This window comes from Scatophagus argus, chromosome 19, assembly GCF_020382885.2.
Source record: "Scatophagus argus isolate fScaArg1 chromosome 19, fScaArg1.pri, whole genome shotgun sequence".
NCBI classification, from domain to species: domain Eukaryota; kingdom Metazoa; phylum Chordata; class Actinopteri; family Scatophagidae; genus Scatophagus; species Scatophagus argus.
This window is the reverse complement of record NC_058511.1, coordinates 6,932,749-7,053,865: the sequence shown is the minus strand read 5'-3', so window position 1 is coordinate 7,053,865 and position 121,117 is coordinate 6,932,749. Positions and strand designations below refer to the sequence as shown.

At 39.7% G+C, this 121,117-nt stretch overlaps 11 protein-coding genes across 25 annotated transcripts; 9 read left to right on the top strand and 2 right to left on the bottom strand.

Moving 5' to 3' along the window:
* Nucleotides 1-9,281: 9,281 nt before the first annotated feature.
* On the top strand, nucleotides 9,282-26,087 carry apobb.1 (apolipoprotein Bb, tandem duplicate 1). The gene is made up of 29 exons (XM_046372866.1): nucleotides 9,282-9,423; nucleotides 9,720-9,752; nucleotides 9,903-10,015; nucleotides 10,116-10,261; nucleotides 10,361-10,508; nucleotides 10,622-10,774; nucleotides 11,050-11,174; nucleotides 11,278-11,363; nucleotides 11,462-11,906; nucleotides 12,039-12,153; nucleotides 12,497-12,643; nucleotides 12,729-12,940; nucleotides 13,064-13,259; nucleotides 13,354-13,533; nucleotides 13,648-13,851; nucleotides 13,971-14,138; nucleotides 14,248-14,453; nucleotides 14,754-14,936; nucleotides 15,026-15,156; nucleotides 15,266-15,476; nucleotides 15,559-15,731; nucleotides 16,968-17,128; nucleotides 17,219-17,328; nucleotides 17,420-17,793; nucleotides 18,062-24,079; nucleotides 24,168-24,279; nucleotides 24,375-24,398; nucleotides 24,498-24,684; nucleotides 24,784-26,087. The coding sequence occupies exons 1-29, from the start codon at nucleotides 9,369-9,371 to the stop codon at nucleotides 25,777-25,779; spliced, it is 11,412 nt and encodes a 3,803-aa protein (XP_046228822.1). The 5' UTR covers nucleotides 9,282-9,368; the 3' UTR covers nucleotides 25,780-26,087.
* A 7,117-nt stretch (nucleotides 26,088-33,204) lies between these two features.
* LOC124050389 (apolipoprotein B-100-like) lies at nucleotides 33,205-47,560 on the top strand. The gene is made up of 26 exons (XM_046372867.1): nucleotides 33,205-33,418; nucleotides 33,847-33,891; nucleotides 34,116-34,228; nucleotides 34,325-34,470; nucleotides 34,636-34,783; nucleotides 35,146-35,298; nucleotides 35,546-35,670; nucleotides 35,830-35,915; nucleotides 36,028-36,475; nucleotides 36,589-36,703; nucleotides 36,797-36,943; nucleotides 37,119-37,330; nucleotides 37,443-37,662; nucleotides 37,849-38,007; nucleotides 38,095-38,298; nucleotides 38,435-38,602; nucleotides 38,857-39,062; nucleotides 39,296-39,466; nucleotides 39,572-39,702; nucleotides 39,839-40,040; nucleotides 40,190-40,362; nucleotides 40,485-40,660; nucleotides 40,757-40,872; nucleotides 41,030-41,403; nucleotides 41,522-46,221; nucleotides 46,337-47,560. The coding sequence occupies exons 1-26, from the start codon at nucleotides 33,364-33,366 to the stop codon at nucleotides 47,453-47,455; spliced, it is 9,912 nt and encodes a 3,303-aa protein (XP_046228823.1). The 5' UTR covers nucleotides 33,205-33,363; the 3' UTR covers nucleotides 47,456-47,560.
* A 37-nt stretch (nucleotides 47,561-47,597) lies between these two features.
* On the bottom strand, nucleotides 47,598-51,734 carry LOC124050392 (rho-related GTP-binding protein RhoB-like). The gene has a single exon (XM_046372879.1). The coding sequence runs from the start codon at nucleotides 51,574-51,576 to the stop codon at nucleotides 50,986-50,988; it is 591 nt and encodes a 196-aa protein (XP_046228835.1). The 5' UTR covers nucleotides 51,577-51,734; the 3' UTR covers nucleotides 47,598-50,985.
* A 376-nt stretch (nucleotides 51,735-52,110) lies between these two features.
* Nucleotides 52,111-67,607, top strand: pum2 (pumilio RNA-binding family member 2). Of its 10 annotated transcripts, none has more exons than XM_046372869.1 (23): nucleotides 52,111-52,479; nucleotides 53,970-54,333; nucleotides 56,231-56,299; nucleotides 56,928-57,033; nucleotides 57,149-57,348; nucleotides 57,448-57,620; nucleotides 57,920-58,214; nucleotides 58,304-58,397; nucleotides 58,562-58,669; nucleotides 58,774-58,919; nucleotides 59,153-59,273; nucleotides 59,441-59,581; nucleotides 59,684-59,983; nucleotides 60,081-60,308; nucleotides 60,410-60,677; nucleotides 60,821-60,950; nucleotides 61,066-61,200; nucleotides 61,353-61,490; nucleotides 62,002-62,127; nucleotides 62,416-62,487; nucleotides 63,396-63,517; nucleotides 64,368-64,560; nucleotides 65,061-67,607. In XM_046372869.1, exons 2-23 carry the CDS (start codon nucleotides 53,983-53,985, stop codon nucleotides 65,190-65,192), a joined length of 3,648 nt encoding a protein of 1,215 aa, XP_046228825.1. In that variant the 5' UTR covers nucleotides 52,111-52,479; nucleotides 53,970-53,982; the 3' UTR covers nucleotides 65,193-67,607. The 10 variants fall into 10 exon arrangements, with proteins under 10 accessions (XP_046228825.1, XP_046228828.1, XP_046228826.1 ...); XM_046372872.1 differs by having other exon boundaries at nucleotides 59,681-59,983; nucleotides 60,449-60,677; XM_046372870.1 differs by having other exon boundaries at nucleotides 52,112-52,479; nucleotides 59,681-59,983; nucleotides 61,066-61,194.
* A 407-nt stretch (nucleotides 67,608-68,014) lies between these two features.
* On the top strand, nucleotides 68,015-71,550 carry LOC124050393 (syndecan-3-like). The gene is made up of 5 exons (XM_046372880.1): nucleotides 68,015-68,187; nucleotides 70,063-70,141; nucleotides 70,250-70,332; nucleotides 70,434-70,548; nucleotides 70,637-71,550. Exons 1-5 carry the CDS (start codon nucleotides 68,122-68,124, stop codon nucleotides 70,801-70,803), a joined length of 510 nt encoding a protein of 169 aa, XP_046228836.1. The 5' UTR covers nucleotides 68,015-68,121; the 3' UTR covers nucleotides 70,804-71,550.
* Nucleotides 71,551-71,972: 422 nt separating this feature from the next.
* Nucleotides 71,973-78,411, top strand: laptm4a (lysosomal protein transmembrane 4 alpha). The gene is made up of 7 exons (XM_046372878.1): nucleotides 71,973-72,222; nucleotides 73,285-73,405; nucleotides 74,760-74,836; nucleotides 76,265-76,387; nucleotides 76,510-76,605; nucleotides 76,788-76,886; nucleotides 77,543-78,411. Exons 1-7 carry the CDS (start codon nucleotides 72,094-72,096, stop codon nucleotides 77,615-77,617), a joined length of 720 nt encoding a protein of 239 aa, XP_046228834.1. The 5' UTR covers nucleotides 71,973-72,093; the 3' UTR covers nucleotides 77,618-78,411.
* A 304-nt stretch (nucleotides 78,412-78,715) lies between these two features.
* On the top strand, nucleotides 78,716-85,209 carry matn3a (matrilin 3a). Of its 5 annotated transcripts, XM_046373986.1 has the most exons (8): nucleotides 79,179-79,312; nucleotides 79,569-79,610; nucleotides 80,024-80,521; nucleotides 81,768-82,343; nucleotides 83,393-83,518; nucleotides 83,959-84,057; nucleotides 84,259-84,332; nucleotides 84,427-85,209. In XM_046373986.1, the coding sequence occupies exons 3-7, from the start codon at nucleotides 80,155-80,157 to the stop codon at nucleotides 84,312-84,314; spliced, it is 1,224 nt and encodes a 407-aa protein (XP_046229942.1). In that variant the 5' UTR covers nucleotides 79,179-79,312; nucleotides 79,569-79,610; nucleotides 80,024-80,154; the 3' UTR covers nucleotides 84,315-84,332; nucleotides 84,427-85,209. The 5 variants fall into 5 exon arrangements, 4 of the variants coding, with proteins under 4 accessions (XP_046229941.1, XP_046229940.1, XP_046229939.1 ...); XM_046373983.1 differs by lacking the exon at nucleotides 79,569-79,610 and having other exon boundaries at nucleotides 78,727-79,312; XR_006841714.1 differs by lacking the exons at nucleotides 79,569-79,610; nucleotides 84,259-84,332; nucleotides 84,427-85,209 and having other exon boundaries at nucleotides 78,716-79,312; nucleotides 82,997-83,518; nucleotides 83,959-83,980.
* Nucleotides 85,210-88,480: 3,271 nt separating this feature from the next.
* Nucleotides 88,481-90,387, top strand: ttc32 (tetratricopeptide repeat domain 32). The gene is made up of 3 exons (XM_046373548.1): nucleotides 88,481-88,652; nucleotides 88,813-88,979; nucleotides 89,579-90,387. Exons 1-3 carry the CDS (start codon nucleotides 88,537-88,539, stop codon nucleotides 89,704-89,706), a joined length of 411 nt encoding a protein of 136 aa, XP_046229504.1. The 5' UTR covers nucleotides 88,481-88,536; the 3' UTR covers nucleotides 89,707-90,387.
* Nucleotides 90,388-90,520: 133 nt separating this feature from the next.
* LOC124050741 lies at nucleotides 90,521-95,325 on the top strand. 2 transcript variants are annotated; one of them, XM_046373546.1, is made up of 21 exons: nucleotides 90,521-90,677; nucleotides 90,750-90,826; nucleotides 90,898-90,993; nucleotides 91,087-91,211; nucleotides 91,323-91,466; nucleotides 91,546-91,632; nucleotides 91,748-91,912; nucleotides 91,984-92,080; nucleotides 92,170-92,387; nucleotides 92,473-92,629; nucleotides 92,726-92,937; nucleotides 93,025-93,142; nucleotides 93,276-93,475; nucleotides 93,538-93,652; nucleotides 93,730-93,899; nucleotides 93,999-94,087; nucleotides 94,182-94,312; nucleotides 94,400-94,589; nucleotides 94,782-94,923; nucleotides 95,006-95,138; nucleotides 95,226-95,325. In XM_046373546.1, exons 1-21 carry the CDS (start codon nucleotides 90,658-90,660, stop codon nucleotides 95,321-95,323), a joined length of 2,784 nt encoding a protein of 927 aa, XP_046229502.1. In that variant the 5' UTR covers nucleotides 90,521-90,657; the 3' UTR covers nucleotides 95,324-95,325. The 2 variants fall into 2 exon arrangements, with proteins under 2 accessions (XP_046229502.1, XP_046229503.1); XM_046373547.1 differs by lacking the exon at nucleotides 90,750-90,826 and having other exon boundaries at nucleotides 90,534-90,677; nucleotides 90,882-90,993.
* A 1,790-nt stretch (nucleotides 95,326-97,115) lies between these two features.
* On the bottom strand, nucleotides 97,116-103,968 carry LOC124050865. The gene is made up of 21 exons (XM_046373797.1): nucleotides 103,729-103,968; nucleotides 103,576-103,634; nucleotides 103,388-103,474; nucleotides 103,184-103,305; nucleotides 102,948-103,091; nucleotides 102,699-102,797; nucleotides 102,433-102,603; nucleotides 101,956-102,058; nucleotides 101,332-101,552; nucleotides 100,773-100,929; nucleotides 100,446-100,657; nucleotides 100,234-100,348; nucleotides 99,830-100,029; nucleotides 99,603-99,717; nucleotides 99,321-99,490; nucleotides 99,127-99,221; nucleotides 98,381-98,511; nucleotides 97,908-98,097; nucleotides 97,490-97,631; nucleotides 97,281-97,377; nucleotides 97,116-97,210 (listed from the first exon to the last, which is right to left on the bottom strand). Exons 1-21 carry the CDS (start codon nucleotides 103,944-103,946, stop codon nucleotides 97,140-97,142), a joined length of 2,919 nt encoding a protein of 972 aa, XP_046229753.1. The 5' UTR covers nucleotides 103,947-103,968; the 3' UTR covers nucleotides 97,116-97,139.
* Nucleotides 103,969-105,114: 1,146 nt separating this feature from the next.
* Nucleotides 105,115-108,820, top strand: LOC124051065 (potassium voltage-gated channel subfamily S member 3-like). The gene is made up of 2 exons (XM_046374102.1): nucleotides 105,115-105,384; nucleotides 105,978-108,820. Exon 2 carries the CDS (start codon nucleotides 105,982-105,984, stop codon nucleotides 107,479-107,481), a length of 1,500 nt encoding a protein of 499 aa, XP_046230058.1. The 5' UTR covers nucleotides 105,115-105,384; nucleotides 105,978-105,981; the 3' UTR covers nucleotides 107,482-108,820.
* The last annotated feature ends 12,297 nt before the right edge of the window (nucleotides 108,821-121,117 follow it).

Here is a 121,117-nt window from a genome sequence, read left to right as displayed (position 1 = left end):
GAAATGATAAAACTGTATATGTACATTGTTAGCTATCTGGGTATTCAGGATTAAAGAGACATGACAAAGCTTTAATTTTAAGATTGGAAACACTATGGGGACCAAAAGAAAAAATAGCTTTTCCTCAGTTATGCCTTAAGACTGTGAGAAACAATTTAAATCTATGGGAAAGGTTGGTAGGAGGTGGTTCAAAGTACACAACATTAACACAAGAAGCAAGTACAGTACTAAAGTAAAATTTGAGGTACTTCTTTTCTTTTCATACCAGTTTGCGCTTCTATTCCATTACTATTCAGAGCTTGTTATAAACAAACCATCCAGCTTTATGTATATGTTTGTACAAGTGCAGCTGAAACAGTTAATAGACTAATCAGTTAAATCACTGACGCACAATTAATTTGTCAACTATTTTATTAATTGTTTAAGTAATTTTAAGCAAATATGACAAACATTTCATGTTTTAGCTTCTCAAATGTGAGGATGTTGCTTTCCTTTTATTTAATTTCTCACCATTTTGTGAATGTTGGTTGGACAAAACAAATTGTGAAGATGTGACTGTGGGTATTATGACAGCATTTCTCATAATCTTCTGACTTTATATGAACAAAACAAACAATCCATTTACTGAGTGAATAACAAGCAGAGTAATCCATTAGTTAGTCCTGTTTTGAATAGTTAAAATCCTGCTTTTATGTTAATGCACAAGCAATAACAAATTTGAATCTAATCAATCAGATTTCTTTGTATTGAATTTATTTCGCCATACTTTAAGTACATTTTCCTGATTATACTGACGTGCAGAACTTTTCCTTGTGTTTTTACAATGTGGACTCAGTACTTTTACTTGAGGGAAGGATCTGAATACTTAACCTGCTGGTGTGGTAATGCAGCAAATTTTGTTTTATTTTTTTTCTGCTGGTTCCTATCTTTACATTTTCTTGGTTGGGAAAACTGCAATGCCTATAAGAAGGAGGAATTTCCTCTCGGTGATAAATAAAGGAATTCTGATTCTGATTGTAAAATATTGTATGGAGAGGGACAATTTTGTTCTGCAGGAACATAAAGATCCACTAGAGGGCGTTGACAGTCCTCCACTCCACTGGCACTTCATCGCTGCTTTTTGGTCATTAAGTCGGTAGGTCTATCAAAAAACCTGAACTTAGCTCATGGGTAGGTTTCATGGGGTCAGACGGGTTTGTTTATCTGTAATAGGGGTGTTTATGTTTATATTACACAGTCCCCTTCCAGCCCATTAATAACCAGTGGTCTGTTGCCTACAGTCATGCCATATGACGTCATCCCCCATTAATGCTTGTTTTGGTCCAGCTTTACAGTGATGTAGTAATGAAAACATGCATCGCTCCTTCATCAACACAGTTGATCAGTTTGTGCAAACTCTGACAAACACTGACAGAAGCACAGACGCAACACAGCTCTCCTGCTGAATCTAGAATGCTTTTTCCTGTGCTCCTTAAAAACTGATGCGTGTTTCTTTACAACATATCGGATTCATTGATTTAGTATTACTACAGTGTGAACCAGTTTGATACTACTTATTTCTTTGCTGACAAGAGTACATAAAATGTCACCAATTAATCAAAATAAACATCAAATAAAGTCAGAATGAGTCACCTTTGACCTTGATGAAAGACCTCCAAACATTAATAGATTTTGTTCCAATACCTTGTAAAATTACTTAAATAAAAAAAATCAATTTCCTTTATAGATATTATTATTATTAAAACTGAAAACACTTCAGGAAAAAAACCCAACATTTAGATTATCATGAGACAATGAATTTATCCTCCAGTACTTCGGTTTATGCAGTTTCCGCACCCTTTGTTTCTACAAGAAAATCACAATAATTTCAAAAACAATTCTTACTTCATATAATATTTTCATGTTACTTGATGACAGTAGATAGCACCATACAGTATTACAATGGGGGTTTGATACAGTCTTCTTGCAAAAGGACAAGGACATTACATTAACTTTTACATTTAGCTCTGTACATGTTGCTTAATAATGTTAAATTTCTTCACAAACTGCTCCTCCTCCATGGCACACACATGTACATTCAATCTTACACAGGATTAGTAACAAGCAGTCACTAGAACTGTAAAAGCAGTGCACACTCAAATTCTCCAAATATTGATCTATTTGTCGTTATATTTCACAGAGTGGGGGGCAATGCTCCCCTCTATAGTCCTCTGTCAATATTTAAGGAACACATGGCACTGAAATCAAGGTTTTACCTGACTGAAGTACAACATGTTTTTTTTTTTCAGTGTGTGGAATGTACATTTTCAATGTGTTTACTTCAGTTCACTTTCTTCACACAGTAGCCATACTACTTATACACTGATACAAACAATGAACCAATTAAACATATTTCAGCACACAGTCTCAATCTGCACAGTCATGTTCAGATACGTGTGATGGAAATCATGGAAATCTGTTTAGCTGAGTCCAGATGGCACCACGATACTCGAGACAGTATCATTTCATGGTGCTCTAACAGCTAAAAAATAATACCATGGATATAAAGCTTTTATCCATGGTACTATTTTTATATCCACGTTTTCTTTAATTCTTTATTTCCCATAAACAGGAAAATAAGTACCTGGAATGAACCCTTAAACCCACCAGTGTGAATGGGTTATTGGACTTGACCTCACAGCTTGACTTTAACAAGATTTTGATGCATCTCTGCTTTTGAATGAAGGTGTTGTCCAAAACAATGATGTTTGTCAAAAATATGAAATAAATACTAATGCAGCCATGTATATGCCAGATCTGTAAATGGGCACCCGTTCAGTCATAAGTTTGCTATATCAGTTTTAAAAGCGATGTCAGTATTATGTTTACATCTTGTTTCCACTTTTTAAGGAGCCAAAAAAATCAGCTATTGCAGATTTAAGCAAAAATAAATCTCTGATGTCCAAGGAGGACATCTCATAAAGTAACTCCACTTCGCCGAGGGCAGACCCTGTTGTCAATTGTGAACGCTGCAGTGGCAGCTTTAATAAACTGAAAGATGACAGCACTGTTTAACATGTATAAATATTTACAGTTAAGCAGCCATAATCTTGTGTTAATGGCCTTGACTGCATATTTTTAGCAGTGACCAAAACTCTGGTATTAATAGATCAAACTCATCTCAGTGTGCATCTGATTATTGTATATCGTTAACATTGTTTCTGTAATCAAAGTGATTCTTATTTCTGCTTTTAGCTTCTTCATTAAATTATGATAAGCTCTGCCTGAGGAGAAACACAGATTCAGTCCCTTCTGTGCATTGTATACTTTTCATTTGGAAGCTGATAAATGCTATCAGTCATCTTGGTATTAATCTACTTTGTTTAAGACAATTACAACAACATCTGAAAAATCAGTGATTTACAACTTCTTTACATATGCAGTTTTTTGGACGTGCTGCAATCAAAAAGAACTGAATTGGCTTCGAACAGTACAATCATGTAGATATGCTGATACGCTGATAAGCTACATGTACTGCAGCTTGCTTATCATATTTGCACTACTTCGCTTTTTATTGCGCTGTGCTGATAGTTGCAATGCTAAGCAGACTTTCCTAGAAGTTTCTAGATGTAGCTTGTAAGTGAATGACTATGAGTTCATTCAGCCTGCATGAGATGATTGGATGATTTCCACACAACCCTCCAGATTTTGTGTGAATATGGTCAAAGTGCAGGTTTCATCCTTTGCCTGTGTGATGCTGTTTAGCCTGCCTGCCTGCATGTAGCTCACATAGACCTGCCAGCATTCTGTATGAGAGGCAGAGAGAGCGATCGCGGTCGCTATGTCTCTTCAGAATCCCAATCTCATGCTGTTATTGGCTGGAGAAAGGCTGGCATCCAGAAATATCCCAAAGCAACAGAGTTCTAAGAAAATACAACCAGAGGGCAGACTCTCTGCAGATAAACCACCACACTCTTCTAGTGGGTCATAACAGATGACTGAGGGATAACTTTTCTGGTGTTAGAATTCCAGATTTAAAATTCTGATGTGAATAATGCCTTCTTTGTTAAATTTGTGAAACATGTAGCCTATGCCCTAATGGCATGCTTCATGTCTACCCAATAGATGTATGTAGTCCAAGGTCCTCTGGTCAGCCCCAGCGCTGTCCCAGTTTTGGACTTGTTATCTCATGCTGTCTTGTCACCCTTGGCCCTTATGAAAGTCTGAACACACCACTGCTGATTATATGTACAGTAAATGTTTAAGTTAAAGAATCCTCTATATATTGTAATTGCAATTATTACCACTGCTACTGTATAAATATTACTCAGTATAAGTGTTAGATATCAATCTAAATACTAGAGGTGCATTTCTCAAACAAAACAAGTTATTTGAACCTCGAGGACCATTTTGACTATTGTGACATTTTCATAGACTTTGTGACCAAACTAACTGATAATGAAAAAGCAACATTTTATGATTGTGTTTCCACCCCTTGCATGCATTATGGAAGGGGTTGAATGTTGCAACGTGCATCCATTATTGCATATTATATGCAACAAGCAATATTCAGACAACTGAGAATATTAAAGTTAACTGACAACTTTTCATACCTACAGCTACTGTGGCAGCATACAGTCAGTCAGAAAGAACAAAAAATGAATCCAAAGATTGAAGTCCAACCACAATGTGTATGTTTGCACACACACATGTTTGTTTCATGTCTCATGGGAGAAAGTCATATGTGCAATGTATATCGTGTACTGCGCAACCACAGTATACTGTGTGTACAGTACAGGTAGAGTACTGTGTGTTCTGCAGTCAATTTGCAAGGAGTAGAGGTGATATGAAAGGGACTTTCAACGAGGCAGGTTTGTGTGTGTGTGTGTGTGTGTGACTTGCAATGCGCAATCATATTTTTAAAGATTGTGCACTCTCCATCAGTTCTGGTGACCACATAGATCTATAGAAAAATTTAACTGTGTAAATTTACACTGCACAGCACTGACTTCCAATGAAGGGAAATCTTAATGCTTCAGCATACCAAGACATTTTGGACAATGCTATGCTTCCAACTTTGTGGCAACAATTTGTTGAAGGCCCTTTTCTATTCCAGCATGACTGTGCCCCAGTGCACAAGGTAAAGTCCATCAATCAGAATTCCTTTATTTCCTTCTTTATCAAGACATGGTTGGATGAGTTTGGTGTGGAAGAGCTTGACTGGCCCACACAGAGTCCTGATCTCAACCCCATCAAACACCTTTGGGATGAACTGGAGCAGAGACTGTGAGCCAGGCCTTTTGGTCCAACATCAGTGTCTGACCTCACAAATGCTCTACTGCATGAGTGGGCCAAAATTCCCACAGAAACACTCCAACATGTTGTGGAAAGCCTTTCCAGAAGAGTGGAAGCTGTTATAGCTGCAAAGCTGTCTGTGTATTTAGAATGCAATGTCATTAAAGTCCCTGCTGGTGTAAAGGGCAAATGAATCTGAGTATATCTTTATGTACATAAAATACTTTGGCTACAGGGGATGAAAACATTGACATAAAAACCTGTGCAACAAGTACATTCATGCACTGAAGTTACTCAATAAATTACCAAAGAGTTCAACTGATCTGTATTTTAAACAAAAATGTGGCAACCTGGCAAAAATTATAGTTATATAAGACATACAGACAAACATATATTCTCTATACTGTGTAGTATGTGATAAACTTTGATCAATTTTCACAGAAGGGTTATATCAGTGAGGTTTTTATCAGGTTTGGTTTGAAGCACTATCTGTCAGCTCGAGATAAAGCTGAAGAGCAATATGACTTCAAGTGAACATGGTAGTTTATGACACAGTGATACCCCTTGCATGACTTCATTTTGTCTGGACCTTCAGCCAATGTTTGCTCAGTCAGACTGACTGATAGGTCAGTAAACTGTACAAGAATGTATTGCAAACTGTATTACACAGTTAACTGTGCTGCAGGCAATCAGTTCTTTTGTGCTAGAAAGATACAATCTGTGTATTCTGAGTATAAAATACAGGACTGCAAGTAAAGCATTTTAACAAATTCACATTCAATAGACAGTAACACAAAACATACTGTAGACACAAATGTTGGATTTTAGAACATGTATTTTTGTGAAAAATCTATACTTTACATATTACGTAGACAATGATGAGTTGTGCAAAATTGTGACTAATTAAACTATCAGAATCAGAATCAGAATCAGAATTCCTTCATTTATCTCCAAAGGGAAATTCTTTTTTATCATGTTGTTGCAGCACATAAGTGAAAAGCCAAATCTAATTTAGTGGGAGTTGACATGATCTACTGAAGCTGATATGTGCATTTGTCCCAAGAAAAATTGTTAATATCATTTAGAGACTTTTTTCACTTTACTTCAAAGACCATTTAATATAACTTAGAGACTTCTGTCACTTTATTTCAAAGATCAAACAGTGCAGAGTACCATCCAGCAAATTTAAAGCTCTTTGTTGAGGGGACGCACACAAACATATTCTGGAACAAACCTGGAATTGCTTTGTGGGAGCTTTGAAATTGATATTTAAGTACAGAGGGTAAAGGGCCTTGTTTAGATCAATGTGTAAGAGGGCAAAAATGAAGACTTCTGTCTTGCTCTTTTTAGTCATTTAAATTTTTAGTTTTTAGTCTTTTTTTTCAGTAACACTGTCTGCTGGTAATAAGTCCGTTCAATAAATTAAGTGACTGGACTGCCTTAGCAGAGTTTTCTACAAGGCTTTATTGCATAGGGAACAGTGAGCTAGTTGCACAAGAATCCAAGCTACACTTGACATGCGCAGCTTGACACTGAGAATAATGTAATCTTGAAAAAATGTAGAGTCCAAATCATGGAATATTTGAAATGAATAAAATATGACCTAAAACAGAGCTTAAAAATTGCTTAATCATCAATTGACCGTATTATAAGAATTTTTATAATATCAAAATAAACACTGAATGTTGTTTACTTCTAGATCATGCATTGTTCCTATAAAAGCATATATATATGCTTTTAACAGCAAAATGTACAGCAAGCCAAATAAGATACTATGGTCTAACAATAATTCTTTTCTTTTAAACCTGAATTGCTTTTTCTGAACATATTTATAGGCTGGTACTCATATTTTTTATGTATATGTATGTATACATTCTGAATTTAATTTAGAATGATTTAATTTAGTGCTTTTTGATGAAAAATTATCCACTGGATGACCACAGAATTACCTCACATCTTGTGAGGATATTGTGTTATTGTATTGTGATAGTGTGGTTTTGATTAGATAAAACAAAATAAAAAAAACGTTTATTCTAATAGTGATTTGAAGTGCTACAGGGTTTTTAGTTTTGCAATAATAACCTGTCAGTGTGTGTTCTTTTTTTAATTGAATCATTTTAATAATCTTGTTTAAAGTGCCAGCTCTCAAAGCTTACGTGAAGACAATGTTGATGTTGGCAGATTTGAAGGACCACTCAGCACAACAATCCGTACAGAAGGACAGAAGGGTTGGAAAATGTGATTAAGAAGTCTACAGATAACTACTGATTATACAGAGAAAAGCATACAGTCGATAACATCTGCACTGCTGCACCGCTTGCCTTGTCATGTGGCAGTGCTATCATGCAGATTCATCATGCACCATCAGGAAGCTGCTTTTCAGACTACATTTTAACAACACTAAATCAGTAAATAATAAAGGACAAATGTATACTAACAAAACAGAATCAGTGTTCTCAGTGTATCAAACAGCTGAAGTCTACACACAAAGACTGATTAGGCAAGAGTGACCACATCTACCATGCTGGGGGACTGCACGTCTGTCTCCATGTGGGTCACAGAGTTCACAGTCACTCTCATGGGCCTCATCAGGTTGACCACAGCAAAGCAAAGTTTGCCTGTTTAATGAAACATTAATCAAATAGGAAAATGTGATAACAACTATTTCAGGCTTATTTCCTCAAAGTATCACCATTGGGGGCACTGAGAATAAACCACAGACTCCATGTCTACAGTTTCAGCAAATATTTTTTTAAAGAAAAATTGAATGTGTTCAAGTAAATCTTTGAAAATCTGACGTTTAGATACAAGCGACGAAAATGCAAATGAAGCATGAAGTGTTCAGAGGCTCAAGCTCCCTTTGGACTCTGTATACATGTCTGTCAGTCAAACATGGTCAATATCTGACAAACTTTCAAAAGGTGCTGCTGGGTTTACATTGCAACAGGTCATTACTCAGTGTTTGGATGTAATTAATCTATTAATTTATTAACATATAAAACATAAATATGTGTGCATGTGTGTGTGTCCATGATCTGTACTTTCTTTCAAAAATTTTGCATAATAATCAAAATACTTAAAATAAAATCAGCAAATAACTTCAAAGTCATTACTATTTATTTATTGCACGCTCTGAACCTGCCACAAACTGGACTGTTGTCCCAGTGTAAGCAAACCTACATGAACCTTTTAATCTTATCCAACATTTACATAACAACGGAAAACATGCTTTCGGGCGTTTTTTCCCTTCTTTTTCTGGGTGTCATCAGAGGATAAAGCAGCTGATAAGTTTATCATCTTTTTGTCTTGGGGGACTTTGTGTTTGGAGCACATCTCGATTACTCAGTGTTCATTAATGAGTGTTTATCAGTGACCTAATTCACACTAGAGGTGTTACATAGTGAGCTTCATTAACTGACTTTGCATTTTTTACAACAGTTGACTGCTTGACTGTGGACCTTTAAAACCTTGAGACATAAATGTAGTCCATATAATATCCCATTGGATGTCCCATTGGACCATACAAAGGATCCAGTGAGCTGTGAAATATAACCAAAAAAATCTTGTAATGAACCATAACTAACCATTTGTCATATGAATCTTCACAATGAATAACAGTAAATCACAGGAAATATAATTTTTCTTATATAAACAGCTGAATTGGCTGACAACATGTGTTACTTCTTCTGACAGACGGACAAAAGTAAAAAGCCATAATTAATCTGAAAAAAATAAAATCACTGCAACAACACAAATGCTCTTCATGGATCTCTCAGTTATATTGAAAATAGTGAAATATCCATTTTAATGTACTTTAATCGATCCGAATCTCTCTAATGTAACTAACAAATACATTTTGAAGATTTATCAGATCTGATCAGTTTTGTAAGCCTGTGAGTATCTTTTAAACCTTTTGCCTTTGTCCCTCCACACAGGAAGGTGGGGTGGACTTTGAGCATTCAAAGCGCTGTCTGGGCCTCCCAGTCCCCTGACGGAGCCCACCTGAGTGTATAAAAGTGCCGAGCTGAAGCTGAGAAATCAGTCTCGTCTGAGTACTCGCCAACTCCAAGGGAGAGAGCTTCAACGAACCCATCATGGGGGACTCAAAGCTCTGCCTTTTGCTGCTCCTCAGCACATCTGCCTTGGCTTGTGAGTAGTTCTTAGAAATCATTGTACACAGTTTAACAATATGAAAGTGTTTATTTTTTTTTAATATATGTATTTTAATTTTTAGAATGCGCACTCACTGTTCAAATTATTCTCCAAATTATTTAATCACATATTTCCTAAATTGCGCTGTATTCTTTTTGACAAACCAAATAATCATAACATAGGACCTATGGATCAGTATAGTTATTATGCATTTTATTTTACAGTCCATCTCCATATTTTTATATTTCATTATAATTTCTAAAAAGTGAATTACCTGACTTTTTTCTCAACAGTTGCCCAAGATGATGATCAGCCAACCTGCCTGCGTAAGTGACCCCTTGCTGTGATCATGTTCAAGTTGATATGTTTGATTTTTGTGTTGACATCCAATCAACACATTTACAGTTATTTTATGGGATTAAATATGTTGTGTATTTCATAGAAAATCTCTTTTCAACACTGACTTTATCTTCTAGTGGCTAAAAGGTACAAAACTCTGCACAAGTATGAATACCAGTATGAAGCTGAATCTCTGAATGCCATCAACGGAGCCTCACAGCTCAAGAATGGACCCAAGGCCTCTTGCACGGTACGAGAAACATCCCTCACAATCATTTACAGTCATCTGTTTCTTCTCTTTCGTTCATTTTCAAAAATGAGCTAAAATGAACATTTGCTTTCTCTCACAGGTTGAAATTGAAGTACCTCAGACTTGTAGTTTCATCATCCGCACCACTGGCTGTCGCCTGAGTGAGGTGGTCGACATGGACGCAGAGGGCAACCCTGTGTTCGGTCCTGCACCAAGCTCTGATGCCTTTGCTGCTGAAATGGAAAGGTATTCAGTGAAAATCAGTGATGTCTGTATGAAACTTTTAACATTAATATTTTGGGGCCTTTCACACTGATAATTTTAATTTCCTAAATTTCCTTTTAGATATCTTCTGAAGGTTGTGGTTGAGGGTGTGCACGATGTGAAACTGTACCCTGAGGATGGTGAGACAACAACCATCCTGAATTTCAAGAGGGGTATCATCTCTGCCCTGGCTGTGCCTCTGCTGGAAGAAGACAAGAACAAAAACATGGTACACTGATTAACAGAAAATCAATAAAATAAATTCAAAAAACCACCTGCATATTTTAGTACCACCTTCAAGGTAAACCATGCTGATAGTTGTACATTTTTCATCTATTCCAGCCCACTATCCACGGCAAGTGCAAGACCTATTACACTGTCAACGCTAGAGAGGACATTGCAACTGACATCAGCCTCAACAGGGATCTGTCCAGATGTGACAAATTTATCCCCATGAGAGATCACACCAGCCCCCTGGCACTTGTCTCTGGCATGGTAAAGTATCCTAACCTTGTTGTCTGGGGTAACAACTTAATATTTTCTCATTAGCTGTCCTGCGCATCAAGTCTCGGATAGTCATGAAATTCAAATTGCAATAGCACATTGAATAGCTACAGTGTTGAAAAGACAAAGGAAATTCAGAGATTTAACTGCACAGCAAATGACTTCTTGATTGACAAATGGTATCTTGGAAGTGCAATGCAAACTTTCTTCAACTCCTTTATTTCAGTTTATCTACTACATTAATATGATTATATGTCTGTCTTCAGCACTACCCTCTTGCCCAGCTGGTCAGAAGCTCACAGACCTGCAACTACAAGTTTGACAATGAGAAGAAACACATGACCTCTGGTTCCTGCACTGAGAACCACATCCTCATTCCTTTCTCTCACAAGTAAGTCTGATACTCTTCTGGACTCAATAATATGCTCAGTTATGTAAGTATGTGCAAGAGACTTATGAAATTTTGAACCCATGTGGGGTTTTATTTCCTACAGGGGAGAATATGGAGTTACAAATGTCGGAAAGCAACAACTGACTCTGGTTCAGGTTTCTCCTCACAATGATAGAATCTTTGACCATGGTAAGCCCTTAGTTTGAACTGCTTTGTTTTGATTTATAGTTGATTGGTCACTACAGGTAGCGTGAACTCACAATAAAAATGTTCTGTGTGTATCACAGGTGACATTGTCAAGGGTCTTCACATGGAGGCTGTTGAGGACAAGAGTGTTGTCCAGGATAAGGATGCAGGTCTGAATCTCCTGAGAGAACTGGCCAATCTGCCTGAGTCGGAGGGTGAGAGGAGGGCCCACATCTTCCACAAGCTTGTCACCATGGTCCGTGGAATGAAGACTGAGACCCTGAGTCCCGCCATTCCTGAGGCTCTCGCTGTGTCCCGTGTCCTGACCTACCAGGTTCTGGCCCAGTGTGGAACCCCTGAGTGCAGCAGTGCCATCATGCAGATCCTCCGGACATTTGACACCTCTTCACTTGAGGTTGATGCTGGTGTTTTTGCTGTGGGACTCATCTCTAATCCCTCCGCCCTCCTGATCAATGACATGCTTGAGATGGCCAAATACAAACCGAGCAAGCCCATCATGTATGCCTTGAGCAATGCTGTCAAGAGGTGAGTGAAGCAAACAGTTTTTGCAGTTTTTTCCAGGTTAAACATCTGAACAACATTTCAGAACATATTTCCCTGTTTGTTTAAAATAAGATACGCAGGATTTGAATTCTAAGCATCTTATTTCTACAACAGGTTTTACAAAGCTGAAGGAAAACTGATCCCTGAGATTCACTCTGTTGCTGAGTTCATGGCTTCCCAGTTGGGTGACTGTTCTGGTGACAAGGACAACACTTTCATGACACTTAGAGTAGGTTTCTCACCCAATAGCTCAAAATGCAACGCATTTCTTTGTTTAGCAGGTTTATACATTCGTATAAACTGTACGTTTCACTGTAAATTGACCGGAATTAAATAACACTGCCTGAGAAAAACAATTAAACAGTGTGCTCAATGGAAAGCACCATATATTATGTTCAAATACAGGGAAAGTATAATATACATTTCAAAGTCAGATAGTGTAAGAGAATGGGACATCAAGGGTCATTCAGAGGTCATCCAGTGGAACTTGACAGCATGTTCAAGATGTTCCCAAATCTCTGAATTTGAACTGCGTTCAGTGAGGAAAACTATTATTTTTGTTTTGATTCCAGGTCATTGGAAACATGGCTCCAGCTGTGGTAACTGCTAGTCCTGCACTCAGAGCTGCTGTGATCCAGTGTGTAAACCAACCTGCAGCTTCCCCAGCTGTGCAGCAGGCTGCCATTCAAGTGTATAGGCTGACTCCTGTACCTGAGGAGGCAAGTCAAATTATTTCAGAGTTTTGACACACTAGTTGGAATAAATCTACTGTACAGTCATTTAATTGCTCTTGTTTGGTCTCAGGGCAGAGAGGTTCTCATGCAGGTGGTTTTAGACAGTACCAGCCCTATGCAAAAGCGTATTGCTGCATATCTGGTACTTATGAAGGACCCCCAGCCCACTGAACTGGTCCAGCTGGCTGATGCCTTGCCCAAGGACCAGGACGAACAAGTCAGGAGCTTTGTGAACTCCCACATCACCAACATTTTGTCCTCATCTGAGCCAGAGACTCAAGAGTAAGTGGAAAGCAGTTGCAGCTTTATATTTTTCACATTTGTTGTTTCAATACATGTTAAGTAGATGTTTTGATTTGCTCCCCATCAGTTGTTTAACTGTAACATATTTTCTCTTTCCCACAGATTGAGACAGAGGATTCATGCTGCCATGCAGGGTAATGAGATCAGACCCATTATGGACCCAACCAAGTTTTCCCGCAACTACAAGATTGGATCTGTGGAGGGTAACGTGATCTTCGAGGGTACCAGCTACCTGCCCAAAGAGGTCATGCTTGAAATGACTCTGAAGGCATTTGGCTATGACATTGACATGATGGAGGTAATCACTGTGAGCTGTTTTAATACAAACTGGCTTTGAGATGATTTTTCAATAAGCTAAGATGTGACTGTAAAAAATGTTGTTGCTATTATAGATTGGCTTGGAAGGCCAAGGATTTGAGCCAACCATTGACGCCCTGTTTGGAAAGAATGGATTCTTCCCCGACACTGCCCTGAAGACAATGTACTTTGTCTCTGACAACTTGCCATTCAGAATCAATGAGATCCTGCAGAACATGATGCCTGCTCTGAAGAGGGACAGAATGAAAAGACAGGTACTCAGAGTTGATTTGTACACATTAATCAGGCTAAAACCATTGTGATCAAGGAATGATTAGCTTTTCCACAAGAGAAAAATCTTGTAATGAAGTGCGTACATCCATGTATAGGCCTCCCAGAATCTGATGAGGGACATTGGACGCAACCTCAACAAACTTGTGAGGGAACTGAAGACAGCACAGTCTCCTGAGGCGATGGTTTATCTGAGACTTCTGGGAAATGAGCTGGGATATCTAAGGACTAATGAAATGGAGCAGGTGGCCTACTCTGCTGCCACAATGATTGACAGGATGTTCAAGATGTTCCCAACTGATGTAAGAGAGTTGTTAATAATATTTTTAAGCAAAAAGCTGACATTGAAGCAATTAATTAATTTGTACGTTTTTTGGTTATGATTTCAATAACTTGTCTTGTGTATTTTTATTTGCTACAGCTAATGAAGGCACTCCTGACCAAGACTGACCACACAATCTTTGCCCACTACATCTTCATGGACAATGAATTCTTCCTGCCTACTGTGACTGGTGTGCCTCTGAGGATTTCACTGTCTGGTACTTTCACCCCTGGCATCAAGGGTGAACTTAAGATTGCACGTGACATGGTAATTATCTTTAAAAGCATTTTCATACAAGTACACACAACTAAATATATGATTTTATACTACACTGAATCAACACATCAAGTCACCTATGTCAACCATATTTCCGCAGAGCGAAGTTACCTTCATGCCCTCTGCTGGCATTGAGTTTGTAACTCAGGTTGGCTCCTACATCCCTGAGTATGTCAGCTCTGGATTAGAGATGCACACCAACATTTTCCATGAAAGTGGGGTCAGAGCTAAACTCTCCATGGGACGTGACAATGTCAAGCTGACCATCCCTGCTCCAGTGAGTCCTACAAAGCTCATCAAAATGACGTAAGTCCAAAGAGAATTTTCAGATGCGATGCAGTTTCCTCCAACCTAAATACAAGACACAGATAACACCATCACTATTAAAGGAGAAAGAAACAGCCAAAGTATAAGGGGAACAATGTTATTCAATGAGGGAAACATAAAAATAGATGTAATTATAGCTTAAGTGCAGTCATTTTTTGTGTAACCATGGCTTTAAATAATAGAATTAATAAATTAATATAATAAGAATATAAATATAATTTATGGGTATCTTATGTCTGTGATTGCAAGAATTTGTACATTTCTATATTCAAAATCTAGAAACACCCTGGTAGCAGTGACTGGATCAGAGGTGAAGACCATCCCCCCTATGGCTATGGACCAGGTAGATGTTAGTGAATGCACTCCTGTCTTCGCTGGAATGAAATACTGCACTACTCTGCAGTACATTGATGCTTTCTCTCAGGAGACGGCCCCCTACTTCCCCTTCACTGGAGACAGCAAGTGAGCAAGACTTCCTAATCTCCCAGCAAATAACTGTCTTTTCAAAATTTATCACATAGAAATATTGTCTAATTGACTTATCTAAACAGATTTGCTGTGGAGCTCCACCCCACTGGTGAAGTCACTGAGTATACAGCCACTGTTGCCTACGAGCTCCTCAGAGAGGGAGAAGAGGGTCGGCAGAAGGTTGACTCTGTGAAGTTTATTCTGAGGGCTGAAGGTAATGTATAATATTGAAAATATTTCAGATTCATTACAAACTCAATTTGGAAAAGCTCTAAAGTTTAGTGGAGTTATGGAATATTAATAGATTTGTTTGCCAAAAACAGGTGCAGACCCAACTGAAGCCAGAGCAATCATGAAATATAACAGAAGGAAGAATGTGATCACAGCTGACATCCAGATCCCTGACTATGATGTGGAGGCTGGAATCAGGATGGGAGTTGTTGATGGAAACACCAAGGGCAAGGGAACTCACTCCATCTCTCTTGACTTCATAAACAGGAACATCCCTCAGCTCTCCCTGGTTGGCCGTGCCAAGTAAGAAATGAACCATAAATCCTGATGACAAAACATCAGTGTCATAATTAAGATTATGCTAACTCACTGTTACATTTTTCAGTCTGAAGGCCATGAAGGAAGGTATGCTGCAAGTCCAACTTCTTGTCCCCTCAGTCAGTGGTGACGCCACTGTCACAGCAAGCCTGAAGCGTGATGAAGAGCTGGAACTGGAACTTAAGAGTGAAATCAAGGTCATGGAAGCCACCTCTGAGCAGAAAATCGCAATGAAATATGGTAATGTAATTTTAACCTTTTTATCTGAATATTACATAATTAATTTAAAAGTTGCTTACATCTTGAACAGGTACATATAAATCCTAAACATTGCTCAGGAAATGTTAGACTTTATGTTACCTTATTCTTTTTCTTTTTTACTTTGTTGTTGCAAAATAAAAAACCCTATTACTTTACAGATACAACTATGATTTAAATAACGAGCCCAGCAGTAGGGGCAGCTTGTTTTCTGGATGTGGATGTATCTGTGTGTGTGTGTGTGTCTATGTATATGTAGTCTGTGTTATGTGGGCAGGCAAGTGATATTGATAACTGGACTCCAGAATGTGTCAAATAACCCTATTTGACTGCAGTGTTGTGCCTGAACGCGTTCAATGAATGATGGTTCATGAACTCGTTCATATTTCTGTGTGGCAATAATTTTGACTTTTGATAATGGCTTGCAGCAGCTTATTGAAGAAAAAAAAACTATGAATTAGTTCTTTTTGGGAACCTTGAACTTAGTTCAAAATTTTGAATTATGAACTATGAGCTGAACTAGTTCATTTTGAAATTTGTGGACTGAACTTTGAACTAGTTCATGTAGAAAGTGAACTTTCCCAACACTGGTTGATTGTTTGTTACCGCTGTGTCTCTGTAGAGATGCATTCAGAGGGTACTGAAGATGATTAACCCTACAGTATTGGTGCTGCAGTGTGGATAATTTTCAGTCAAATTTAGTTATGATTGAATCTGAAGTGTTAAACCACTATGGTGTAGGTTAGACCCAGTTCAGAGAAAAAAAGATTTATTATTTAGCGTGATGTGGTCATTTTTATTGCTGTTGTTCTTCCAATTTATGAGATGAGCAAGTGGCAGGAGAGGTCTTCTTAAATGCTTTTTTGGAATGGTGCTTAATTAAAACACAACACCTTTGACACCTTGGTGTAAACATTGATTAAAAAAAGAGAAAACTAAAAAATGCTAGAATATGAAATACCATAATGGTTAAATTAATGAAGATCAGTTAATTAAGGAAACCTGGGATCTTAGTATCATTTTAGATCTTAACAACATTATGTGTTTGCTTTTGGTCTGTGGTCCACAGTTAAGTTTAAATTTTTCTCCTTTGAGGGAAGGAGTTTGAGCAACCCTGGTTTAGAATAAGTCTCCTATACCAGCTTAACTCTTATCTGGGGTTTAGAAGAATATTTCTTCAGGTCTCAGGATTAATTTTATTATATTCTGTTGTTGCAGATGCCAGCAAAATTGAGGTTGAATTCAAGTCTGATGTAAACACTGACACCAGCAGCTTGCCAAATTCTGATATTGTTGAGAAGTATGGCAACGAACTTCTTGACATGCAGGTGGGGCAGACTGACATGAGGGTCCGTCACATCTTCAAGAAGTTTGTGGAGGTATAAATCTTGAATTTAACAATGATTCAAATTTTTTTTTGTAAAAAAATGTGAAACAGGCATAAAACACTGATTGCCTTTTTTAATTAGGCAGCAAACAACTACATGGAAAGGTATGGTGCTGATATCCCTTACATTCAGAACTTCAGAGTACCTGATATGCCCGAAATTTCCCTGCCAAAGACACTGTTCATGAATACGTAAGTATGAACAATTCCATGATAAATGTTTCAATTATGTGAATATTTTTTTCAAAAATATTTATAGATGTAACTTTTCTGTCTGTAACAGTGAGGCGAAGGCTGTCTACCACTTCAACAATGAGCGCTTCATCATTGCCATCCCTCTCCCTCTTGGAGGAAAGTCAACAGAAGAGCTTAACTTCCCACCAGCTTTGACCATACCTCATATCTCTCTACCCCAATTTGGACTGGAGATTGTCTCCATGGAGATTCCCATCCCAGAGCTTGCTGTACCCGAGAGCGTCACTCTGTCTATTCCTCTTTTTGGCAAAGCTGAAGTTTCAACTCTAATGAGAAGTAACCTATACGACATGGAAGCCTCAATGGCTGCTGGCAAAGATGTTGTGCAGACACCAAGCTACTCGACCAAGTTTGAAGTGAAAGGAACCTCCCCGCTTGACATCCTCTCAATAAAGATTGAAGGTATTTCATAATAAATACGGTCAGAGTGTACACCGTTACCCCTTATTTGTTGTTCACTCTTGAACAACAACAGTTTTCAGTTAGTTTTCAACATCCATTGATTATGTGAAACAATGTGATATAACTTCAGTTGATTTTTTTTTTTTTGTTCTCTGCTAAATGCAAAAGTAGTGGATTATTTATATTTTGGTATGAATATAGTATACAAAAGTGAATGTATTTAAACATTTTGTTGAAAGACCAATGTTTTTTCTTGTGTTTTATTTAGGATCTGGAATGTTGGCCACCACTGATTCCATTAAGGCCCATTTGAAAAGCTCTTTGACCCATAAATTTGTTGAAGCCAGTATTAGTATTGTTGAAGATGCAACGATCACAGACAAACTCAGTGTGAGATCAAGCAGCAAGTTTGAAGCCACAAGCCCACTTGGTCTCGAAGTTGCACTGGAGCACACTGCTATGGGTGGACTCAACACTAAAGAAATCTCTGCTGACAGCAACTTTGAGGGAACATTCAAGGCTGGCCCCATGTATGGCAAGACCATTTCAACACAGTCATTCACTATCTTCCCATCCATGCTGGAAGCAAAGATTGATTCCACTGTTGAGTTTGACTCCACCATCCTTCAAGCCAAGAACACAATTGCAGCAACCCTAGCCAATAGTGAATTCTCTGTTGTATCTAACACCAATGCCTTTGAAGACATCTTCACCCATGTTGCTGAGCTTTCCTTCAAAGACAGCAAGCTATCACTGAAATGCGATGCAAATGCCTTTGCCTTTGGAATGAAGATTCGCAACCAGGCTCAGGGCTCAGCTGGTGCTGGTGAGGTTGTCATGAGAATGGAGACAAATGCAGACCACACTGAAAACCGTGTTTACTCTCTTCTTACTGCTTCTCTTGATGTCACTGGTCTGGCTGTAAACAGTGATGCCACTGTGAAGCTCCTTGAAAATGAGATTACTCACAAGGCTATTCTGAGAATGAATAAAGATGGTTTGACCACAAGTGGAACAACCACCCTCCAGAGCCCCTTAGCCATGGAAAACACCTTCAGTGTTGGGCTTGATGCTTCAAGGGCTACTCTGTCCATTACCAACAAGGCTGCAATGCGTGACATCAAAGTTGATAATGCCAACACTATGACCATTACTCTCTCTAGCCTTGACTTTAACTCAAAGGCTGAGGCCACAGCAACTGAGTATGCCTCTTATATTCATGATATTACCGTTGCTCTGAAACCTTACACTGCCTCTGCAAATGTGAACAACAACTTGAAATTCCTGGCAGGCACCTTCATTAATGAGGCTCAGCTGCAGGCAGACTTGTACAAGATGGACCTGACTGGAAACGTGAAAGTTACCTATGGTGAAGAGGAGCTCAAGCACACCTATCAGGTGTATTATGCTGATATGACCGCTAATGCAAAGTGCAGCACCACTGGAAAACTCTTTGGAACTCACATGAGCCACAACACAGAGCTTGACGTTGTTGGTCTTGCTGCCAGGATCACCAATGATGCCCGTTTCAACTCACAGGCAATGCGCTTTGACCACACCATCCGTTGCAGTATTGTGCCTTTTGATTTCAACCTTGATGCCATTTTCAATGCTGATGGAGACATGACTATGTATGGAAAGCACGTTGCACAGCTCTATGGCAAGCTCCTCCTTAAAGCACAACCTCTGGCTTTTGCTAGCTCACATGAATGCAGAACATCAGTAAACCAGCAGTTAGATAATGGGATTTCCCTTGAGACCACATTTGACAACAAGATGGATACTCTTCTGTCCCTCCACGAGCAGAAGACCAGTTTAAGGATGAAGTCTAAAGTGAATGGGCATGCCTTTAATCACGACATGAGTGTTTACAACACTGCTGAAAGAACTGGAATTGAGGTTTCTGGTGCCATTCTCACAAACATCTTTAACACAGACTCCACAGAGAACCAGGAATTTACTGTCACTGGCTTTGTCAAGTATGACAAGAACACAGACAGTCATATAATTCAGTTCCCTCTCTTGGAAAATGTACCTGCCGTCATGGAAATCATCAAGGGCTTTGTGGTACATGTTGCAGAAACACTACAAGACTACCTCAACAATGAGGAGATATGGGCTAAACTAGAGGCTGTTCCCCAACATGTAAGTGACTTTGTTTCTCAACTAAATATAGAGGGCAACCTAATTCATCTGAAGCAATATTTCAATGATTTTAGCCAAAAATATCTCATCTCCTTGGAGGATGTGGAAGCCTTTTTGAGAAATCAGAAGGTTACTGTTGAGAAATTGCTGGCTGAACTCGCTGTTTACATACAAAATTTTTCTGGTATGATGAAGGAGATTATTGTTAGTTGCACTCTGCCCGAAACCTTCATTCAGAAGATCCAGCAACAGCTGAATGCTATTAATGAGGAGTATGATATCAAGGCTATGATTGTGTATGTGATTGATACCATGAGGGAGATGATCCAGCAGACTGACTTGGAAAAATTGAGGGGCAGCAGCATCGCATTCCTGCATGACATTGATGCCAAGTATGAAGTCAAGGCTACACTTCAGTCAGTTATGATGGACATTAAAGAAATAGTTGAGACCTTTGACATGCAGGAAGCTATTGCTGAGCTGAAGAGGTTCATTTCATCCATGAACTTTAAATTTTTCATCAAGGAATTGTTCAGTCACATTCCTACACAGATTTTCAGCGATTTAACAAATTATATTATAGAAGTGATTCAGGACTTTGACATCGTTGGTCACATCAACGCATTCTATGCCAAGATGAGAGAGTTGATTGTAAAGTTTGAGGCCGACAAAAAGGTCCAAGCAATCTTAGAAAATGTTGTGGAACTGATCAAGAAGTTCAAAATTGAGGAAACCATCAGGACTGTAGCTAAGACGGTGAAGGATGCAGACATTCCTTCTAAATTCATGCAAGTCTTCCGGGATGCTATCAACTACTTGAAAACCACTGAGGTGAAGAATATTATTCAAGAGCTGAATACGTATATTGAAACTATTGTGATTAAGCTGAAGTCATTGGACTACAATGAGTTTGTGGATTATACCAACCAAGTCATTGCTGAATACACATCTTATGTGAATGACCTGATCAGGGCTCATGAAATCCCCCAGAAGCTGGAGGCAACAAGAGATTTTATCAACTTTGTCTTATCCTCTGGTAGAGGCATTACAGAACGCCTGAGAGAAATCAAAGTGGCAGAAATTCTTAAATCTTTCAAGGATATCATCGATCAGCTTGTGTTTGATAACCTTCGAAGATTTGCTGAATTTATAAAACAAGAAATTACAAATTTTGATGTCAAAGCTGAGATTGCCTCGTATCTGGACTTTGTGAGTGAATCCTATAACACAGCCATAAGGAACATCAGTTTAATGTTCAGCTTTTTGGCTGAGTTGATTGAAGACATGGTACCTGAAAAGAAAATCATCAGCGAGATTAAGCAAATAATTAATGGTCTCCTTACTGAACTTGAGAAAGCTGAGTTGAACACACCATCCTTCACCATTCCTTTCACTGATCTTGCTGTGCCCTCAGTCAAGTTCAGAATGCATGAGATTGGCCAATTTGAAATCCCATCACAGCTGAACATCCCTGAGTTCACCATCCTGGGCTTCCACACTGTGAAAGCCACCACAATTTCCTATGATGACATCAAGCAGAAAATCTTTGATCTAATTGATTTCATTGTAAACTTTGAGATCAAAATATTTGATTTTGATGCTTTCTTTGGAGACCTGACCTTGAGCTACCTTCCCTCCATCCCTGAGATAAGCTTCCCAGAAATCACTCTTTCTGAGATCTCATTCCCCACAATCCCTCAAGTTCCTGTAGAAAAGCTTGTTAAGTCTCTTCAGGTTCCTGAGATCAAGCTGCCAACTATTCCAAGTGAGATCATGATCCCATGCTTTGGTAAACTCTATGGTGAAATCAAATTCCAAACTCCTATCTACACTGTCAAGACATCTGCTGAGTTCCGGAATTCCACTGAAAGTGAAATGACACCTACATTCACTGGATTCATTATATCTGAGGCCACATCTCCAAGTTTTGAAATTCTTAATTACAAACTTGACTCCACTGCTCGTATTGCAATCCCAAAAATGAGTCGTATTGTCTTGGCAGAGAGTCTTAAGTTGAACCATCAAGCTCTTGGAGTTGAACACCAGGCATCTGTAACTCTCTATGGCCTGTCAGCCCAGGCCCAAGCCAAAACTACCATTAAGGTTACCACTTTACCTTACACTGCAGACTTTAGGAACACAGCCTTTATTGCTGTAGGAGGAGGAATGTCTGCCTCTCTTGATACAACTTACACTCATTTGGTGGACCTCCCTATCATCAACGTCAGAAGTGAGGCTAAAGGAATACAGAAAGCAATTGTTCGTCAAGATGGCTACACCCTCACTGTAACAATTGATAATTCAGGCAATGCTGATGATGGCAACCACAAAAGCAACTTGCATTTGTCACTCACACCCAGTTTTGTCACTTTAACTTTCACTGGTGACACAGACTCTACTATCTTGAAGATGAAACAGCAAGTTACTGCTGAATCTGGCACCCTTAACTTCTTCAAGTTTCAAGTCCGCAATGAGGCAGAGGCACCATTTATTAAGAACAGTCTTTTTGTAGCTTCTGGACATGCCAGCCTTTCCAATATGAAGGTTGAAGTAAAAGCAAACCATGACACAGAACTGAATGGTGAAGTCAGTGGAGTCCTGTCCAATGGAATCAACATTGTTGCCTGTCCTACTGAGTTTGTGTTTGAGTTCCAAAACAAAGGAAATGCCAAGGTCAATATTTTAGAAACTCTGACTGCAAAGATAGATCTACAGAATGATTACTCAGCCATCTTCAAACCTGACAGCCAGCAGATGAACACTGTAGCTCTGGTTCGTCTAAACCAGTACAAAATGTTCTACAACTTCACTGTTGACAATAATGAAAATGAGGCTGGCATCTTTGTTGCCATGGAAAGTGAAGCCAATCTTGACTTCCTGAAATCTCCCATCAACATTCCTGAGATTGACCTGCTATTTGTTGACTTCCGTACTCCAGCTATCAGTGATCTTAACTTGTATGAACAGGCTGGACTGAACAACATTTTGACTACCACTGAGCAGACTGTGGATGTCAATGCCAAGTTTGTTTACAAGAAAAGTCAGGATGCCCCCCTTGTTGATATGATGGGTATGATCCAGATTCCTTCTGTGGGTAATTTGATGACAGAATTATACTTTAAGTCTGCCATCATTAATCTGAATATCAATGCTGGACTGTATGCTGAGGATGATCTGGTGTTCCGTCTGGGAGCTACCACAGCCTCTGTTTTTGAGGGTCTAAGAGCCAAACTTGATGGCACCACCAGTCTAACCACCAAGAGAGGAATCAAGTTGGCCAATTCCCTGTCCCTTGAAAATATTCACATTCAAGGCACTCATGACAGCACCATCACCATGAGTGCTGAGACTTTTGAAACTGCTGTCTCTGTGGCTACTGTTGCAAAGATTGCTGTTCCTATACTCAGACTGGAGGCAAACCAAAATCTGGTTGCAGACACCAAAACCAAACCAAATGCTGTCTCAACCTTGACAATGAAGAGCGATTTCAATATCCCTGTGATCAAAGCTGTTGGAAAGGCTGATGCACACCACAGTGTGAAGCTGGAAGGAACCTTTGAATATGTCTCAGTGGAGTCATCCACAAGGGCAAACATGGATGGCACAGTGCTTGAAGACTATTTAGTTTTGGGAGTCCTGGATAATGAGATGAATCTGTATCTGACTAACGATGGTCTACGCTCCACCTCTAAAGTTCTTGCCGATGCCAAGATTAACTATGGAACCACCAAAGTCTTTGGCATGGATGTAAATGAGAATCTTGCCGTTGAAGCTTCCCTAAGCCGTGTGTATACAGTGTTGAAGTACACTGGGAACAATGAGGCAAACTTATTCGGTTTCAACACCAATGGGAAACATGTTGCTCAGGCTACAATTGATCTTGCACCAACCTCATCTTTGACTGCTGATATTGAGATTGATATCTCTCAGCCAAGCAGCCTGGGTGACTTTTCCATCTTCGAGAAAACTGTTGCTGAAGTGAGCGCCACCAAACAGAAGTTGTCTGGCAATTTAAAATTTGTAAGCCCACTGTACACCACAAACCTGGCAGCTGTAGGAGAGGGAAACATTCCTGTCTTCAAAATCACCTTTAAATCCTCTGCCACTTCTGTCATTGAGCTCTTGGACTATGACATGGATGGTGAGTTGATGAAATTCCCTGAACATATTTATTTATATTGCAAGCATTGTATAACACCAAACCATACAAAAAATATTTATTTCAACAGTGTCTACAACTGCAAACTTTGAAAATGAAGCTCTGAACATGATTAGCAAGGTGGCTCTGACACACGCCGACCTGACCATGGATGTCAACCATGTCATTAACCAAGCCCTCAGGTAACATTGTGTTTACAGTAAATGTTAAACTTATTATCACTTATTATCACTATTATCACTTTTATAATACTTAACTTCTTTTTTTGACATTTCAGGAGAAAGCGCCAGGCTGACGACAGGTGAAAATTTAACTTTAATTAGATCCCTACTTCTTAAATATCAGGCCATCATGTATTAATTGTGATTTTTTAAATTAAAACGCTTTCCTTCTCTTGCAGTTACTCTCGCCATACTCTGAATGTGGACATCACCAGTCCTACCTTCACTGATGTGAACCTTCGTTATGCTGCTCGCAGAGATAGCATCAGTGCCTCAGTATCAACCCCTACGACTGGCTTTCTTGGATTTCAATTTAATAACCGAGTCCCATCTCAGATGAGTGCAAGAGTCTATGGCCGTTATCCTGTGAGTATCATTAATATGTACTTTGTGACATGATTGAAAAAAAAATAGTCAAGTCAAAATATTGCAAAATTAATATTTTGTTTCCTTTCTATTCAACAGTCTGCCCCAGAAGTTGATGTTGACGTATTGGTCATCAGATCATCCTCTAAGGAAGCTGATAAGATGAACCTGCAGATAGCCTACAACATGGAGGTACCTAAAGTAATGTTGTCTGAACTGAAGACAAAACTGCCTTCCGTCATATCTACATTCACAGTGTTTGCTGACAAGTACCAGATCACAAGAAACATGAAGGAGTTGAAGAACTATGTTGTTAACCACATCGACGAGGCCTATAACACTGCGATGAACTATGACGTTCAACTGAGCCAGCTGTCAGTCTTCTTCAGGAACATCATTGTCCAATACCAGAAGACTGTCCAGGTCTTCCTGGATGCTGTCATCAAGGTCTTGAGGGAGACCCAGTTCAAACTGCCTGGGTCTGATGAGATGACCACTCTCCCTGAGGTTCTTAAGAAGCTGACCACCAGCATTGCTGCTATGCTAGATATAACCATCCAGAGAATCTCTGACAACATGGAGGTCTACTATAACTTATTTGTTGACATGATCAGCAGTGTGAAATTACGCATGCCGATTGGTGATGTAATTGCTGGAAACCAAATCTTGGATCAAGTCAAAACAACTTTCAGGATCATTTTTGATGAACTGGTGGACTTTGTGAAAAATATGGAGAGTCTTGACACAATGCTAATGAAGATTGGTGAGACCCTGAAGGCTGTTGTTGAGAAATCTCAGGAGTTTGTTGACTCAGTCAAGTCTGACTATTTAGATGCAGTGTTCGTCAACTTCAACGTCCTCTATCGTAACTTTATCACAGTCATAAAGAATGTTGTTGATCAGATCTCGACCTTAGATATTGAGCGTGTTAACAATGCATTTGAGTACATTCTGGACATGTTCATTTATGTAGTGGACCAGTTCAATAACACTGTTCATGGTTTCCTGCAGCAAGCTTCGGAGGAGGCTCAAGTGTACATGAAAGTTAGTGAAGGAAAACTTGAAATTGACATTCCATTTTCCTTCCAGCTGTAAGGAACCCTCACAGACCTACAGTCACATGAAACACTACCAGCTGTTCAAAACACATGCTCGGAAGGAGTATGGACAATTAGCTCCATAACCATATTTATAACAATAAAACACAGAACAAAAAAATGTTGCAGCATTTTCATATGCTTGGTTTAATGTGTACAAATATTGAAAATGTAATATTTTACTGAAAAACATCTTCCTGTAAAGAGTGAAAATCATCAATAAAATGCATGCAATCTAATGTCTAAATGTCATATTTCCTGCTCCATGATGTTTATTCACAATAAAATTGAAAAATAAAAACAACACATCAAATTGTATTAGTAATTGTAATTTATTTAGAGTCATGATTAAAGAATTAATGTGTTTTTTGTTTTTGTTTTTTGTTTTTAGATAAGCACCAAAACTAGCCAGTTACTTAACAGTTTGTGAAGCTGAAGAGAAAATGGCTATCCACAATGGAGAGACTGAGCCCTCTCCAAATATTTTGTAACAGGAAGTTATAAGAAAATAGTGCATGGACTATGTTTTTAGTAGATATTGCAAAAACAAGGGCAACGTCAAAATTACTGTTTTTAATGCCATATAACCAAATTCCAAAAAAGGTGGGATGCGCTGTAAACCACGACTCTTCAGCCCATTCAAAGCTCAGAATTTTGCAGGCTTGCATCTTTCTTGTGGGCCAATACTTACTGTATGTACAGACAATGAGATATGAAAATTTAACACTGTGCAGACATGCATACAACGTTGAAGAGTCATACTCTCTATAAGTATCAGCTAAAGGGCATCGTTTACAATCTAAATATAAATCTGTTAACTGCGAAATTCTTGAATGGAAATTTGTCTTAACATTAATGAACATCTGAAAATAAATCTAATTTAAGTTTACATTAACCACTTTAACAAGTTAAATTAACATCATCATCTATAGAGTGATATGACAAATAAAAGAATAAAACTAGCACATATTTGAAAATGACTATAAAAATTCAGTAGAAAATAACGGTCCGTGCACCTTCCATTCATTCCAATGCTTCTGTTCCACGTCAAATACAGACTACTTATTGTTTTATCTCAGATTCATTATGTGCTAGAATAATTATCATGTTTGAATTCTTATAACTGAAAATGATCTAATCATTTTTCATTTTTTTAATAAAAAAATCATAAAAAAAAGAAATTCATCTTTACATTTCCCAAAAACAAGAAAAGAAAAAGAAACTGTACCAACTTGTTTGAAACATGTCACATCAAATGTCACATGTCGCATCAAATTAAGAATATGCATGTATTTACAAAATTCAATGAAGATGATGAGGTAAAACATAACATATGTTGTTTTTATATAGTTTTCAGTTGAGTGTATGTCAAAAGTAAGAAAAGTGAGGATTTCTCCACAACTGTCATAATACAATAACCAGAAAAACCAGTGCAATTAAAATAACTAATATCCTTTCAAGGTACTAAATCGTGTTTCACTTTCTCCAGCTTATATTTTTGTGTACATGCAGAACATCATGTCTACACGGCAGACAGAGACTGTAGTCCAACACTTCCTCAACTATTCAACAGTATTCAACTGAAAGGTGCTGCTGCTGGTGCAATTTTGACATAAACCTACACAAAGTTATCTGTCATTCATTATAATAAGACTTTTGGAAAAACCTGGAACTATTAAGAAATTTTAAATGTATATGTGACCTAAGAAGCAAGAACAGGATATTATCTCTATACTATCATATTATTATAATATTATATTAATTCATGAAAGTTTAATTATCTTATGCAAAATGCTTCTTGATTGTGTTCACACATTTGGCAGTCATACTGAAGGGGAGCTTTATGAAACTAGTTGCCTTTGTTTCTCCACACATGCATACAGTATGGGCTGAACTGAGACAGTACTCCCATATAATGTAATATTAATTTTAAAAAGAAGTGAAAACTGATCTTTTCTTGAAGCAAAGTACTTTTCTTGTTAGGGGAAGAGCATGTGATTTCTTGTAACTGTCTTTTCAGATGCCCAAGAAGAGAATTTACCCTGCTTTAGTAAGTTCCAGCATTTTTGATATGTTAATTTATAATATATAACTGCTAAATTTATAATTTATAACTGACACTATATTTTAGGAGACCAGATGTAAGTTGAACTTTAATGCTTTGATGCATATATTTTTTTCTCATATTCGCTATTAAAACATGAATGATGACTTATCCCTAGAGCACTTTTTAAACTTTAAAAAAAAAAATTCTTCTACATTATAACTAACAGGGAAAAGCTAAAGTATTTTTTAAAAATAGGTTGAAACTGAAGTACCTCACACTTGTAGTTTCATTGTCCCATCTGGCTGTTGCCTGAGTAAGGTGGATGACATGGATATAGAGGGCAACCCTGTCCTTGGTCCTGCACCCAGCTCTGATGCTCCTGAAATGGAGAGGTGCGTTACATCAGCAGATTTCCATTAAGTGACACATCCAGTAGCATGAACGCGCTTTATGCTATGAAATGCATATGCTATAAGACTAAATGGTAAAAGTCACACATTTTTGTATAGATATCCTCTGAAGGTGTGTGTGATGTGAAACTGAACCCTGAGGATGGTGAAACAGTCCTAAACATTAAAAGGGGTATCATTTCTGCCCTGGCTGTGCATCTGCTAGAAGAAAAGTAGAATAAAAATATGGTGAGAATTCAATTATGATCTGGACTGTAAGTTTTTTCCCTGATATTTAATGCACTTTTCTATAATAAATAAGAAAAACCTTCATTTTATTTTATTTCAATTTTATTTATTTTTGTGTTACTTTTTTTGAATAATGTCATTGTGTTTTCAATTTAAAAAAGACACTGGATATCAGATGCACAAATGTAATGTCTGTTTGCAACCAGAGGGTGACACTGGAACATATTCTTTGTACCATCATGCTGCTGTTATACCACTGCCCACTTGTTAGCGAATCAGTCAGCACCATGAATAGACTGGAATCAGAGCTTCTGTGTTTCATAGGACTGTGGTTGCTTTCTCAGGCCCGTTTGTGACTGCCTGGCTTCTAGTTTTATAGACACATAGTTTAAAATTCACTACTATGTAGCATATCATTCTGTACAACCATGAGGAGTAGAAATGCTGTACTGTACATTGATTATGAGCAGATTTGGGTCTGCATGTATGATATGTTACTGTTTATTGGGGGAACATTTGAGCCTGGTCTTACAGTATGTGGCAGAATGTGTTTAGTTCATTCAGTATGATCCAAAATTATATACAATTTTATATAAAAGGGTCAAGACAGCGTAGTTCAGCTGAATCCCTGATGGAGATTTTGAGGAGCATTGTCAGAAACCTTTGATCCATGGCTGCCTCTCCTTAGTAGTGCTGCAATGTTTTATCAACCAGTTCCTGGAGATTTTACAAGTTATTACTCAGTGAGATGTAGGGTAGTATTTTCAGATTACTGTACTCTCCTAAAATAGGGCACGTAATGTGCCGTTAAATAATGTTTCAGCTTACAATCCATGTAAACATTTCCAAGCCATTTTCTGCCCAGATGTAGTTGGTCAGCAGATGAGTTTAACACCTACTGCATGCCAGCTCTTCTTCTCTATTGTTATGCAATAAATTAAAAGCAAAGCCAGCCCCAGCATGTCAACACTGAAAGCTAAGGCTAACTAATACTGTTATCAGTTATGCAATTTCTAGATTCTGCTGTTTCCCAATACGTAGAACAACCACATTATCTGTATGTTCTGCCTCAGTCAAAGCAAAGAAACCCTAAAGGTGCTCTCCTGAAGTTGGGTTATCTGCTGCTCAGTTGGAAAGCCAAAGTCTTCCCAGTTCTTACAAATAAACTACAGTATATAGGTCTGTCACTGACTAATGACCCTTTGACTTTTTTCTGCGGTTTTAACAGCTTCATTATTACCAGCATGTAAACTTTGTTCTACCTTTTCCACACTGGCCATTCCACAGATTTGCTTTAGATGCAACACATATACATTCATTTGATAGTTTAGTCATGTTCTTTAAGTCCTTGAGGAACTCACTCAAACCCACAACAACAGGAAAAATCACCAGAGAATTCCTTGTCTAAACACTGTTTGTCCAATTTGCCCAGCAACAGTTTTGCAATATGCAAAGTAGAGGTGATTGGCATACAGAATGAAGCACTAGGTATTTGATCTATTGTTAAGCACTTCCCTCACTGGGACAGAGCTCTGATTGCCCAAAAGATTGCACCATAAATGTTTCTGAGATCAACCTTCTCATCCATGAGTTGATGCACATTTTTTTTGCGCAGTGTTGTAGTTGTAGTAATTTATGCTTGTTATCAAATTTACTTCAATATGGTTGTTATCTGGAAATATCAAAAATAGTGTCACCACAGTCACAGATGTGAGCTGATTTTGCTGAGCTCTTAAAAACAAATCATGGGTCTGTCTTCATCTAATCTTGTGAGGACCCAGAACAGTCCAATTCAAGACTACAAGCAAGATGCAATCAGGTCTTAAAGATTTTGGGAAGCCTTGAATGTCAAATTGGGTAAATCAGTTTAGCTTTTTAAAGTTTACTGCTTCTATAAAAAAATATACTAATCACTCACTGACTTTACTTAACTTTTTAATGTTTGTAATGTTTCTTGTTCCTCATGTTTCTTTTCACTTTACTTTACTTTGCTTTACTTTACTGCTTGTTTTTTTTGTTGTTGTTATAAGTCACCTTTATTCCTTAAAGGAACAATTCATCCAAAATTGAAAATTCAGTCATTATCTACTCACTTAATGGAATGTAGGATTTTGTTTCTGTTTCTGTTTCATGAACTTTACAGCAAAACAGCATCGCAGCATTCACTTAACTGAAGCAGATGGGGAATTATTCATAATATTTAAAAACTACGCAAATGAATAAATAAATAAATACAATAGCATGGCTTGCTGAGTGTAATACCAGTTTCTGGAAGAAAAGATATCATAGAGTGATTTGAAAAGATTTTATTTACATTCAGTTTTAGGTAAAAATCTTCACTGTAGCCACTAAGCTAAAATAGCTAGCAGTCACTTTGTCTGAACAGGGTTAAAACTTGGGTTCATGCAGTGCAAATAACGTTTTCAAATCACTTTGAGATCTTAGGGCTTCTCGAGACTTTGATTGCATCAGGTGAATGGTAATGAGTCATTTTATATTGTACACTTTTCTAAATGTTATTATTATTTTTGTTGTTGTCGTTCAGTCCAGTTGTCTAGGAGAATGCTGCATGGGGATGGGTAGATAATGACCGAAATGTCATTTTTAGGTGAGCTGCTCCTTTCAAAGTCCATCTTTACCCCCCACTCATTCTGTGTACATCTTGTCAAGATTTATTGCATCCACTGGAGCCATATAATGACACCACATGTAACGCATTGAGCCGTATTGATCTGCTCTCTGTTTTTACTCTTTCCACAACACCACTGAGTGATTGAAAACAGCTGCACAATTTAACAAAATACCTGTATGATTTATGCACATTTTATTTTTTGTGGCAACCTCTCTTGAGTTATGCTTAAATTTCTTGTAGTAATTCTTGTAGTGTTTGAACTCCTCAGATGGACTTCAGCACAGATTTACAATAATCCTTTAACTTGCCAATTTTCTTTGTATTATTTCTTATAATTAATAAAATAATTTTGTCCACTAAAATATTTTCTAAAAAAAACACTGCTGCACAACCCTTATGCAATGTCCAACTGCTGTCTTCAGTCTGATTAACTTATCTTGAGTTCACCTGTGTTGTAGTGCTGATCAAACAGTTGTCATAGACTTCCCTTAGGAGGTGAAAGGTTAGCCAAGTGATGAGACACCAGTTTGTTTTTTTTAATCAACAACAAATTTAAACAAATTTCAGGTGTTGCTGAGTCTGACAAATCTCTCTGAATTTAGGCTTAAATTCAAATTTATGTGTGTTTGTTGCTTTTGTCAGTGTTTTTCAAATCCTCTTAAGTAACAGTACCAGCACTACACTGTAGAAATGCTCCACTGCAAGGAGGTTCTGCACTGAAAATGTAGTACAAGTATACATGTATTATCAGGAGTAACAAAGTAAAAATAAATCATAACAATTAAAAATATTCAGTACAGGCAAATGGTGTGTATTTGTATATTTAATGATATATGTGTAGGCTTTTACATAATATAATTAAATTATTACTACTGATTCATAATGTTCAAACATTTTATGTAGGCTGTCACCAAAGATTATTTTCATTATGGATTCATCTGATGATTACTTTCTTGATTTTACTGTTTGGTTTGGAAAAAATAGATAAAATTGTGAGAACAGATGTACAAATACCTCAGCTTTGTAATTAAGTGCAGGATTTTACAGTATATTCACACTCAAGCACTGTTTCTAATATACAACATAGTTTCTGTATTAGGCCTTATTCATGAGATGTTTTGACTTCATAGCCATGACAGTTAGATGCCACACACTGTACCACCGCTCAGTAACTGTCACACCTAAATATAATGCCAACATTATAAATGTGGCCTGTCACACTTGTGCTTATCATTCTAGAATAAAATATGATGTTGTTTGTGCAAAATATTTAAAATATGATAATCACCATGGCCTGAAACAGTTTAAATAACATAGATATGTGTGTGTGTGTGTGTGTCATAAAAGAGCCAGTAGAGCTTTAAGACATCTAGTTATCTATATCTAATATGTGGTGATAACACACTCCAAGTACAGGTAAGAAGAAGCAGCAGGTGACTCTGGTTTTGATTCTGAGTCAGTATGATTCATTTTGTTCAGCAGCATGCGGGCAAAGGTTCACTTACATTTTTGTGAGAGCTTTTCATGTATTTGTGGATGTTTAAAAGTGTACCATAGCATAGTCTTTGTCTTAAGAAACAAACTGCGGAGTATTTACTTCCATTTGAATTGTTTAATTCATGTCTTTTGACATGAAATCATCATCTAACCTCGACCTTGACTTGCCTTGACTTACTTTTCAAACATTTAGAGTGAAAAATAAAATGACACAAAGAACTAAACACACAAAGACTTTAAAAAGTAAAATACATCCCCAAACTTTGCTCATACCACAAAATTAGTTCATTTGCCCTTTAAACAGTACAAACAAGCAATCAAAATTAATGATTCAGGATATATGAGCTGTTATATGATACTGATCTGATTACAAATGTTTTTTTTTAAAAAAAATATGTGATTTATCTTAAAAATAAAGGTTCATAACTTTTTTTCTCCATTAAAAATGACATCAGGGTTAACGTCATGTCTCAGGAAAATAACCTCAAGATGATAAAACAAGAGCTGAAGAGGTAATTTAACATAATCACACCCCCCACCCAGTGCTGACAGACACGTCCTAGTTTGTGAAACCATATACAACCTTTGGCCTGCCACAAGGACTGCTCAGACTTTGAAACCAGGGCAACACATTTGCACGTCCTGGTAATCACATACAGTAAGATTAGCTCTATAAAAGCCAGTGGAACAAAGCACAAGAATTAGTCTTCACGGAAAGAGGAGGACTCTCCTGATTTTAAGGCTTCAAGGAGCTTTACAAAGCCCATCATGGGGGGTACCAAGCTCTGCCTTTTGCTGCTGCTGGGCACATACACACTAGCCCGTAAGTACTGTTTTCTTATGTGGAAGCTAATGCAATCTAAGGCTGTAAAGTTTATTTCTTGTTTACAAAACCTTAGAAATTGTTATTTTATATGCATGCTTGGAACTAAAGTATACACTATTTTTGATAAAGTAAAGTAAGTATATATTTATTATGCTAGTTGGATTAGTGTACACATCAGTTGTTATTCATGACTGACAATGCAGTATTTTTGAGCTAGAAATAAAGATTAAATGCTTACGGTTAATGGATAATGGTGTAAATACTTGCATAAATGCAGAGTGTGTGTGATTTAACAATTTCATTAATTGTTATTGCTTATTATTAGTTATAATTATTTAAATGCTTTCAGTTATGTTTTGGAGCAACTTGTGGCTTTAAAATGTCAAACAAACTACCAAACAAACAACTTCTCTCATTCTTTACAGAGCAAGATGTTGGAAATGCTATGGAACAATCTTCCACTTGCTTTCGTGAGTTGCTTTTTTTAATCTTAACATTGATTTATAAATTACTGTTTTAAGATGTGATTTAATTTGATAAATATGCAAAAATAAGTGTTTTCCAACCGTGAATCCCTGCTGAGTTTTACCTTTCAGTAAAGTATTAAATACTCCATTTTAAGTATCAAAAGGCATTCTGTAAAAAGTGTCAGTCATATATGTGTACATAAGATCTTGTTTCAAATACTTTTTAGTGGCCAAAAGATTCAAGAACTTCAGGCGGTTTGTGTACGACTATGAAGCTGAGACCTTTAACGGCGTGAACGGAGCAACTAACCAAAAGAGTGGCCCTAAAGTCTCCTGCAGAGTATGTTTCATAGCCCCAAATGCTACTGCAAATACAAGAGTTTTGTGACCCTAACTAGTAAACAGTAGCGCTAAAAAATATTTATCTGCTGCACAGGTTGAGGTTGATGTACCCCAGACCTGTAGCTTCATTATCCGCACAACAGATTGCTCTTTGACCGAGATTTCTAGTGTGGATGAATACGGGAACCCAGAGTATTCTCCTGCTGCTGGAGCTCATGCTTTCAAAGCTGCCATGGCCAAGTAAGTCACCTTGTTTGGTTTCCAGCAAAGATTTTGTATTTATCTGTATTCTTGAGTACTTAAACTAAAGGCAGCATGATCAGAAAAGTGGCTGAAGTTCAGGACATAACTGACAAGGATGGGCTAAATGGCAGGTTGTAAATAATGTCATGTCCACATCACCAGGAACCTGTTGAAGGTCGCAGTTGAAGAACAGACTTCTGTCAAACTCTACCCTGAGGATGATGAGCCTGTCAACATCCTGAACATCAAGAGGGGAATTGTCTCTGCCCTCCTTGTGCCAGTAATGGAAGAGGAAAACAACAAAAAAATGGTAGCTCTCCTGACTGTTTTTTTGGTATTATTTTCGTTTCATCAGTATTTAGAGAGGTCACCGATCAATTCAGGCCAGAGTCTAGCAGCAGAGCTTTATTCTATTTGTGATAAACAACTTGCGCAATGAGGAGATAAGCTGCCCCAGTCAGAGGTGATAAATACACTGCTGTAACATCATGTTCTCACAGGTCAAAGTCTTAGATAAGTTTATCTTTCTATAAAGCATCACCTGCTCTCATAACGGGGCGCAATCTTTCAGATCACTTGATAATCAGATTCTGGGAAATTGCTAAAGTACAAAAATCATGTTTACCACTGCATCTCTTGCAACTTTGATGATGATGATGCCATCACTTTCAGCCCACCGTGCATGGAGTTTGCCCCACCGACTTCACCGTCAACACCAGACAGGACATTGCCACTGATGTGACTGTCAACAGGGATCTTTCCAAATGCGACTCATTCTTTGCCCACAGGCAGGACACCAGTCCATTAGCCCTCATCACTGGCATGGTAGGAGATTAAGCAACAACCTTACACTGTCACCATAACAAACTAAAGGCAAGATTTATTAGATTGTATGTTGGATTTGGAAACTCAAAGTCTTAAAAACCCTCTTACTAGAATCATATCATTTCAAGGTATGAATCAACTGATAGATTTCCTTACAGAAAACAGAAAAAACATCAAATATGCTGTTTTTCCTGCAGTTTGCTCTTCCTCATATTCAAACAAAACATTGATGTCTTTCTACCATCAGAACTACCCTCTGTCCAAGATGATTAGCAGCACCCAGACTTGCAATTATAAGTTTGACAACCAGAAGAAGCACATGACCAGTGGAGTATGCGCAGAGAAACACATCTTTCTGCCCCTCTCCCACCAGTAAGTTTTAAAACAACAAAGCATCCACTAAATAATATTTATAACTGATAACTGATTTGTAACATTTCAGAATTTTGCACACTGTGTTCTCCTAAATGGTCCATCTTTCTAAGTGTACCAAGAGTAAGTATTTCTTACTCACATTGTCTTTGCAAATAGGAATGAATATGGGATCTCTACATTGGTGAAGCAGACTGTGACCCTGAGGGAAACTGCTAAGATCAATGACAGAATCTTTGATCGCAGTGAGTACTTCATCTCTTAAGCTTAGCTTGTAAATATTAAAATATGCTCAGTATGTCAAATGTGTCAGACTTCACTGCATTTACTTACTGTTTGTGACAAAATTCTGTGCAGATGAGGACAGCTTCAAGTACTTGTCCATGGATGTTGTTGACGACAAGTCCCCAGTGCAAACCAAGGATGCTGTCATCGCCACACTGAAGCAGCTGAGCACTCTGTCACATGAAGACCGCGAGGAGCGGGCTAGCCTCTTCCACAAGCTGGTGTCTGAGCTGCGTGGCCTGAAGATTGAGGTCCTGGAATCTGCAGTTGCTGAGATGATGGAGTTGTCCACACCTCTGTCCTGGCAAGCTCTGATTCAGTGCGGAACCCCAGAGTGCACCAGTGCCATGCTGAAGGATCTCAGGACCTTTACCGATGGTGCTCTTGAGGTTGATGCTACTGTCTATGCCATGGGACTGCTGGCTAACCCCTCCCGCCTCATGGCAAAAGACATGCTGGCAATGGCTGAGTACAAGCAGAGCAAACCCATCATGTATGCTCTGAGTAACATAGTCCGGAAGTAAGTAAACCTAAAAATCATGTTTATTTAAATCCGATGAACATCTTGCTCAGGAGTGTAATAGGAGGAGTTGGAGTATGTTGTGCATCACTAAATACTAATTTTGTTACCAGACTGTACCAGGCTGAGGGCGTTACCCCAGAGATCACTGCTGTCTCAGAGTTCATGGCTTCTCTCCTGGGTGCAGATTGCTCTGGGGACAAAGATCAGACCTTCCTGATCTTGAGGGTAGGTGACCAGATGTGACATTATAAATGTACATTTTTTTGTGGCAACTTCCAGTTCCACGGTCTTACTTATTGTCCATGCTATTCCATCCAGGTTATTGGTAACATGGGAGATGCAATGGAGGCTGCTAACCCTGCTATAAAGACCACCCTACTAAAGTGCATGAGACAGCCTGCAACCACACTGTCTGTGCAGATGGCAGCCATTCAGGCTTTCAGACGCATGTCAGTGACAGATGAGGTAACAGACCCCAACACCCCCCACCCACCCCTCCCACATACACACACTCACACACACACACACAACCATGCCCACATGAACAGTATCCAAATTTACTAGCTGTATAGAATAGACTTTCCCAAAATACTACAGCTTCCCTCACTCGTTAACAAGTTACTGTTTTTTTTCTATACAGGTTCGCTCTAACCTTCAGAGGGTTAGCCAGTACCCCAAGGGTGCTGTGCAGAAACGCCTGGCAGCTTACCTGATGCTGATGAAAAATCCGCAGGACAGTGACATTGAGATTGTGAAGAAGCTGCTTAGACAGGAGCAGAACACACAGATCAAGTCCTTTGTGACCTCCCACATCTACAATATCATTTCTTCCACTGATTCAGAGACACAGAGGTAAGAATGGAGCACTTTAATGCTTTAAATCACGCTTTATTTCATGGAAATACTGCACTGATTTGACAATCCAGCTACTTCTATGCAGCTTATTGTTTCATTATTACCCCAGGCTACGTGAGAAGATCATGGATGTCCTGCAAGACACTGATATCGCCACACACAATGACTACACCACAAAGTCTCGCAACTACAAGCTGGGCGTAGCACACAACAACATGCAGGCCAGTGTTCAGGGCAACATCATTTTTGATCCCAGTAGCCAGTTGCCAAGGGAGGTCTTGCTGGAAACTACCCTGAAAGCTTTTGGTTTCAACATGGATATTTGGGAGGTATGTAAAATTGATATATTGCACCACTAATTCAAATTATGGTTTTATATTTACAAGAAATTTGCCACAGTATCCCACCTGTCACTGATTTTTAAATAGCATTAGTAAGAGATTTCGTTGGCCCAGATTTAGACTTTGACATACTAATCCAAAACTGTTTTTGCATCGCTTTCATTTTTCCAATAGGTCGGCATGCAAGGAAAGGGCTTTGAGCCAACAATTGATGCCTTGTTTGGAAAGAACGGGTTTTTCCCTGACACTTTGTCCAAAGCTCTGTACTGGACTATGGACAAGATACCAGAACTGAATATGTGGTTTGCTGCACCAGAATCAGAAGGACGGAAGGTATATCTTGTGTTTCATTAATACTGTTAAACACTCATAGTATCATTTCCTCTGACACCAACACAACTAATGCAACTTTTTCCTAAGGTTCCCGAAAATCTTGTGAGAGAAGTCGTTCGCAACTTCAACAAGCTGGTTAAAGATCTGCAGAGTCAGGAGTCCCCAGAAGCCATGGCCTACCTGAGGATCATGGGAGCTGAGCTTGGCTACATCAAGGGCAGCGAACTGAGGTCCATTGCTGACAACGCATTGATGTATGCAGATATTTTCATGAGGATCATTCCTTCCAAGGTATTGTTCAGCACTCCTGTTTAAATTTAATATAATGCTTGTCCCACAAATTACTATTCTTTTTTTCCTGTTTTTTTTTTTTTTTTTTTACCACAACACAAGAGAATTCAAAGTGACTGTTGATTCTTTCTATCAGGTTGTGGCTAACCTGATGTCCAGCACTAAGAATGAGATCTTTGCTCATTACATCTTCATGGACAACAAATTCATCATGCCAACAGCATCTGGCTTGCCTCTGAAATTTGCTTTGTCTGGCATCTTTACCCCTGGTGCAAAGGGAGGTCTTCGCATGGTTCCAAAAATGGTATATATTTCCTCAACCTATCATCAGTACTCTATCAGAAAAAGTCAGTTATAGTTTTATTATTAGGTTGTTGTTCTTTAATAATGATAATAATAATAATAACCAATATAAATAGTGGTAGTATAATAGTTTTTGTAGTTCGACATTGTAACAGTGGCTGTGTGATGATGCCAGTGTCAATTTATATCGTGATTTGTATTTATATTTTTGAATGCAACCAATTGAATTTTATGTGATATGTATTTTGTTCACAGAAGGAACTGCTGTTCATGCCCTCTGTTGGAGTTGAGTTTGTGACACAGATGGGAGTCCATGTCCCTGAATTTGTTGCGTCCATGGTCGAGATGCACACCAACATGTACCATGAGAGTGCAATCAATGCCAAGATCACCATGGAGGACAGCCAGGTCAAGCTTTCCATCCCTGCCCCACAGGGCACCACGAGACTCTTCAGTATCGGGTAACAAATAACACAAAATGCATTCATGTATTATATTTCTCAAAAAACAAAACAAAACAAAACAAAAATATTTTAACAGTAGATGACAGTAGATTTTCGATTGTTTTAGGTTAGTGATACAGTGTTTCAACACATAGTGCCATATTATCGTTATTACTGCGTTGCTCAACAAAGTTATTAAAAGACAGAAACTGATTCTGTGGGGTTTTTTTTCCTTTTTTTCTTTGAAATAGCAATAAAGTGCTGGTTGTGGGTGCTGGTCAGGCTGTAGAGATCCCACACAGACAGGGTGAAGTGAACTGCAGACCTCTCTTCTCTGGAGTCAAATACTGCACCAGAACAATTCTTCCTGACACTGGTGACGAGACTGCTGCTCCCTACTTCCCCCTGAATGGAGAGACTAAGTAGGTTGTTTTTTGAAGAATCTGTGATTAATTTGCCAATTTTGCTATCGCTGATTGCATAGTGCAATATCATCAGTGACTTACTCTTTGTTCTTTTCATCCTAGGTTTTCTGTGGACATCGAGCCTTCTGAAGAGGTCTCTGAGTACTCAGCTACCATTGCCTACAAGCTTCTCAGCGAAGGAAAGGATGGTCGCCAGAAGGTTGATTCTTTGAAGTTGGCCCTAAGAGCTGAGGGTATGAGCATCTTATTTATAAAAAACAAAGTTTTTCCATGTCTCATAACCTCCTTTTTCAGTTTAAAGGGTTGCATACATCGATATTTACAGCATACTAATAATTACATTATATCTTTCTAACTTCGTGGCTCCAGGTGCTCAGCCTGCTGAAGCTACAGCAACCATGAAATACAACAGGAACAGGAATGTCTTCACCACCCAAATTGAGATACCTGACTTTGATGTTGAAACCGGCATTAAGGTTGGCATGACTGACAGCAACACCAAAGGAAAATCCATTTCCTTAGAGATCACCAACAAGAATGTACCCCAGCTCTCTCTGACTGGCCGTGCCAAGTGAGTCAGCACAGCCACAGACTGTGTTTACAAACAATGCCAATAAATAATATCTTACTGAAAGCTACTAAAGCTACTAATTCACACATGTAACAGTCTTTATGCTTTTCTGATATACAAGCACTGACTTATTGTTGTATCAATCACAGGCTTCAGGCAATGACTGATGGCATGCTGCAGGTTCAGCTATTAGTCCCTTCACTCAAGACCGATGCCAGCCTTACTGCTACCATGAACAAAGCTGAAGGACTCACCATGGAGATTAAAAGCGATGTCAAGCTCCCAGAGACCTCCTCCATTCAGGCAGTCACATTCAAATATGGTATGTCTGTTTGTGAAAACAGACTTTAGAATTTTTTTTTCAGACATTTGTACAAATATGGTCTCAAATGTAAAAGTAAAATGCTAAATGCTAAATGCCAAATGCCCGGCTTTGTATATCAGGTGAAGACCAGGCTGAGGTTCAGCTGATGTCCAACATGAATGCCAGTACTAAGATCCTGGTGCCTTACACCGAAGCTCTCCAGGCCTGGCTTAGGCAGTTTGTAGAGGATGCCATGGACCAGCAGGTTGTCAAGACTGACATGAAACTGCGTCATATCTTCAACAAGGCAGCTGAGGTAAAGATAATATAATACTAACAAGTTCAGCAGCTTCTGATATGTTGTTCTTTCAGACTAAAGTATGAGAAATGTGGTGTTTTTTTTCCCCAACAGGCCAGCAATATGTGGATGAACAAGATCACAAAGGATGTTCCCTATGTTGAGACACTGAAGAACAAAATGGCAACTGTTGAAATGCCTTCCATGCCTGAAAATCTATTCATGAACCTGTAAGTAAACACCATATGTAAGAGTAATCATTGTTTTTTGGATGGATGACAAGAAATTTGCAGCTTTACCCAGATAAAGTAAAACAACTTTTATTCACCATTTATGTGTCTGTTTCAGTTTTAACAAATGTTCTCTCTCTTTTCATCCTTTTACCAGTGAGAGCACATTCAGATACCAGTTCAATCAGGACCGTTTCACCATCAGTATTCCTCTGCCTCTTGGTGGCAAGTCATCTCAGGAACTAAGGATACCTCCAGTGGTTGCCTCCCCACGCATATCCATGCCTCAGCTGGGCATGGAGTTTGCCTCAAAGGAGATCCAAATTCCCACTTTTACCATCCCCTCCGAATATGATCTCACCCTTCCTCTGATGGGAATGATGGAAATGTCTGCCAAGGTCAACAGCAATTATTATAAGTGGGAGGCAACAGCATCTGCTGGTAACAATACTGTAGATTCTCCTAGCTATATGGCCATGTTCAGCATCCTGGCTGAGAGTCCAATTGAGCTTCTCTCCTTCTCAACTAAAGGTAATTTAATCTTTTCATTTTCTTTAGTTATAAAAATCACATATTTATCGTTTAACTCAAGAGAAATAACACAAAAGGTGATACTAATTAATATTTTACTGTTCTGTCTCTTTTAAAGGCGCTACAAAAATCACAGACACAGCAGAGAAAACTATGCAATACAGCATTGATGGTTCCATGAAACACATGCTCATGACCACAGGTTTTAATGTGCAGGAAACAATTGCAGTCACGGATAATGTAATGTCAACAGGAAAATATAATGTGTATGCCACTTCTTCTCTGGGTTTGGAGACATCTCTGACTGTCACTACCCAGGTTGTCCTAGACTCAAACATGCTCTCCGGAGATATCAACACAGACGGAAGTGTGTCTGTTGGACCCATGGCTGCTACCACCACCTATCTCCACACATTCTCTGTTGAGCCAGCAAAGAAAGAAGCAAGAATGGAGAGCACACTGAGGGTGAATTCTGAAATCCTGAAGGTCTCAAACAAGATCAAGGCATCATATGCAAATGAGGAGCTTATGATTGAGTCAAACACCAACATGAACAGTGACCCCATCAAGCATACCACCAAAATGAGCCTGAAATACAAGGATGTCAAGATTACCATCCAGTCTGACTCTGTGACCAAGGCTGATGAGCGAATGCTTCGTAGCCAGATAGACTTCTCTGCCTCTGAAGGACAGGCCAGCCTCAGGATAGAGAATCAAGCTGATGACACAGAGAACCGTGCCTATTCTTTGCTCACTGGTTCCATGAACCCCTCTGGCTTGGAAATCAATGCTGATGCCTCCTTGAACATCTTTTCAAGCCTAGCCTCTCACAAGGCAACTTTGGCCCTGAACATGAATGGCCTGACCACTAGCTGTACAACAACTGCTCAGCATAGTCCAGTGACCTTTGAGAATGTTTTCCACGCTGGACTTGATACCTCTGGTGCTACCGTATCTCTCACCACCAAGGGAGCCCTTAAAGAGAACAAAGCTGAGCTCAGTGTTGAGGGAAAGATGGCAACCACAGAAGTGTCTCTCAATGGCATATTTAAGGGCAACTTCTTTGACATCAACACCAGGAACAGAATGAACATGAAATTGAATGAAGATGGCTTGATTCTTTCCAACAGTATCGTGGGATCTTTCAATGAAATGAGGACCGACAACACCAACTCACTGTCCCTTACAATGAGATCTTTTGCAGTCCAATCCAAGACTGAGAATGTCCTTGACGAGCGTAACTCTTACAAGCATGACATCAGCATTAACATGGAACGTTTTACTGCCTCAGTCATTGTGAAGAATGACCTGAAGATCATGGAGGTCAACTTTGTGAATGATGCCCAGTTCAAGGTACAGCCTTACAACATGGAGTTGACTGGAACAATGATGGGAGTCTTCTCAGAGGAAGAGCTCAAGCACACTTATGAAGTCAAGTTTGTTGACATGGTCTTGTCTGCAAAGTACAATACCAATGGCAAACTCCTGGGAACACACATGATGCATACCACTGACATGGAGGTTGCTGGTCTGAACATGAAGCTTAACAATGCAGCCAACATTAACTCCCCATATCTTCGTCTGGACAGCACGGTCAAAACTGTTGCTGCACCCTTCACTCTGAACATTGATGCCATTTTCAACTCAGATGGTGCCGTGTATCTGTATGGACAGCAGAGCGGTGAACTATACAGCAAATTCCTCCTGAAAGCAGAACCCCGGCAATTCACCCATTCATTTGAGTACAGAGCCTCAACCACCCATGAACTGGAAGGCAGACCCACTATCAAGACCAGTATGGGCAACAAGTTCAGCAGCATGCTGAGCCTCCAAGAACAAAGTGTCACACTGAAGATGACATCCAAGGTAAACGAACATACTTTTGATCAGGAAATGAATGCCTATAACAATGCAGACAGAATAGGCATTGAGATGTCGGGTGCTGCCACAGCCCCACTCTTCAGTGAAGCCAATGAAAAATATGCAATCTCTGGATTTGTGAAATATGACAAGAACAGTGATAGCCACTTCATTCAGATCCCATTCATTGAGCACCTGCCTGCAGTTATTGAAAATGTAAAGACCACAGTGATGAGGCTGATGGATCACAGTATTGAGATGTTGAAAGATATCAACACTAAGTATGAGGTCAGTGCCAAGTTTCAGAACAAAGTGTCAGAACTAAAGGAGATCGTTGATAATTTTGATTTCAATCTTTTTGTCCAAGACCTGAGAAAGTTCATTAATTCAATGGAAAACTATGTGACCAACCTGACCGCAAAGTTCCCAACTGACAAAGTCGTGAAAATGCTGAAATCAGTAAAGGAGGCTGTCATGGCTTGGATCAAGAAGCATAACATTGACAGCAAGTTCAGCGTAATTTATGCCAAAGCAGAGGAGATTCTCTCCAGCTATGAGGTTGAGAAGATGATTGGAGCCATTATGGATGAAATTGTTAAAATCATGAAGCAGTATCATGTGAGGGAAAGGATTCAGTCTGCATTTGCTGCTCTCAGGACAACTGACATCCAGCCTTTGCTCAGAAGAGTTATGGTACCCATCCAGGAGTTTGTGAATGAACTGTATTCCTTTGACTTCAAACAGCTAATTGATGACATGAGCGACTATTTTATGAGAATGATCCAGAAAATCAAATCTTTTGACTATGACACATTCACAATGGAATTGAAAGAGAAAATGGCAGACATCAGCAAGGTTCCCTGTTTTGGAAAACTCTATGGAGAGTTCAGAATTATCTCACCTCATTACAACCTCAGGACCACTGCTGATCTGGAGAACACCACAAGTACATCAATCACGCCAGAGTTCAAAATGAACCTCAACTCACAGGCTACATCTACTTTGAGGATCCTTGATTTTACTGTGGATGCCAGTGCTCATTTTGTTGCACCCAAGATGAGTCCCATGTCCATTTCTGAGAACATCAAAGTTGACCAGTCATGTTTTACATTTGACCACAAGGGAACAATGACTCTCTATGGCCTGTCAGCTCAAGCTTCTACTGAAACGACTGCAAATGTAAATACTGAGCTCTATGTTGCAGAGCTTGTTAGTAGTGCACTCTTTGCCACTGAAAATGGAATTTCCTCCACTGTGGAGACTGGCTACAAACACAATCTTAACATGCCACCCCTCGAAATCTTCAGTGAAACATCCCTGAAACAAAAGACCATTTTTAAGGTTGTGGATGGCACAGCAAGTCTCACTATTGACAATCTGGCTAAAGGAAAATATGCTTTCCAGGACCTTTCAGATGAGGCAAACCACAAGAGTGACATGGAGGTGGTGATGGATCTCCACACAGCCAAAGTGACTTTCACTGGAGCAACAGGCAGCAGAGACTTCAAAATGAACCAAAATGTGGTTGCAGATATTTGCATTTTCCGCCACATAATATTTGAAGCCAAGGTTGAGACAGAAACCCCTATCATGAGGGGTAGCATAGCAGAGGTCAAGCTCCAGGCTAAGGCTGAAGACCTGAAAATTGATTTCTCTGCCTCTCACAATGCAGAGCTAGTTGGGAAGGTTGAAGGAACTCTCTCAAGCTCTGTGGTTGCTTCAGTCACACCTAGAGACCTTGTGTTTGACACCAAAAACAAGGGGAATGCCAAGATTGCCTTTCCGTTCAGTTTGTCTGGAAAGATGGATCTCCAGAATGACATCTTCTTTTCCCTGAAGTCTGAAGCTCAGCAAGCTAGCTGGACAGGTCTGGCTAGATTCAACCAATACAAATACTCCCATTACTTTACAATAGATAATGGTGACAGCGAAATTAACATATTTTCCCAAATTAATGGAGAAGCAAATCTGGAGGTACTGAAAGAGCGCATCACCATTCCTGAAATAACTTTGCCATTTGTTGGTATCAAGACGCAAAGTATAGAAGACTACTCATTGTGGGAAGACGCTGGCCTGAGCTATCTCCTGACCACAACTCAGCAGACATTTGACATGAGCTCCAAAGTGAAGTACATGAAGAACCCTGAGATGATGACCATTGACATTAACATGGATCCACTAATCAGTGTCATTAATACCAATTTCAAGACTCTGCACAAGAAAGTGCTCATTGGCAAGGATAAGGCTGCTGCCATGCTGGCTTCATCTTATGACAAAGCAAAGGCAGAGTATGAAAAATATAGCATTGACCTGCCCAAAACCATCACAGTTCCTGCCTACCACGTTCCAGTGATGAATATTGAGGTGTCCACATTCACCATTCCCCTGCCTGACTTCAGTCTCATCACAGTGCCTGCTCTGCACATTCCATCTGCCCTCAGAAAGCTCACTCTTCCAAAAATCACTCTGCCCAAAATTACAAACATCAAGATCCCCGTAATGGGTGATCTGACCTATGAGTTCTCCATGAAATCAGCAATGATCACACTCAAAACTGATGCCAGCATCCTCAATCAGGAGAGCTTCATTGTCAAACTTGATGCTTCTTCATCCTCTGAATTTGAGTTTCTGACTGGAAGGATTCAGGGTAACACCAACTTGAACACGGCTGATGGATTTAAAATGGTTTCTGCCCTGTCTGTAAAACACTCAACACTGCTAGAGGGAAACCATGACAGCACCATCATCCTAAGTTATGAAAATGTGGATACCTCCATCACCAATTCAGCAAAAATCAATCTGCCTGACATGACTATGGAAATCTACCAGAGGATTACTGGAAATCCAGAGGAAGGCCTTGTTGTCTCTATGTCCACTCCATCTGCAGGACTCCTCGCACTTCAGATGCAGACCAAGCGCCCAGCACAAGTGAAAGCAAGACTCTATGGTCGCTACCCGGTAAGATAACTTTTCTTATTTATCTGCTTATTTGCCTACTTTGAATGTGGTTTCGTGTAAATGGTGTATTTAAGTTTTAGTAAAAATTTTGTTTAATGTTTATATTTTCCCACAGTCTGAGCCAACAACAGACATTGATATCTTGGGTGTGAAGATGTCTGTGGTGAACTCTGAGCAGCTGAATCTTCAGACAACCTGGAATATGGAGATGCCATATGAGATGATGCTGCAAATGAAGGATCATGTGCCCACTGTCATGGAAATGGTGTCTGATCCTGCTGTCAGGACATATAACACCATCTACAGACATGCTAGAAGACTTGAGGGTACTTTTGAATGGGCTAGAGAGGAGGGTAAAGTGATGTTCAGGAGAGCTTTTAACAACCTTGCAGCAGTAAATCCTTCCAATATTATGACCACTGTAACAGATAAAACTGTTCTGATCCTCAAAGAGTACCAAAAGAAAGTTGAAATAGTTTTTAACGCCATTGTTGAATTCCTGAGGGAGACTAAGTTCCAGATCCCTGGGTATGAACAAAGGCTGTCTGGGCTGGAGGTCTACCAGAAATTTAATGCTTTTGTTGCAGAAGTATCTGAGGAGGCTGTTGAAAAGATTCCAGAATACTTTGCCTCCGTGTTTTCAACAGTCCTTGATTATTTCAAAGCCATTGAATTCACCCTTCCTGGCTCTAACCATGTTGTCAGTGGTAGAGAAATTCTTGATGACTTGTCTGTAGCTTTAAGGAAAATTCAGGACCAGATGATTGTCACAGTGAGGAAACTGGGGAATATCCAGATGGAAGATATCCGTAACAAATTCTCTGCATTCATGCAGTTTACCATCGACCAAAGTGAGAAGTTTCTCCAAATCCTAAAATCTCAGAATGCAGAGCGGTTCTACACCTTTGTGACTGATATATACCATGATGCTATCAACTCCCATGTCCTGGCTGATGTTGTCAAACAGGTTGAAGAGGTCCACAGAATTGTTATGGAATATCTAAAAGCTGTAAGAGCTAAACTTAACAACATGTTGGCTGATGTGTCTAGTGTACAGCTTCAGTATGACATCCAGTCCTGGATTGACTCAGCCGTGAAACGTCTTAATGCTTTCCACAACAATGTCATTAAGGTACTAAAAGAGAAAAGCAAAAATGTCAAACCATTTGTGAGAGTAGGTGACAAGCAGATGGACATTGACATTCCTTTGCCATTTGTTGCCAAATTCAACTAACTGGACATGGCTAATAGTGTTTGTATTGACTGTGTCTGTTGTGTAACCACTTAAGACAACAGTAAAACTATTCTACCAAAAAATAAAAAGCTGGATGCTAACAAGCATTGTCTGTATGCGTGATGCTTGTCTCTTGTTATTGTCTCTGTTTTTCAAATTGTTCATCCTTTTTTATCTCACAGCAGACTCCCGTTTGTTTTGATCCTACTGTGCTCACTTTGTGTCTTGTATTATTTAAACAAAACAATATGTGACCTTCAATAAAGACCATTTGTATTGCATACATCTTTGTGCATTTCTTGTTCTTTAACATAAATACTTTGCAGGCTTACAATAACAAGATTGTAAACAAAGCTGATAGATTTTTACACAATAGTCAGATTTTCTTCAAATTAATTATGCTGCAAAGGTGGTATTGTGGTGTATAAATTGGTGTGTTCCTGAACTTAAACCTTGGTTTAAGTCAGTTTTGCCTCCCTCAAACTCACAAAAACATAACTGCTCATTAAAAAATTGCATACTGACTCGTCACAATTTGGTTTAATTTTAAAATAAAATAAAACTGCTGCCGTAGGCCCATGAGTCATTTGTATCCTAATTTAGCTGGACACAAATAGCTTTCACATAAGCTCTTTTATCATAAAACAATGAGGATAAGTATATAGTCACTTTGACAGTTAACAATAGTACAAAGCTTCACAAAATGTATTCACCCTTTTGAATACATGAATACATATTTCCAATAATAGCTATTGCATATGCGTAATCATAAACAGCAGTGGAAGGTGTATTCATATCCCTGATTTATAGTAATATATAAACATAATCCACTACCAGAACTTCTAAATAGTGTAATAACATTACTAAAGTATTACTGGCTAAATGTAAAGTAAAAGAACTCTTAAAAAGTACTAACAAGCTGTTAGATAAGTTTAGTGTAATAAAAAGTACAATATTATGTATAAAATATAAAATGGAAAGTAAAAGTATAAGTAAACGTGCCTTAAAACTATAGCTAAATAAATGTACTTTCCATCACTTATCATCAGACTCAAATTGTAGAGGAAAAACAAATACAACAGATGATGTAACTTACAAAATATAGCAACAATGTTCATATAATTGTCATTAAATACATGTTTGCTATCAAACTGAAACTAATGATAACTGCAATACCACATTGGGTGTTTGTCTCTAATGTGAGAAAATGAGGCAAAAGGATGGAAAAGTAGAGGTGGTGACACACATTGATTCTTTTATTGACTTTCCCAAACAGTGCCACTTGTTCCCTTACATTCTGAATTGTTTTTCCTCACAAAATTTCCATTGTTCCCAATCTACCATTCAAGCCTAGAAATTATGTCAGTACATTAACATGATCAGAATTTGATAAAATCTTACAAACAAATATGTTTGCCACATTTTAAGCATTTTTCTTCTCCATTATGTTATTTGTTTCCTATAAATAAAGAAAAAGAAGAAAACTGCACTGTCTGAACGGTGAGTAATAACCTAACAACACTGGAAATAAGAGGCACATGAGGGGGGCCCGGTGTGGGAAAATTAACTAGTCCAGCACAATGCATTCCTGTCCAGTAAGTCAGCAAAAAGCCCAGCAACAGAAGGCAGGGAGGAATGTGACTTTTACACCATTGTAACTCTGGTTGGGTTTATAAAAGACACTCTTTAAACTCTGATTAATCTTTACTATGGTTACTTACTTAAACACAGAAAAATTACATGTTTAAAGTAAAACAGAGCTTTTTCGTCTCCAGGAAACAATAACTTGCACCATGAATCCACTGGGGTTTTACCCAGGAGCCCCAGTGTAGCAATAGTCTCTGTAACTGATGTTCATAGCTGTCATTTGAACGAGCTCTGTCACCATTGTGTAAGAGGACAGTAACAAAAACACTTCTGTGGAGACAGATCAAACATGAGCTGAATTTATTACACAAGTATGAAAAATAAGCTCAAATACATTGCTTTTCTGCTGCCAATTTCAAAATCCCAACAGTATTTTTGACCAAATAAATACGATGTACATTCTCAGTCATAATGGAAGACATTAAGTGTATTCTTTTTGTGTATCTCAACAGTTCAGTTTGACTGCTGTAAATGTGACTTTTGCAGCTGTAGAAAAAAAAATCTGTACTTTCCATTAAGTTTTCTGCAGTGTTTTAGTCAAAATGATACCCGTTAAGTTTGTGAAATAATTCTTAGATTGTGATTTCAATAATTCCTTTGAAATTTTTAATGGCCATCAGATGACTTAATCTGTGTGTGATGTGTTTTACTGGCTCACGGGAGCTCTGACAAACCCCCGCTCTTCTTTTCAAGACACTTTCCAAAAACGAAACAAAAAAAAAATGTGTCGCTGAGCAAAGAACTCACATGCTTAACCATCTCACATGCTCAATTTTCTCTTTGAAATATCATTCACATGACTGTAAATGAAGCAGAACCTTAATAAAGACAAGTGAGGTATGCCAGCCTCAGAGAGAGCTCGACCTGGACCTCAAGAGTTCAGATACTGTGTGTTCAGGTGAGCTGTGAAGAGGCATTGCCCCTCCTTTGCTGGTTGCACTTTTAACAGGTTACAATGCATCTGTGTAATTTTTTCCCAAAAATTATTGTTTGACAATCTACAATCAAAACACATCTTTCTCATGAATATCCTCCCAATAGAATTCACTGTAGTCAAAAGCAAGCATAACACTTAGAACAAAATGTTTCTGGTATCTCTATACGTAACCATCACAAAACATCTGCCTGAAAACTTAAAATTTACTCCAGACAATGTCGTTAGCCCTTTTCAAGACTTGCCAATGTGTAGTGTCATACTACTTAGCCTCTTGTATAAAAACTATCAGGCATTTAATACATGGATGTGCTTCCAGCTGACAAACCTGAAACTGGTTCCATTAATGAAAACTTAAGCTGGATCTTTATTCAAAAATACCATAAAATGTGAAAAGAAATTACACTTAACACCATAGGCATCCCTGCACTGACTCATAGCTCACTCACTATTCAAACTTCATGTGCATAACCGTATTGTTCAGGTGATGTGCGATTTCAGGTGATGCGTCATTTTACAAGACCAGAAACCAAAAGAAAAAAAAGTGGACATAAATAACCAGTGCAATTTTGTACTGCTTTGCTTAACCTTAGCAGTGAGGCAGTGACCTTTGCAAACACTTTGAAACCCCAAAAAAGTGAGCAACCGAAATCTTGGCTCGAAAGCAGGCCTTTGGAAGAGTCATGTTCACATCAGAGGAGGATAACTTGGGCTGCTTGTCCTTTTTACCCCTCCAGCTGTCTGGGATCATGTGACCCATAACGACCATGCTGTAACCAATGCATTTCACACACAAAAACACACACCGATATCAGATGATTACCGAGTGTGCTCAAAACAACTTGTTTCCAGTCACGGTACAGCCAAACCGTCGTCATGGCCCGTACATGTTAAGACACAGATCCCAGGGGTGGAAACATACTGCCTGCGTTCTCCATACAGCGTCGACTCACATCAAAACACAGCATCTGTGACAGCTTCCTAATGGCGTGTTGTTTTTTTGTAAGGCTGCCCGTGTTGCAGTTTCGAAGACCTCCCAGATCCCCTCCTTGGTTTTGGCAGAACACTCCAAATAGTCATATGCGCCAATGCGCATGGCCATGGCCCGACCTTCCTCAGTTTTCACTGGCTCTAGCTTCAGCCTGGACAATTCGTTCTTTACGTTCTCGTCGTTGCGAAGATCTTTCTTGTTGGCCACTAATATAATGGGTACATCTGGACAAAAGTGTTTGACTTCAGGGACCCACTTTTCAGGGATGTTTTCCAACGAGTCCGGGCTGTCCACCGAGAAGCACATAAGAATGACATTAGTGTCCGGATAGGAGAGGGGGCGAAGCCGGTCGTAGTCCTCCTGCCCAGCTGTGTCCCACAAAGCCAGCTGGACTTGCTTGTTGTCCACTTCTATGTCCGCCACATATGTCTCAAACACAGTCGGGACATAGACCTCAGGAAACTCGTCTTTGCTGAAGAGAATCAGTAGACACGTCTTCCCACACGCGCCGTCTCCCACCACGACAAGTTTCTTGCGTATGTATGCCATTGCTGCCTTTTCACCCAGGTCTCGCCGAAATGTAGCATTCAAAACTCAGATGAAATCACGCGCACTGCTTTTATACACTTAAGAGTGTGGACAGGCGCGTCCGGTGTGTCACTCCCGTTTCCCAACTCCAGATCATTTATGAGCACCCACTGCGATCTCTTTATAAAGCACAGGGTGGTTTCCTAAATATAGCAATCCAATCGGAAATAGGGAGGTGAGATCACAGTTTGTAAAGGAAGAGGTGATTGGATCTCATCGGGGTTCCGTATGTAGAGGAGGATCGTGGACCACGAGGACCCACCCGACCCAGGATCAGCCAAAATCCACCAAATTTATCTTCAAGATGATGATGCATCACACGACTTTTTTTTTTTTTTTTGTAATTCTCGCGATTTTTTTCCAATGGGCTCCTCGTCATTAGAACATACCCGAAATATTGTTTAGTCTTTAGTATTATTTAGTCTTTAGTCTGTTGCTTTGTTATTGTGGTGGGCCCAGTCTACAAAATGAAATTAGTTAGCATCCGATCAAATTAAGACATATTTATGTTACCCACAAGCAATATGAGAATACTTTTGGAGGCATGTTAAGCGTGTTACAGCAGTAATTTAAAATATGTTGGCTGGCAGATTATTAAACACATCAAAACTACACTGAAAAATATTTATGTTGCCTTCACATGGTGCACAAAAGGTACGTTGGGAGGCAAATTTTCATTGACATTGTTATACGCATGTCTACGTAGTTCACGCTATTTACAGGGAGGGGGCACTAGCGCAGGCAAACTCTTAGCTCAGACTATCAAGCCTTGCTAAATCACCGCTCTCTCCAAGGAAACAAAACAATATAGAATTGGGTTGACGGCGTGCAGCAAGCATAGACCCTCTCTCAACACGACGACGCGTGAGTATCCCCTCTTCGTTTGCTCGCTTTGCAAAGTAAAGGCTTTTTAAAGCGTCTGGTTTTAGCACGACTGCCATGGTGCGAGTATTTCCCCTTTTGTTTAGCCGTTAAGGCCCCTCTGTTTGGAACTTGAAGGGGGGCCATGTTGTTTAGCCGCTGAGTGGTTTGGTTGATGTTTAGCTCACTCAACACCAACTTGGCAATTAGCGTTTGCTAGCTCTTACTTAAGCTATTTTGATGTATTTGCCTTGGTGCATATAGCAAGTGAGGTATTTCGAACCACGAATATGGCTAGTTTTCCGCATTACACGGGCCCTGACAGCTTTCTCTAAAACAGTGACAAAGTAATTAATTTAACTTAATGTCTAGCGTCGCCAACCAATAATAAACAGAACAGGCCTGCTGCGGTCAACGCTAGCTGATTAGCTTAGCATGTTGCTAATGCTCTCCCCCAGTGTAGAAATGTTAGCTAGCTAAGACGAAACATGTCTCAGCTAGTGCCACTTAATAGTTTCACTTAAACCACAATGGCAGACAAATGTGGTTTTGCTTGCTGCCCATTAAACAGCCATTTACGTAAATGTCCAGTGAAAGCCACCAAGTTGGCGTGCTAGCAGCGGACTTGTTGGGCAGGTCTGCTTTGTAAGCTAGCTTAGCCAGCTTGCTGAAGGGTTTGTATTTCGGTTTGCCTCAATGATCGGTAATGTTAATGTTGAATGAATCGATGTAGCTACTTGTAAATCTCGAAATGCCAACAGCTGCTCTTGTCGTGTTTAAAATCAGTAGAATTATACGATGCTTCGAGCGTCTTTTTGATTATGAGTAATATTACATCAGTGGTAGCGTTGCGTTAGCCAGCTAACATGGCTACCACAGACAACGTTACCTAGCATTTTTGGGATTGTAAGCCATCAACATTGTTGTCGTTCACTTGTTTTATTCTTGCCGTGGCCATTCGTAAACCAGTAAATCACTAAATCAGCATTCCCTCTATTGACGTTGCTGCCCCGGTGTTGAGCAAGCCAACTCACAAAAGTTGGTTTAGCGTTACGTTAACGTTTCAGTCTGCCGCCGTAGAACAGTGGTGGCGTGAAATTAACAACTCCGGAATTAGTTATGTCCTGATCAAAGTGCGGTATCTGCTATATATGTAATGCGATTTTGGGTGCTTTTTTAAAAAAAGAAATCTACATAAAGACTTTATTTGACTCAATCAGCGATTAAGGCCACATTAGCTTTCACTACTGAAAAGCAGGATACAGTGACCCATCACCCCATTTCGTTGAGTTTATGTGGTTGTAAATACTAACGTAAATCATAAATCTGAGTTAATTATTTTACAGATAGACCACTGTGTAAATTGTTATTATACAGAATGACACAATGTACTAAAACAAAATTACATATACACATCAACATATTACTCATGTTTGTATCTCTAAATTTGATACAGATATTGATTTTTTGACTGAATAATGTGTTTTGTTTAGGCTTTCCCCTGGAATGAGCGTTCCATGCAGCATCCTAGGTATGAATGACGTGGCCTGGCAGGAGACAAGAGGTGGGATGCTGCATGCAAATGGTGCTCCTGAGACTGGAGGTGTCAGAGTTCATGGTGGAGGGCCCTTAGCCACAGTTGGGGGAGCCGGACAGGCTCCTGGAGTGCCACATTTACAGGGCATGGACAGGGGTGTTAACCCTACCCCAGGTACACCGCAGCCTCCACTAAGTGGACGATCTCAGGATGATGCCACAGTCGGATATTTCTTTCAGAGACAGCCTGGAGAGCAGCTTGGAGGTTGCACGCCCAGCAAGCACCGTTGGCCAACTGGAGATGCCAATCATGTTGATCAGGTAAAGTGTTCTCCTTCAGAGGCCATTATTGTGTTTCTGCTAAAGCCACTAGTGTAACTGTAGATTGTTTCTGTAATCTAACCTGTTGAGTTTTGTTTGTTTTGCAGTCCTACTGGACCATTTTAAGAGCTCAGCCTCTTTGCAACTGCTCTCTAGTGTCTTGCCGTCTCAGTTTCTTCAGATAACATGATGTGTAGTCTAAACAATAAGACCCTGTCTGTCACTGTTGACACTCAATCATGTATTTCACATGGTCAGTTAATCTATGATGAATGACAGAAGGTAGCCAATCATGGATTACCTTTTCCTCTGGGCATGTTTTATTGAAGTTAGAGTTAGAGCTGCTGTGGGGTACAGGAATACAAGGACCTTTCCTTGCTGTCTGTAAATATAATGATAAACTCATCTCTCTGTGTAAGATTTCCTGATTCAAAATGCAAAACTAATTTAACCTTAAAATTTATGTTGATACACAATTTTCTGCATTAGCACTTTTAGCTCCACTTTTTGTTGAGTCCAGTGTGTACAACTAACTTTGGTAACCACACTAAGGCAATAGATATAGATATAAATAGAAATTTATTTATATTTTTCTAACTAAGACAGGGCAAATAAGATGGTGACAGTACTGCTTATTGAGAAAAAAAAAAACCTCACACAGCCTTATTTGCAGAGGATACAGTATGTGAGACCAGTGCACAACTTTTTGCCATGATAACTGGCTAGACTTGTAATACCCATCTTACAAGCATTAAACTGCTGTGCAGTTTTTTGACAATCGTCAGACTTATAGATTTGTCACTCAAACTGGACTTGTGGATTAGATTTGATTTTACTGGTATCTATAGCAACACACCCAGTCAGGGCTTCCTTTAAAGGCTGGAAACAGACTATGCTCTAGACCTGCAACAATGCTATACTAAAGAAGTATATAATATAACTACAGAACTTGCACAGAAGTGGTTTATATGTAGTTAATTAAGCTTTCACTTGACTGGACAGGTTTCAGCAGCCTTATCTATATATTTCAATAATGCGATTTTAATATGTCAGGCCCCTAGGCTAATAAACTGGTAAGGGAGCTATTTCTTTTTTTCTTCATTTTACAAATCTTCACTTGGGATTTATAAAATCTATGAAAATGTCCTTGTCTGGGCCATCATGAATATTGAACTAAGGAGACACATGGTGTCAGTCTCAATATAGTAACTGCAAAACTGTCGTTTGTGTGTTTAGTCCCTCCTCCCCATGTTTGTCTGAGACTTGTTGTTTACCAGACACCCATGTTTGCATTCAGTGTATTAATCATCGGGTTATCACTCAGCCTGATGAAAGGAAAGATGCTGTCTTTTGGCTTCTTTAATAATAATAATAAAACAAACAATAGATACTATACTCATTAATTTTGCACTAATGTGATTTGCTCTCTTTGTTTACTTAGTGTAACACTTGGTGGTGTATTTGAAAGATCTCATTTGAGATGACAGACTCAACGGTCACACCAGATTAACACTGAACATTCACTGTATGAAAGTCAATCATCAGAGTTGTACTCTGATGATTGGATAGCTTAATAAGGCAGAAGAATTGCACATTTTAAAGTAGAAACTGATTTATTTTTTTTTCTAGGGTTTCTCAAGTTGTTGTTTTTTTTTTTCTTACAAAATGTTGGTGTTTTTTGGTTGGTTGTGGTTGCATTGAGAAATCTAATGTAGATTGCCTCAGTATCGAAGATTCTTTTGTTGCCTGGGGTTGTGCTGTTAAATAATGTGTAGGCCATAGTTTCAAGCTGTTTTCTCAGAATCAGTGAGCAGAACTGATCATATCTTTTAAGGTCTATTTTTATGACCTTTGTAGCTTTCTATTTACATAAATTTTTTTCTTCCCTTTGTCTCAGGTCCGTGCTGTGGATGAAATGAACTATGATTTCCAAGCTCTTGCTTTGGAGTCGAGGGGCATGGGAGAGGTAAGTGGGGAGGCCTTGGTCCTAGCATTCACCTTTTCTCCATTATAGTACACCAGTTAATCAAATGTAAAATTCATATGAAAGAATAATAAGGCTATAATAAATTAATAAATAAGATATCCTTAGTTTGCTCCTTTTCATAAATTGGACTGAGTTAGAGAGAGCTGCTTCTGTGACCCGTGGAAGGGCGAGAGACGGACTCTCTCACTCATGCTTGCAAGCCTGACTGGGCTGTGTGTTAGTAGATGAAAGTAAATAGTGCACAGAGCCATGTTTTACATTTGAGGCAGTGCAGAAGTGGATTGTAGTGCAGGGGTGAGTGGTTTTATTTGATTATTGATTTGAAAATACACTTACTCTGCAGTAGTTACAATCGTAAAGGACAAAGAAAAAGTCTTCTCAACTACAATTTTCTACAAAAGATTTACAGAGATAAATGTTCATACTCAGATGTTTGGAGTAAGAAAATGCTCCCTAGCTAACAGACTAGAAAATGATAAACTAATCACTTTATGTCAATTTCTAAATGAGATGGTTGTTTAATAGTGGTGTATTTCAAATATTATGTGGCAGTTTGACATGCAGTAATCTTGCAGATGCTTAGAAAATATATTAAATGTATTTGTAGCTTCTGCCAGCAAAAAAGCTCTGGGATTCTGATGAGTTGGCCAAGGATGGAAGGAAAGGGATGCTTCTTGGCGAGGAATGGAGGGACAATGCCTGGGGATCATCTCGTGAGTAGCTCTTATATCTTAATCCTATTATCACAGGGGTTTTTTTGTTTGTTTGAGATGGGGTTTTTACCCGGCTGTAGTTTATATACGCAACTATTTAGATATTTGATCGCAGCTTTTTATTCAGATCATTCAGTGTCTCAGCCAATCATGGTGCAGCGGCGACCAGGCCAGAGTTTCCATGGGAATGGTGATGCCAATTCTGTGCTTTCACCTCGCTCAGAAGGTGGAGGCCTTGGGGTGAGCATGGTGGAGTACGTCTTGAGCTCCTCTCCTGGCGACAAGATGGATGGTCGATACAGGAATGGTGGCTACGTAAGTCAAGCTTCAGTCTCACGCGAGGCCTCTCATGCTTATCAAACTCTTACTCTCAAGATTGGTACATAGTCAAACGTAATCTTTTTATGAATACAGGGTGGAGCAGATGTTGACCAAGATGGGAGAGAGAAGAGTGATGCCCAAGAGAAAGTGTCTCCCTTTGAAGAAGACAAGAGCCCAGAGATGAAGGTGGGGGATGAGAATGACCCAGCTAAAGCCAATGGAAGGGGTCTACTAAACGGCATGGACAGAGACTGCAAAGATTTCAAGTAGGTTTTCCTTTTCACAAATTTACTGTTGATGCTTTTGCTATTGATTTGAGGCTTAATATATGTGGTGGTTTAAAACAGAAATTATGCAGTGCTGTAATGTTTTTGAACTCTTTTTTTTTTTGCACCCAAATTTTAGCATTGCGTTTCATTAAACATGATCAAAATATCCATATGAGTACATGAAGATGATTGTAAAGGCTTGGAGTCTAGTTGACATTGATAGACTTCCTGCATGAAGCAAAGCTTTGTAGTAACGTGGAACATGTGCTGGTGTTTTAACACCTTTGCTTTCCCAGTCCAACCCCTGGAAGCCGTCAAGCTTCTCCTACTGAGGCCGTGGAGCGGATGGGTCCCAGTCAGACAAGTTTGGAGATGATGGCACAGCACCACCCCCATGCCCTCCAGCAACACAACCCCACCCAAAACAAGGCCCCAGCTGAGGACTACCAGAACCAGGAGGCCCAGAACATGGGAGGCATGGAGCAGCAAGCTGGAGTGGAGTCCCTCCAGTTTGACTATGCAGGGAACCAGATTCAGGTGGACTCATCAGGGACTCCAGTAGGATTGTTTGACTACAACTCTCAGCAGCAGGTTTGTTAAAAAACAAAACCTGTATATCAAAGGCTATAACTGAAGGTTTGCTCAACAGATTGTGATCTGTTTTTGTTTATCTTTCCAAGTTGTTCCAGAGATCTAATCCCCTGGCTGTCCAGCAGCTCACTGCAGCTCAACAGCAACAATACGCCCTGGCAGCAGCCCAGCAGCAGCATCTCGGTAAGTCAGGCGGTTGGTCTTAACTCAGTGTTTAGTACAGTGTGTTCTGTAACACAGCAAAACTACTTTATGCGTCAATTTGTAAAGAGATCAATTGCATAGTAATTTGAATGAAATTTGATTTGGAAATAATGAATTGCATTACTGTTCCTCATGTAACGCAGCTGGGCTTGCTCCTGCTTTTGTGCCAAATCCTTACATCATTAATGCTGCCCCCCCTGGAACCGATCCCTACACTGCTGCTGGGCTGGCAGCAGCAGCCACGCTTGCAGGTAAGCAAACAGTACATTTTCATCCCTTGTGTTCTTGTTTGGGGGGTGGGTACGTGCTTGATCAGTTGTATCAGTTGTGCATATAACATTAAAATGTTTTTTAGGGCCCACAGTGGTTCCACCACAGTACTATGGTGTTCCTTGGGGTGTGTACCCGGCAAATCTTTTCCAGCAGCAGGCAGCATCAACTGCCAATCACTCTGCTAATCAGCAAGCATCCAATCAGGGACCAGGGCCAGGCCAGCCACAGGTAGGGGATGTTTCATAATGGTAGGTCAAAAAGCATGCCGGTATACCATGTAACAAGTTTAACATAGCCAGGTTTTCTTGTGAGGCAGCTCAACAAAAAACCTAAATCTAGCTAATCTAATCTAACTACCCATTCTAGAGCTTTAAACTTCATGGCACTTGACTCAAAACTTACAACGGCCCCATTCCCCATTTTAATTTTCAGGAGCTTTAAATGTCTACCTTCTTTTCCAGGTGATGCGCACTGGAACCAACCAGCGACCTCTCACACCTGGGCAAGGTCAACAGAGTCAGCAGGAATCTCTAGCTGCTGCAGCTGCTGCAAACTCTGCATTGGCATACACAGGAATGCCTGGTTAGTTAGCTACAGCCATGTAGCTTAAACACAAACAGCCATACAAATGAATCCTCATTATGTGTTGTTGTTATTTGATTTAACTTGAGTCTTACTGTACAACCCTTTTGCTCTATAATGACATTTAAATTGAGTCTTGAATCTTTTGATGTTTTTGATCTTTGCAGGTTATCAGGTGTTGGCCCCTGCAGCGTATTATGACCAAACTGGGGCTCTGGTGATGGGCCCTGGTGCCCGATCTGGTCTAGGTGGGCCAGTTCGTCTAGTCCAGACCCCTCTCCTCATCAACCCTGCAGCAGCACAAGCTGGTACATACTAGTCCACCTGCTGTTAACTACCACCGCTCATGGCCATTCTGACCTCAGCTCTCTCTTCACCCATTACACCTTCCTCTCTCCCTTTATCAGCAGCTGCAGTGTCAGCATCTGGCTCTGGTAACAACATGTCTGGTCCTCCAGCCAACGGGCTGTACCGCTCCATGCCTCAACCCCAACCCCAGCCACAACAGCAGCAGGCTCCCCCGCCCAGCAGCGGCCTGCCCTCCAGCTCTTTCTATGGCTCTGGATCAGTCCCTAACACGTCTCAGAGCAGCTCCCTTTTCTCACACACCTCCGCTGCACCACCACCAAGCTCTTCTCTGGGCTTCAGCAGTACCGGTGGCTCTCTTGGCGTGGGCCTGGGCTCTGCTCTTGGAGGCTTTGGCTCTTCTGGTCAGTGACTCAACCACAAGCTACACAAGGATGAAGAAATGGTTTATTTTTAGGACTCTGTTTTCTTACACTGGTTGTATTTCTTTTCTCTGCACAGTATCCAGCTCTACTAGTAGCAGTGTATCTCGCAGGGACTCCCTGTTGGCAAGTTCTGATCTATACAAACGCGGTGGCAGTAGTTTAACTCCTATCGGCCAGCCCTTTTACAACAGCCTGGGTTACTCCTCTTCACCCAGCCCCATTGGCCTCACACCAGGTCACTCTCCACTCACTCCTCCACCTTCTCTGCCCTCTTCTCATGGATCCTCCTCTAGCCTTCATCTAGGTAAACTTACTATTTACGGAGACACACTATTTAACATACATAACATGTATAGTCAGCTGCCGCCACCATGACAACAATATCCGGTCTCTCTGTAATGTCAGGTGGCCTGACAAATGGCAGTGGACGTTACATTTCTGCAGCGCCTGGAGCTGAGGCCAAGTACCGGAGTGCTGGCGGGACGTCCAGCCTCTTCAATTCCAGCAGCCAGCTGTTTCCTCCGTCTCGGCCCCGCTACAGTCGCTCTGATGTCATGCCGTCTGGACGCAGCCGCCTACTGGAAGACTTCAGGAACAACCGTTTCCCAAACCTCCAACTTCGTGACCTGCCGGGACACATGGTGGAATTCTCTCAAGACCAGCATGGATCCAGGTGGTTAAGATATGCTTAAAAAAATCTGTTTTTATTCTGGCATATTAACTGTAAACCTTAACACAGGGTGTGCAGCGCACTAATGTGTAACTTAATTTCTTCATTTTCCATCTCAACTCCTTGTTCCAATCTTGCCTATCCAGATTTATCCAACAGAAGTTGGAGAGAGCCACTCCTGCTGAGAGGCAGATGGTGTTTGGAGAGATTCTGCAAGCCGCATACCAACTGATGACTGATGTATTTGGGAACTATGTCATCCAAAAGTTCTTTGAGGTTGGGACTGTAAAAGTTTGTCTAACTGTCATTTCAGTAACAACACAATATTAACTAGAACAAAAGCTGTTTTCCTGTCACGTTTGTGTAATGGTTTGTAATTTGTGTTGTGCAGTTTGGAAGTGCAGACCAGAAGCTGGCTTTGGCAACACGTATTCGCGGACACGTCCTTCCCCTGGCTTTGCAGATGTATGGTTGCAGGGTCATTCAGAAAGCCCTAGAGTCCATTTCCTCAGACCAGCAGGTAATTGTAAGTGAGATTTGACTTCTTTTTAACATTAATTTTGCTAACCCTATTTTACTGAGGACTTTTTAAAATCAATACAACATATTAATATATTCAATTTCAATACACTGACATCTGTTACAATTTGTACCAATTTTCTGATTTCTTCACTTTAGAGTGACATTGTCCGTGAGCTGGATGGCCACGTGCTGAAATGTGTCAAGGACCAGAATGGCAACCATGTGGTGCAGAAGTGTATTGAGTGTGTCCAGCCCCAGGCCCTACAGTTCATTATTGATGCTTTCCAAGGACAGGTGAGTTCATTATTATTTTAAGTCATCATAATCATATGGCTCAGTTGAGAGGCATTCCCCTTTTTATAATCAACATTTTGATTTGGTGGCAGTATTGAAAAGAAAAAGGAAAAAAACGTACATCAATTGAAATGTCTCCTGTTAGCTTTGATCAGTTGCATTCTTTAATCAGTGAATGCAGCACGGCAAAGAAACAAACAGATCCAGCACCAGCAACATGGTTACTGGCTGCAGAATAGAATCAAATGCATGGAACATTACTTTTGTGCATCCATCCCATAAACATTAATAAACTCAGGTAAAACACTGGGTTGTTAAGTAATTATAAAGAAAAATATTTTAAAAAATGCTTATAGTATAAAGTAACTTCAAACTCAACATTAAATCAACATTAAATCCAGACTAGTGCAGCCTTAATGCTGCTGTGATGCTATAATTTCCTGTAAACTACATCTGTGTTGCTCTTATTCTTATGCTCTGCTTCTTATTTTTTTCTTACTTCCTTTCGCAGGTGTTTGTGCTTTCCACACACCCCTATGGCTGCAGGGTTATCCAAAGGATTTTGGAGCACTGCACCCAGGAGCAGACTCTACCCATCCTGGAAGAGCTGCATCAGCACTCTGAACAGCTGGGCCAGGTGAGCAACATCTGTCTCCAATCTCTCTCAAGCCCACATTGTTTTTCAGATTTTCTGTTTGTTAGTTGTGATTGGTTGTTGTTGAGATGTTTGCTTGTCTTGTGTATTTGCATGTCTCCCTCATGTTTGAGCATTTCATAGTTTCAGTCAGTCATTATTCCTGTGTAGTTGTGGTCTGCTAAGTGTAAAGTGCAAGGATGAATGTCATTGTACTGTTAGCTGTCATTACATTTAACATATGATTATTTTTAAACATCCACCCTGCCCCCCCTCACTTATTCCATCTAGAAATATCAAGGCGTATCATTGGAGATGACACCCAAAACATATTATACAGTGTCCCGTGATGCACTGTTCAAGGTCAGAGCAATTTGCCTCTCTCTCGCGGATGTCCCTGTGCTCCCTTCCTCTTTCCCTTTTTTTATCTTTCCTTTTGTAAAGAATCTACTTTAATCTTTTATATAGTTCTCCAACTCCCAACTTTTACAGGCCTTCTCCTAACCTCCCTCCTCCCCCTTCTTGCTTTATGCCACAGAGGATTTTCAAGGCACATGCTTTCCTGCTGTCTGATGATCCCTCCCTTTTGCATCTCCTGATCAATCTGTTTTTCTGTTTTCAACTTGTTGATTTCACTGTAATTGTTTGATTTAAAAACTTCCCAAGAGTTTTAATCGCATTACATATCTGAAAGTCTTCATAAGTAGTTAATCACTTAAATCAAATAACTTAACCTCTTGGCTTGAGAGTTGGCTTGAAGTTAAGTCCAAGAATAAAATAATGCAGGTTCTTGTTAAAACAGATTGACAGGAAATGGATTTGAAGGCAGATACTTCCAAATTAAAGGTGGAGATCACATTACCTACCCAATTACCTAACAAATTATTACTTTAACAAAGATCTATTCAGATTGGTGTTGCTTGTTGCTTGGTCAGGTGAGTTCTTGTCTCCATCTTGCCACACTAAAATTACACCCATAACTGTCTATCACCCATTTCTGAAGGGGCAAAGATGCTGTTGGTTGTGTTGTCTGGTCAGCAGCACCTAACCAGCAGCATCTGTTTTGTCTGACCTTCCGCAGTGATGACGTAAAGCTACAAATGGGGGTGTCACTCACTCGTCTACCTATCATTGTAGATATGCATGATTATCTCACATCAATTAAGACCAATGGTGAAAAGATAGTGCATGAAAATCAGAATGAAGGGTGTCAAAGGGTGATTTAATCAATGTTGTTTAGCTTGAGCTCACACTTCCACTGCCTCCTGCAGGACCAGTATGGTAACTACGTCATTCAGCATGTTTTGGAGCACGGCAGACCAGAAGATAAGAGCAAGATAGTTGCAGAGGTTCGCGGAAAGGTTCTTGTCCTCAGCCAACACAAATTTGCAAGGTAAGTTATGTTTTAAGGTTGTGGCAAGTCTGTAGATTTTATCAGGTCTTCCTGATTGTGACAAAATTATTCAACATTTCATAAACCAGTATAGCCTTTTTATTTAATTATAAAACATGGTGAACATAGTGCCAACTTTGCCAACTGCCAACTAGTAACTGGTTAAAATGATCTCAAATCAATATCAAAACAATTCTGTTTTCACCAATAATGAAAAATTAACAAATTTCACATTTATATTTTTTTCTTCAGTCACATTTCTTTTATAAATAAGTGTCTGTTGAAGGAAGGATCAGCTACAGTATCATGTTACAAAACATATCTTTAACAGTGCTATATGAGATGTTAACATGGAATTCCCATGGCTCGTATAGTCTGGGTTATGGGTGCAGCCCTAATGTTCAGTCAGTCCACCTGCAGGCAGCTCATGTTGATACAAAGCACAGCCTGCACGAGCACACTTGAGAGTATTGAGTCTTTTCCCCAAATCATCTTAAAGAAAAGACGATGTCCATCCACAAAGCTTCATTCCAACTACGCAGACATCAGAAAAGTTAGTGTCAGTGATTGCTTTTTAATGTTTATATACTGAAAAAATATGCTGACAATAAAGTTTAAAGTGGAAGTTTTAAGTTTAATAATGGCAAACTTTCAATGCCCGTCTGGCCTTTTGTGAAAATGTGTTACAAATAAAATACATTAGAGGAAAAGGATTACAAACATTCAGCCTCCCAAATTGAGAAGTAGAAGGCATCCACCATGACCAGTCAATGCTGTCAACTCCTTCAGCTCATTTACGCTTTTGTGTGTACTGAAAGCTTTTCTCAGTCCATTTTTTTCCCCCCACCAGTAATGTTGTGGAGAAGTGTGTGATCCATTCTTCGCGTGCAGAGAGAGCTCTGCTGATAGATGAAGTGTGTTGCCAGAAAGATGGGCCCCACAGTGCCCTGTACACCATGATGAAGGACCAGTATGCCAACTATGTTGTCCAAAGGATGATTGACATGGCAGAACCTGCTCAGCGCAAAATCATCATGCACAAGGTTGGCACACCTTTTTTTTTTTCTTTTTTTTTTTTTAAATATACGTGATCACACAGTTGTGAAATGTCATATATATAGTTTGCTTTTCTTGATTATCTTCCACATTGTTTTGACTTGGTGTACAGTTAAGAGAAGACCACATTTGCTTTGAGTCAGGGCTGCAACTAACAGTTCATTTTATCATTGATTATTATGACAGTTAATAAGACAGAAAAAAAGCCCATCAGTTTCCAGAACCCAAGGTGATGTGTTCTAATCTCTTGTTTTGTCGGTCCAGAACCTGAAAATATTTAATTCACTACTATAGCAGACTATAAGAACCAGTAAACTATCACTTTTTTGAATTTTGAACCTGTGACCCTGGGGGATTTTTTTTTTCCTTCAAAAATGTCTTTGATGTATTAGCAAAATTGCTATCGATCAATGTTGACTCAGTTAACAGACTAGTCAGTTCAGCGCTATTTTAGATTTGCTGACTTCTCCTGTCTCTCCCTTTTCAGATCCGGCCTCACATCGCCACTTTACGCAAGTACACCTATGGGAAACACATTCTGGCCAAGCTAGAAAAGTACTACATGAAGAGTGGATCTGAACTGGGTCCCATTGGTGGCCCCACAAATGGCCTCATGTAGTCACATGGACATCCTGGATCCCCTGAAGAAGTGGAGGAGTAGGACCCCCAAACCCCCTGTTTTGTGAGAGATGCTCCTTAGCCATAGGGGTTAGCTTTTGACACCCTCTGTCATCCCATTTTTTGGGGGAATTACCAAAAAGAAAGAAAATAAGAAAGACAAGTCAAGTTCACCTAAGAACGCTGTGACAACTGACCCCTGCCACTCTGCCACCCCTGGTGCCAGGTCCCCAGCGTGCCCCCCCACCCCCAGGGGACGCACAGTCAGCAGGCCGAGAATTTTGTTTTGTTTTTTTTGTTTTTGTTTTTTTCCTGGGTAAAACACAAGCCCATTGTTAATGATGTAATTGATGTATTTGACTGGTTTTCATATTATCTTGTACATTCAGTTTTTTACCTTGTAAATTCTCTGTAGAAAAAAAAACTTATACACAGTTGCTGAAATTTACAATTCCTACAATTAACACCAGCAAGTGATTTTATAAGGCTAAACTAAGTGATCCTTTAAAAAAAAAAAAATCCATTTGTTTTTGTAACCAGACTTATTATGTCAGCTGTCCTAATTAATGCTAGGCAATTGAATATTATATTTGTATATTATCCCATGCACAGTTAAAGTATTTTCCCATGCCAAAGCAGCTGATGGATTAGTTTTCCAATAGCACTACATAGTATGGATGGATACAAACCCCTCCGTCCACAGGAGAGTACTATGTGCCACAGTCACCCAGAGGTCTTCAAGACCGGTTTGCGAGCTTGGCTTTGGGGATTGGTGCTTCAGTCTAGGGTAGTGTTTTTCAGTGGTGGCTTTTTCTTGCCTGCCTGATATTTCGGTACTAAATATTACAGACTGACCAACCTGAGCTGCTGCATCCACTGAGCCCCATTTGAGCCGTTTTTCCCTCATCCAGGTGATCACTCGGGTTTTATGCAAGATAAAAGCTACCATTAACTTATAGATGCAGAGCATGAGGTTTGGTTGTACAGCGGGTGCGTAACCTGGTATAATCTTAACGTGAAATGAGCGTAGTGGGCGGGGGTGGGTGTTGAGTGGGGTGGGAGTGGGCTATGTGTTGGCATGCTGTGACAGGTTTTAATCCTTGGAATGAATTTTTTTCTTTATCGTGTTTTGTGTAACATCTGTCTGTGTAGTTTGAGATGAACACTGCCGTAGGAAATCTTTATGTACTGAATAATCATCTCTTGCGTAGAAGTAGTTTAGCAATGTATAGCATCTTTATGTATGAGTAAATTGTTGCTTTTTGGTAGGGGGCTTGCAGCAATGATGGGACCCCCACCGCCTGAAGGTCAGGTCAGGTCAGAGTAGTCCAAAAAAAACATGTTGTGATGTGGAGCTTATCCGGGTTTTGTACATCTGATGTGAAATGAACTAGAGCTAGCGGGATGAGTTAAAGAAGGGGATGCTGAAAGAACCGTTTTTTTTTTGTTTTTGTTTTTTTTTAAGTGGTTCTATTTTTGTTTGTTTTTTTCCTTTTTTTTTCCTTTTTTTTTTTTTTTTTTTTTTTTTAATAATAAGCTTCTTTTCAATTGGTTGGGAATGGGAATGCAAGTGCTTTGGTGGAGGCCGGTGGGGCCATCGAAAGCTATACAATTCACCTGTAATGCTCGTAGTGATGGCTTCTTTGCTTCATATGAATAATTGTAGAATACATGTAGTATATGTGCAGTTAATAAGTCTATGATTATTAGTTTAATTGAAGAAAAAAAAAGTCTAGTCGTGGTGTTTGACAGGCCTTGCGCTAAATTTGTAGTGATGCTTTTATTTCGTCTGTACAGTTGTACATTTGTAAACGTTTATGCTGTAAATGGGATGTCTTTTACACTTTTTGGGGAGAAAAAAGGCAAAAATGTGCATTTTGATGTGTGTATATTCATCACTCCTTTCCCCTTGAATATAATGTATACAGTTTTATTTGATCAATTGTTGTTTTAAAGGAGAAAAAAAAGTTTATGGCTTCACAATCTGGCATGGTTTTTTGTTTTTAATCCGTTATGGGAAAGGCCAGCCTCTATTTGTACTGGAGCTGTAACATCCACTGTTGATAGTCTTTCTGATGTGTGACAGTTTAAAAAGAAGAAGAAAAAAAACACTCTACTAAAACAGAGGCTGCATTTAGTCCTCTCTGCTGCCATGGAACCTTCACAGGATATGACAAGAATTATTTTTGTACAGAAGAGTGCTGTATTTTGGAACAGCTACTACCTTGTAAGCAAAAGCAATGTAAAATATTGTCAATTATATAAATATGAACATATGAGTTTTGTCACACTGTCAAAGTCATGTACATTTTCAGGTGGCCTTATGTACATTTCCAGATGTTAGATGAAGAAAAACAAACTCATTTTTGGAAGCAGAATTGTGACTATGTATGATTAAACTGTTCTTCTAACATTTGACCAGAATTGCTGTGGTTTTTAGTCATGTTTTGATTTTGTTTTTTTATTTTTGAACGCGTCACTGAAAAGGTCACCCAGTGTGTTAGAATTTGAAAGTCTTTTTAAAAAGGACGTAATTATAACCATCACTAAAAACTGACTTAACAAAACATGTACTCCCCCAAACTTTTGGAAAAGAAAACTTTAAACATTAAAATATTTTATGGCAAAATGAACATAGCATCCACAGCAGTGTTAAATAGGAGCCCTTTTTCCCCACCACTGACGTACTCCTTCTGTAATTGGATAAACATTGAAAGAAGCCGGGAGTCATAAGAGTAGTTTTAACCGTAACCTCCGTAAACTCCGACTTAAAAGTATTTCAATATGATTTTTTTTTCCAGAAGTCTTCCGTACATACCTGTCGTAATACCTGCTTCACCGCTGGGCGGGGTTTCGTTAGCCCGGCAGAGGCTCGAAGATCGGTCAAAACACCTGCTGGTTCCTGTGAAGAAGACGAAATAAGCTGAAACATGAGGATATTTTTCACATCTTCTTTGTTTTTAGCTCTGGGGTTATTACAACCAGTTAAAATGTCGGTAAGTCATTTTCAGTGTTAGACCTGCATTTTCGTTAAACTCACCTGTCTCACTTCCGGAAGTTAGCCGAGTCATAGTACAGTAAAAGAATGTCAGGGTGTGTGCATTTCTGCGACTTGGTTGTTCCTTGTGGCTTGTGTTTTTCGCTAGAAATTTGAATCCTTCATTAGTCTTGATTAATAGTTGAATTTGTAGGCTAACATTTTAATTTGATTTTGTATATTAGTTCAATAATGGCAACTTGCTCTTAACAGGAATTAAGCTCTTACTGAAATCACCTAATGGTTTAGGGTTTTAGTTGATATTATTTAGGTCATTAAAGTGCAGCAAACTAATAACATGCCTCTTTTATAGGCATTTAAAAGTGCCACCATTAAATATATGTCATTATTATGTATTTCATTATTAAAGTTTTGCAGTCAAAGTACATAAAGAATTGCCAGCTGCATTTACTTGAAGTATCAAAGAACAAGTGCTCGTTACGCAGAATGGCTCGGTTCCTATTGTATATTTTATTTTGCAAAAATTTAAAAGAAATTCTCAATTTAAAGGAAAAGTCATTTTCAATAATTATAATAAAAGTCAATAACTGAGTTCACATAACAGTTTATCACAGCCTAAGGTCATGTCTTCAAATGTGCCCACAATGCAAAAACCACAGATATTCAACTTGTATCGATTTAAAGCAAATCCTCACATTGTAAAAGCTGGAATCACAGAATATTTGATGTTTTTACTCAACAAATAACTGAAAAAAATTATTGACCCATCAAAATTGGTGATGATTTTTTTTTCCTGTCAATTCATTTTCATCCTCTTCCTGCTAATCCAGGCCTCGAGGTGCTAAATTCAACATGCAGTGCACCCAACATACATAGAAAGCATTCACACTTTGCATTCATGTCTGTGAACTGCAAGAGGAAACCCATGCATAAACTGGGAAAAACAAGCCAAGCAAAGCATTTCTCACAAAGAGGTAGAATCTTAGTTATAGCTGGTAATAAGCCTCAGGCTCTTTAGTGCAAAAGTAACTGCTTAAATCTTTGTTGCTACACTTGTTAAAGCTAGAACTAATGTTTAAGTCCATTGGGATCAATTAGAAATTAAACATCGAATTTATTGCATCCTGTTGAGCTTTAGTACTGTCTAATAGACTGATTGAAGCAGTAAACATTGTTAGAGTGTACAGCTGGGCAGCACAGATAATACGGGTGCAACATGATATTCCTGATTCAGGAAATACCAAACGCATATTTGATCTTTTGGCAGGGAGTATGACTGTTTAGTTCCTCCTTTTGACTTATCAGCAGTATTCCATTTTGCAAAACAAATGTTTTTAATTCCTCCACCTCTGTCCATCCAGTCGTTCCATTAAATATTCACCCACTGTAGGCTTTAAAGCTGGCAGTAAAACCATATTTGTCAGCTACTCTGTTTCATAACTTCGTGTTAAGCTGCTGCAGTTCTGTTCAAACACTGAAACTGTAGACGCTAAACGCAGGAATTGTTGCATCCAAACTGCTAAGAAAAGATTCTGTGTTCCTTTACATTTACTGCTTCGCCAAAAGGGTGGAGTGATAATACCAGATAATTCGAGCTGTATTCTCTACTCGCTGCACCTTGCTGGTGATAACAGTATGGACACTTGTGTCATTATGGGTTTGTCAGTCACTTGTTACTTCAGTGGGACTTTGTATCTGGGAATATAATTCATTTCTTTATTGCCCTCTTAAGGAAAGTACCTTTACAGGCTCCGTGCACCTCTTGTCTGTTTTCATATGTCTGATAATAAGACAGAAAACAGTATGAAAGTGCTGTTATTCAGTAGTGGTCTGCATCTGTATATATCATCATCCCTTCTCTCCATGAAATTAGTTTATTGGCCATCCTGAAGACTTGGAGGGATCAGGAGATGACTTGGAAAGTTCTGGTTCAGGGGATTGGTCAGAACTAGGTAATGCTGAGTATCGAAACAAATGACCATAAAATGATGATGATCCTCTCTACCTTTACCCAATGTTTGTGTTGCATCTCTTTTTTTCTCTTTGCTCTCTTTTTGCAGACTCACCTGGTGAAATGAAAAACTCCAAAAATGTCAGAATATTACCTGCAAACGAAGGGGGCGGAACTGAGAATACTTTCCCTGTATGACATATGTCTTGTTTTCATGAGTCTTGCTGTGTCTTCACCTTATAATGTAGATGACAGAATGGCAAACAAAGTTACACAATTTCTTCTGTCTTAAGGGTTCTTCGGTCCTGACCTTTCACAGTACACACTCTCCTGCAAAAGACAGCACATCAAGACTCATTGTTGTTGCAAACAGCAAGAGTTTATTGGAGAGAAAAGAAGTCCTCACAGGTACTTTGCAATACGGTGCACTGAACATGAGAGAGTGACACACTGTGAATTTGTGTTGTAACCCAGTCATTTGTGTTTATATTTACAGCCGTGATTGCAGGAGGAGTGTCGGGACTGATACTTGCAGCTGCACTTGGAGCAGTATTAATCCACAAATGGGAGAGGAAAGATGGTGATGGAGGATACATTCTGGGCCAGCAGAGGGCTTCAGATGAAGATTATCACAAATGCAAACGGAAGGAAGTTGTTGTTTAACTGTCCAAAACCAGTCTTGGGTTTTTTTTGTTGATGCTGCCAGGCTAATTCTGTACCTAGGGAGGCTACTGTAAATTTATTTTGCTGTCATATTTCTTTGGTTGGTTAGGTTGGGTGTGCATCAGGAATGACATTTATTATGTTCATAGATAATTTATTTATATTTATAATCAAAAATAAAAATTGCTTTTATTGAACAAATGCTTTATTGTCTGTCTTTTATAAAGCTGACAGACTCAAGCTTATTTTGACGTCTTCTCAGGGCAACATGAGTGTACAGAAAAGGCTCGCTAGCCTTTTTTGAAATGGAAACAGTTTTGACATGTCACAGTAGAAAAAGCACAAGCGTAAATAATGAAATTAATGATTACTGAATATCATTTTGCTGCTTCAGTGTCAAGGACATTTATTAAACGTGAATGACAATGATTAGGTAATGATGATCAGCTGCTACAATGCAAAGTGTCATCTTGTCTAAATGTGCACCATGAAATGACTATTTTTGTATTCCATACTTGTTAATTAATGATCATATGATTTTGTATGTTTTACAAAATGTTTTTGAGTGTATATCCACTGTATTCATCTGTTTAAATGTATGTATGACAATGAGGGGATGTTGTGTACATGCTATTGCACTGTGTGTAATATACTTTAATATATTGTTCAGCAAGATAATTCAGTATTGCATTTTTTTTTTCCAGGAATTGATCTGACATCATATTAATTAAACTGTTGATGGCATGGAGAAATTGTTTTATTATCTGTCTGTTATTATCTGAGCTGTATGAGAGCTGACCTGTTTCTCACACTCTCTGTGCGTTGTCTGGGTATAATTTAGTAATTAGTAATTACTTTGAGGTAACTTGAGTGCAGCGTTATTTGAAAAAATGCACCATGAGAAATAATAACAACGGAAGGAAGTTGTAAAACAAATTTGCTAGAACTAGAAGCTTATTTCCCCAGTGGGAACATGGGGCCTCCAATGCAGTTGAAAAACCAGTCAGTAGATGTTTATTTATTTATTTATATATTTATTTATTTATTTTCCATTTCCATCTAGCTAGCTCCTATTAAAGCTGAAGTCCAGTGGTTATGAATTCTTCACTGCTGCTTGTTCGGACCGCAGTCCGCTGCCGGTCAAAGTTGAGCCTGATCTCCGCCTCTTCCGGCCTGTCACAGCGTTTGTTTTCATCCGCGGTGTTGTCATAGAAGGAAGTGGTGGTGGGCGTTCCGTGTTCGTCGGTTCATTTCTAAGACGGTTTCTATCCTCCACGGCCAGGTATCCCGATGTTTCTTCCTACGCTTGTGGAGGACATGCATCATTTTAAGCATAGTCGAAACAGATTGTACACCACCAGGTGCTGCGGATGTTGCCATGTCCGGACGGGGACCATCATCCTGGGAACATGGTACATGGTACGTGAAATGGTTGATGGCTGTTGTCAAGCTAGCATTAGCAAGCACTGGTAATCCAATGTGTTAAGTTTGTTTAAGTATCAAGTTAACCATCAAATGTATGTCAACCAGACAGCGTTAACGGTTTTTCTGAAAATGTCGTGAATATGATTGTTGTGAGCTTTCCCCGCTATCACCTAGATATTATGGGTATTTTCGATCAGCCTTTAGATGCCGAGTTAACATCAGAATGCTAGTGTTAGCAATAGCCTGCCATCATGTCGGTATTGATTAGCAAAGAGTTTTGTTCGATAAAACTCGCCCAACCTAGCAAGTATGGTTAGAAAATCAGGTAACGAGTGGCTATAAGTTACCAACACCCGTTTATTATCTGAGGCTTTAAAATGTGTGACATTTTGTCTCGGCTTAACGTTATATAGCACATTAGCTAGCGCAAGCTATCTAATTCCTCAGACTTGTTAATGTGACGCTTGTCAAATCACAGCAGGCTTGACTTTGAAGGACTATTCCGCAGTTACATAAGTTGCTACAAAGGAACCCGCCTAACTTGTGTTGTTTAAGGTAATTTATATTGTATTGGTAGCTGAAATGAAGAGACTATTTCATAGGCAACACTCAAGCAGCGAACTGTTTGCTAACATTAGCTCATTGCTAACATCATTGCCCTCTGCACATTTTGTCCCATGCAGTACTCTCAAGCAGCTGTACAGTTAATCCGCTCTCGTTTCATCAAACAGCTGATGTTCCTGGTTTTGGTCGAATTTCGAAGTCTTCCCAGTTTTTGGCAGTTGGACATAATTTGACAAATAAAACGCACGAACCGATTTCTTCGGTTTCCACCAAAGCACCGTTTCCACTGTGATCTAAGTTAGCTTTTACGGTGGCCTTTAAAATCCTAACACAAAAGAGTCTTTTAGGCAGGAATTCAATCTAAATTACATTCCAAACTGTATTGGAAAATATTGTTAGTTACGTAAAAAGATTAAAAAAAATGTACGTAAAGTGCTGAGAAATACTGCTAGAATCCTTTTTAACAAATTTTCTTGTCTTTCCTCTCCCCAGGTAGTCAACCTGTTGATGGGCATCCTGCTGACTGTAGCTGTGACCCACCCAGAAAACGTGCCCACCATTGACTTGCAGTATGAGGTCATCGACCATTACTTTGCCTCGGACCGAATGTCTGGTAAGAAATTAAGAAATGCTGTAGGCTTAAAAAACAAATGCATTATTCAAACATACAAATTGTTAATCATGTTCTGGAGTTTATTACTCTTCAAACACATTCTGTTATTGTGGTTCATTTAATTTCCCTGTGAAACATAAGTAAATATTCCCTGGATGCTCCCCTGGATTTAAAGTGAAGTTGCTTTTTTTCCATGAACCTGTGAGCTTCTGTTCTGCTTACGTTGAACATATGATTCAGCTTCCTCAGGGGGCACATCTCCCCACTGATTTGAAAAGAAAACAACTCATGAAGACAACCGAACACTGCTTTGCTGTGTACATGTTGTCTGAAAATGTTGTTATTGACGTAGCACCGCTGGTGTTTGCTCCATTGAATTTCCTCTAGGACTTATGTTGGTTCTCATTGTTTGTATTTAAGTGTGGCAGGGCAGGTCTGGTAGGATCATCAGAAGGCCTTTTCTTTCTTGCTGGCGGTTGTTTTGTTGGTTGGCTTGGTGAAGGCCTCTTTATTTTTCTGAAACAGTGACTCAGCAGGAGAGGAGTGGAAATAACCATGCTGGGTTGACCTTCCCACAGCAGGCTCACACCAACACACAGGAGGGTGGTGGATGTTGTCCACAGCCCTCAGAGCAAATGTTGGCATGTTAGTGCAGCTTCTACAGGCAGCATTCATTCCACATTTCAGGCAGTGTTTCAAAGTTATTAAGAGAGAACATGTGAAAATGATATCTGGCTTTTAGTTTCGATTAATGCAAGTGTTTGTCTTTTCAGTTAGCGTTACACTCACAATAACAGGGGTATTTTCATTTACTCCAACATAAAGGCTCCTTTTCATAATGAATACCAGATCCTAAGCCAGTGCAGATTTTGTTTTCAGTCACCTAAAGATGAGCAAACAACAGTCCTTTTTAAAATACCAATGTACACGTTGTTCTGCCTGAGCTACTGAATAACAAAGAAATGTCTCTGGACTGCATTGCTGCAGCAGGTCTCTGACAAGCATTACCTCTCCAGTGGAACAGACGGAACAGTTTGCGAAAACGAGAGTCTGATTGACAGAGAGAAAAGAGAATATGAAAGGCAGGCCTTTTAATTGTCCCAGGCTGAGTTTCATTGTGGCTCGACTAACCCTCCACATCCGAGACGGAGAGGCTTAATGCTCCCCAGAGCTGGCCTTTTAAAACGGAATTAGCTGGAAAGACATACTGTATGCAAATCACTGCTGCTTCAAAGAGAATAAATCAGTGCCCATACTCACTGATACATACATCAAGGCTAAAACTGCACTGAAGTTGTGAAAAATCTTTCCTGCATTTGATCAGTTTTATTTATTCTCACCTTTTCTCATGCAGAGAATGCTTGCGTTGGATTTGCCATCTCTCTGCTGATGCTCACTATCAGTGCCATGATGGTATACGGAGCCATTACTGTAAGTGTGCACGGTGCCTTTTTCATAATTCTATTTTGACAGCATACTCTCAATTCAAAGCACTTACACGGTTTCTTATGCAAATGTGTAATCCCAGAATGTTTTTGCAGAAATGCATTGCTTTCAAGTTATATAATAATAGCGTCAGAGCAAGAGGAAAGCAAGACCTAACCGGAAATACGGAAACACCCTCCCCTGTTTTGTTTTGTTTGTTTTTCTGTTTTTTTCCACATAGTTCATTTTAGCTGGCTTTTCAAAAATGACTGCCTGTCATCTTTTCCTCACATGCCTGCCTGATTGCATCAAGATTGTCAGGTTTGATAGCCTTTTGACGTGGCCTGCACAGTGAAAATCTGATCTACACCTGCATCCTGGGTACAAAGTCTGTGTCAGAGTTATGCCTTAGCCATAAAAGTTCCTGCTCCCAGACTAGGGCTGGGTATCAGTACTCAATGCCTTTTTAAGTTGTTGATTGAAATAGCCCAGTACCGAGTAGAATCTCGATGTGTCCAGTCAGATGATACATGCATTTAAAATCTTTTGTACCCAAATTTAGAAAAAAATGACTATTTCTATGGCTCACAGCCAATCAGAGCAAGCGTTCTTCTGTTGTAATTTGACATGTGATTGGCTCTCTACCACAGCAGCTACAACCCATGCAGTTGTAGTCGCATTTGACAGAGTTGGCAGTCCAGCCTGTCAAGGTATCAAATGAAGTACTCTGTAGGTATCAGTTTAAGGGTACTAGTATTGGTATTGCAGTTTTTTAAACAATGCTCAGCCCTATCCTAGACAACTGTAGTAGATTCCCTTTTCCAGTACAGTGTAGTAGCGCAGCTGCTGTTAGTACTGTAGTTTCCCAGTGATAACTTACCACAGATATTCAGTATTCTGCTATGATGTGGGAACTGAGAGTGAAGTAGATCTTTGTCAAAGAAGGCCTTGGCAGAAAAAACGCGCCTGTAGAGATTCTTGTGAATCTTTGTTACAGTAAGACATGCTAGCGTGGACAATTAGAGAGTCAGCACTCCGTGTCCCTGTAGGCGGACTCCTTTCATTTAGCCCAAGCCACATCTGATGATACAGTCACAGTCTGAGCAGTAGGAAAAAATGTCTTCAATCCAGGAAAACTTTAATTAGACATTTAAACTAGGAAAACCAAGGTTAGAATTTGGAACACTAATGATAGACTCTAAAACAATAAAAAGTATAGTGTTTCTTGTTGCTGCTCAGGCTGTAAATGCATCATCATCTGTAGAGTTTGTAGAACTGAATACAGATACATAAGAAAGTTAACGTAAGACGAGTGTGTTTAGATACGGTTAATAAAGAAGCAAAATGGTCTTTGTTTACAATGGACTCAAACAGGATCTGCCCCCTGGATGAGTTTGTTCATAACATGACTTTATGTCCTCCTGTTTTCCTCAGCATCGTGACGGCTGGCTCATCCCATTTTTCTGCTACCAGCTCTTTGACTTTGCTCTGAGCTGCCTGGTGGCCATCAGTTCTCTCACCTACCTACCAAGGATCAAGGACTACCTGGACCAGCTGGTCAGTCCGCAGTCACAAGTCTTCAGCTTTTTCTTTCCATTGCATGGTGTCAGTGGTGGTGTGTGAGTTGAAATACATATAACGAGGGGTTATCTGACGTTGTGTGTTCTTTTCCTCCTTAGCCGGATTTCCCCTACAAGGATAACCTCCTCTCTCTGGACTCCAGCTGCCTGCTGCTCTTTGTGCTGATCTTCTTTGCCTTCCTCATCATCCTCAAGGTGAAATCAGTGGTTGTTTTCAGTTAAACCTGGTTTATTCCATGTGTTGGTTAATTTATGTTACTCTAAAGCAAAAGAAGAGCACTTTGAGAAGAAGAGTACTTTGAGAAAACGTATATTTTTGTCCTGTCTGCGGATACACTAAAAGTTACAGCCCAAGCTGTCTTATATTTACTTTGCAGGCCTACTTGATCAACTGTGTGTGGAACTGCTACAAGTACATCAACAACAGGAACATGCCAGAGATTGCCGTCTACCCTGCCTTTGAGACCCCGCCCCAGGTATTCACATTGACTGAGACACTCAGTATTTACTGTCACAAAAAACACACTTGACACTATCAAATGCAGTAATGTGTAATATTGAGGTTCAGCCAGCAGGTGGTGTCTCATCCCCACAGTGACAATCTGAAAATGCATCTTTAAAACCATTACAGTAAAATTAGAAATCCTTTCCTTAGAATATCCTTTTGTGGCAAAAGCAAAAGTAACAGTATTTTCATGAGTGATTAATCAACCACTTATTTGTCAGTTAATTAATTATTTGATTATTTGGTGTCCAAGATTCACATTCAGATGAACTTTTGACCAACTGACCACCAAAAGCCAAAATATATTCAGTTTATTATCATAAAAGACTAATAAAACCAACATGCCATCACATTTGAGAAGTTGAAACAAATCCAAGTTGTTTTGGTCTTTTTGGTTATTGCTTATTATTCTATGACAATGAAGTGGATATTTGTTGGTTTGAGCACTGGGAAATGTTTTACTATTTCCTGACAGTTCATAAACCTAACAATTAATTGAGAAATTAATCACCAGATTAATCAATAAAGAAAATAACGTCGCAACCTGCACTGGCTCAGAAACATCCGTTTTCGATCAAATGTCCACTCTTTTGTACAGCAACTTTGTTTTTTCTCTTTCTTCTCCAGTACATCCTGCCCACTTACGAGATGGCAATGAAGATGCCAGAGAAGGAGCCACCTCCCCCTTACATGCCTGCTTAAGCACCAGCCCTGTTGCCAAAACACATACACATACACGCCACCATATGCATTCCTACTTTCCCTTACTTCTGTCTGACCTAGTGTGTATGTGTAAGGCCACTGGAAGTGTTTCGTTCAACCCTCCCCTCTGTGTCTCTGAAGAGCATCCTGGAGGTGCGAGAGAAGAAAGGTGGGAAAGACTGAAATCTGAATGAATGTGATGTTTGAAAAGCTACCAGCCCCCTCTGGCCTTTTTTTATGTCTTAGTAAAAGGGATACATGTGAACATGCTTGAAACGCTATCATCAGTCCAGCACCATCCTATCTATAGATTGATATATGAAGTGTAAAAAAAAACAAAAAACAACAAAACTATGACAATCCACTTATTATAGCTCTTATTGTTGAATTGTGTTACTTTCCCTCCCTGATTATAAAGATCTAGACTATTCCAGCTCAGTCTTGAATGGAGTCTGTGGCACTTTTTTTGTCTGTTATTTATTTAGCTTTGCTGTTGTTTGGTTCATCGCCATCCATAACATTTTCATCACTCTGTGCTGCCCTGGCGTGTTAGCAAAGCTAGTGAATAGTTTTTCCAGGTGAGATGGACAGAGAGAGACAGCAGAGGGCACTGATGATGAATCATTTTCTCTGCTTTTCTTTCTCACCTGATGTCTGGAGCAAACAGCTAGTCTTGTGAACATTAGTAGTTGCATGCTTGTCGGCAACCCCCCACCACCACACCCAATTTCTTTATTGGTAATATGATTTTATCCTAGTGGAAAAACGTTGACTTCAATAAACGTTTCAGAACATTTATATCCTCATGACTCTTTTGTTCATGTCAAATGCTGTTCCTGAGCTGTTCATCAGAAGATTAGCAGATTTCACCTTTCTGACAGTTTGAAAGCTTCTCATGCTTGTTGGCTGAAAAGTAGCCATTCTAAATACTAAATAGTTTTGTCAAAATTCAAGAGAATACATTTAGAAACTCACATCATCTCAAGAAGTGAAAACCCTGAGGGGAAAAAAGTTATAGTCCATAGTGAAATAGTCCAAAAGCAGTAGATGAGACTGAGTGTGGAAAATGTATTAAATGTGAAGAAGGGGACATGTGTCTAAAAGTTAACTTTTTGTTTTAACTTTTCTAGAATGTTTAAGTCCATTTATTCTGGTGAAGATTTAAACATTTGTGTTTTTAGAATTTTTAGACAAAGTCTTTTTAAATTTGCCTGAAAAGTCAATCTAATAAATTGAAAATAAATTGGAATTACTCTCGCGACATTTTAGGTTTCAGGTCAAAATGTTTGGAAAGTGTTGCATCTCTTAAGACATGTTGGCTCGTTTTGTATATCGTCCTCCATACCGTCTTTTACCGTGGCCCGAAGGTCATGTCCCACCTCGGGATTGGGCAGACCGTTTGACGTGTTGGGCTGAGGAGCCCCTCATATGTAGAGGCGGTCAAACCTCCGCTGAGCTGAGCAGGACCCTGAGACTGAGAGCAGGAAGCGGACAGACCACCGGTGGACTCTCTGCTGCATGATAAGATGAAGTCTTTACTCTGGAGCCTGCTGTGCTGCGCTTCGCTGCTGCTGTCGGAGGTCCTGGCCACGTACCAACCCCTCAGTGCGGGGGAGCCGCAGCTCATAGCCGCACAAAGCTACGCACAAACCAGAAACAACGGCCGACCACCCTTCAGAACCCTCAATCCAGCAAGTAAGTTTTACTGAAATTGTGCCTGCAATACTAGTCATTTTCAGCTGGGACTTTATAGCAGCGGTGACAGAAGTAGGCTGTATTTTTCTTAAGTAAAAGTAGCAATACTGCAGCGTCTTAACACCAATGATGCAAAGTAACTGTTTGGCTACATTTACTAAAGTGTCCAACTTCAAGGACAGTGTTGAGGTAGACGACTGTGTGTTGCTTAATATGTTTAAGTCCCTACATTACATTAAGAAATTTTATTTGACAGGTTCATGTACACAAACTATTGGTGGTTCCATTCACTTCTAAAGTAAGTTGTGAATGCAGAACTTGTACAGTAATGAAGTATTTTTTGCATTGTTGTACTGGTATTTAAGCAAGGTTTTTGCTTTTTTAGGCTAGATATTTTATCATCTTTCAAAAATTGAATCTAACCAACGGGATTGACACTTTTCTCAAACACAACATGCATGAAATCTGAAAGTCTTGGCTGGGTGTTTCACAAGCACTGCACAGGATAATCCCAGCTTGCTGCAAACAACCCAATTGGCTGAACTTCCACTCATGCTTCAACTAATAATTTGTTTGTGTCCCAAGAAAGCGAAAGTTGTTGTGTATTTCACTACAACGTACTTTACAGTGTCAGCTTACACAACTTTCTTGTTTGCCTTCTTTCAGCTTACTAATGTTCTCTATCACTTTTCCTTCCTGGTGGCCCTGTAGTTCACAGAAGTGATTACACGTATAGAGGAGGGTATCACTACCACTACCAGCCACCAAGGATCCCTCCACCGGTAGTGTACCGACCTATTCCTCTATCTCCTCCAGTGACTTACCACAGACCCTCAGTCCCCATGCCGCCCTATCACCACAGATTCAAAGGGCCAGTGGCACCACACATGCATCACATATACAAAGGTCTGTCTCCACCAGTCGCTCACCATCCCCATCAAAGGCTCAAAGGCCTATTCCCTTACAAATTGAAAGGTCCGTGCCCAACAAAGGCAGACCCAACAATACCTGTGGTACACCTCCCTACACTTCCAACTCTATCAGAGCCAACAGTGCTGCCAACTCTGCCAGCGACTACCATGGCACCTCTGACAACCATGATGCCGGTGGTGGTGACCACTGTGGCGCCAGTGGAGACCACCGCTCCTGTGACGCTACCGGTCAGTACCCAAAGCGGCTTCATCACCACCGTCAGTGCTGTGGAGACAGGTAGAATATTACCAGTCAGGTTTGCTTGCCAACCCAACCAATGCTCCTAAATGCTTTCCAGGTCAGGCCTACTTGTTTCACTTTGAGACACATTAGAAATATGCAGAAATATCCACTTAAAGCAGATGTTGTTTCATTTAAAGGAGTAAATTGACATTTTGTGAAAGACTCCTACTCTTGCTGAGAGTGAGGTTAGAAGATCAGTATCACTTACATATTTGTTAAATGTAAAGCTGCAGACTGTTAGCTTAGGTAGAAGAGCTCTTCTGCGCAAGATGACCTGGATGACTGAGAATCTATCTCTGTTAGCTAAACTGCTAGCCTGGCTTTGTCCAGAGGTCAGCAAGACTTAGACCACCTACCGGCACTTCTAAAGATCACTCATTAATACCTCCTGTATTTGTGCTAAGCTAAGTTAACTGTTTGCTGGTTTTAACTTCATATTTACTGTGTAGACAGAACAGTAGATCAGTGCAAGATGAGTGGATCTTTGCAAGGAAGTGAATAAGTGTATTTATGAAAATCAGAATCAGCTTTATTTGCCAAGTGACCATATAGTGACCAATATAGTGATATATTTCAGAGGTAGGAGACAAAATTAGCAACCTTGGTAATGGAGTGAATTAGCATTTCAATATTCATCCTATTTGAATTTATAAAGGAATGGGAGCTGTGCACAGCGATTAAGATGTCTGATGACAAAAACCTAAAAAAAACGCCACTTGAAATTTACATTGCAAGTTTAAAATAAGACCAAAGACTAAATAAGATTAAGTCTAAATGGAATAAAACTGGGGATGTGAAGCTAAACTTTAATGAAATGTCTTTTTGTGTAGCTGAATGTGATTGGACAGGCAGGGCTCCTAACACCTGTCTCGTTAGGTATTGTGTCACTTTTTATGTGTGGGCATGAAGCATCCTTTTCACTCAATGGAATTAGATAAAAGGATATGTTTCTGATGCACTGTTGGAACACTGAAATGACACGGTATGAATTATCGCATACTGTATCATTTCACCCAAATCCCAACCTTTTACCACTGCAGCGATGCACAACAGTTCCGTTTGGTTTTAACTGGAACGTGTATTGTGCATCCCAAAATGTCCTGTGTTTTGTTCTTGATTGTTAACTGTATCATTCGTCCTATGGCAGTTTAACCAACCAGCTTGACTGTTTCTCTGAGTAATGAACAGCGTTTTTAGTATTAAATGGACTTAATCCTGCCATGGTTTGGTTGATCACCAGAGACAGACTCTCAGTGCAGGAGCCGTCCCCTGGACCTGGTCTTCATCATTGACAGCTCTCGCAGTGTGCGTCCTGGTGAGTTTGAGAAGGTGAAAATATTCCTGGCTGACATGGTTGACACATTGGACGTCGGCACAGATGCCACCAGGGTGGCTGTGGTCAACTATGCCAGCACGGTCAAAATCGAATTCCTTCTCAAAGACCATTTCAACAAGCCTGACATGAAAAAAGCCATCTCCCGCATCGAGCCTTTGGCAGCCGGCACCATGACTGGCCTTGCCATCAAGACAGCAGTGAACGAAGCCTTCACTGAGCAGTCTGGAGCCCGGCCTCGCTCCAGAAACATCTCCAAAGTGGCCATAATTGTGACAGACGGGAGACCTCAAGACCAGGTGGAGGAAGTGTCCGCTGCAGCTCGGGCCTCAGGCATCGAGATCTACGCTGTTGGGGTGGACCGCGCCGACATGCGCTCCCTGCAGCAGATGGCCAGCATTCCTCTGGAGGACCACGTCTTTTATGTGGAGACCTACGGTGTTATTGAGAAGCTCACATCCAAGTTCAGGGAGACCTTGTGTGGTAGGACAAAGAGATCTGTGAGATCTTTTTCCTCACCATTAACCTTGGTTCTAGTTCCTAGGTGAGGGGCACCTACAGTCTACAGGGGGTTTTGTTGCAGATTGTGGATAGATAGAGATTGTGATAAATTATAAATGCTGAAATCTTGAAGAAAAACATCAGATGCTCCCAACCCCCACATGGACTGCAGATGTCGGCACTAGAACCTGCTTGCAGTAGCCATGTTAAACCAATGTAAAGTCTTGGGGCCGTACAGCCCTAAACTTTCATCTTCTTATTTTTTAAAGCAAAAAATGTATATGATGATATGATCATTAGTTATTTATTTTGCAAACAAAACATCATTATGGTGATTGCTTTGAATGTGTCCCTTTTTTATGTGAAATTATTTAAATGTACAGTAGAACCTCACTTTTCTAAACCAGTCTAATGCACCTAAATATGTACATGAGCAAAGACTTTATTGTTATTGTCGTAAAACAACCTGCAGAAAAAACAACCAAGCAACCAAAAATATTCAGGAACAAGAACTTCAAAGATTTAGACAGGTGAGGTTCTGCTGTAAACTTGTTTTTTTTGTTTTTTTGTTGTTTCCATGTTACTATCTGATGTTTGTGTTTGTCCATGTAACTCTGATCACTGTTGTACTTCAGGGTTCTGTGATTTTAGCTGTGTTGTCCAACACACAGTGAACCTAAGCAGTTCTCAAATGACCTTGGCTGAGACGTGGTGAAGGTGTAAGAATGGACCATGTTTTCCTCCGCAAGTCATATGTGGTCAAGTACAAACTAATAAAATACAAATTTTATTTTCCAATCATAAATTGAATCAAAATAGCTATAGCAGTAAAAACAACAATTTATTTTACTTCTTTTGTCAACATATATCCATTTGAAAGAGATTCTGATGACCATGAGGATGGTTTAGTGGATTTTTTGCAATTTGCAGAGCACTACCTTACCTAACATGAGCTACCTGCTTATAGCACATGAATCTGTATCCATGCTGCCATCTTGACAGCGCCCTTCCTTAATCCCGGCTTATTCCAGGTCTGGACCCCTGTGCCATGGGACATGACTGCGAACACACATGTGTCAACAGCAATGCCTCCTATTACTGCAAGTGCCGGAATGGTTATATCTTGAACGCGGACAAGAAAACGTGTTCACTGAAACGTAAGAACAACTTGTATGGATTCCTGCAGCAAATGTGCCTTTTTGCTGCGACACTGATGCTGCTCAAGAGCTAAAAGTATGCCTGTAAAAGCTTTAAAGGCAATGTGCAGTTTGTGTTTGGCTTCTAAGTGGGCCTTCACAACATCGCAACCAACTGGTGCATAATTCCTGACCCTGTAGTTCACCACTTACTGTAGCATTTGTTGGACAATTATTGGGTAATATTATAGAATTGAGACACCCTAATGGCAAAGAGAAATTAATATTATAGAGTATTTTTAAAGGTATTTATCTTTAAATGTGTTTCTATTCTGTCATATTTTATTTGTTCTTGAACAGTAGGCTTGATGGAAAAAGTAGCAAGGGTATTTTGTGTGCTTTTTTCACTCTCTCTACATGATCTGTTACACTGATGTGAAATTTGCTTTCTCCTGGCAAAGAGGTGAAGGTGGAGGTGGTGGAAGATCCCTGTAAATGTGAAGCTAGACTGGTTTTCCAGAAGCAAACACAGACCGCCATCCAGCAGCTCACAGCCAAGCATATCCTTCCTGTTGTTTCAGATGGAAGACATTTTGTTATAAACATTCTCTGTAGCACATTTCACTGAAGCGAAAGCTGCTTTTTTTCTACCTGCTGGTGTTGGTACTTTAACAGTGTGTGGTGTATTTAAGAGAACCATATGACCACTATTTCTTTTTACGTTATGTGCCTGTAAAAGACACTCCTTGACTGTTTTTCACTAGCTGATGTGTCTGGGAGAATAGAGCGTCTGGAGAACATGGTGGGCCGTGCTTAAAGCTGGACACAGTGGCAGGTATTGACAGCTCTTTTTTCTAGGGTGATTTGTAGCAAGGAAAAAAAAATCCCACCCACCACAGTTTGACCTTTTGTTTATTTACTTTCTGCAGAGACAGCTAGCTGGTTTGGACATGTGCTTCCTGTCATCACCCCTCCCACAACTATTTCAACCACACATCGAGAGAAGCTGTGATTCAAAAACCATTATGCCTCAAGTTTTGGACTGTTATGGATCACTGAATAACCATATCTACATTTGATCTTGGATTTACATTAAATGCAATGCTTTTAAACTGCTGTAAAGGCTACTTACTCTATTTTCTCTGATCACCTGACCAAACACAGTGTGATGTCTAATAACCTAAGAAAATAAGTATTATTTTCATTGTTTCCCATGTACTGTATGTTTGTTTTGTTTCATGTTTGTACAAAGTTGCTTATTGTATATAGTAGTTTTGTCAAATTGGATTTACATAGTAACATATTTTAACAGGAAATTACTGTATGCTCTGAAGTATTCAACCAGTAAAATGTTTAAGTAAGATATTTTGCATATTATCTTTATTGTATCTCTGTTACAGTAGTTTAACCAGCAACAGTTTTACTGTTACATATTTTATTATGTGTTATGGATAATAAATGCTAATCTTCTGATTCTGTGAATGTTATTAGATGACATATAATTTTTATAAATGTAACCAAGCAGACAAATTGGATATAAGAATAATTACAAATTGAGTTGTGCATACATTTGTCTTTTCCTTAACTTTTCTTAAATTAATAACTGCGGGATAATACTGACGTTATTATGTGTGTAATCACACTAACATGCTTATAATAATAATACAATAAACGAAGAACAGTAATGGTGGCATGTGCTGCGTCCAGTGAATTTATTGCAAAATAACCCACTACTAACAGTGAGAACTACAGTATAGAGGTGATGCCAAGATGTAAATACATTGAAAGGCCATAAAAAATAGGGTTTAGTTTCATGAAAATCTTTGGAATTGTAGCTTGAAACACTTTGTCTTATGTCTTGTGATTGTATTAACTTCAAAAGCTTTGTAATCATGCATTTCCTTTAAGGAAGCAAATACTATTTTTAGCTTATGAGTTCTGATCATTCAAACAAGTCAAACTCCCTTCATTAAAGTAATATTATTTTGATAAAGCCCACCCTGAATCTTGATGAAACCTCGTGACACAGCTGACTGTGACCCACGAAGATTAAGTTTTGGTCCATATTGTATTGTGTCTGTTAATACAAAAGAGGCATTATATCAGTCTCTGTTGTATAACTGTAAGTTTCAATAGCATTCGTGTATTTCTGCGTCAACACAGAAGGGCAAACATGATGGATGAGCTCTGACATTTCTATTAACAATGTGCTATAATTCACTTTGGCAGTGAAACTGAGCTGATATTTGAGGTCAAGGAATGATCACTTCCTAACACTCAGCCCTTCTTACTTAGTTACACTCATTCATTCACTAAGCATGCAAAGTAAAGATGGAGCAACCGAGCAGATCAGTGAATTTGACTGAGTTAATAAATTAATTTGCAGGGTAATTATCTGAACACCTTCTCTAAAACCACCATCTGTTTTTGCACTCTCTTATCACCACTGTGTCTTTTTTAGTCCTTCAGCATTACGAGAAAAACATTACAGGGGTCATCATGTTGCCTCTGGAATGACTTGCTGTGTTTGCCTGAAACAGCACTGACAACAGAGCATCTCTGTCTGCTCTGTCTGTGTGAAGAAGAGGGTCAACACGACAACGTTTGCCTCTAGTCTGGTTTGGATCCTCTCCCTCCTTCCTTTTTGCAGACAGCTGTTTTATGTTTGTTTGCTATTCCAGAGGCTTTCATGGTTACCACACACACACACAGTCGGTCGGAGAGGTGAGGCCACCAGTGTTTCGGTGTTTCAAGAAGATGAATGAGACTCACACACCTCCGAGAAGTGGAAAACACACATGAAGTTTGAATGCTTTAAGAAGTAAAACTTCAACAGCATTTCAAAACAGTTTAACCGTGCACTTTTTCATTGATTACTGTGTCTTCATAAGGGTCGTAAAGGACATTTTCAAATGTTTGTATATGATGAACATTGTCATCACTTTCTCACAAATGTCTAGAGGCATTCAAAGCTGAGAAATGGACTGAGGACTGAGAACTATGTGTTTTAAAATAAGAAGAATACCAGTGGATTTGTGACTTTAATGTTGAATTAATGTGCAATATCTTGCAGAGAGTTCATTGAGAAGGATGATGCTCTCTCATGACTGTACGGTAAATATGAAGCTCAGGTCAGCAGCCACTTAGCTTTTGTTTCATTCCAACAGTCCCTAACAATGTGCTCCATGGAAAAATAACTGTAAGAACTAGACCCCTGATACTAATGACTGAACACTTACGATATTACGATTAGTCTTACATGTGTCTGTATGAATCAAACTGAAAAAAAATCTCTGCTTTTGACAGCAGTGAGAGGTGAACTGCAGTGTAAAGTGTGATGTGCTTCTGGATGAACATGTGTGATGGATGTTTGTCTCAGCCCAAAGTGGACTTTGATACTCTGTGTTAACTCTCTCAGCAAACAGCAACATTTAGGGCACAAGAAGAAGTGCCAGTTCCCGGAGCTGCTGAACATAACAAACTTTGCCTCAGGTGCACAGGTTGCCCTTGCCAACATAAACCTTTTGAGACTTTCCATAGCTATAAGGAGATTTAAAGTGGCCTCAAATGAACAATTCTGATCTCTAAGGACTAATAAAGTGCGACCAGGTCATTTTGTCACATTTAAATGCATGAAAAAGAACTTGAGTCTTGTTATTTGGTGTACTTCCTCATATTTTATGTAGTTTGTGACTTTCTGAATGTTTTGGGATGAGGAAACTCCTTCAATAATGCGATGTAATGACCTATAGCTATCCAAAGGTTGTATGTTATTGTCATTTTCTCTCCAGTGTCAACAGCCAGTGGCCTACATCTTCTTCCGCTGGGTCATGTTCTCCATTTGATCTGTTTCAACTCATCCACAGTCTGGAGATAAATGGGCTGAAAAAGGGAAGAGCATGCCTGGCTAGTGACCTCTACTTCCTTAAGGTGTCATTTTTCACCAAGACAGCTGACTTCTTCACCTGGGAGTTCGTCTGAGAATTTCTCACTAGTTTGCTTATGGGTTACCTTCTTGCTGTGTCTTTATTATGGCAGATAACAGGTCTGAGTCTGTCATGGTTGCATAAAGATGAAAAACATTTTGATTATTATTAGAATAATATAATTCCTCATATTAAGCTACTGCCTGGATTTTACCTTTAAAATGTTATGCCTTGAACTTGTATTTCTCACACCTGTAGTCCTTGCCTTGATGATGCCTTCTTTTAATTAGATCAAGATCTTCTTTTTTAATGAGAGTCAAGTCTGCCACCTGCTGTTACAAAAGAAACTTTGGTTTTAAACCTCAGATTTATTTATACACCTATTGTTTAGTGTAGTCTGGATTCCAAGCACATTACACAGTATATACACATAGAGATGAAAATGGCAGGTACAAATTGCTCCCCGGGTGACCTGACAATGGCAGCCCACTGCTCTTGTGTGTTTCACCGCATGTTGCATGTGTGTGTTCAATCAGTAATGGGTTAAATGCAGAGAAAAATTTCGGTGTATGTAAAAAATATAAATAAAATAAATTAAAGTTTAAGTTTGCAAATAATTACTGAGAGCATAAGGTGCAAGTTATTATTTGATGAGAAACATGCAGAGAGAAATACCTCATTATATGCCTCTGCAGAGAAAGGGGCTTTTATGTTTTGCTATTTTACAAATGTTAAGCATAGAAGTATAGTAGATTACACATAATACAGAGGAAGTAGGAGTTAATGATAAGTAGATTCAGTTGGTAGAAGACTTCATATAATGAAACAGAACGTCATATTACGTGTGTGAAAGTGATGTTATATGACATGCAACTAAAAAATGTGTAATTTCTTAATATTTATTATTATATTCATTATTATATGATTATTATATGGGACTAATAAAGGATTATCTTGTCTTATTATTATGTCCTCTACGTGTATTCATTTTAGTGTAGTGACAGGAAGCCCCGCCCACTCGAGCCGCAGTAACACGCGATTGGACGTTCTCTTGAGTGACCTCACATGCGCAGTTGAAGAACAGCACAAACAAACCTTCACAGAATTGCACCCATGGAGGAAGATAATTCTCAAGAACTTCAACATGCTCACTCAGAGTTTAAACGGCAGAATTTCAAACAAGCGGAGGAACTGTACACAAACTTCATCTCCTCCTGCTTACAGTCCAGGTAGTGTTCGTATTTTATGTAGAAGCAAACTAGTGTTACGCCATATTGTGTTACCCGTCGAATTCATTGTCGGGTTTTTGGCTAACTACGCTAATGTAGCTCTCTTCGATGCCTTTTAATTGTTATACCATAGATCTATAAAAGTGTCATATTTCCACAGGGGTTGTGTGGCTAGTAATTTAGCCACTGCTTATAACAACCGCGGACAAATAAAGTATCTCCGGGTGGATTTTCATGAAGCAGTTGATGACTACACTTCGGCAATACAGGCTGATAGCCAGTTTGAAATACCTTTCTACAACAGAGGGCTCGTTCACTATAGACTGGGTAAGGACACTGTTTTGTCAAAAGTACTGTAGAAAGACTCTGTAAACAGCTGTCTGTCACCTTCAAGCCTGAAAGCGCCTAATGTCTTCAGATGTAAGATGTGTAGAGGTTTCTATAGAAGTTTTCTATCAAACACACCAGACAGTCGTCCGTAATCTTCCCTGTGACACCCTGGACAATGAGACTGGTCAGTCAGCCAGTGAAAAAACATTGGCTCAGTGTTTGTTTTGTGAAATTAAAACATGAGCGTGTTATGAGCATTAAAAGAGCCAAGCTTCCTTAACAAATGTGCCTTTTTTCACAAGCCTCCTGTTGGTCCTTTTTGCACAATATTTCTTTTTTTGGTTTCAGTTTCTTAGCCTGTGTAGCTGCCCACACAGTTTAACCGCTGTCTTTTAATATTGATTTAATCAATCATTGATTAGGCTGGATGCTTCTGTATACAAGTAGGTCATTCTCAAGACACTAGATGGAGCTGTGGCTTCGCTTGTACTCATGCTGCTCAGAAAACCCAAGTGCTGACTCTAATAACGATGTTTGTTTGGCAACACATTAAAAATCGTGAACTAAAACATTTTTTTATTATTATTATCTTACAGGATTTTTTGATGATGCCAAGAGTGACTTCCAGCAAGCATTAAAACTCAATCCAGACTTTGAAGATGCCAAATTGAGTCTGCAACAGACAATTCAGGACCAGCAGCACAAGATAAACAGGGGATACTGACGAGCTCATACAGTACAGAGTATATGTTTTATACATCCTAAAAATTGGGGATTAAAGAAAACGTGCTTTCTGTCATGTGTTGGCAGTTCACCTTAATTTCTATGAAGCCTTTGTGTAACAAATTAAGATGTCATTATTTAGTCTAAAGATGAACAGTTTTGTTTTCTAAAGATGTCAACATGAAGATGAATCTAAAATGAAATACAAATATCATTAAAACAGTCTGCACAAGTAATGCTGTCGCTGAAAAATCACACTGGGTCTGGCATGACACTTATCTGTATTTTTTGTTGAGCAGAGCAATAACAATTCATTTTCTTTACTGACTCAAAAATTGTAACAGCCTTATAAAATTAAAGTACATTAGTCTGTCAGTGGCCTGGGTGGACTGATTGACCCAGGTGCACCAGAGAAAACGATGAGCTTGGCTTTTACAATCATTAATGAAGCCAGTGGGATGAAGTTTGTGATTATAAATAAGTTAAGTATTTAAATACTTAAATTATAAGGAAGCTCTCAGCTGTGAATGCATCTTAAACTGAAGCTCAGTTTTAAGGTGATAAATGGATAAAGGAAAGGTACTTAGAGTTGTTTTTTAGTATGGATTACTTTGAAAAAACATTTCTAATTTCAAGCAAAGTTGTATATGTTTGTAATCAGTGAATAAATTATTTTTATTACTCAACTGACTAATGTGTATTTATTATTTTGTGCATAACATTTCAGTCTTTCCATACAGAAACTGTGTCTGAGGTGGGTGCGGAGTCACTCATGTGCTGCACCTGTGCATTGTGATTAACTGAAACATAAAACAGCTGGTGATACCTGAGTAAGGCAGTCAGCCCTTTCACTTCAGAGTTGGATTGTTGGCTGGGGCTTGTTGGGGTTTCAGTGCCGAGTTCTGATAGTGATTAGATTTTTTTTCTTGTTTGGCTGCACTCACACTGCAACATGCAGGGGTTTGAGAACATGTAAGTTCTTTTTTTTCTTAGTATGTGCTAGCTGCCTGTGTTAATGTTTCTAAATTGTGTTTTTTGTTGAAGTTTGTTATGGAACTTAATGGCTGCAGTAATCATCTTGGGTCAAGCAAGGCCAAATATGAAGCTCAATTCGCCATCAAGTAAGCCACTGTTGACTTGAAATCACTTTCATACCACAGTCTACTTTCTCATAAGCCTTTCCTTTAAACAGGCAGTGGTTTAAGGTCGGACTGTGTGGGTAATCAAATGAGGCTGTCGCTGGACAAGGCTTTAGCATTGGGGAACCAACTCGAGGTGGAAGCCATCAGTGAGTACAAAGTCTGCTAATGATGAGCAGCTTTGGGTTATTACTAGCAGAAATTATCCAAGTCATGTATGTCCTTTTTCCCTCTGTCCCCAGATGGCAGCCAGCACATTGTGTTGACACCCAGCTTGGCTGCTCAGTGTGGATACAGCATGGAGTCTGACCCGTGGGGTAACACCCGAATCTACACGTCCCTGATGGCCTGCTATGTGGACAACAAAGTACGCTAAATTGAAATTATTTATTTTATTTTATTTTGCTTTTTCCACTGATAAAGCACTTGGTATGGTTCATGAACCATCATGAATTTCTTTTTGTGCATTCGCTTGTAGGAGGATACAACATTTAATATTGGCCTGAGACTCAAAATGTACAGCCAGAGACCATCAGATATAGTTAGTCACAATGTGATGCAGACATGCAGCTATACTCGGTGGGCCTCTCGAGAGATTCTGTGCGACAGGAACTACATGGAAGTAGGTCACTTTACATTTGTTCTGCCATCTAGTGTTTGTGTGGTCATGAAAATATAACCAGTATTTTCTTGTGTTTTAGGTGTCAAACTATATGGCTTTACCTGATGCACAAGCTGAAGCTAAGGGGCAGTCTTGGGAAGACAGCTCAAAGAATGTCACTCCTGATGTATGTTAATTTTCATTATTACTACAGTTGACCTTATGTCAGCCTGCAACATTTGGCCTGCCCTTCAATAGAAGAAATGACAAGGGTCAAGTTTCTTTCCTCCCCTTCCCTTTAGGTGTCTGGTGCAGCACATGGTATCTGGAAGTTGACGTTTTACACTCCAGAACCAGTGTCCATGGTGCTGAGGGAGGCTGAACAAGCTGGCTATGGTGCCATGTCTACGTCAAATCGTCTGGTTATGCGAAGCCCGTACAATACAGCAGAGACCTATTCGGAGGATGTAAGCATCAAGCACCCATTCTCAAGTGTTTGTCTTTTCTTCCTTGTAAATGACATTAAGTCCTCTTCTAGGTGGCTGGAGTCCCCATGGAAGTCTTCAGGGTGAGTGTTTACTACAAGGCACCACAAGGTCTGAGTGTGGTGAACTTGGCAGCTGCTTGTCCCACAGGTGAATCTTAAATCTATGGCTTGCACAAGAAATACAACTATTACGGTAAGTTGTTTCAGTTAAGTCAACAGCTGCTTTTTCACCAACAGGTGGTGTCCTCTTCACTGAGGATGTAATCTCTTGGCATGTACCTCGTCGTGTGACACCTCTGCTAGATGACAGCTTTAAAATCGCAGAAATGCACATGGGCATCAATGGGCAGAGGCTAGATAAATCACAGATGGCCACACAGGGGTACACACTAGCTACCACAGACTTTCACATCGTCCTCGAGATCCCAGTTGGCTCGCCTGATGGTTACTACAAGGTTGGAAAGTCTCTAGATTTCATATGCAAGACTCTGGTCACTGGTCCATTTGCATGTTTTATTAAAATGCCATGAATAATTGCAGAGCCATGCCCCAGATTATCAGTACCACATCACGTACACTGTGGAGCCCATGCTTGAGGTACTGTGGAGGGCAGATAACACCCAAGAGAACACCAGATACAAGATTTTGTTTCCCATTACTACCCCTCTGATGCCTCGACCTCCCCACATCCAAGACGGTAAGATCCACTTTCTGATTTTTATTTTTTTTTTTTTTTTAAACTGTAGGAAATTCAGCTTTGTGGAAAAGCTGTAAACCTGCCACTGTCTCTCAGATACCGTCTCAGAGGACCGGGTGTTCAGTGTTCACCTGGGGACCTTCCTTCATGATGTGGAGTTAAAGAACATCACCTTCTCCACTGAGGTTCTCACTGTTGAGGAGTGCAGTGCCAGAGGCTTCACTGTCCAGGAGCAAAGGCTCCCCAGTGGAACCAAGAGCTTCTCTCTGCAAGTGCCTTTTGATGCTGACGTTGTCCTGACACAACATGTATGTGAACTGATTATGTATGCATAATGTCACTCCATATCAGCTGAAGTGTTTTCACTGGTATGATTGAACTTTTTATATCTGCAGAATTTTGAACATTTGGTTACAGCCTACTTCCTCCATCTGATCTTTGGGTTTATCATCCTGCCTGAGGAGACTCCATTCGCCCACCCAGTGGAATTGCAAGCGTTCCTGCAGGATGGTGGTGAGACCATCTTGATTCAATGCTTTGCTGTTGACAATACCTTCATGTAACATGAAATGAAAACCACCCACAGCTACTTCATTTACAGAAAAAGCTATGCAGCCAAATGGTTAATGCATTATCCTGCTTTTAGTGCCACCCAAGATCACTGGCACCTGTGATGAGAACTGGTTTTACATTGATGTGAAATACGGGAGTCCCAGCATCAATTTCAAGATCACAGTTGGACTTCGAGAGCTGACACCTGAGCTGGCTGAGGGCTACAATTTCCAAGAAAACAGTACACACTTCAGCCTCACGGTGCCATACAATGCCATGGACTCGGCCTTTGAGGTATGTTAAGAAACTGCAAACCATAAAGTACCTGCAATGGATAACTTAATTTTGTTTTACAGCTTATTACCTCAGATTCGGTCAGAGCCAGACTTGACCTGATTTTGTCTGACCCCATCAACAACTGGGTGGTGGCTGATCTCTACCTGGCTTGCAGCTTCCCCTTGATGACAACTAGTAAGATGTAAAACCTAAAATTCCTGCTGCATGGGTTCTAGGACATGTTGTTGATTCATTGCATCTTCAACCTTCAGAGTGCTATTCCAATGGAACAATGACTGCTTTGGCTGTAAAGGTGGAATCGGTGCCAAATCTCATCCCAAATTTGCTGACGTTGAAGGACAAGTCCTGCAAACCAGTGTTCAGTGACGAACGCTTTGCATACTTCTCTTTTAGTGTTGATTCCTGTGGGACCACTAGAACGGTAATCTCAAAGTCGCCTTCTTTCTAGAAAGTAAAGTGCCTTTGTTTAAATGTTATAATGAACTTTTTTTATTATTTATTTATTTTTTTTTTTTTTTAGTTCTTTGACCACTACATGCTATATGAAAATGAGATAGGTCTAGATTACAATGATGGAGCAGCTTATAAATCAACTGATCCTGATTACAGGTAGGAAGACTGTTGGAACTTCTATTCTGATGTACCATCTGTTAAGTGTTTTGAAGTTGGCTGCAATTCTAATGTGGTTTTATTTCTTTTGTAGGCAAACCATTTCCTGCTACTATGTGGTCAATGACACTCAGACTGTTGCTTTCAGCTATAAACCACGAAGTGTTGAACCCACAGCAGAGATTGGTTCAGGACAGCTGGTAGTGCAAATGCAGTTGGCTCAGGGTGAGATTCCATTTTACAAAATGGACATCCCTTATCTTGCTGCTGCATAGAAAATGCATTAACACACATTTAATGGGTCTCTTGCAGATTCATTGTATGAAGTCTTCTACCAAGCAGAAGATTATCCAGTAGTGCAATATCTGAGGCAGCCGCTGTACTTTGAGGTGGAGCTGATGCATTCTGCTGACCCACAGTTGGAACTCATCTTAGAGAACTGTTGGGCAACCCTTCATGAAGACAGAACATCTATGCCCAGCTGGGACATCATTGTGGATGGGTAGTGCAGTTTTGTTTTTTGTTTTTGTTTTTTTTAAAATACAATACTGCAAGTAATCTCAAAATTCAGCTTTACTTTCATCACTGAAATGGCTGGGGGGGGGGGGTTAATTTGTATACACCGTTCAATGGAATTTTGATATACACCAGTCACATTATGTCTAAAGGCTGTGTTTTTTAATTCCTTCACTAGCTGTGAGAACCTCGATGACAGCTATGTGACGATGTTCCATCCTGTCCAAAGTGACACCAGGGTGGCAATTCCATCACATGTCAAACGCTTCTCTGTAAAGATGTTCACCTTCACCAAAGACAAAGAGGTTCTGAAGGATGAGGTAAAAGACTTGGACATCCAAATGAGGCTTCTGTTGGTCATTGGTGCATGTAACCTTGCATAGTAAATCCTTCTCTGTCCAGATTTATGTCCACTGTGATGCAGTGATTTGTGACACAAACAGCCAGGCAGACCCAGCCTGCAGAGGCCAGTGTGTCCATCCTACAGGCATGAGTATCGCCAGAAATCAAGCTATAAAGGGAGGAATAAAAAGAGGTAAGCAACCAAATGTTAAACTATGGACTTGATCTTCTATTAACTATAATTATATGTGCTGTTGGTGATCTATAATTTTGTCTCTAGGCCAAAGTAGTTCAGACTCCACTCACCAAAGGCAGCTCTCATCTGGTCCAATTCTTCAGTTAAACAGTCTGAAACCTCTGAATAAACAGTTTTCTTAAAATTCCTTGTCCTTCCTGTTTCAAGCTTGGAAGAATTCCTTGTTTGTTTGTCCCACCCCCACCCAACCTGCATTGGTCATGCTGTATAGTTAACTGCAGTGAAACTGGAGCTCCTGTTCCTCTTTGGGATAGCTGTTGTAAGTTGGCCACATTGGTAATCCTGGCTAGAGTTGTGGTTAGTTCCCTTAAAGAAACCTTGACATACACCACCTTCATGAGCTGCCATACAGTTTTTGTTTTTTTTTTTTTTTTTTTTTTAAACTGACCTTGTGATTAAATACTTAATTGATCCCAAAGGAAGTTTAGGGTATAGTGAGACCACCAATGCAAAATGAATACTTTAAGTGAACTAAAAGGTGTAAAACCGACAATATATAAAACCAAGTAACATCAAACTAAAACCCTGAGGAAAAGGTTAAGGCAGGAACTCAAGTGGCCTCCTGAGCTGGAAGTGCTGTTGCTCAGACACAGTACAATGAATGCAATGGAAGTGGTATAGTGCATTGCCAGTAAATGATGACCAGTGCATGCATCAGATCCTATGGAAAAAGTTGTATGCAGACTGAATATAAAGAAATTCAATATTAAAAGCTGAAATGGGCACAATGTGAATACCTGGCAGGATTGCAGAATCTCCTGTATTTTGGACTTGCAGCTTCAAAAGAAGTGTTTTTCTCAGTTCATGCTAATGATATCAGCTGGGCAGATGGTTATGTTGCCAGATAGCCACCTCCACCCACAAAACAATGTTGAATGGAATTTCACTGGCCATGCTCACAGAATTCAATTTGGAAACAAACTCTTCCAGAAACATCTGTTACTGTGGATAAGCAAGATTTCTCAGAACGGCTTCCTACCAGAAATCCTTCATTAAAAATTGATCAACTGATAAAATTGATACACTAGAATCCAGAATAATGGGATGCACTTGTCACTAAATACTGTATATGAAACTGATGTCAGCATTGTGTAGACTGATAAAATGCACATCCGTTTGCTAACCTTCATAGGAACATTTGTGTGTTGTCAGTCTAAAGTTGTAGCTCCATAAGGCTCTTATCATGTATCACCAGGAGCAGGTTCATCAATTGTCATGTTCACATGTAAAAAAAAAAAAAAAAAAAAAAAAAGTAGATACTGTGTATTACATTTAAAGTTAACATTTAATATGCTTCACTTTAGTTGTGTAAGATCAATAAAACTAGAACTAAACCACTGTACATATTTTGCATGCTATCAGATAGTATAATTAATTTCATTTGTGCCTCAGTCAAGTCTTAACTGAAAGGGGAAGTAAGAACAAACATACAGTGTAGGCTCCACCCCATAGAACCTTTGGAAATACATTAGTACTCGTTTCCTGCCTCAGGATGTCTTGTGCAGCATCACACATTTGGACCACACACATTTTTTAAAGCAGCTAAAGCTTTACATGTATCTCACATTTCTTAACATCCATGTTCATCCATCTATAGCCACTTTATCTGTGCAGTTTCACAGGGGGGCTGAAGCCTATCTCAGCTGACAATGAGCAAGAGGCGGGGTACACCCTGGACTAGTCATCGGTCAACTGCAGGGCCAACCCACACACACCAGCTGTGCTACCCCCTTTCATTAGTGTTTAATACAAAATTAAAAATTTCAACTTTGTTTTGGTGGATTGTCTTTGGTTGCATTTTGCTTGAAATTCATAAAAAGTCACTGAAAGTCAAGTCTACAAAGTGGACTCATCTCCATCTCCCAGTTAACATGTCAAAAGGAAACAATGGAACTCAATTTTTGCTTTAAAAAAAAAAAAAAAATTTTATTGTTTTTGTCAGCTTATAAGTATGGGTCCTGATGACACATGTCTGAAACTATGGTCATCTGGAACAGCTCGTTTTTGACCTGTGAAAGAAAAACATCTTAGACACCAAAAAGAAAAAAAAAAAAAAATCTCAGAATGAGATGTCAGTACCTTTTGTCTGGTTTTCCTTGCTTGAACACTGCCTATTACAAGCTCCACCCAGTGGATTTCTGGCATCACAAATCACCACATCACAGTGGACAAAGATCTGCAAGAAATGAAACAGATTTATGGCTGCTGCAATTGACATTTAGTATTTAATAAAAGAAAAAGAAAAAAAAAAAAAAAAAGGACATCTCTATTTTAATAGCTGAAATTACCTGGCGACTCAAGTTCTCTTTATCTTCAGCAAAGGCAAACATCAGGACCTCAAAACGCTTAAAGTGAGAAGGATACTGAACTCTGGCATCAACCCAAACAGGATGGAAGATCACCTGGTACTGGTCCACTGGGTTTACACAGCTGATAGGGAAAAAAAAGAAAAAAAAAAGAAAAAAGGAAGCAATTCCCATTACTGTATTTTTAATTGGTTAAGGAAGTCCAAGCCTGTTAGCAGAGTAACCACCATGTTCTTATTTCATCCACCAGACTGGGGTTTTTGCCAAACCAATAATATCCCATTCAAACCTCTTTGGACACCATGTTTATGAGGGAAAAGACCAATTCCCATGTTTCAGTTTCTCTTGCTGGAGTTTGAAAATTATATTTTCTATATGAAGGCCAAGATTAATAAGTTACCCATTGATGATGAGGTTCCATTTGGGTTGTGATGTCCTGTCGTTGTCAAGTGTCGCCCAGCAGGTCTCCAGCTCCAGTGATATTTCAGGCTTTGTAGACCTCAGCAGTTCCACCTCAAAATACAACGGCTGTTGTAGGTACTTTGTTATGGGATAATCCTCAGCGCTGTGAAATACGGTGTAGGAGTCGTCTAAGTCAAGAGAGACGGTACATGTTGAGAAGAATTATTAAGGATACAAACAGGAACTATGGCACACACTCAGGCATAAAATATGAGTGACTTAATTGAACTGTAAAGTACATTGCCCTCATTCTACTTGCCAACTTGGTCATTAAGACAATTAAGTTCAAGATGAGTCAATGAATTTGGTGTCACTAAGCATTTTAAAGTTAGGGAGGAAGAAAAGGAGATCCCAACGTTGGGACTCCGATGTGAAAACATTTGAGAATGCAATGCAATCAGGACGTCTTACCCAACGCAAGTCTCATTGCAATTTGCAGTTCGCCTCTTGCATTTTCAGCATACGGTTCACTCCTGCGAGGTCTGGTGTGGAAGGCCACAGCATGGGTGCCATTGATGTCATAATAACAAGAAACCTTTAACCTGAAGAAAAAGGGACAAACCATGAGATAAGACCATTTGGTCAGTGTAGTGGCAGAATTGATAAAAAAAAAAAACAAAAAAAAAAAACAAACAAACCAAAAACATTTCATATGAATTTCAACATTCATTTAGTTTTGACCCCACTTACAATGACAGTACAGATAATTTGTTGTCTTGGTTTATGGCAAAAAGTGTCAGTTGCAGAAAATAATACCCTTTAATGTCAATTTTTTTCCCCCCCGTATTGCATGTATGCAACTTCCAATAAAGTCACCGCAATTAGTCCAAAATTTAGTCCGAGTTCACATATCTTTTGGGTGGACATGAATGTGCATTTAGGGCTGCAAATAAGTATTTTCTTTATTGGTTAATTTGCACCAGATTTCATCAAATAGAATGTCACAAAATGCCAAATGCCAAAAGCTGGCATCTTGATACATCCACTTTTGTTCAACCAAAAGTCCAAAACACAAAAGATACTCGTTTCACCATCTCATAATGACCAAGAAATTCAGTAAATGTTCACATTTGAAACTGGAATGATGGAAAATTACATTTTTGCTTACCAAATGATGATCAAAACAACTGTTATGACTAATCATCTGAGACACTCACTCGTACTCCGGCTCATTCAACGTTGATTCCGTTTTTGTTTCAAGTTCGTCTGGCAGAGAAATTTCATTTTCATACAGCATTATGTTGGGCAAAAACTAAGAAAAAAAGAAACAAAAGGAAAAGGTTTCATAAGTCAAATTTCAGTGTATGAAAGGGAAAATCATAAAATAAATAAAAGTTCAGTAGCATGCTACCTTTCTGGTCGTCCCGCAGGAGTTCCCAGTGAACACAAAGTAAGCGTAGCGGTCATCGCTGTAGGAGGGACCACAAGTGGGATCCCTGAGGGTGAGCTGACTTGGGTTCAGACTGGGAACAGACTCTAGTTTCACAGCCAGAGCAGTCATGGTTCCGTTAGGGAAACACTCTGAAAGATGGGGATCAGAAATGATCATGTACTTAGTGTTTTGTGAGAAGTATATATTAAAAAAAAAAAAAAAAAAAAAAAAAAAAAAAAATGCTTATTTTCTCCAACAAACCAGTCAGCGTTGAGAAGAAATTGCAAGCCAGTGAGAATTCTTTGATATTTTTGTTGGTTTCTGGACTCCTCAGAACCACATCAAGTCTGCTCCTGATGGATGACGCCTGAACAGCCTGACAAGTTTTCACATGCATCATATAGACAATGATAATCTCCTCAAGCAAGGTCATTGAGATACAGCTCAACATACCACTTTGTTTAAGAGAATACAGATCCTGATCGCACCTCAAACACAACAGCGGGGCCTGAAAACGGCACTACAAAACTTAAATGTGTTCCGTTCTCCATGAGGCCGTACTGCTGAGCCAGACCTGCTGTCAGCATTTGTTTTCCCACAATGGTCTGAAAGTTAAATCCGTGGGTTCCATATTTCACAAGGATGTAGAAGTTTTGATAGTCACAGCCTCCAGAAATAGAAGGAGAAACTGCAAAAGGGAATGAAAATACAGATTTTAAAAGACAGAAATTAAGCCTTTGGTTTATAGTCTTCGATAACAAAACCAGTTCTGTAGCTAAATTGCAGTAAACGTTTTAATTTTGACCATCTACATTACAGCAAGACTGATATGGATGATTATCTTGTGCGCTCCCCCCCCCCCATGAATGAAATCACATCCATGAAGACGTACCAATGTCTACTAATTTTGCTTCTAGATAAGCAGTGTGGGAAAATGGTGCAAACTCTGGCAGAACCAGCAAGCCAAAGGTCAGGTGAAGAGAGTAGACGGTTATCCCCATTTCTCTCTGTCAGGAAATACAGAGAAAGATAAGCAGACATCCTTAAGAGGGGGAAAAAAAAAAAAAAAGAAAAATTCATCTCCAAGTTGAGAATAAAACATACCATTTGTAGTACAACACGGTCTTTGAAAGGCACTTCTAGTGTGAAGACCTTAGAGCTGCCGTCAGGGGACATGTGCTCCATGACGTTAAAACCTCTGGCACTGCAGTCCGTCACAGTCAAAACCTCAGAGGGGAAGGTAATGTTCATTAGTGCCACATCAGAGCCAAAAGGCCCGAGCAGCACTTTAAACAGCCGCTCCTCAGGAACAGTGTCTGTGGGGCAAATAATAAGAATTAAAAAAAAAAAAAAAAAAAAAAAGACAGCACATTAAGACAGCTTGCAATTACCTTAAAGTAAATAAAGAATTAGCATCAAGACAGGACTCACTGTCGATTACTCGCGGAGGACGAGACAGTAATGGTGTTGTGATGGGAAGGAGGACTTTGTATCTCGTGTCCTCATGAGTGACATCTTCAGTCCAGAGCAACTCGAGCATCGGCTCAATCGTGTAAGTAGTGAGATACTGATCATCCTGAACATGGCTCTGCAAAATTAACTGTCCTTGGTAAAGACTTCCCTGAATTACATTATCTTGTCAAAAAAAATAATAATAATAATAAAAAGCCAGAAGTTGAATGTTTATGTTTGTACTGTACTTCACATAATGATTTTAGAGATGTTTTCAGAATTGGTGTGTTCAAGTTTGCTTTTTTAAAATTTGACTCAAAAGCCAGAAAAAAAACAAAATTGAAAAAACAGATTATTGATTAAGATGGATTATTTAATGTATTTACAGATTTCACTACACTTGCAAACTAAATATTTTTGTCACTAATTTATGAACTTTAGCTCTGGAAAACAAATGTGAGAAATTATAACCATCTTGTTTATTTTTGGACTTTTCATGGTATTAATAGTTCTACAGGTAAATCTCAGTGCCACTGACCTTAAAGTAGCCTCCAACAGCCCCAACAGGAATTTCCACAATGATGTGTACGTCATTGACAGAAAGGGAGTAACGCCTGGCGGCCATCTCGGCAGGTTCAAGCCTCTGGCCGTCGATGCCCATGTGAACCTCTAACAATGTAAACTGGCCTGATGAAATCAGAGGGTCAATGTGCCGCGGCAGGAACCAGCTGATTGCGTTTGGAGTGATGAAAACACTATCTGTACACAAAATGGCAAGCATATACAGCAATTAACTGCAGTCAGGGCCAAAATACGCAGCCAAAATTTTACAAACAGGCCTACAGATGTGGTGAGACGCAGAAAAATCATACATTTTTTGTTTATTAAAATAAATGTATTACTTGATCCTTATTTGATATAGATGAGGCAAAACCATTCTAATATCTGCTAAATACATATGAAGACACAATCAGGAAACTGCTGGTATGTACCAGCTTCTTTTAAGCTCACTAATAAATCAAATGAGGTTACATCTGTACAAAACCTCTAAAATACATGCAAAAGAAATTCTCCTTGCTGCCAAAACCTCCTACTCCCAGAGTAAACGCTTGACCTCTGTGTCCTACAGCCCTGCCTCCTGTTCACCAAACATGCTCATTACCCTCAAGTTTTGGGCAGGCAGCTGCTGCATCGATTTGAGTCGCCAGCCACTTCTTTTCAAATATTATGGAGGTTTTTAGCACAGTCATGGGCACCCCTGCTACCTGCAGGGTGAGGATACAAAGAAGAATATGTACATGCTTAGTACGGTCCATTTAACAGCTGAGCATTCATGTATCCTGTCGGAGCAAATTAATCCCCCCCCCCCAAATGTGGGAAATTCAACATAATGGGGGATGCAAATTAAATGAAGGTAGCACAATAGATTTAACTGTGCCAACTGGATTTCAGACAAAGTAATCATTTAAAAAGGCAGTGTGATTACATTATTTGATCTAAAGTCAATAGATTACTGGCTGCAAGTGCAAGCCAGTAGTGAGTTATCTAATGGGTTGCAAGTAATTTAACCAGAGTCTGTCTGAGGAATAAGACATCACATTGGGCTTGTTTGAAATGAAGGAAACTGCAGTCCACTCACATTCTGGATGTACGTCTCAGGTGAAGTCTTTGGACTTCTCAGAAACAGCCTCGTAGCGGTGTTTGCAATCCCGTAACCACTTCTCTGGGCCTCAGCCACCTTCATAATCCTCTCCTCAGGAGTGAAGAACACAAGCGTTGTGATGCTGAATCCTGTATCTACGGGCTGTTTCTGTGAAGCAAATGAAGACATGTCATTAAATGCTAAAAGATGTTTCCAGATTATGGAGAAAAAAAAAAAAAAAAAAAGACAAAACGAGCTCAGACCTCAGCAGCTCGTCGAGGATCACCAAACTTTGAATTAGCCCCTGGGACCGGATGTTCAGGGAGGGCATAATCAGCTGCAGCTGCCCTTTTCACAGACACCTAGAAATGAGGCCACTCCATGAGTGATAATCAATCTCTCCCTCTCCCCTCTGCAGTGACATGAAATGCACCAGCCTTGATGCATTTCATACAGCCACTTATCATATAGACTCCAACATGACCCCGTAGAGCCCTACAGCATTCGCTTGCCTCCATGTAGCTGTGGTCACAGACGATTTCTCTGGAAGCCCAGGCAGTGTAGTGGCAAGTTTTAGCCACCTCGTACAGCTCGTCTTCAGCCATCCAGTTCCCATGCAGTCGAAGATTTAAAGTTGTTGTGAATGCCTTATCTTCCTGCAAACACACATAAAATAAGTCTTGAAATGATGAGCACATTAAGAAACACACTTGGATGCTCCTGTACAAAATATCTCCAGTCTCATTACCACATTTTGAGCGAAACAGTTTTGAAGGGAGGCATAAATCATGGCGTTCCCCAGCTGGTCCGTCTTCAAACTGAAGCCACACTGAGAAGCTAAACTTGGTGTGAGAAGGATGGCAGAGTTATCTGGGGAGGAAGAGAGGACAGTCAGAGAGAAAACGGGAGACAAAGTGAAGAACAGAAAGTGAATTCAGAAACGTCGGCTTACTGGTGACAACAGCAACTTCCAGAAGTTTTCCTTCAAGTGGACCGACATCCACACGCATGACATTCCCCAGGCATTTGGGGCTGATATCTGGGATGAAACATGAAGCATAAGGTAGAATTAAAATGCTTTTGTAAAGAAGTAACCACAGTAATGGAAATAATGGCAATACTGACAAAATAAAAACTTACTTATGGAGGGTTTCTTTTGAGCCTCTGTGGTTACAAGTGCTATCAGGAGAATAAACCACCTGAAAGAGATTGAATCATTTTAAAGTAACCAGAAAGATCTGAAACTTTAAAGGAAAACAATGGATAAAGCAGAAAAAACACAAAATCACAAACCCAAATCCAACTACACAACCCATAGTGTGAAGGATGGAGAAACTGGTAGCTGTAGGTTTCCTGTTTTTGCGGTTTTTAATGAAGTTTGTGGCAGGAATGAACTCTACAGGCCAACCCCTTGGGCAGACTGAGCGAGCTTCCTGCTCAACAAATGCAACCGGTAACAGGTGGATCCAATCGAAGATAATTGTGTGGAGGCCTGAGCTGAGACTCAGCATGTTCTGCTAAGAGGTTGCTTCTCCTTGCTGACTTAAAGTCAAAGAAGTTGATCTTATTAGGACTTTTATTTTATTGATTTTATTAGAATTATTAGAGTCATCAGGATCATCAGCTCTTCATGTGCAGATGAAAATTAGATCAATATATTAAGTTATAGAATATATCTTTAGGAAATACTTTATAGAATATAAACTACTGGTGTAAAGAATGAAAATGAAGATTGAAATATAGAGATAATAAATTAACAATTTACAAGTAAACACAGTACAATATACAGATATAAGTACGCATAAGGGAGGAAAAGAGGACTAGACTGTTGAGTTACAGCAGTTAGGAATGAAGGACCATGAAGCATGTTTTAAATATTTTTTAATGTAAAGTAAATTTAAAGCGTTTCTATTGAATATTTAAGTTACCAAATTACCCCAAAACCCAATTAGACAAGCAGTGCATCTCAGTCTCAGTCCTGTCTGGGGTCATTTACCTGCTTTGCCATGGCACAGAAAAAGCACACAAACCCTGGGCTGAAAATGGTGCACAAATGTGAATTCATCTTCATGAGATGTAGAAATGTTAAAATGGCACATTAATTTTATGCAGCAGAGCAGAGAAAGTTCACCATATCTTGAGAAGAACTGCTGTTATGCACACCTGGGAGACACTGTGGATGTTTTTATTGAGGTAAAATTATGGACGGGAAAACTTGCCAAACTATTCCATAGATTACAAATGTTCAAACAGGGCTCAGAACACTGTTTCCATTGTAAAAATGTGTTGAATCTTCCCTTAGCAGCCAAATACCGCCTGGTTTGGCAGGTTGTCCTGCCAGCAGTGCTCTCACATGGGAGATTGAAATGTCAGAGTGCGATTTACTTTACTCCCTCTAGCGTGCAGGCAAGCTGTTGCCAGCTGCTTTTAGTCGCAGTGGCTTTATAGAAAAGGCTACAATGCGCTTTTTTTTTTTTTTTTTTTTTTAAAAGAAAAGATATTACTCATGAAGTGATTATGATCTTATGATGAGTCTTATGATCTTATAAAGAAGATACAGACCAAATATTAAAGCAGAGCCAGAGATCAATTGCAGGCACGTAGTGATATAATTAATAAAATGTCATAAAGTGTAATATTACAGTAATTTCTCGCAGGGTGGCCCCACATCCATGCTGTCTCCATCCCTCCCTCGCTCTCCTCTCCTCCTCTCTGGCCCCTCCCTGTTCCCTGTAAAAGGGAACAAGCTGCCGCTGTGCCGCCGTCCCGCCTCCAGCTCTTCTTGTCCCGTCCGTGAAGCTGCAGCAGTGCGCGCTCCTTCCTCCACCGACTCGCGTTGTGCGCCTTCCTTTTTGTTGTTGTTGTTGTTGTTTGTTTTTTAACCAGAATGTGAAAACTAAACCACCCGGATAAAAGTTATTTTCATGGAAAGAAAGGCTCCAAGTACAGGTACGTGTGAGTCTTCACGTTTTGCATTCAGTCTTAATGAGATTAAAAGTAAAATAGACTTATTTGCGTATAGGGTTTGGTGGGGCAGTGTTAGATCTTGGGTTTCATGCAAACCAGGGCGTTGCTCTGGATTTCAAGAAGAGTAAATACTGGAAAACATAAACAATACAGAAATGTACTCATGCTGGAAAAAGTCTCTGTTTTCAATATCTGCTTGAAATTATGTGTACATTCAGTTTCAACTTGTTGCCTCTCGTTTCCTGAGTTACTCTAGTCCGCTCTGTGATTTGATTCTCCCGGTGATAATCCTGTACATGAGCCCTCAAAGAAGTGACAGCACCTCACGCCTCGTCACTCACTCCAGCTCAAGCCATTTCCTGTGTGCGCTGTATTGATTTTTTCTCTTCCAAGGACTAATGTGGTCTACAAACAGTGCAGTCAAATATGACTTGACAGACATCTCTTGATAGAAATGTACCACTTACCGTGTTGACTGCATATGATTGTGAAGCATTTTCTTGTCATAAAAAGAGTCTTTAAAACTGACTGATACTTTATTTCTTGTTGTAATGTCTCTCTGGGGGTATCATCAGGACAATGGGGTATGGGCAAATCCTCCACCGGCAGGGGAATGAGGAGGGCCAGGTCCACCTCAATGTGGGAGGTGTGCGACACAAAGTGGATCCAGACACGCTGCTCCGTTTCCCTCACACACGCCTGGCTCGTCTGCTTCACTGCCAAAGCGAGGCGGCGATCCTGGAGCTGTGTGACGACTACAGCCCTGCTGACAAGGAGTACTACTTTGACAGGAATCCCCGGGTTTTTCTCTGTGTGCTCAACTTCTACTACACAGGGCGCATCCACATGATGGAGGAGCTGTGCGTCTTCTCCTTCAGCCAGGAGATCGAGTACTGGGGCATCCAGGAGCTCCACCTGAGCTCCTGCTGTAACAGCTGGTACCACGAGAGGAAGGAGTATATCGAGGACAGAGACTGGGACATCAGGAGCGACGACCAGCAGCAGCCGAGCTTCAGCTCTTCCTTCGAGGAGCTCTCTGCTCTCGATAAAGACCTGGACAAGTTCAAGGGTGCCTGGTGTGGAGAAGTGAGGAGCTACGTCTGGCTCAGGCTAGAGGATCCGGGTCACTCAAGAGGTTCAAAGATCATCGCTGTGGCCTCCCTCAGCTTGGTGTTGACCTCAATCGTTGCCATGTGTGTCCACAGCATGCCCGAGTTTCAGCGTGTGGATGAAAATGAGAGACCCATAGAGGATCCTGTCCTCACCATCCTGGAGGAGATTTGCATTGCCTGCTTTTCTGCTGAGTTCATGATCAGACTGCTTGTTGCACCCTCACGCAGGAAGTTCCTTGGAAACCCCTTAAACATCATTGATGTAGCCTCCATTTTGCCATTTTACGCCACTTTAGCTCTGGAAACGGCCGATGAGGAGAGCACAGAGGAGAGTGAGGACTTAGAAAATGTGGGAAAGGTGGTGCAGGTTCTGCGCCTCATGAGGGTTTTCCGAATCTTGAAACTGGCTCGTCACTCCATCGGGCTGCGAGCGTTGGGTGCCACCGTCCGCCACAGCTACCACGAAGTTGGTCTGCTCCTTCTCTTCCTCTCAGTTGGAATCTCCATCTTTTCTGCCCTCATCTACTTTGCAGAGAAGGAAGAGAAGAACACAGATTTGGGGACCATCCCTTCAGGCTGGTGGTGGGCCACAATCACCATGACCACCGTGGGTTATGGTGACACCTGCCCAGAAACTCTGGCTGGGAAGATAGTGGCCACGTTGTGTATCATCTGTGGCCTGTTAGTGGTGGCTCTGCCCATCACTATCATCTTCAATAAATTTTCAAAGTATTATCAAAGAAACAAAGCCATGGAGGGACAGTGCATCACTAAGCCAGAAAGACAAGACCCAGAACTCCCATACTATAACATCAGAGACCTGTTCACAGACAGTTTGTATCCCTTTATAGGAGCGTTTGCCTTCAGGACCAGTCAGAGCAGTGCCGGGGACGATACAGATGCCTCCAGTCTTCAGGACATAGAGGTGTATGATAATGACACTTGTGAAAATGGGGCAGCAAAATGAGATTACTGCCATTTCACTTAGTGTCACTCTCTTTATGATTGAAAGTTACTCCATGTCCCTCCGGGCAGAGCGTTCCATCACTGACCCTGCCTCCATGCCCTGTCTTCCTCCTGCAATTTGACAGAGAAATATAGCGGCCACGATTTTTTTTTCTACAAGGGAATAGCTTGTGAAATATACAGCATTGCTAAAACCAGGAATTCTAAAGGGAATTATCTGAACCTTGCTCAGAGGTTTGAAAGCCCATTTTCTGCTTGAGAAAACTCCGACGATGCATGTAGGAGGCCATAATGTTAATGTTTTTCAAAGTAATGCCCTGTATTGATTCGTCTGCTCACTGAAAGTTCAGGCTGAGACTTCGGCGAATGCGAAGTCTGGAATGACAGCAACACAGTTTGATGTTTAAAAATGGCATTACAGACCTGTAAGTTGACTTATGTCTCACAGTCTGCATGAACCACAATGAATGCTTTTTAAAAGAGAGTACTATATGTTAGTTGTGTAGAATTATGCAATAGTATTGATGCGGAGAGGCCGTGCAACTCTCTCTTGGAGCACTGTGGAATATGTCAGCTCATTGTTGTTACAACTTCTGTTCTGGACAGTTGTTTTGGCATGCTGGATGATTCCTGGGCTGGGGGGTGTACCTCGTGAAAATAAAAATTGGGAGAAACATACCTCTTATTTGTGACATGGCATACAGTTAGCTGTACTACTTGTCCATTGAGATAAAGGTTTTCACCTCATAGCCTTTTCTTATGGCCATATATTGAATGACTATAAAATCTAAATGGAAATCATCAGCAATGTCTTTTCATCAACAGTAAAAATGCACTGAAACTGCAGAGGAAACTTTCCTTACCTATTCCGTCTTTTCCTGAAAGTATTGATTTTCTGTCCCCTGTTATAATCTCTGGTTGGATGAGCTGCTGCCCTTCAAGATGTTAAAGATCTTTTCACTGCAGGAGTCTCAAAGGTGTTGACTGGATACAGTTGACCGGACACATACTGCAAAATGTTGCGTGAACCACTTAATATCATATTGGTCTTAAAGTTTTTGTTTTTTTGGGGTTTTTTTTTGCTTGCTGGCTGAATTTCATGGCAGCTGAGTGAATGAAACCTATTAAAATTATAGTAAATGGGTGCTTGAATTTGAGGGGACACAGTTCTTACTCCACAGTAGGTTGTGTAAAGACTTAACAGCAGCCTAACCTAAACAGATAAGCCCATTACCGTCTGGTTATTTGTTAATGGCATTAAATGAGTTTCAGTTTCTGAACGTCCCGTATCAGGTGTGCATCACATAGCACATTAGTGTTTTGCTTAATCCACACTTTGTGTTTTTTGGCTATGTCAGCTGCCATTTTTTATGGCAAACACGGAGTATTGGTACAGACAAGCATTGATTTTCAGTAAATAGTACACTTAAATACACAAGTGCAGAGCACGGGTGATACCATATAGTACATAACTGTGGCTTTGCAAATGACAGTAAATAAATAAAATTATGCAAAAAAAAAAAAAGTCCACAGGGTCACAAAGAGAAAGGGGTAAGAAATTCTGTCACTCAAAATTATGTTTATTTGTCCATCTTTTCTCAAGATCTTGCTTTTTTGTGCATTTTTCAGGTCTTCTGGACATTTTTCAAATGAAGTAATCTGAAAAGGAATTTAAAAAAAAAATCACTCTTTGGCTCCTAACTTGTGTCAACACTGAGGTCAAAAAGTGTGATGAGGGTTATTAAGAGTTTTATTTGGCTTGTGAGCCACTGCAATAGTAATAAAAAGTAACTATAGGGAGGTAATGATGGATGGATTCCATGAAATGATAACCGATGCATATAATGAGCATAACTGCCGCTGTACTGACACTTTGAGTGATGCTGTCACCAAACATTCCCCATAAGAATAAAAATACTATAATTTAACACTAGTGGAAGTAGTGAAAAAAGCATGTTGGGGACAGTATGAGCTAAAAGTGGGAAAGAAAGTGTTGGTGGAAAACAGCATCAATTGAAATCTGCTCAGCTTAACTTGAGTTTAAGGACTCTTACAAATCTGGGATGTTTATTTGATGTTTGTGTGAACGGTGAGGAATCCATCACAAGAGTCGCAGATGACAATCCAGCACAGTCTGCCACAGATGATAGTTTTGTGTTCCTCGCCATTACTCCCAGTCTCATGGCTCTGTTGAGGAGAGATAGATGGCAGTATTCTGTCAGTAAAAATGAATTCAGACGGTGAACTCATCTCTGTGTTACCCGTAATTTCACAGAGTGAAAGTACCTTTGCTATTTGCTCGTCTGACTAATTTTATGAGGGCAAATGCGGCTGTTACAGTTCAACTGGCAACCATGGAACAACTTTTTGCTCTAAAGGCACAGCTACAGATGGGACCTGAAGGATCCTTCATTTTCACCTTATTTTGATTCCTTATCTTATACACACTGCCGACGATATGTTTGGTGCTCCAGTCTGCATGATTTTACTCCGATTCAGCAGCTTGACATCATGAGCACAACAACGGCATTCTTCTTCTTGCATATGGCCACCTACTGCATTGGACTGCCTAGATGATGTTCTGTATTTCCCATAATCCCATTATTGTGCATTTCTTGTTTCTTTAGAGTAGTTGGTCTCCTTGGGTAAGATATGAGCAAAGTATGCTGTAGTCTGTCTAGTCTGCAGTGTGGAGTGTGCCTGATATGTACTTGAAGACTAACAGTGTGCTTTAGCTTCCCCCTTAACATACTCAAGACGTGCATCTCCCATTAGCTTAGAAGACGGTGTCAAATCATGGGATATGAATGAGAGGAAAGAACCCTGCAGTAGTATTTGTACCTCTTACCGTTTCCACTACTGCTACTCTCAGTTGCAGGCTCACAGTCTTTCATACTCCACACTGTCTAAACTGTTGACTCCTGTACTGTGGGGTGCGGGGGTGATGTGGACCTCACGTTAGATAGCAAAATAAAGTTTGTAACTAAAACAAGTGGGATCATGTTTAAGTAACTCTTTAAAGGCAACAAGATACACACTAATGTATCACATTAATCACTTGGAGGCCACTTAACAGGACGTGAATGACATTGGTCTGTGTGCTGTTAATGTAAAGGAGAGGGGGGAGGGCGGGGGAACAATTACCTGTAAAGGTCACAGTGAGTGTTTCAGGACAAATGTCACTGAAATGATTGGGAGAATTGTGTTTCAAACCTCCTCTTTAGGCTTTTTTTTTTTTCTTTAAATGAAACAGCAACCTTCATAACATTAACCTGGATGTGAGGTTGCTCACCGCGATGGTTCTGCTTGGTCAAATAAAGTCTTCATCCAAGCTGATTGAATGTGGTGGAGCATTAAACCACCAAGATAAAAGGTGTCCCCGAACAATCGAATTCCTGTCAGAAACACTATGGTCAGTTTCATGAGTGGGAAGTAAAAACAAATCAATAACATTTATTTAAGCTGTTTTCTTTATTTTCCTCTCTCTCTCTTTGAGATTTATATTTGCAATCTGTGGTCATAACTTTGACGTTAATCTGAAGTGAGTTGTTTGTGCGCAGAACAGAGACAGTGATGTTTCTCAGCTTGCAGTGTTGTCAGGAGGGGATACTTCTGCACAGTATGATGGACATTAATGTTAAATAAGAGTCACTGCAGAGAATGTTGGAGGGAGCCAAAACATTGCAGGCCATGTGTGGAAGTTTGTCATGAGAAACATAAATCTTTCCTCGAAAGTCTGACATTTGTTTTCAGGTTAGAATATGAAACTGCATGTTACAGAAAGCCTCAGGGTCCATAGAGGCATTTGTCCCTCTACCCCACACAGAAGGAAAAGGTCACTGCATTGAAGAATGTGCAAAAGGCAAAGGGGACTTTTACGTTGTGTACAGTTCTGCTGGAGCCACTTATTTAGCTCTTCATGGATTCAAACTTAGGATGGGTTATTAAGGGTTTAATAACTCAGGCTCTTATAGTACATTTAGCAAGGACTTCGAAGGAATCTAATTAAAGGTATATAAATAAATGTAGTTCTTGATGAAATGGAAGTTATTTCTGTATTGACATGTATAATTCCAGTGAAAAGCAAGCTGTCGTCACTTAGAGACTGGAGGTTTTCACATCAGTGCACAGAGGACTGATAGAGACAGCAACAATCATGTGAGGCTCAAGATCATCAATACCAGTGACTTCTGCTGTATGTCTATCAATGTGTAAGTTCATTGAGAGACACAGAAAATAGCCACATTTCACCAATAAATCTGATTCTGAATATGAAGAACCTATGAAGTCTAAAATGTGGATGCTTCACACGCATGTTCAGTCAAGCAACACAGAAGATCTAAACAATCAGGTTTCAATGGCCAGGATTGGTGTCACGAATTCAATATCTGACCAAGTGTGAAATATGGTCACAATCTGCCCTTCTGTTTCTGAGTTATGCTGGTGAAACAAGTTGACCTTTGACTTTTGTGTGAAATTATCACATTTGTCATAATTAACGTATGAATTCTTGAGTTATGGCCAAAATCATGTTTTGTGAGGTCACAGTGACGTTTGACCTTTGACCAACCAAACTCTAATCAGATTCATCCTTGAGTTCAAATGGATATTTCTGCCAAATTTGAAGAGATATCGGACTTACTGGAATACAGACGACACGAAAACAATGTCTCGACCAAGGTTATCGTCAGCTTGTAGGCATGAAAAATGGGTCTCACCACAAACTAGTTCTTAAACAGGGGTTAGCTGGACAAAAAGCTCTAATAAAAATATTAAAAATATTAAACGTGGTCAACATGCATGTTTATGTAAAGTGAACAGATGACATTTGACAAAAAAAACAAAACAAAAAGCATGTTACCTCAGAAATGCAACACTTAATGTCAGTGATGTTAGGTTAGCATTAGCTTAGCTTAGTAAAATCAGATGTATCCACTAATACTGGACTGTATGAACCACTGTGGCCTCTTGTTTATGAGGTTGATCTGCAACGATCTTCCTCGCAAATTATTGACAAAGCTAACTAAGATATTTTTTTAACTGTGCAGTCCAAATTAAGCAAATTACCAATTTGAAATTAGCTTTAACTGAGACACTTCAATCTCGTCAGAAAGTCGATGACCAATTATAAAAATGCATTGCTATCTGAGGAAAATGTGGTGGTAGTATGCTGTTACAGAGCAGCTCATGCTTCAGCAGTTGACGAGATAATGACCCAACTCTAAAAAGAAAACACTAATGTTTCAACATTTGTAAAATCTTAATGAGCTCATATAGAACATGAAAAGATAACTGGAGGTGTATTTGTTTTTTGAATCCCAGCTGGGAGGATAAAAATCTCAATTAACTTCTGGATTTAAGTTCATTTGATTTGATCGAAGTGATGATTTGCTGCTGCTCACTACATCACAGTACAGCCAGATCACTTCCACCCAGCCATTAGCAGCAGCTGTGTGATTTCAGCCCAGGCTCTGATATAACAAAGAAACCACTTTGTTTATATTTGGATTCTGCTTTTTCCCCCTCTTGCAGGCTTATTACAGCAAGGCTAGATGGACACTGTTACTTTGCGAGTCCATAATCATTTATTACTTTGACACAGGTTGAGTTTTGGGCTGGGAAACACATAAATTTGCTGTAATTCAGTCGAACATAAAATCCTTTTTATATTTATACTTTCTGCAGAAGCCATATACTTTAGTTTTCCTTTAACCTGCTCTTCAGTTCAGATTCAGAAAAAAACATTTTCATTCAAAAACCAGTAGATTTCTGTCTTACTAGTAGGGTACAAACACAATTTATTTAATGTTCATCTCTGAAGGGACAAGCACATGGATCAGTGCCACATACCACAGCATTTATAGCCTAAGTTGCAGCGCCAGTCCTTAGATGGATCTTAATAAAAAATACCTCCCACTAACGGGAACATGTGGCACAAACATCACAAGTGTTTCAGCCTGGGTTTGAAAAAAAAAAAAAACTTTCTACATTTAGTGTTACACACAAGATAAAGTCAAAGCATATTGGATTAATAATAGGGCAAATATGGCTGTGTCTGACATAGTATAACATTACAGTGCATGACTAAAATGCATTTAATAATAGAAAATAGCGGGATTGTTATCAACTAAACCACCTTCACCTCACCTTGGACACTGCAGTGTGATTTATCCCTTCAAAGACAAGAAGACAAGAAGACTGAAACATTTCAATTAGCCTCTATGGCCACGCCTATTGTCCACCATTACAGCCATGCTGCAGAGATCCCTCAGTAATTATGAAGACAGTGGCAAGCGGATAATCCAGTGTCCCATGTGTAGCCTGGTTCCCATTTGGCAGGCATTCAGGCCTCTGCATAACCTGACCTCAGTCCTCCAGTGCTCTGAACACGACTCCAATTTATCATTCATAGTAGCAAAGTAGCCTTTGCAGAAGGATTCAGTTGCTGTTTATTTTTGGCAGGTTACGTGGGGTTACAGCCTAAACGCTGCAAGGTTGTTGCAGAGTTTAAAGAATCCCAGTTTATAAGCAGTAAGGAAATGCTGAAGTGTGCAGTGTTGTAAAAGTCATTTGTCACTTGTCATTTAAAACTGTGGGAGGTAGTTAGTGGTAAGATTTTAAAACTCCTCATGCTGCTTTTCCCTTTTTGTTTTCCTTTAAACCTTTTTAAAAATTTTGTACTGTTATTTTGTTATTTTTTATATTATTTATTGACATATTTTGGTATCTTTCACAACTTTGGGATCTTCACTAGCATTTAAAATAAAGTTCTGTTGCAATGCAATGACTGACCCACCAGCAGCATTTTATTTTTAAGCTGTCTCTCTGCATTTCCTACCACTAGTTACTCAGTTGAAATTTAACAGGTAATGATGCACATTTACTTTTTCTCGACTGAATTTTATGGGGCATTTTATTAGCTGTAGTTCCACTTTGTTAATTCACTCAGTCTAACAGTTTCCATTTGCAAATAGTGTGATATTAAGGGTTAACCATAAAAATAACCCCCTAAACCTAATCTTAACGCAAAAAAGATACATTAAGAATTTCAGATTTACCTACTCTCTCCAACTATTAATCATAGCCTGGCAAATTGAATTTACTAATTTAATTAATGTGGTTTGGAGTGATGAAGACCTGAACCAGGCTGGGCTGGCTTAAACAAGGTGAGTAGGATAAAAAAGAAAAAAAAGGTAGAGTACACTGCTGTGGCTCTTAGCTCGAATGATGAACTGAGACACTCACCATCCATGGAGAGTTGCAATGGAGAGAGCAGAGATTTAATGGAGGCAGTAAAGAGGGCAGGAGGGCTCCGAGTCCTGCTAATGAATCAGAGGAGGAGGAGGAAGATCAGGAGGAGGAGGGTGCACAGAAGAGGGATGGGCCTACGACAGACACGAGGACAAAAACACTGCTGTTCAGCAAAACACCACTCTGACATGGACGCAAATGGATTCTCACATTCTTCTGACCTCAACATGTTTGCGGTAAATGTTGAGGACAGAATTTGGCCCTTCATATACTGAAACAACTGTGAACTTGTATGAACAGGATAAAATGTACCACTTTCAGTGATAGTGGTTTAAAAATGAATGGCTAAAGTTAACAATACGTTATTTATCCATTTATTTGCTCTGACCTGTCATTGATTAATCACTCAATCTTTAAAACAAAAGAAAAGATACCTTTACCAAAAGTAAATCCAAATGCAGTGCTCTGGATTCTGCCTACATGCAGTTAAGAGATAGATGTATGATTTTATTACCTTTTACCTGTGATCATAAAATACATGCACACATTCCTTAAAGCCCAGGAGCAGTGAGCCTTAAAGTTACTGCAGCATGTCTTTTTTTAACCTCGACTGCAGATTTTACAGCCGTCTGATGTTAACTGCCTGTGTCTGTAATGCATGTGGGATGTAATTGTGTCCACTCAGCCTTCCAGAGCATCAATAAATGTCCCATAATTAAAAATCAATGAGAATCAGCAGCTTTACTGAACTCTATTTTAGCTGTAGTTTAGTTTTATGCAACACGCTTTAATCTCTCTGAAACTGGCCTTGTGCTTTTGTCTTTACTGACTGTAGCAAGGAAATGCATCTGATTAAACAGGTGCATGGAAGCTTTCCATTTAGTAAAGTTGATATAAATGATGAAATTGTGAACAATGCTCTCAATCCTCACAGAAGTGACGAAGAAGAAGAAGAGGAATCTTTAGCTACGATATATGGACAAAAATATTTGGCTAAATGACCAATACACCAACAGGGACTTTAATTACATTGCATTCTCACCACACAGACAGCTTTGCAGCTATAACAGCTTCCACTCTTCTGGGAAGGCTTTCCACAAGATTTTGTGATGAAATTTTGTGTTTCTGTGGGAACTTTTGTCCATTCATGCAGTAGCGCATTTGCGAGGTCAGACACTGATGTTGGACCAAAAGGCCTGGCTCAAAGTCTCCGTTCCATTTCATCCCAAAGGTGTTGGATGGGGTTGAGGTCAGGACCCTGTGTGGGCCAGTCAAGTTCTTCCACACCAAACTCATCCATCCATGTCTTTATGGAGCTTTGCTGTGTGCACTCAGTCATGCTGGAATAGAAAAGGGCCTTCAACAAACTGTTGTCATCATAAAGTGATGACAAATGAAAAACGTGTGAATTTCTATGGAAAAACCCACCACTTCTGTCACTGAGTGACAAACGTGGCACTAAAGTGAATGAACCTGACCATTTTAATGGTGACAGACTACTTTACCTCCTGACTAACCGCAGTAATGATGGTGGATGGAGAAATAAAAGCTGTCTCCATTACCTCCAACATTTCCAAAAAGTTTCTTTAATGTGAAAGTTTGTGGGGCAGGTTGGCCCCTGCCTCATAGGGTTACATCTCTCTCTCTCTCTCCTTAGCTGATTGATATGACATGGCAAGCTCTGAAGGTCACTTCTCCACTATCAGGTTTCAGCGTGTCAGTATTAGTTACAAGCAGCGTTGGTTCGTGCAGTCGATTTAACATTAAAATGGAAATCGACTTTGCTGTGCTGTGAATTCCAAAGCACTTAACAAAGCTCTGAGAGCATCATTCAGTGAGTAATTGGCCGCTACATTGCAAGGACTTATTGTGCCCCAGTGATTGCTTTGATTAGCCTGAGAAGACCTTGTAGATAATTGATTTGCGAATTTTATTTCTTCTTGTATGATTAATGCCCCCACAATGCTCACTTACAAAAGGTGAGGGCACATCTGCTTAATGGGTGCAATTCATTCTTTTTACTGTAATTCTGCTCAGATTTGTGCACTTACTTGCTCCTGCTCTAATTTGAGTAGATTTTATCTGTAAATGTAAGGCTGCCGAAAACAGCAAAGCATCTAAAATAAAGTACAATCACCCTGTACTGCTGTTCTGGTCTGATGATCCATAAAATTATTTCTGGGGGGTTCTTTCCATGGTGATTAATCAGTTTATTTGAAGGATCCTGCATTTACCAAAGTTATAGCAACTAACATCGCCACTTTGTCAGCAGACTATTGATTTCTGGATAAATATGATCAATTTATCTTAGTTTCTGATATAATTTTGTACTCAGACTTCAGAAAAGTTTATGAAATGCACAAGCACAACCAGAGATGACCCTGTTTTCCACACAATGTCAAATATTTTATGAAGGATTTATTGCAGGAAAGTACAATATATAGATGAAAATATTGGGGCACCTGACCATCACACTTACACACAGACAGCTTTGCAGCTGTAACAGCTTCCAGTCAAGACTCTCCACAAGATTTTCCACAAGTGTTTCTGTGGGAATTTTTGTCCATTCATGCAGCAGAGCATTTGTGAGGTCAGACACTGATGTTGGACCAAAAGGCCTAACTCAAAGTCTCCGTTCCAGTTCATCCCAAAGGTGTTGGATGGGGTTGAGGTCAGGACTCTGTGTGGGCCAGTCAAGTTCTTCCACACCAAATGCATCCAACCATGTCTTTATGGTCTTTGCTGTGTGCACTGGGGCACAGTCATGCTGGAATAGAAAAGGGCCTTCAACAAACTGTTGCCACAAAGTTGGAAGCACAGCATTGTCCAAAATGTCTTGGTATGCTGAAGCATTAAGATTTCCCTTCACTGGAAGTCAGGGGCCGAGTCCAACCCCTGAAAAACAGCCCCATAAAGAGGTGTGTCTGGATACTCTGGTCTCTATTGTGTATTTTTATTTCACTTGTACCAACCAACCTGCTGCTGCTTATTGTTTGGCAAATTTTATCATAAATGTAATCAGCGAGGTAGCTCAGCTGAAGATGGAAGATGAACAGTTTCCACTTCATCCTCACAACATTGTGTTATATAACGTGTTTCTAAAATCCATACACCATCACAAACACAAAATCTTCACGGCTGCAGAGAATCAGTGTGACTGTTTATGTCTGAGCCGAGATACAAACGTTATTGGGGTTGTCGTTCCAATTTAAATAAGAGCCCAAAAAGCCGAACAAGAGTCTCTGTGTAATGGATTGAGACAGTGTATTTACCTGAATATGTAAACAGAGAAAGCACTATTGGACAGAGCAAGTGTCTTGTCTAATAACACAAAGGGTGCAAAATGTGTCCCACCGAGCGGAGACTGATGTAACAGTCTTTTGCGTGGTTATTAGGAGACAATAAGTCTGATTTAGATTGTTCCCAGGCACCAGAGAAGATGTTCCTATTGATTCAATGTGTAACTGAAAGAAGATTTATGTGGGGTCGTCTTCATTTGTGCATACAAACGTGTCAAAACAAAGGAATGAAGTAGGGCTATGAGGAGAATGAGGAATGTCAGTTTATCAGTAAATCACTGCTGTCAAAACACTGTCTGCAATTAAAGTGGAAAACTGCAATTTATGATCTACTGTGTTTTGTTGCTTCTAGTCAAACCCAGTTAAAAGAAAATTTAGATCTCAGACCAAAATTAATGCTGTAAGGTCGGAAATTCTAAATGACTTACTGTTGACTTTCAAATACAGAAGTGAGGGAAATACTTATGTTTATTTTTCCAAAGCAAGGTGAAAAAACTCCAGTCAGTCTGTAGGTCAGAGCCAGGAACATGCTGTTCTATGAAAGAAGAGTTTCATGTTTTATGCATTGAGACACCTCCAGTCACAACAAAGATGTTCTCTGAAACCTTCAGAGAAGCAGCCTCACTGTCTGTTGCCAGACTTCAGGCTGTAGAGATTCAAACAAGAGCAACCAGACTGCAAGAGGAAAAGGACTTCACTGGTGAATTAACAAGTTTTAGTCCATGAACTCTAAACTGGTATTCCAAAGATTATAAAAAAAACAAACTTTGCTCTTATAATTCAAGACTGTAAAGTGTGAGATTAAATGCCTAAATGATGCAAAAACAGTAATCCACAAACCTTTGATCACCTTTCTGGTCTAGGTTATCGTTGTCAAGATATGGAATATCAAAGAGCTAAAAAAAACACAATTTACCTCAAAAATCACAAGATCTATACTTAAGTATAAGCTGAAATTCTTATAATATACTTACATATTCTTCATTTTCTATTACTTTATACTTGTACCCACAACATATTTAATATATAAAACATGATGCATTGCTACAGAGTGAAAGAGCATAGATAAGTTAAAATTAGCCTCACTTGAATCAGCTACAACATTAAAATGGTGCTTAAAATCTGGGAAAGCTACAGTCTAAGCAAAGGAATTTTAACTCACAGTCTGAAGGTATAAACCTAAATACTAGTGTGTAACTTTAATCTCATTTTCTACCAGCATGTGGCATTTTGTTCAAGCTGTTTATAGTGTAATGGTAAAAAACGACTACACAAATATAAAACCTGTACAGTTTGCCCCATATGACAGAGATAAACTGCTTGCTTATACTTTCATGACTAAAGGTGAAGATGTCCAACTGAGGAAAGCCCCTGTGAGAAACAGCACTTTTCCCTCATCATGCTGCTCTCAGTATTGCTTGTTCACTAATGGAGCTCTGGCTGCACGCCCGAATCGATCACAAGACAATAATGCTGAAGAATTCCTGATTTCAATTGTATGTCAGGACGCGTCCTGCTGTTCGCACTCTGGCTGACATGTCTGGATGCACAGGGTGGTGGTCGTGATGGAGGACGAGTGCAGGTGAGGAGCAGGCAAACCGCGGACTGAACAGAGAAAACAGTGTATCACGGACATAAATCAGAGCTTTCCAGCCTCTTCATCACCTCCCCTCTGAGAGGAGAAGGCTGCATGTTGATGACTTTATGATGGATCGCCGATTCAAGATCCATCAGATCTAGATATGGACCACAGCAAGATGGAACAGGCCACTGGCCAAGCTAAAAAGTGCTGGCTAAGGGGTTTTGAAGGGAACATCCTCATGCAGACAGAAACATGCTGATTGTGCTCGTTGTGTATTCACTGTATCAACTGTGTGTTCAGTGCAGTGTTTGTTTGGTGTGATTTAGCAAATTTCTACTCACCAAATATCTTTACCCCAAAATGAGCCTGATTGGAAGGATTCTTCTAAACATCCGAAGTCGATTAAGACCACAGTCTGGCGAGGTGTTGCTCTGCCACACCTGCATTGCATTTAGGTCAGATTTAAACATGTTTTTCTTTCACCTTGATCACACTGTGTCTGTCAGGTGTCGTTAAGCAGAAAGTGTTGCCTGCCTAAAGGATAATTTACTTCCACCAATTTATGCCAACCGGCCACTGACACAACACACTGATATCATGACAAAAATGTCAAGTGATTGCATCAGGGTGCTTCACAATGCTTCACAGAAAATTACAAAAAATTAAAATGTAACAGACTACTTTCTTGTGATTACGCCACCCAGTTGGCAGAATGAAATGTTGGCGTTGTATGTTAAAACAAATAATTACCTTGAAACTGTACCAAAGGGTCCCTATTCAACGCAGATGTTCTTTCCCCTGCTTCTATTGAGGAAAGCCTGTTTTATCACAGCATAAGCAATAAATAATGTCCTCAGACAGTCTTTGTTAAAGCGGTGACTCAGGCAGGAGTGAGGATGGGCCAAACACTCTTGTTCTCTCATGGGAAGATTGGCAGGAGTCAGGAAATGGGGACTGAATTGAGAGCACTTACAGTGAGCGAGTGCATTTGGCAGGCTACAGTCACCATCTCTTACCCCCCCACACCGCCAACAGATAATTTCAAATTTCTGCAAGGTGGTCTCCCAAGATGCTTATTTTGCAGACTCATAACAAAGGCAGAGAAGAGTCTCATGTAATCCTCAAAAGGTGACTTTACTGTGGAGGGACAGACAAAGACAGCTGCGCACAGCCTCCCTGATGCTGCAGAGATTTAAACTCTTTGTGGAATTAAAGGTCTCACAATTCAGGCTAGATTAAAGTTCTCATTTCTGTCCTCCATACCTGGCCATTGCACTGTATGATTTAAAAGTGAAGAATGGCTTTCTCCTCACAGCACATCACTGCAATGTTCACATTTTCTTCCCTGCCCTTGAGTTACACGTGAAGACTGACACCACTGTCTCATCAGTGCTGTAAATCTGAAGCTGCAGTGAGCAGGTGGTTAGCATGGCTTTGCATTATGACTGAAAACAGGAGGCTAACCTGGCTTGTTTACACTTTAGTTGTTGTATGATTTAAACAAA

Bases quoted from the DNA above. Each gene is read 5' to 3' on its own strand.
- LOC124050392 (XM_046372879.1), bottom strand. From the start codon at position 51,576: ATGGCATACATACGCAAGAAACTTGTCGTGGTGGGAGACGGCGCGTGT.
- LOC124050741 (XM_046373546.1), top strand. From the start codon at position 90,658: ATGCAGGGGTTTGAGAACAT. The intron at 92,630-92,725 runs GTAAGATCCACT...ACTGTCTCTCAG, and splicing joins ACCTCCCCACATCCAAGACG to ATACCGTCTCAGAGGACCGG. The intron at 92,938-93,024 runs GTATGTGAACTG...TTATATCTGCAG, and splicing joins ACGTTGTCCTGACACAACAT to AATTTTGAACATTTGGTTAC.
- apobb.1 (XM_046372866.1), top strand. From the start codon at position 9,369: ATGGGGGACTCAAAGCTCTGCCTTTTGCTGCTCCTCAGCACATCTGCC. The intron at 24,080-24,167 runs GTGAGTTGATGA...TTATTTCAACAG, and splicing joins CTTGGACTATGACATGGATG to TGTCTACAACTGCAAACTTT. The intron at 24,399-24,497 runs GTGAAAATTTAA...CTTCTCTTGCAG, and splicing joins AAGCGCCAGGCTGACGACAG to TTACTCTCGCCATACTCTGA.
- ttc32 (XM_046373548.1), top strand. From the start codon at position 88,537: ATGGAGGAAGATAATTCTCAAGAACTTCAACATGCTCACTCAGAGTTT. The intron at 88,653-88,812 runs GTAGTGTTCGTA...ATATTTCCACAG, and splicing joins TCCTCCTGCTTACAGTCCAG to GGGTTGTGTGGCTAGTAATT. The intron at 88,980-89,578 runs GTAAGGACACTG...ATTATCTTACAG, and splicing joins GCTCGTTCACTATAGACTGG to GATTTTTTGATGATGCCAAG.
- LOC124050865 (XM_046373797.1), bottom strand. From the start codon at position 103,946: ATGCTGAGTCTCAGCTCAGGCCTCCACACAATTATCTTCGATTGGATC. The intron at 100,030-100,233 runs GTACGTCTTCAT...TCCCTTTTGCAG, and splicing joins AGCAAAATTAGTAGACATTG to TTTCTCCTTCTATTTCTGGA. The intron at 97,632-97,907 runs GTAACTTATTAA...TTTCCCTATCAG, and splicing joins TGGAACCTCATCATCAATGG to CTGTGTAAACCCAGTGGACC.
- LOC124051065 (XM_046374102.1), top strand. From the start codon at position 105,982: ATGGGGTATGGGCAAATCCTCCACCGGCAGGGGAATGAGGAGGGCCAG.
- matn3a (XM_046373983.1), top strand. From the start codon at position 79,144: ATGAAGTCTTTACTCTGGAGCCTGCTGTGCTGCGCTTCGCTGCTGCTG. The intron at 82,344-83,392 runs GTAGGACAAAGA...GGCTTATTCCAG, and splicing joins GTTCAGGGAGACCTTGTGTG to GTCTGGACCCCTGTGCCATG. The intron at 84,058-84,258 runs ATATCCTTCCTG...ACTGTTTTTCAC, and splicing joins CCAGCAGCTCACAGCCAAGC to TAGCTGATGTGTCTGGGAGA.
- LOC124050393 (XM_046372880.1), top strand. From the start codon at position 68,122: ATGAGGATATTTTTCACATCTTCTTTGTTTTTAGCTCTGGGGTTATTA. The intron at 70,142-70,249 runs GTAATGCTGAGT...CTCTTTTTGCAG, and splicing joins AGGGGATTGGTCAGAACTAG to ACTCACCTGGTGAAATGAAA. The intron at 70,549-70,636 runs GTACTTTGCAAT...TTATATTTACAG, and splicing joins GAGAAAAGAAGTCCTCACAG to CCGTGATTGCAGGAGGAGTG.
- pum2 (XM_046372868.1), top strand. From the start codon at position 53,983: ATGAGCGTTCCATGCAGCATCCTAGGTATGAATGACGTGGCCTGGCAG. The intron at 57,621-57,919 runs GTAGGTTTTCCT...TTGCTTTCCCAG, and splicing joins AGAGACTGCAAAGATTTCAA to TCCAACCCCTGGAAGCCGTC. The intron at 60,951-61,065 runs GTTGGGACTGTA...TGTGTTGTGCAG, and splicing joins TCATCCAAAAGTTCTTTGAG to TTTGGAAGTGCAGACCAGAA.
- LOC124050389 (XM_046372867.1), top strand. From the start codon at position 33,364: ATGGGGGGTACCAAGCTCTGCCTTTTGCTGCTGCTGGGCACATACACA. The intron at 34,229-34,324 runs GTATGTTTCATA...TCTGCTGCACAG, and splicing joins GCCCTAAAGTCTCCTGCAGA to GTTGAGGTTGATGTACCCCA. The intron at 40,873-41,029 runs GTAAGTAAACAC...TCCTTTTACCAG, and splicing joins GAAAATCTATTCATGAACCT to TGAGAGCACATTCAGATACC.
- laptm4a (XM_046372878.1), top strand. From the start codon at position 72,094: ATGTTTCTTCCTACGCTTGTGGAGGACATGCATCATTTTAAGCATAGT. The intron at 76,606-76,787 runs GTGAAATCAGTG...TTTACTTTGCAG, and splicing joins CCTTCCTCATCATCCTCAAG to GCCTACTTGATCAACTGTGT. The intron at 76,887-77,542 runs GTATTCACATTG...TTTCTTCTCCAG, and splicing joins CCTTTGAGACCCCGCCCCAG to TACATCCTGCCCACTTACGA.